At 46.3% G+C, this 120,626-nt stretch overlaps 1 protein-coding gene and 1 long non-coding RNA gene across 3 annotated transcripts; both read right to left on the bottom strand.

Annotated features, from left to right (window-relative positions):
- Nucleotides 1-7,653: 7,653 nt before the first annotated feature.
- LOC109884856 (guanine nucleotide-binding protein G(olf) subunit alpha-like) lies at nucleotides 7,654-118,263 on the bottom strand. 2 transcript variants are annotated; one of them, XM_031810833.1, is made up of 11 exons: nucleotides 114,534-118,263; nucleotides 113,823-113,895; nucleotides 110,544-110,598; nucleotides 110,061-110,180; nucleotides 66,855-66,952; nucleotides 41,096-41,224; nucleotides 37,914-37,972; nucleotides 26,161-26,281; nucleotides 19,677-19,807; nucleotides 8,881-8,951; nucleotides 7,654-8,660 (listed from the first exon to the last, which is right to left on the bottom strand). In XM_031810833.1, the coding sequence occupies exons 2-11, from the start codon at nucleotides 113,855-113,857 to the stop codon at nucleotides 8,514-8,516; spliced, it is 966 nt and encodes a 321-aa protein (XP_031666693.1). In that variant the 5' UTR covers nucleotides 113,858-113,895; nucleotides 114,534-118,263; the 3' UTR covers nucleotides 7,654-8,513. The 2 variants fall into 2 exon arrangements, with proteins under 2 accessions (XP_031666693.1, XP_031666691.1); XM_031810831.1 differs by having other exon boundaries at nucleotides 114,152-118,260.
- On the bottom strand, nucleotides 52,993-56,797 carry LOC116358657 (uncharacterized). Its single transcript, XR_004206435.1, has 3 exons — nucleotides 54,582-56,797; nucleotides 54,486-54,533; nucleotides 52,993-54,455 (listed from the first exon to the last, which is right to left on the bottom strand). It is a non-coding gene; the product is annotated as an uncharacterized LOC116358657 (long non-coding RNA).
- Nucleotides 118,264-120,626: the final 2,363 nt, after the last annotated feature.

Genomic DNA, 120,626 nt, shown 5'->3' with positions numbered 1-120,626 from the left:
GTGCACTATATAGGGAATACGGCTCTGGTCTAAATTAGTGCACTATATAGGGAATAGGGTTCTATAGGACTCTGGTCTAAAGTAGTGCACTATATAGGGAATAGGGTTCTATAGGACTCTGGTACAAAGTAGTGCACTATATAGGGAATAGGGTTCTATAGGACTCTGGTCTAAAGTAGTGCACTATATAGGGAATAGGTCTCTGGTCTAAATTAGTGCACTATATAGGGAATACGGCTCTGGTCTAAATTAGTGCACTATATAGGGAATAGGGTTCTATAGGACTCTGGTCTAAAGTAGTGCACTATATAGGGAATAGGGCTCTGGTCTAAATTAGTGCACTATATAGGGAATAGGGTTCTATAGGACTCTGGTCTAAAGTAGTGCACTATATAGGGAATAGGGTTCCATAATAGTGTTCCATTGGTGATCTTGTCTTGTTGGGTGCTGCTGACAGCCTGGCTGAGCCATGTCGGAACGCATCAGGTCTCTTCATATCCTTCCTCCTCTCCCTTCTTTAACATGCTGACTTACACTCAACGTAAAGAACATTAGGAACACCTTCCTAATATTGAGTTGCACCCCCTTGTGCCCTCCGAACAGCCTCACTTCGTCGGGGCATGGACTCTACAAGGTGTCGAAAGCGTTTCCACAGGGATGCTGGCCCATGTTGACTCCAATGCTTCCCACAGTTGTTGGCTGGATGTCCTTTGGATGGTGAACCATTCTGGATACACACAGGAAACTGTTGAGTGTGGAAAAACCCAGCAGCGTTGCAGTTCTTGACACAAACCGGTACACATGGCTCCTACTACTGTACCCCGTTCAAAGGCACACGTACACAATCCATGTCTCAATTGTCTCAAGACTTAAATCCTTCTTTAACATGTCTTCTCCCCTTCATCTACACTGATTGAAGTGGATTTAATAAGTGACATCAATAAGGGATCATAACTTTCACGGTGTTCCTAATGTTTTGAACAGTCAATGAAGACTACAGTATTACCTGGTCAGTCTGTGTCATGGTGTTCCTAATGTTTTGAACAGTCAATGGAGACTACAGTATTACCTGGTCAGTCTGTGTTCATAATGTTTTGTATACTCAAATGGAGACTACAGTATTACCTGGTCAGTCTATGTCATGGTGTTCATAATGTTTTGAACAGTCAATGGAGACTACAATATTACCTGGTCAGTCTCATGGTGTTCCTAATGTTTTGTATACTCAATGGAGACTACAGTATTACCTGGTCAGTCTATGTCATGGTGTTCATAATGTTTTGAACAATCAGTGGAGACTACAGTATTACCTGGTCAGTCTCATGGTGTTCATAATGTTTTGAACAATCAATGGAGACTACAGTATTACCTGGTCAGTCTCATGGTGTTCATAATGTTTTGAACAATCAATGGAGACTACAGTATTACCTGGTCAGTCTGTGTCATGGTGTTCCTAATGTTTTGTATACTCAATGGAGACTACAGTATTACCTGGTCAGTCTGTGTCATGGTGTTCCTAATGTTTTGTATACTCAATGGAGACTACAGTATTACCTGGTCAGTCTGTGTTCATAATGTTTTGTATACTCAATGGAGACTACAGTATTACCTGGTCAGTCTGTGTTCATAATGTTTTGTATACTCAATGGAGACTACAGTATTACCTGGTCAGTCTGTGTTCATAATGTTTTGTCCCCTCAGTGTATGTTTGTAATGTATAAATATTTTACCATATACAGGTACACCTCCTCTTAAACATATATACTTTGTACATATATATTTATATATACCTGTACATCCCATGTCTAAAAGGTAACACACACCAACTTTACAAGTACACACTCGCTCTCCTTCATCATCATCTTCATCATCTTCATCATTCACACACGTACAGATTCTCAGACATACATTCAAAGAGTTGGGCTTCTATTATTTAAAAAAAAAACAATGTCCAGATTAAAGTTAGAGCACTTTCCAATGTTTTTTTCCTTAAAAAAGCTGTGGGAAGAATCCCCCCCCCCCCCCAAAAAAATGTTGGATAAGATGGGAGGGAAAAGGCATGTGGCTTGTGGCTCCCAAATGGTAGCCTACTTCCTGTGTAGTGCTATAGGGCCCCTATGGGCCCTGGTCAAAAGTATGTAGGGAATAGGCTACCGACAGGGTTCAATGCCCGATAGGGTTCAATTACAGTGCCCGATAGGGTTCAATTACAGTGCCCGACAGGGTTCAATTACAGTGCCCGACAGGGTTCAATTACAGTGCCCGACAGGGTTCAATTACAGTGCCCGACAGGGTTCAATTACAGTGCCCGATAGGGTTCAATTACAGTGCCCGATAGGGTTCAATTACAGTGCCCGATAGGGTTCAATTACAGTGCCCGATAGGGTTCAATTACAGTGCCCGATAGGCTGGCGGCAGGTAGACACGTTGTTAAGAGCGATGGACTAATAACCGAAAGGTTGCTAGATCGAATCCCTGAGCTGACAAGGTAAAACCCACTGTTCCTAGACCAGTTAACCCACTGTTCCTAGACCAGTTAACCCACTGTCCCTAGACCAGTTAACCCACTGTTCCTAGACCCGTTAACCCACTGTTCCTAGACCAGTTAACCCCACTGTTCCTAGACCAGTTAACCCACTGTTCCTAGACCAGTTAACCCACTGTTCCTAGACCAGTTAACCCACTGTTCCTAGACCAGTTAACCCCACTGTTCCTAGACCAGTTAACCCCACTGTTCCTAGACCAGTTAACCCACTGTTCCTAGACCAGTTAACCCACTGTTCCTAGACCAGTTAACCCCACTGTTCTTAGACCAGTTAACCCACTGTTCCTAGACCAGTTAACCCCACTGTTCCTAGACCAGTTAACCCACTGTTCCTAGACCAGTTAACCCCACTGTTCCTAGACCAGTTAACCCACTGTTCCTAGACCAGTTAACCCCACTGTTCCTAGGCCAGTTAACCCCACTGTTCCTAGACCAGTTAACCCACTGTTCCTAGACCAGTTAACCCCACTGTTCCTAGACCAGTTAACCCCACTGTTCCTAGACCAGTTAACCCCACTGTTCCTAGTCCGTCATTGAAAATAAGAATTTGTTCTTTAAACTAACTTACCTAGTTAAATAAAGATTAAATAAAAAACAGGGTTCAATTACAGTGCCAACAGGTACGCAAGTCATGGCTTTCATTCGCTACGTCTCATCTTCTCCTCGCAGGTTGGTGGCTCATTTGCATAATATATTCAGGGTTCTATTTTTTATTTGTTTGGCTAAACAGCATTTCCTTTTTATTATAAAGCATAAACTCTGTAAAGAGAAAGGGGGTGTGTCTCTACAACACCACAGTCAGAGAGTCGCCTCACCAGTCTGATCTGTCACCGCAGTCAGAGAGTCGCCTCACCAGTCTGATCTGTCGTCTCACCAGTCTGATCTGTCACCGCAGTCAGAGAGTCGCCTCACCAGTCTGATCTGTCGTCTCACCAGTCTGATCTGTCACCGCAGTCAGAGTCGCCTCACCAGTCTGATCTGTCACCACAGTCAGAGAGTCGCCTCACCAGTCTGATCTGTCACCGCAGTCAGAGAGTCGTCTCACCAGTCTGATCTGTCGCTTCACCAGTCTGATCTGTCACCGCAGTCAGAGAGTCGTCTCACCAGTCTGATCTGTCGTCTCACCAGTCTGATCTGTCGTCTCACCAGTCTGATCTGTCACCGCAGTCAGAGAGTCGTCTCACCAGTCTGATCTGTCACCGCAGTCAGAGAGTCGTCTCACCAGTCTGATCTGTCGTCTCACCAGTCTGATCTGTCACCGCAGTCAGAGAGTCGTCTCACCAGTCTGATCTGTCGTCTCACCAGTCTGATCTGTCGTCTAACCAGTCTGATCTGTCGCCTCACCAGTCTGATCTGTCACCGCTGCATGTGTTTCTATAGACAGGGTTGTTGACATCAAGCTGTACAGCGCAGGTCAAGGGGTCAGGAAACATACATCCCAGCTCAATGTACAGGTACAGACATAATCAAGGCACAGCGATCTACAAGTAGATTTGTTTCTTTCAATAAAGTAGTTGTACAAAATACTATTACATCTTACAGTCTGTACAGGATAAATCAAGAAGCCTTGTTCAGTTCAGTACAAGTACAAATGAAAACAATAATAAAAGGAATCATTTCTGTCTGTCCCCCGCCCCCCGTCTGTCCCCCGCCCCTCTGTCTGTCCCCCGCCCCTCTGTCTGTCCCCCGCCCCTCTGTCTGTCCCCCGCCCCCCGTCTGTCCCCCGCCCCTCTGTCTGTCCCCCGCCCCTCTGTCTGTCCCCCGCCCCTCTGTCTGTCCCCAGCCCCCCGTCTGTCCCCCGCCCCTCTGTCTGTCCCCCGCCCCTCTGTCTGTCCCCAGCCCCCCGTCTGTCCCCAGCCCCTCTGTCTGTCCCCCGCCCCTCTGTCTGTCCCCCGCCCCTCTGTCTGTCCCCCGCCCCTCTGTCTGTCCCCCGCCCCTCTGTCTGTCCCCCGCCCCTCGTCTGTCCCCCGCCCCCCGTCTGTCCCCCGCCCCTCTGTCTGTCCCCCGCCCCTCTGTCTGTCCCCAGCCCCCCGTCTGTCCCCAGCCCCTCTGTCTGTCCCCCGCCCCTCTGTCTGTCCCCCGCCCCTCTGTCTGTCCCCCGCCCCTCTGTCTGTCCCCCGCCCCTCTGTCTGTCCCCCGCCCCTCTGTCTGTCCCCCGCCCCTCGTCTGTCCCCCGCCCCCCGTCTGTCCCCCGCCCCCCGTCTGTCCCCCGCCCCCGTCTGTCCCCCGCCCCTCTGTCTGTCCCCCGCCCCTCTGTCTGTCCCCCGCCCCTCTGTCTGTCCCCCGCCCCTCTGTCTGTCCCCCGCCCCCCGTCTGTCCCCAGCCCCCCGTCTGTCCCCAGCCCCCCGTCTGTCCCCCGCCCCTCTGTCTGTCCCCCGCCCCTCTGTCTGTCCCCCGCCCCTCTGTCTGTCCCCCCCCCTCTGTCTGTCCCCCGCCCCTCTGTCTGTCCCCCGCCCCTCTGTCTGTCCCCCGCCCCTCTGTCTGTCCCCAGCCCCCCGTCTGTCCCCCGCCCCTCTGTCTGTCCCCCGCCCCTCTGTCTGTCCCCCGCCCCTCTGTCTGTCCCCCGCCCCTCTGTCTGTCCCCCGCCCCTCTGTCTGTCCCCCGCCCCTCTGTCTGTCCCCCGCCCCTCGTCTGTCCCCCGCCCCCCGTCTGTCCCCGCCCCTCTGTCTGTCCCCAGCCCCCGTCTGTCCCCAGCCCCCCGTCTGTCCCCAGCCCCCCGTCTGTCCCCAGCCCCCCGTCTGTCCCCAGCCCCCCGTCTGTCCCCCTCCCTCTGTCTATCCCCCGCCCCTCTGTCTATCCCCGCCCCTCTGTCTGTCCCCCGCCCCTCTGTCTGTCCCCGCCCCCCCCTGTCTGTCCCCCGCCCCTCTGTCTGTCCCCCGCCCCTCTGTCTGTCCCCCGCCCCTCTGTCTGTCCCCGCCCCTCTGTCTATCCCCCGCCCCTCTGTCTATCCCCCGCCCCTCTGTCTGTCCCCCGCCCCTCTGTCTGTCCCCCGCCCCTCTGTCTATCCCCCGCCCCTCTGTCTGTCCCCCGCCCCTCTGTCTGTCCCCTGCCCCGCCCCTCTGTCTGTCTCCCCCTCCCCTCCCGTCCTCCCTCTGTCTGTCCCCCCCCTCTGTCTGTCCCCCGCCCCTCTGTCTGTCCCCCGCCCCTCTGTCTATCCCCGCCCCTCTGTCTGTCCCCCGCCCCTCTGTCTGTCCCCTGCCCCGCCCCTCTGTCTGTCTCCCCCTCCCCTCCCGTCCTCCCTCTGTCTGTCCCCCCCCTCTGTCTGTCCCCCGCCCCTCTGTCTGTCCCCCCCCTCTGTCTGTCCCCTGCCCGCCCCTCCCGTCCCCCCTCTGTCTGTCCCCCGCCCCTCTGTCTGTCCCCCGCCCCTCTGTCTGTCCCCCGCCCCTCTGTCTGTCCCCCCGCCCCTCTGTCTGTCCCCCGCCCCTCTGTCTGTCCCCCGCCCCTCTGTCTGTCCCCCGCCCCTCTGTCTATCCCCCGCCCCTCTGTCTGTCCCCCCCTCTGTCTGTCCCCTGCCCGCCCCTCCCGTCCCCCCTCTGTCTGTCCCCCCCTCTGTCTGTCCCCCACCCCTCTGTCTGTCCCCCGCCCCTCGTCTGTCCCCCGCCCCTCTGTCTGTCCCCCGCCCCTCTGTCTGTCCCCCGCCCCTCTGTCTGTCCCCCCCCTCTGTCTGTCTCCCCCCCCCCTCCCGTCCTCCCTCTGTCTGTCCCCCGCCCCCCTGTCTGTCCCCCCCCCCTCTGTCTGTCCCCCCCTCTGTCTGTCCCCCCCTCTGTCTGTCTCCCCCCTCCCCTCCCGTCCCCCCTCTGTCTGTCTCCCCCTCCCCTCCCGTCCTCCCTCTGTCTGTCCCCCCCCCCTCTGTCTGTCCCCCGCCCCTCTGTCTGTCCCCCCCCCCCCTCTGTCTGTCCCCCGCCCCTCTGTCTGTCCCCCGCCCCTCCCGTCCCCCCTCTGTCTGTCCCCCCCTCTGTCTGTCCCCCCCCCCTCTGTCTGTCCCCCGCCCCTCTGTCTATCCCCCGCCCCTCCCGTCCCCCCTCTGTCTGTCCCCCCCTCTGTCTGTCCCCCGCCCCTCCCGTCCCCCCTCTGTCTGTCCCCCCCTCTGTCTGTCCCCCGCCCCTCCCGTCCCCCCTCTGTCATAGATGTTCTAAGCTCAAATGCTTGTTGTTGTTGCTGACAGTCAATGTGTCGGTTAGTTGTTCCTTCTAGGACGGCGTCACGCCAGGCACAAAGCAGTGACAGGAGATAACAGGGCTTACTCCCATTCTTTTCTTCATTCATTAGTTTGTTCATCTGTTCATTCCATTGTTTTCTTCCTGGCTCCCAGTTGTCCCTCTCTCCTCTCTCTCCTCTCCCTCTCTCCTCTCCCTCCCTCCCTCCCTCCCTCCCTCCCTCCCTCTGCTCTGTATCAGTCCTTTAGGGCCTCAAACAACAGGAGGCCTGAGTCCCTCCATCCCTCAGTCGACGTGGAACACTGGTACTGTGTAAGACAGAGTATTAAATATGGTGTTGATCCTTCCTCAACAACAACAGGTATTTAACAACCTGTGCATTAAAGCAAAGTGCATTTTCTGTTCTTCTTCCTCGTTTGTCTTCCTCCTCCCTCCATCTCTCTGTCCGTTATCACTCTCTCTTCGGGAAGTGATTCGGGGAGACACACACACACACACACACATTGATCCACACACCACCACCTCCCACCTAGCCAGCCAGCCAGTCAGCAAGTCAGTCAGTCAGTCCAGTACACACCACCCACCTAGCCAGCCAGTCAGTCAGTCAGTCAGTCCAGTACACACCACCACCTCCCACCTAGCCAGCCAGCCAGCCAGCCAGTCAGTCAGTCCAGTACACACCACCACCTCCCACCTAGCCAGCCAGTCAGCCAGCCAGCCAGTCAGTCAGTCAGTCAGTCAGTCCAGTACACACCACCACCTCCCACCCAGCCACCCACCCAGCCAGCCAGTCAGTCAGTCCAGTACACACCACCACCACCCACCTAGCCAGCCAGTCAGTCAGTCCGGTACACACCCCCACCTAGCCAGCCAGTCAGTCAGTCCAGTACACACCACCCACCTAGCCAGCCAGCCAGTCAGCCAGCCAGCCAGTCAGTCAGTCAGTCAGTCCAGTACACACCACCACCCACCTAGCAAGCCAGCCAGCAAGTCAGTCAGTCAGTCAGTGATGTCACCTCAGTCAGTCTCCCAACAAGAGGAAGAGGATGACACCTCAGTCAGTCTCCCAACAAGAGGAAGAGGATGACACCTCAGTCAGTCTCCCAACAAGAGGAAGAGGATGTCACCTCAGTCAGTCTCCCAACAAGAGGAAGAGGATGACACCTCAGTCAGTCTCCCAACAAGAGGAAGAGGATGACACCTCAGTCAGTCTCCCAACAAGAGGAAGAGGATAACCCCTCAGTCAGTCTCCCAACAAGAGGAAGAGGATGACCCCTCAGTCAGTCTCCCAACAAGAGGAAGAGGATGAAACCTCAGTCAGTCTCCCAACAAGAGGAAGAGGATGACACCTCAGTCAGTCTCCCAACAAGAGGAAGAGGATGTCACCTCAGTCAGTCTCCCAACAAGAGGAAGAGGATGACACCTCAGTCAGTCTCCCAACAAGAGGAAGAGGATGTCACCTCAGTCAGTCTCCCAACAAGAGGAAGAGGATGTCACCTCAGTCAGTCTCCCAACAAGAGGAAGAGGATGACACCTCAGTCAGTCTCCCAACAAGAGGAAGAGGATGTCACCTCAGTCAGTCTCCCAACAAGAGGAAGAGGATGTCACCTCAAGTCAGTCTCCCAACAAGAGGAAGAGGATGTCACCTCAGTCGTACTTAGTAGTCCCCATCAGGACAGAGGGACGGGACAGAGGGTGGGGTTAGGAAGGGGCAGGTCAGTTTTTTCGGGTCGAGGATACAAAATGGTTGAATAAAACCCCAGAAGGCTTGATGGGTGTGTGTGTGTGTGTTTGTCTGTCTGTCCATTCCTTCACAGGAGTTCGTACTGCCTCAGATGCATCCTCTGAATCATATCGCGACAGTCGTTGAAGACTCTCCTGATGTTCTCCGTGTCCACAGCACAGGTGAAGTGGGGGTAGCAGTAGTGTCTGCCATCTCCACTGGCTGTGCTGATCCTCTGAGGAGGGGAGAGGGCCTGTTTGATTAGACTACATCAGACCAGGGTTATCAACAAGAGTATTACAACAGGTGTTAAGAAGGGACTTTTAAAGCTACAATCTGCGATTGGTAATATTACATTAACGCTTTGGACATTTTGAACAAAACGGCAGCGAATTTGTTTTTTTTAAATCCCAGATTGTAGGTTTAAACATGAATTAGTAATACTGAATACTTACCAGGAACTCATCTCGGATGAAAAACTTAGCTCTAGTCACTTTGGGGTCTTCACCAGGTTCACCAGGAGTTGCTGTAGAACAGAGACAGACAGAAACACACTGCAGGTTCAACTGCCTGATGAAGAAACAGGGGGCATCCAAGGAGTTCAAATAGAGCGTGGCGTGGCGTGGTGTGGTATGGTGTGGCGTGGCGTGGCGTGGCGTGGTGTGGTGTGGTGTAGTGTGGTGTGGTGTGGTGTGGTGTGGTGTGGTATGGTGTGGTATGGTGTGGTGTGGGTGTGGTGTGGTGTGGTGTGGTGTGGTATGGTGTGGTATGGTGTGGTGTGGTATGGTGTGGTATGGTGTGGTGTGGTGTGGTGTGGTGTAGTATGGTGTGGTGTGGTATGGTGTGGTATGGTGTGGTGTGGTATGGTATGGTGTGGTGTGGTATGGTGTGGTATGGTGTGGTGTGGTGTGGTATGGTGTGGTGTGGTATGGTGTGGTATGGTGTGGTGTGGTATGGTGTGGTGTGGTGTGGTATGGTGTGGTGTGGTATGGTGTGGTGTGGTATGGTGTGGTGTGGTGTGTAGTATGGTGTGGTGTGGCATGGTGTGGTATGGTGTGGTATGGTGTGGTATGGTGTGGTGTGGTATGGTGTGGTATGGTGCGGTGTGGTATGGTGTGGTGTGGTATGGTGTGGTATGGTGTGGTATGGTATGGTGTGGTATGGTGTGGTATGGTGTGGTGTGGTGTGGTGTAGTATGGTGTGGTGTGGCATGGTGTGGTGTGGTATGGTGTGGTGTGGTATGGTGTGGTGTGGTGTGGTGTGGTATGGTGTGGTGTGGTATGGTGTGGTGTGGTGTGGTATGGTGTGGTGTGGTGTGGTGTGGTGTGGTATGGTGTGGTATGGTGTGGTGTGGTGTGGTATGGTGTGGTATGGTGTGGGTGTGGTGTGGTATGGTGTGGTATGGTGTGGTGTGGTATGGTATGGTGTGGTATGGTGTGGTGTGGTGTGGTGTGGTATGGTATGGTGTGGTGTGGTGTAGTATGGTGTGGTGTGGTATGGTGTGGCATGGTGTGGTGTGGTGTGGTGTAGTATGGTGTGGTGTGGCATGGTGTGGTGTGGTGTGGTATGGTGTGGTATGGTGTGCTGTGGTGTGGTATGGTGTGGTATGGTGTGGTATGGTGTGGTGTGGTATGGTGTGGTGTGGTGTGGGTATGGTGTGGTATGGTGTGGTGTGGTGTGGTATGGTGTGGTGTGGTGTGGTGTGGTGTGGTATGGTGTGGTGTGGTGTGGTGTGGTATGGTGTGGTATGGTGTGGTGTGGTGTGGTATGGTGTGGTATGGTATGGTGTGGTGTGGTGTAGTATGGTGTGGTGTGGTATGGTGTGGCATGGTGTGGTGTGGTATGGTGTGGTATGGTGTGGTATGGTGTGGTATGGTGTGGTGTGGTATGGTGTGGTATGGTATGGTGTGGTCTGGTGTGGTATGGTGTGGTGTAGTATGGTGTGGTGTGGTATGGTGTGGCATGGTGTGGTGTGGTATGGTGTGGTATGGTATGGTGTGGTATGGTGTGGTATGGTGTGGTATGGTATGGTGTGGTGTGTATGGTGTGGTGTGGCATGGTATGGTGTGGTATGGTGTGGTATGGTGTGGTGTGGTATGGTGTGGTATTGTGGTGTGGTATTGTGTGGTGTGGTGTGGTATGGTGTGGTGTGGCATGGTATGGTGTGGTATGGTGTGGTATGGTATGGTGTGGCATGGTATGGTGTGGTGTGGTATGGTGTGGTGTGGCATGGTATGGTGTGGTATGGTGTGGTATGGTGTGGTGTGGTGTGGTGTGGTATTGTGGTGTGGTGTGGTGTGGTATGGTGTGGTGTGGCATGGTGTGGTGTGGTATGGTTTGGTATGGTGTGGTGTGGTATGGTGTGGTATGGTGTGGTATGGTGTGGTATGGTGTGGTATGGTATGGTGTGGTATGGTGTGGTATGGTGTGGTATGGTGTGGTGTGGCATGGTATGGTGTTGGTATGGTGTGGTATGGTGTGGTATGGTGTGGTGTGGTATGGTGTGGTATTGTGGTGTGGTACGGTGTGGTATGGTGTGGTATGGTATGGTGTGGTATGGTATGGTATGGTATGGTGTGGTATGGTGTGGTATGGTGTGGTGTGGTTGTGGTATGGTGTGGTGTGGTATGGTATGGTGTGGTATGGTGTGGTATGGTGTGGTGTGGCATGGTATGGTGTGGTATGGTGTGGTATGGTGATGTGGGATGGGTGTGGTGTGGTATGGTGTGGTGTGGTATTGTGGTGTGGTATGGTGTGGTGTGGTGTGGTGTGGTATGGTGTAGTATGGTGTAGTATGGTGTGGTGTGGCATGGTGTGGTTTGGTATGGGTGTGGTGTAGTGTGGTGTGTATGGTGTGGTATGTTGTGGTGGGTAGTATGGTGTGGTATGGTGTAGTATGTGTAGTATGGGTGTGGTGTTATGGTGTAGTATGGTGTGGTATGGTGTAGTATGGTGTGGTATGGTGTAGTATGGTGTGGTATGGTGTGTATGGTGTAGTATGGTGTGGTATGGTGTAGTGAGCATGGTGTGGTATGGTGTAGCATGGTGTAGTATTGTGTAGTGAGCATGGGTGTGGTATGGTGTAGTATGGTGTAGTGAGCATGGTGTGGTATGGTGGGTATGGTGTAGTGAGCATGGTGTGGTATGGTGTGGTATGGTGTAGTATGGTGTGGTATGGTGTGGTGTGGTATGGTGTGGTATGGTGTGGTATGGTGTAGTATGGTGTCGGTATGGTGTGGTATGGTGTAGTATGGTGTAGTATGGTGTAGTATGGTGTAGTGAGCATGGTGTGTATGGTGTAGTATGATGTGGTATGGTATGGTGTAGTATGGTGTGGTATGGTGTAGTATGGTGTGGTATGGTGTAGTATGGTGTGGTATGGTGTAGCATGGTGTGGTATGGTTGTAGTATGGTGGTATGGTTAGTATGGTGTGGTATGGTGTGGTATGGTGTAGTATGGTGTGGTGTAGTATGGTGTAGTGAGCATGGTGTGGAATGGTTGTAGTATGGTATGGTATGGTGTGTATGGTGTAGTATGGTGTGGTATGGTATGGTGTGGTGTGGTATGGTATGGTGTAGTATGATGTGGTGTAGTATGGTGTGGTATGGTGTGGTATGGTATGGTGTAGTATGGTGTGGTATGGTGTGGTATGGTGTAGTATGGTGTGGTATTGTGTAGTATGGTGTGGTGTAGTATGGTGTGGTATGGTGTGGTATGGTATGGTGTAGTATGGTGTGGTATGGTGTGGTATGGTGTAGTATGGTGTGGTATGGTGTAGTATGGTGTGGTATGGTGTGGTATGGTGTAGTATGGTGTGGTATGGTATGGTGTAGTATGGTGTAGTATGGTGTAGTATGGTGTGGTATGGTGTAGTATGGTGTGGTATGGTGTGGGTATGGTGTAGTATGGGGTGGTATGGTGTAGTGAGCATGGTGTGGTATGGTGTGGTGTAGTATGGTGTGGTATGGGTGTGGTATGGTGTAGTATGGTGTGGTATTGTGTAGTATGGTGTGGTGTAGTATGGTGTGGTATGGTGTGGTATGGTATGGTGTAGTATGGTGTGGTATGGTGTAGTGTGGTGTGGTATGGTGTGGTATGGTGTAGTATGTTGTGGTATGGTGTAGTATGGTGTGGTATGGTGTAGTATGGTGTGGTATGGTGTAGTATGGTGTGGTATGGTGTGGTATGGTGTAGTATGGTGTGGTATGGTGTAGTGAGCATGGTGTGGTATGGTGTAGCATGGTGTAGTATTGTGTAGTGAGCATGGTGTGGTATGGTGTAGCATGGTGTAGTATTGTGTAGTGAGCATGGTGTGGTATGGTGTAGTATGGTGTAGTGAGCATGGTGTGGTATGGTGTGGTATGGTGTAGTGAGCATGGTGTGGTATGGTGTGGTATGGTGTAGTATGGTGTGGTATGGTGTGGTGTGGTATGGTGTGGTATGGTGTGGTGTGGTATGGTGTGGTATGGTGTGGTATGGTGTAGTATGGTGTGGTATGGTGTGGTATGGTGTAGTATGGTGTAGTATGGTGTAGTATGGTGTAGTGAGCATGGTGTGGTATGGTGTAGTATGATGTGGTATGGTATGGTGTAGTATGGTGTGGTATGGTGTAGTATGGTGTGGTATGGTGTAGTATGGTGTGGTATGGTGTAGCATGGTGTGGTATGGTGTAGTATGGTGTGGTATGGTGTAGTATGGTGTGGTATGGTGTGGTATGGTGTAGTATGGTGTGGTATGGTGTAGTATGGTGTGGTATGGTGTAGTATGGTGTGTTATGGTGTAGTATGGTGTGGTATGGTGTGGTATGGTGTAGTATGGTGTGGTATGGTATGGTGTAGTATGGTGTGGTATGGTGTGGTATGGTGTAGTATGGTGTGGTGTAGTATGGTGTAGTGAGCATGGTGTGGAATGGTGTAGTATGGTATGGTATGGTGTGGTATGGTGTAGTATGGTGTGGTATGGTATGGTGTGGTGTGGTATGGTATGGTGTAGTATGATGTGGGTGTAGTATGGTGTGGTATGGTGTGGTATGGTATGGTGTAGTATGGTGTGGTATGGTGTGGTATGGTGTAGTATGGTGTGGTATTGTGTAGTATGGTGTGGTGTAGTATGGTGTGGTATGGTGTGGTATGGTATGGTGTAGTATGGTGTGGTATGGTGTGGTATGGTGTAGTATGGTGTGGTATGGTGTAGTATGGTGTGGTATGGTGTGGTATGGTGTAGTATGGTGTGGTATGGTATGGTGTAGTATGGTGTAGTATGGTGTGGTATGGTGTAGTATGGTGTGGTGTAGTATGGTGTTGTGAGCATGGTGTGGTATGGTGTAGTATGGTGTGGTATGGTGTGGGTTAATGTGGTGTGGTGTGGGATGGTGTGGGTTAATGTGGTGTGGTGTGGGATGGTGTGGGATAATGTGGTGTGGGTTAATGTGGTGTGGGATGTGTGGGTTAATGTGGTGTGGGATGGTGTGGGTTCATGTGGTGTGGGATGGTGTGGGTTAATGTGGTGTGGTGTGGGATGGTGTGGGATAATGTGGTGTGGTGTGGGATGGTGTGGGTTAATGTGGTGTGGGATGGCGTGGGTTAATGTGGTGTGGGATGGTGTGGGTTCATGTGGTGTGGGATGGTGTGGGTTCATGTGATGTGGTGTGGGATGGTGTGGGTTAATGTGATGTGGGATGGTGTGGGTTAATGTGATGTGGGATGGTGTGGGTTCATGTGGTGTGGGATGGTGTGGGTTAATGTGGTGTGGGATGGTGTGGGTTAATGTGGTGTGGGATGGTGTGGGTTCATGTGGTGTGGATGGTGTGGGTTAATGTGGTTGTGGTGTGGGATGGTGTGGGATAATGTGGTGTGGTGTGGGATGGTGTGGGTTAATGTGGTGTGGGATGGTGTGGGTTAATGTGGTGTGGGATGGTGTGGGTTCATGTGGTGTGGGATGGTGTGGGTTAATGTGATGTGGGATGGTGTGGGTTAATGTGATGTGGTGTGGGATGGGATGGTGTGGGTTAATGTGGTGTGGGATGGTGTGGGTTCATGTGATGTGGTGTGGGATGGTGTGGGTTAATGTGGTGTGGGGATGGTGTGGGTTAATGTGATGTGGTTGTGGTATGGTGTAGTATGGTGTGGTATGGTGTGGTATGGTGTAGTATGGTGTAGTATGGTGTGGTATGGTGTGGTATGGTATGGTACGGTGTAGTATGGTGTGGTATGGTGTAGTTATGGTGTGGTGAGCATGGTGTAGTATGGTGTAGTGAGCGTGGTGTGGAGTAGTGAGCATGGTGTGGTGTGGTGTAGTGAGCATGGTGTGGTGTGGTGTGGTGTAGTGTGGTGAAGTGAGCATGGTGTGGTGTGGTGTAGTGTGGTGTAGTGAGCATGGTGTGGTGTGGTGTAGTGAGCGTGGTTGTGGTGTAGTGAGCGTGGTGTGGTGTAGTGAGCATGGTGTGGTGTAGTGAGCATGGTGTGGTGTGGGTTAGTGAGCATGGTGTGGTGTGGGTTAGTGAGCATGGTGTGGTGAGCATGGTGTAGTATGGGTTAGTGAGCATGGTGTGGTGAGCATGGTGTAGTATGGTGTAGTGAGCGTGGTGTGGTGTAGTGAGCATGGCGTGGTGTGGTGTAGTGAGCATGGTGTGGTGTGGTGTGGTGTAGTGTGGTGTAGTGAGCATGGTGTGGTGTAGTGAGGATGGTGTGGTGTAGTGAGGATGGTGTGGTGTAGTGAGGATGGTGTGGTGTAGTGAGCATGGTGTAGTGTAGTGAGCATGGTGTGGTGTAGTGAGTATGGTGTGGTGTGGTATGGTGTAGTATGGTGTGGTATGGTATGGTGTGGTGTGGTATGGTATGGTGTAGTATGATGTGGTGTAGTATGGTGTGGTATGGTGTGGTATGGTATGGTGTAGTATGGTGTGGTATGGTGTGGCATGGTGTAGTATGGTGTGGTATGGTGTATGGGTGGTATGGTGTGGTATGTGTGGTGTAGATGGTGTGGTATGGTATGGTGTAGTATGGTGTGGTATGGTGTGGTATGGTGTAGTATGGTGTGGTGTAGTATGGTGTAGTGAGCATGGTGTGGTATGGTGTAGTGAGCATGGTGTGGTATGGTGTAGTATGGTGTGGTATGGTGTAGTATGGTATGGTGTGGTATGGTGTGGTATGGTGTGGTATGGTGTGGTATGGTGTAGTATGGTGTGGTATGGTGTAGTATGGTATGGTGTGGTATGGTGTAGTATGGTATGGTGTAGTATGGTGTGGTATGGTGTAGTATGGTGTAGCATGGTGTGGTATGGTATGGTGTAGTATGGTGTGGTATGGTATGGAGTAGTATGGTGTGGTATGGTGTGGTATGGTGTAGTATGGTGTGGTATGGTGTAGTATGGTGTGGTATGGTATGGTGTAGTATGGTGTGGTATGGTGTAGTATGGTTGTGTGGTATGGTGTGGTATGGTGTAGTATGGTATGGTGTAGTATGGTGTGCTATGGTGTAGTATGGTGTGGTATGGTGTAGTATGGTGTGGTATGGTGTAGTATGGTGTGGTATGGTGTGGTATGGTGTAGTATGGTGTGGTATGTGTAGTATGGTGTGGTATGGTGTGGTATGGTATGGTGTAGTATGGTGTGGTATGGTGTAGTATGGTGTGGTATGGTATGGTGTAGTGAGCATGGTGTGGTATGGTGTAGTGAGCATGGTGTGGTATGGTGTAGTGAGCATGGTGTGGTATGGTGTAGTGAGCATGGTGTGGTATGGTGTAGTATGGCGCAGTGAGCATGGTGTGGTGAGCATGGTGTGGTATGGTATGGTGTAGTGAGCATGGTGTGGTATGGTGTCGTATGGTGTGGTATGGTGTAGTATGGCGTAGTGAGCATGGTGTGGTGAGTATGGTGTAGTATGGTGTAGTGAGCATGGTGTAGTATGGGTTAGTGAGCATGGTGTGGTGAGCATGGTGTAGTATGGTGTAGTGATCGTGGTGTGGTGTAGTGAGCATGGTGTGGTGTGGTGTAGTGAGCATGGTGTGGTGTGGTGTAGTGAGCATGGTGTGGTGTGGTGTAGTGAGCGTGGTGTGGTGTAGTGAGCATGGTGTGGTGTGGGTTAGTCAGCAGTGTGGTGAGCATGGCGTGGTGTGGTGTAGTGAGCATGGTGTGGTGTGGTGTAGTGAGCATGGTGTGGTGTGGTGTGGTGTAGTGTGGTGTAGTGAGCATGGTGTGGTGTAGTGAGCATGGTGTGGTGTAGTGAGCATGGTGTGGTTTAGTGAGGATGGTGTGGTGTAGTGAGCATGGTGTAGTGTAGTGAGCATGGTGTGGTGTAGTGAGCATGGTGTAGTGTAGTGAGTATGGTGTGGTGTGGTGTAGTGAGCATGGTGTGGTGTAGTGAGCCTGGTGTGGTATGGTGTAGTGAGGGGTTTGTGGTGAGGGGTGGTGTGGTGAGGTGTGGTGAGGGATGATGTGGGTTAATGTGGTGTGGGATGGTGTGGGATAGTGTGGGTTAATGTGGTGTGGGATGGTGTGGGTTAATGTGATGTGGGATGGTGTGGGTTAATGTGGTGTGGGATAATGTGGGTTAATGTGGTGTGGTGTGGGATGGTGTGGTGTGGGATAATGTGGTGTGGTGTGGGATGGTGTGGGTTAATGTGGTGTGGGATGGTGTGGGTTAATGTGGTGTGGGATGGTGTGGGTTAATGTGATGTGGGATGGTGTGGGTTAATGTGATGTGGTGTGGGATGGGATGGTGTGGGTTAATGTGGTGTGGGATGGTGTGGGTTCATGTGATGTGGTGTGGGATGGTGTGGGTTAATGTGGTGTGGGATGGTGTGGGTTAATGTGATGTGGTGTGGTATGGTGTAGTATGGTGTGGTATGGTGTGGTATGGTGTAGTATGGTGTAGTATGGTGTGGTATGGTGTGGTATGGTATGGTGTAGTATGGTGTGGTATGGTGTAGTGAGCATGGTGTAGTATGGTGTAGTGAGCGTGGTGTGGAGTAGTGAGCATGGTGTGGTGTGGTGTAGTGAGCATGGTGTGGTGTGGTGTGGTGTAGTGTGGTGTAGTGAGCATGGTGTGGTGTGGTGTAGTGAGCATGGTGTGGTGTAGTGAGGATGGTGTGGTGTAGTGAGGATGGTGTGGTGTAGTGAGCATGGTGTGGTGTAGTGAGCATGGTGTAGTGTAGTGAGCATGGTGTGGTGTAGTGAGTATGGTGTGGTGTGGTGTAGTGAGCATGGTGTGGTGTAGTGAGCATGGTGTGGTGAGCATGGTGTAGTATGGGTTAGTGAGCATGGTGTGGTGAGCATGGTGTAGTATGGTGTAGTGAGCGTGGTGTGGTGTAGTGAGCATGGCGTGGTGTGGTGTAGTGAGCATGGTGTGGTGTGGTGTGGTGTAGTGTGGTGTAGTGAGCATGGTGTGGTGTGGTGTAGTGAGCATGGTGTGGTGTAGTGAGGATGGTGTGGTGTAGTGAGGATGGTGTGGTGTAGTGAGCATGGTGTGGTGTAGTGAGCATGGTGTGGTGTAGTGAGCATGGTGTGGTGTGGTGTAGTGAGCATGGTGTGGTGTAGTGAGCCTGGTGTGGTATGGTGTAGTGAGGGGTTTGTGGTGATGGGTGGTGTGGTGAGGGATGATGTGGGTTAATGTAATGTGGTGTGGGATGGTGTGGGATGGTGTGGGTTAATGTGGTGTGGGATGGTGTGGGTTAATGTGATGTGGGATGGTGTGGGTTAATGTGGTGTGGGATGGTGTGGGTTAATGTGGTGTGGTGTGGGATGGTGTGGGATAATGTGGTGTGGTGTGGGATGGTGTGGGTTAATGTGATGTGGTGTGGGATGGTGTGGGTTCATGTGATGTGGTGTGGGATGGTGTGGATTAATGTGGTGTGGGATGGTGTGGATTAATGTGATGTGGGATGGTGTGGGTTCATGTGATGTGGTGTGGGATGGTGTGGGTTAATGTGATGTGGGATGGTGTGGGTCAATGTGATGTGGTGTGGGATGGTGTGGGTTAATGTGGTGTGGGATGTGTGGGTTCATGTGATGTGGTGTGGGATGGTGTGGGTTAATGTGATGTGGGATGGTGTGGGTTAATGTGATGTGGTGTGGTATGGTGTAGTATGGTGTGGTATGGTGTGGTATGGTGTGGTATGGTGTGGTATGGTGTGGTGTAGTATGGTATGGTGTAGTATGGTGTGGTATGGTGTAGTATGGTGTAGTGAGCGTGGTGTGGTATGGTGTAGTATGGTGTAGTGAGCGTGGTGTGGTGTAGTGAGCATGGGGTGGTGTGGTGTCGTGAGCATGGTGTGGTGTGGTGTAGTGTGGTGTAGTGAGCATGGTGTGGTGTGGTGTGGTGTAGTGAGCATGGTGTGGTGTGGTGTGGTGTAGTGAGCGTGGTGTGGTGTAGTGAGCATGGTGTGGTGTAGTGAGCATGGTGTGGTGTGGGTTAGTCAGCAGTGTGGTGAGCATGGTGTAGTATGGGTTAGTGAGCATGGTGTGGTGAGCATGGTGTAGTATGGTGTAGTGAGCGTGGTGTGGTGTAGTGAGCATGGTGTGGTGTGGTGTAGTGAGCATGGTGTGGTGTAGTGAGCATGGTGTAGTGTAGTGAGCATGGTGTGGTGTAGTGAGCATGGTGTAGTGTAGTGAGCATGGTGTGGTGTAATGAGTATGGTGTGGTGTGGTGTAGTGAGCCTGGTGTGGTACGGTGTAGTGAGGGGTTTGTGGTGAGGGGTGGTGTGGTGAGGTGTGGTGAGGTGTGGTGAGGGATGATGTGGGTTAATGTGATGTGGTGTGGGATGGTGTGGGTTAATGTGGTGTGGGATGGTGTGGGTTAATGTGATGTGGGATGGTGTGGGTTAATGTGGTGTGGGATGGTGTGGGTTAATGTGGTGTGGTGTGGGATGGTGTGGGATAATGTGGTGTGGTGTGGGATGGTGTGGGTTAATGTGATGTGGTGTGGGATGGTGTTGGTTAATGTGGTGTGGGAGGGTGTGGGTTAATGTGGTGTGGGATGGTGTGGGTTAATGTGATGTGGGATGGTGTGGGTTAATGTGGTGTGGGATGGTGTGGGTTAATGTGGTGTGGTGTGGGATGGTGTGGGATAATGTGGTGTGGTGTGGGATGGTGTGGGTTCATGTGATGTGGTGTGGGATGGTATGGGTTAATGTGGTGTGGGATGGTGTGGGTCAATGTGATGTGGGATGGTGTGGGTTAATGTGGTGTGGAATGGTGTGGGTTAATGTGGTGTGGGATGGTGTGGGTTAATGTGGTGTGGTGAGCTGCCTACCTTCATTGGGTAAGGTGTAGCGGGCATATTCAGGGAAGTAGTTTTCGATTTTGGATTTTCCAGCTAATACCTTCTCAGCCAACATGTCCTGCTTGTTCAGAAATAATATGACCGATATAGTGCGTAACCATCTGGAGATTAACAACAAACAAACAAACATTTAAAAAGAAAATAGGATAAAGACTTGACTGTAGAACTGGGGCGGCAGGGTAGACTAGTGGTTAGAGCGTTGGACTAGTAACCGGAAGGTTGCAAGTTCAAACCCCCGAGCTGACAAGGTACAAATCTGTCGTTCTGCCCCTGAACAGGCAGTTAACCCACTGTTCCTAGGCCGTCATTGAAAATAAGAAGTTGTTCTTAACTGACTTGCCTGGTTAAATAAAGGTTAAATAAAATTAATTAATTAATTAAATTAAAATATAGAGCACCAGTCAAAAGTTTGGACACACCTACTCATTCAAGGGTTTTCTTTATTTCTACTATTTCTATCAAAACTATGAAATAACACATACGGAATCATGTAGTTACCAAAAAAAGTGTTAAACAAATCAAAATATATTTTATATTTGAGAGTGTTCAAAGTAGCCACCCTTTTCCTTCATGACAACTTTGCACACTCTTAGCATTCTCTCAACCAGCTTCATGAAGTAGTCACCTGGAATGCATTTCAATTAACAGGTGTGCCTTGTTAAAAGTCAATTTGTTGAATTTATTATGTTCCTATCCACCCAGTAAGGCCAGCAGGCTAATGTTCCTATCTACCCAGTTAGGCCAGCAGGCTAATGTTCCTATCCACTCAGTAAGGCCAGCAGGCTAATGTTCCTATCCACTCAGTAAGGCCAGCAGGCTAATGTTCCTATCCACCCAGTAGGGCCATCAGGCTAATGTTCCTATCCACTCAGTAAGGCCAGCAGGCTAATGTTCCTATCCACTCAGTAAGGCCAGCAGGCTAATGTTCCTATCCACTCAGTAAGGCCAGCAGGCTAATGTTCCTATCCACTCAGTAAGGCCAGCAGGCGAATGTTCCTATAGACTCAGTAAGGCCAGCAGGCTAATGTTCCTATCCACTCAGTAAGGCCAGCAGGCTAATGTTCCTATCCACTCAGTAAGGCCAGCAGGCTAATGTTCCTATCCACTCAGTAAGGCCAGCAGGCTAATGTTCCTATCCACTCAGTAAGGCCAGCAGGCGAATGTTCCTATAGACTCAGTAAGGCCAGCAGGCTAATGTTCCTATCCACTCAGTAAGGCCAGCAGGCTAATGTTCCTATCCACTCAGTAAGGCCAGCAGGCTAATGTTCCTATCCACTCAGTAAGGCCAGCAGGCTAATGTTCCTATCCACTCAGTAAGGCCAGCAGGCTAATGTTCCTATCCACTCAGTAAGGCCAGCAGGCTAATGTTCCTATCCACTCAGTAAGGCCAGCAGGCTAATGTTCCTATCCACTCAGTAAGGCCAGCAGGCGAATGTTCCTATAGACTCAGTAAGGCCAGCAGGCTAATGTTCCTATCCACTCAGTAAGGCCAGCAGGCTAATGTTCCTATCCACTCAGTAAGGCCAGCAGGCTAATGTTCCTATCCACTCAGTAAGGCCAGCAGGCTAATGTTCCTATCCACTCAGTAAGGCCAGCAGGCTAATGTTCCTATCCACTCAGGCTAATGTTCCTATCCACTCAGTAAGGCCAGCAGGCTAATGTTCCTATCCACTCAGTAAGGCCAGCAGGCTAATGTTCCTATCCACCCAGTAAGGCCAGCAGGCTAATGTTCCTATCCACCCAGTAAGGCCAGCAGGCTAATGTTCCTATCCACTCAGTAAGGCCAGCAGGCTAATGTTCCTATAGACTCAGTAAGGCCAGCAGGCTAATGTTCCTATCCACTCAGTAAGGCCAGCAGGCGAATGTTCCTATAGACTCAGTAAGGCCAGCAGGCTAATGTTCCTATAGACTCAGTAAGGTCAGCAGGCTAATGTTCCTATAGACTCAGTAAGGCCAGCAGGCTAATGTTCCTATCCACTCAGTAAGGCCAGCAGGCTAATGTTCCTATCCACTCAGTAAGGCCAGCAGGCTAATGTTCCTATCCACTCAGTAAGGCCAGCAGGCTAATGTTCCTATCCACTCAGTAAGGCCAGCAGGCTAATGTTCCTATCCACCCAGTAAGGCCAGCAGGCTAATGTTCCTATCCACTCAGTAAGGCCAGCAGGCTAATGTTCCTATCCACTCAGTAAGGCCAGCAGGCTAATGTTCCTATCCACTCAGTAAGGCCAGCAGGCTAATGTTCCTATCCACTCAGTAAGGCCAGCAGGCTAATGTTCCTATCCACCCAGTAAGGCCAGCAGGCTAATGTTCCTATCCACTCAGTAAGGCCAGCAGGCTAATGTTCCTATCCACCCAGTAAGGCCAGCAGGCTAATGTTCCTATCCACTCAGTAAGGCCAGCAGGCTAATGTTCCAATCCACCCAGTAAGACCAGAAGGCTAATGTTCCTATCCACCCAGTAAGACCAGAAGGCTAATGTTCCTATCCACTCAGTAAGGCCAGCAGTTCCTATCCACCCAGTCTCTTTTCAGTGGTATGTAACTGTTATGAACGTTGTATTGTCAATTCGTTTTTTATTTAAACGTCACTTTAAACGTGTCCATGACACTGCAACAAAATGTTCCCATGGAGACAATAAGTGCGGTAAAGTCAAGTAAACATTCCGTGAGGGGAGATTCTCCATATAATCAATAACAGGTTGCCAAATAATGTAAAAATGTCTCTAACAAGTGATTTTCTCCAGTGGGATAGAACTATTAACTTCTGATAGCCACATTGCTACTGGCAGGGGAGGAATCTGTTTTCCATTTCAAGGTAATACATTTCTTGGCCATCGCTAGCAATATTTATGTTATCTTTACAGTATGGCTTTGCCTAAGATTGGTGTTAGTAATGTTACCCAGTAGACAGACCTCCGGGTCTAAAGGGAATGCAACTCCGTGAATTGAGGATATGGTATCTCATACCCCCTGCCAGAAACCGTGTAGTTTTGAACACTGCCAAGTGGAATGGAGGAATGTTCCTTCATCTGAGCCACATCTAAAACATAGGGAGGAGATATCTGGGTTGAACTTGTGCAGTCTAGATGGGGTGATATAGAGCTGATGGAGGAAATTAAACTGGATCAGTCTGTATCTGGAGTTCAATGTCGATGTAACACCATCCCTGCATAGGTCACTCCATAGATCCTCATCAAGGATCTATACAGATCTTTTTCCCATCTAAGTCGGGGTTTATCTAGCCCAGGCACTGTTAGTCCTGACATAAGAGCATCGTATATACAGGAAATGGTCTTGAACAGTGGTTGGTCTGCGTGGCAGAGTTGTTCAATAGGTGACATCTTAGGTAGTTTCCATTGTCCCTTGAGAGTCACCCTAATAAAATGTCCTAGTAGTAGGTAACTAAAGAAGTCCCTGTTAGGCAAGTGGTATTTCTGTTTCAGCTGATCAAAAGACATAAGAAGTCCCTCCTCGTAACAATGTTCCAGAAGAGTGATCCCCTTCTCAGACCAGGGTCTAAAGTAACTATTCTGGAAAAACATAGGGATCAATCTATTGTTCCAAAAAGGGGTTTTAGGGGAAAGGAATCCCTCTCGTCCGAACAGCTCATGCAGTTTGCACCATGCCAGGACAGACTGTATGATTAAAGGGTTGTCTGTGATGTTTTTTTTATAGATTTCCTGTCCCATTTGTAAAACAAATCTGTCCCAGTGTCCTCATGTACCTCAAACTTTTCCATGTTCAACCATGAGGAAGAAGGACCATTGTCAAACCTCTGAGCCAGAAACCTAGACTGTGCAGCCCAGTAGTACATTCTGAAATGGGGGAGATTTAAGCCCCCTTGACTGTAATCAAGGGTCAGTTTATCCAGGCCAACCCTAGGGGTTTTGCCGTGCCAGATAAACCGTCTGGTCAGCTTGTCGAGAGAGGAAAAGATTGCTGCGGGAACAGGGATAGGGAGAGATTGAAACAAATATAGAAACCTGGGCAGGACATTCATTTTAATTACATTAAAGTCCATCCATTTACTAAGGTCACCCTCCATCTTTTTGCAACCAGCTGGCCAGATTGAGTTTATAGAGGTTGTTCAGGTTACCATCCACCATTATGCCCAAATATGTGAAGCCCATAAGGTTATGATGGTGAAGCCCATAGGGTTATGATGGGTTATGATGGTGAATCCCATAGGGTTATGATGGTGAAGCCCATAGGGTTATGATGGTGAAGGGTTATGATGGTGAAGGGTTATGATGGTGAAGGGTTATGATGGTGAAGCCCATGGGGTTATGATGGTGAAGCCCATGGGGTTATGATGGGTTATGATGGTGAAGCCCATAGGGTTATGATGGTGAAGCCCATAAGGTTATGATGGTGAAGCCCATAGGGTTATGATGGTGAAGCCCATAGGGTTATGATGGGTTATGATGGTGAAGCCCATAGGGTTATGATGATGAATCCCATAGGGTTATGATGGTGAAGCCCATAGGGTTATGATGGTGAAGCCCATAGGGTTATGATGGTGAAGCCCATAGGGTTATGATGGTGAAGCCCATAGGGTTATGATGGTGAAGCCCATAGGGTTATGATGGTGAAGCCCATAAGGTTATGATGGTGAAGCATATGGTTATGATGGTGAAGCCCATAGGGTTATGATGGGTTATGATGGTGAAGCCCATAAGGTTATGATGGGTTATGATGGTCAAGCCCATAGGGTTATGATGGTGAAGCCCATATGGATATGATGGTGAAGCCCATAGGGTTATGATGGTGAAGCCCATAAGGTTATGATGATGAAGCCCATAGGGTTATGATGGGTTATGATGGTGAAGCCCATAGGGTTATGATGGTGAAGCCCATAGGGTTATGATGGGTTATGATGGTGAAGCCCATATGGTTATGATGGGTTATGATGGTGAAGCCCATATGGTTATGATGGTGAAGCCCATAGGGTTATGATGGTGAAGCCCACAGGGTTATGATGGTGAAGCCCATAGGGTTATGATGGGTTATGATGGTGAAGCCCATAGGGTTATGATGGTGAAGCCCATAGGGTTATGATGGTGAAGCCCACAGGGTTATGATGGTGAAGCCCACAGGGTTATGATGGTGAAGCCCACAGGGTTATGATGGTGAAGCCCATAGGGTTATGATGGGTTATGATGGTGAAGCCCATAGGGTTATGATGGTGAAGCCCATAGGTGACCATCTAAAAGGAAACTTGTGCTTGATGTTATGATGGTTAAATACAGACAACGGTAAGATTTCACTTTATATTGACCTAATATCCAGAGAAATAACTATTATACTGTAATAGGTTTTGTAAGTGAGAGAGGGAGGGAGTATTCTGGGTTTGTTAGAAATAAGATAAGGTCGTCCGCAAAGACTTATGGGTATGGGGGGCCCGCCTCAAAGCCATGTATGTCAGGGAACGTTCTAATGGCCTCAGCCAACGGTTTGATGGTGAGGGGCGAAGAGGTGGGGGATGGACTTGGTCTTTCACCAAATAGGGCTATCTTCTGTATACCCCCCTTACCTTGTCACAATACAAGTGATTGGCTCAAACGCATTAAGAAGGAAATAAATTCCACAGATGAACTTTTAAGAAGGCAGACCTGCTAATCGAAATGTATTACAGGTGACTACCTCATGAAGCTGGTTGTGAGAATGCCAAGAGTGTGCAAAGCTGTCATCAAGGCAAAAGGTGGCTATTTGAAGAATTTTGATTTGTTTAACGCTTTTTTGGTTACTACATGATTCCATATGTGTTATTAAATTACATTTTCACTTCACTGGAACTAAGGGGCCTATCCCAACCATGAAAAACAGCCCCAGACCATTAATCCTCCTCCACCAAACTTCACAGTTAGCACTATGCATTGGGGCAGGTAGCGTTCTCCTGGCATCCCCAGATTCGTCTGTCGGACTGCCAGATGGTGAACCGTGATTCATCACTATTGCGCATGGTGATCTTAGGCTTGTGTGCATTTCATGAAGCTGCCGACAAACAGCGCTGACGTTGCTTCCAGAGGCAGTTTGGAACTCGGTAGTGATGCAACCGAGGACAGACGATTTCTACAAGCTACGCGCTTCAGCACTCGGCGGTCCCGTTCTGTGAGCTTGTGTGGTCTACCACTTTGCAGGCTGAGCCGTTGTTGCTCCTAAACGTTTACACTTCACAACAACAGCACTTACAGTTGACCGGGGGAAGCTCTAGCAGGGCAGAAATTTGACAAAACTGAGTTGTTGGAAAGCATGGCATCCTATAACAAGTGCCACGTTGAAAGTCACTGAGCTCTTCATTAAGGCCATTCTACTGCCAATGCTTGTCTATGGAGATTTCATGGATGTGTGCTCGATTTTTATACACCTTGTCACCAATGGGTGTGGCTGAAATAGCCAAATCTCCTAATTTGAATGGGTGTCCACATACTTTCGTATATATGGTTCTACACAGACCTGTTATTCCAGACACTGCGGAAGAGATCCAGGGCTTCCCGTAGCCTGTTGGTGTTGTTGTCCTCTCTTATGACCATGTTGTAGCTGCTGCTGGCAACCACAAAGATGATAGCAGTCACATCTACAGGAGAGGAGAGGAGGAGATAAGATGATAGCAGTCACATCTACAGGAGAGGAGAGCAGAGGAGATAAGATGATAGCAGTCACATCTATAGGAGATGAGAGGAGGAGATAAGATGATAGCAGTCACATCTACAGGACAGGAGAGGAGAGGAGGAGATAAGATGATAGCAGTCACATCTACAGGAGAGGAGAGGAGGAGATAAGATGATAGCAGTCACATCTACAGGAGAAGAGAGCAGAGGAGATAAGATGATAGCAGTCACATCTACAGGAGAGGAGAGGAGGAGATAAGATGATAGCAGTCACATCTACAGGAGAAGAGAGCAGAGGAGATAAGATGATAGCAGTCACATCTACAGGACAGGAGAGGAGAGGAGGAGATAATATGATAGCAGTCACATCTACAGGAGAGGAGGAGATAAGATGATAGCAGTCACATCTACAGGAGAGGAGAGGAGGAGATAATATGATAGCAGTCACATCTACAGGAGAAGAGATGTGACTGCACATTTTGCCACTGGGAATACAGAAAATGTTGCAATTTTAAAGCAACTTTGCTACACTTCTACACATTTTGCCACTGGGAATACAGAAAATGTTGCAATTTTAAAGCAACTTTGCTACAATTCTACACATTTTGCCACTGGGAATACAGAAAATGTTGCAATTTTAAAGCAACTTTGCTACAATTCTACACATTTTGCCACTGGGAATACAGAAAATGTTGCAATTTTAAAGCAACTTTGCTACAATTCTACATATTTTGCCACGTGGCAGAAAGAAGATTTAGCAATTTTATAAGTAACTTATGACTAATAACTTGTTTTTTTCCCTCACACAATACCCCATAATGACAAAGCAAAAACAGGTTTTTAAACAAAATGTTTATAATTATATCACATCAGACCCTTTACTCAGTACTTTGTTGAAGCACCTTTGGCAGCGATTACAGCCTCAAGTCTCCTTGGGTATGATGCTACAAGCTTGGCACACCTGTATTTGGGGAGTTTCTCCCATCCTTCTCTGCAGATCCTCTCAAGCTCTGATCCTCTCAAGCTCTGCCAGGTAGGATGGTGAGAGTCACTGCACAGCTATTTTAAGGTCTCTCCAGATGTTTGGGTTATAAATGGCATCCTGTTCCATTGTTCAGTGGAGTAAAGCTGAGGACAGGGGAGGTTGAACATCTGAACATCTACATCCCAGCATAACATCTTGATTTGTCCTCTCTGAATAAACCTAATTTTCTCCCCCTGATTTGCTTTGGAGTTTGTGTTATTGAAGAATAAAAATAAATAGCTAACACTACCGACCCGTAGCACTCACATCTGTAGCCATGAAGTGCTTTGAAAGGTTGGTAATGGCTCACATCAACACCATTATCCCAGAAACCCTAGACCCACTCCAATTTGCATAAATCCCTGACAGATCCACAGATGATGCAATCTCTATTGCACTCCACACTGCCCTTTCCCACCTGGACAAAAGGAACACCTACGTGAGAATGCTATTAATTGACTACAGCTCAGCGTTCAACACCATAGTGCCCTCAAAGCTCATCACTAAGCTCAGGACCCTGGGATTCAACACCTCCCTCTGCAACTGGATCCTGGACTTCCTGACGGGCCGTCCCCAGGTGGTAAAGGTAGGTAACAACACATCTGCTGTGCTGATCCTCAACACAGGGGCCCCTCAGGGATGCATGCTCAGTCCCCTCCTGTACTCCCTGTTCACTCATGACTGCACGGCCAGGCACGACTCCAACACCATCATTCAGTTTGCTGATGACACAACAGTGGTAGGCCTGATCAACGACAACGACGAGACAGCCTATAGGGAGGAGGTCAGAGACCTGACCGTGTGGTGCCAGGACAACAACCTCTCCCTCAATGTGATCAAAACAAAGGAGATGATTGTGGACTACAGGAAAAGAGGACCGAGCACACCCCCATTCTCATCGACGGGGCTGCAGTGGAGCAGGTTGAGAGCTTCAAGTTCCTTGGTGTCCACAGCATCAACAAACTATCACGGTCCAAACACACCAAGACAGTCGTGAAGAGGGCACGACAAAACCTATTCCCCCTCAGGAGACTGAAAAGATTTGGCATGGGTCCTCAGATCCTCAGATCCTTCTACAGCTGCACCATTGAGAACATCCTGACTGGTTGCATCACTGTCTGGTATGGCAACTGCTCGGCCTCCAACCTCAAGGCACTACAGAGGGTAGTGCGAACGGCCCAGTACTTCCTGCCATCCAGGACATCTATACCAGGCTGTGTCAGAGCAAGGCCCTAAAAATTGTCAAAGACTCCAGCCACCCTAGTCATAGACTGTTCTCTCTGCTTCTGCATGGCAAGCGGTACCGGAGCACCAAGTCTAGGTCATAAAGGCTTCTTAAGAGCTTCTACCCTCAAGCCATAAGACTCCTGAACAGCTAATCAAAGGGCTACACAGACCCCCCTTTTACGCTGCTGCTACTCTGTTTATCATCTATGCATAGTCACTTTAATAACTCTACCTACATCTACACCTCAATTACTGCTCTTTAACTATTTGTTATTTTTATTTTTTACTTAACACTTATGTTTTCTTAAAACGGCATTGTTGGTTAAAGAAAGGGCTTGTAAGTCAGCGTTTCCCTCTAAGGTCTACTACACCTGTTGTATTCAGCATTTCACTGTAAGGTCTACTACACCTGTTGTATTCAGCATTTCACTGTGAGGTCTACTACACCTGTTGTATTCAGCATTTCACTGTGAGGTCTACTACACCTGTTGTATTCAGCATTTCACTGTGAGGTCTACTACACCTGTTGTATTTAGCATTTCACTGTAAGGTCTACTACACCTGTTGTATTCAGCATTTCACTGTGAGGTCTACTACACCTGTTGTATTCAGCATTACACTGTGAGGTCTACTACACCTGTTGTATTCAGCATTTCACTGTGAGGTCTACTACACCTGTTGTATTCAGCATTTCACTGTGAGGTCTACTACACCTGTTGTATTCAGCATTTCACTGTGAGGTCTACTACACCTGTTGTATTCAGCATTTCACTGTGAGGTCTACTACACCTGTTGTATTCAGCATTTCACTGTGAGGTCTACTACACCTGTTGTATTCAGCATTTCACTGTGAGGTCTACTACACCTGTTGTATTCAGCATTTCACTGTGAGGTCTACTACACCTGTTGTATTCAGCATTTCACTGTGAGGTCTACCTACACCTGTTGTATTCAGCATTTCACTGTGAGGTCTACTACACCTGTTGTATTCAGCATTTCACTGTGAGGTCTACTACACCTGTTGTATTCAGTGTTTCACTGTGAGGTCTACTACACCTGTTGTATTCAGCGTTTCACTGTGAGGTCTACTACACCTGTTGTATTCAGCATTTCACTGTGAGGTCTACCTACACCTGTTGTATTCAGCATTTCACTGTGAGGTCTACCTACACCTGTTGTATTCAGCATTTCACTGTGAGGTCTACTACACCTGTTGTATTCAGCATTTCACTGTAAGGTCAACTACACCTGTTGTATTCATCATTTCACTGTGAGGTCTACTACACCTGTTGTATTCAGCATTTCACTGTAAGGTCTACTACACCTGTTGTATTCAGCATTTCACTGTGAGGTCTACTACACCTGTTGTATTCAGCGTTTCACTGTGAGGTCTACTACACCTGTTGTATTCAGCGTTTCACTGTGAGGTCTACTACACCTGTTATATTCAGCATTTCACTGTAAGGTCTACTACACCTGTTGTATTCAGCATTTCACTGTGAGGTCTACTACACCTGTTGTATTCAGCATTTCACTGTAAGGTCTACTACACCTGTTGTATTCAGCATTTCACTGTGAGGTCTACTACACCTGTTGTATTCAGCATTTCACTGTAAGGTCAACTACACCTGTTGTATTCATCATTTCACTGTGAGGTCTACTACACCTGTTGTATTCAGCGTTTCACTGTGAGGTCTACTACACCTGTTGTATTCAGCATTTCACTGTGAGGTCTACTACACCTGTTGTATTCAGCATTTCACTGTAAGGTCTACTACACCTGTTGTATTCAGCGTTTCACTGTGAGGTCTACTACACCTGTTGTATTCAGCGTTTCACTGTGAGGTCTACTACACCTGTTGTATTCAGCGTTTCACTGTGAGGTCTACTACACCTGTTGTATTCAGCGTTTCACTGTGAGGTCTACTACACCTGTTGTATTCAGCGTTTCACTGTGAGGTCTACTACACCTGTTGTATTCAGCGTTTCACTGTGAGGTCTACTACACCTGTTGTATTCAGCGTTTCACTGTGAGGTCTACTACACCTGTTGTATTCAGCGTTTCACTGTGAGGTCTACTACACCTGTTGTATTCAGCGTTTCACTGTGAGGTCTACTACACCTGTTGTATTCAGCATTTCACTGTAAGGTCTACTACACCTGTTGTATTCAGCATTTCACTGTGAGGTCTACTACACCTGTTGTATTCAGCATTTCACTGTGAGGTCTACTACACCTGTTGTATTCAGCATTTCACTGTAAGGTCAACTACACCTGTTGTATTCATCATTTCACTGTGAGGTCTACTACACCTGTTGTATTCAGCGTTTCACTGTGAGGTCTACTACACCTGTTGTATTCAGCATTTCACTGTGAGGTCTACTACACCTGTTGTATTCAGCATTTCACTGTAAGGTCAACTACACCTGTTGTATTCAGCACTTCACTGTAAGGTCTACTACACCTGTTGTATTCAGCGTTTCACTGTGAGGTCTACTACACCTGTTGTATTCAGCGTTTCACTGTGAGGTCTACTACACCTGTTGTATTCAGCGTTTCACTGTGAGGTCTACTACACCTGTTGTATTCAGCGTTTCACTGTGAGGTCTACTACACCTGTTGTATTCAGCGTTTCACTGTGAGGTCTACTACACCTGTTGTATTCAGCGTTTCACTGTGAGGTCTACTACACCTGTTGTATTCAGCGTTTCACTGTGAGGTCTACTACACCTGTTGTATTCAGCGTTTCACTGTGAGGTCTACTACACCTGTTGTATTCAGCGTTTCACTGTGAGGTCTACTACACCTGTTGTATTCAGCGTTTCACTGTGAGGTCTACTACACCTGTTGTATTCAGCGTTTCACTGTGAGGTCTACTACACCTGTTGTATTCAGCATTTCACTGTAAGGTCTACTACACCTGTTGTATTCAGCATTTCACTGTGAGGTCTACTACACCTGTTGTATTCAGCATTTCACTGTAAGGTCTACTACACCTGTTGTATTCAGCATTTCACTGTATGGTCTACTACACCTGTTGTATTCAGCATTTCACTGTGAGGTCTACTACACCTGTTGTATTCAGCATTTCACTGTAAGGTCTACTACACCTGTTGTATTCAGCATTTCACTGTAAGGTCTACTACACCTGTTGTATTCAGCATTTCACTGTATGGTCTACTACACCTGTTGTATTCAGCATTTCACTGTATGGTCTACTACACCTGTTGTATTCAGCATTTCACTGTGAGGTCTACTACACCTGTTGTATTCAGCATTTCACTGTATGGTCTACTACACCTGTTGTATTCAGCATTTCACTGTGAGGTCTACTACACCTGTTGTATTCAGCATTTCACTGTGAGGTCTACTACACCTGTTGTATTCAGCATTTCACTGTATGGTCTACTACACCTGTTGTATTCAGCATTTCACTGTATGGTCTACTACACCTGTTGTATTCAGCATTTCACTGTAAGGTCTACTACACCTGTTGTATTCAGCATTTCACTGTAAGGTCTACTACACCTGTTGTATTCAGCATTTCACTGTATGGTCTACTACACCTGTTGTATTCAGCATTTCACTGTGAGGTCTACTACACCTGTTGTATTCAGCATTTCACTGTGAGGTCTACTACACCTGTTGTATTCAGCATTTCACTGTATGGTCTACTACACCTGTTGTATTCAGCATTTCACTGTATGGTCTACTACACCTGTTGTATTCAGCATTTCACTGTAAGGTCAACTACACCTGTTGTATTCAGCATTTCACTGTAAGGTCTACTACACCTGTTGTATTCAGCATTTCACTGTAAGGTCTACTACACCTGTTGTATTCAGCATTTCACTGTAAGGTCTACTACACCTGTTGTATTCAGCATTTCACTGTAAGGTCTACTACACCTGTTGTATTCAGCATTTCACTGTAAGGTCTACTACACCTGTTGTATTCAGCATTTCACTGTGAGGTCTACTACACCTGTTGTATTCAGCATTTCACTGTAAGGTCTACTACACCTGTTGTATTCAGCGTTTCACTGTGAGGTCTACTACACCTGTTGTATTCAGCATTTCACTGTAAGGTCTACTACACCTGTTGTATTCGGCATTTCACTGTAAGGTCTACTACACCTGTTGTATTCAGCATTTCACTGTAAGGTCTACTACACCTGTTGTATTCAGCATTTCACTGTGAGGTCTACTACACCTGTTCTATTCAGCATTTCACTGTGAGGTCTACTACACCTGTTCTATTCAGCATTTCACTGTAAGGTCTACTACACCTGTTGTATTCAGCATTTCAATGTGAGGTCTACTACACCTGTTGTATTCAGCATTTCACTGTAAGGTATACTACACCTGTTGTATTCAGCATTTCACTGTAAGGTCTACTACACCTGTTGTATTCAGCATTTCACTGTGAGGTCTACTACACCTGTTGTATTCAGCATTTCACTGTGAGGTCTACTACACCTGTTGTATTCAGCATTTCACTGTAAGGTCAACTACACCTGTTGTATTCATCATTTCACTGTGAGGTCTACTACACCTGTTGTATTCAGCGTTTCACTGTGAGGTCTACTACACCTGTTGTATTCAGCATTTCACTGTGAGGTCTACTACACCTGTTGTATTCAGCATTTCACTGTAAGGTCAACTACACCTGTTGTATTCAGCACTTCACTGTAAGGTCTACTACACCTGTTGTATTCAGCGTTTCACTGTGAGGTCTACTACACCTGTTGTATTCAGCGTTTCACTGTGAGGTCTACTACACCTGTTGTATTCAGCGTTTCACTGTGAGGTCTACTACACCTGTTGTATTCAGCGTTTCACTGTGAGGTCTACTACACCTGTTGTATTCAGCGTTTCACTGTGAGGTCTACTACACCTGTTGTATTCAGCGTTTCACTGTGAGGTCTACTACACCTGTTGTATTCAGCGTTTCACTGTGAGGTCTACTACACCTGTTGTATTCAGCGTTTCACTGTGAGGTCTACTACACCTGTTGTATTCAGCGTTTCACTGTGAGGTCTACTACACCTGTTGTATTCAGCGTTTCACTGTGAGGTCTACTACACCTGTTGTATTCAGCGTTTCACTGTGAGGTCTACTACACCTGTTGTATTCAGCATTTCACTGTAAGGTCTACTACACCTGTTGTATTCAGCATTTCACTGTGAGGTCTACTACACCTGTTGTATTCAGCATTTCACTGTAAGGTCTACTACACCTGTTGTATTCAGCATTTCACTGTATGGTCTACTACACCTGTTGTATTCAGCATTTCACTGTGAGGTCTACTACACCTGTTGTATTCAGCATTTCACTGTAAGGTCTACTACACCTGTTGTATTCAGCATTTCACTGTAAGGTCTACTACACCTGTTGTATTCAGCATTTCACTGTATGGTCTACTACACCTGTTGTATTCAGCATTTCACTGTATGGTCTACTACACCTGTTGTATTCAGCATTTCACTGTGAGGTCTACTACACCTGTTGTATTCAGCATTTCACTGTATGGTCTACTACACCTGTTGTATTCAGCATTTCACTGTGAGGTCTACTACACCTGTTGTATTCAGCATTTCACTGTGAGGTCTACTACACCTGTTGTATTCAGCATTTCACTGTATGGTCTACTACACCTGTTGTATTCAGCATTTCACTGTATGGTCTACTACACCTGTTGTATTCAGCATTTCACTGTAAGGTCTACTACACCTGTTGTATTCAGCATTTCACTGTAAGGTCTACTACACCTGTTGTATTCAGCATTTCACTGTATGGTCTACTACACCTGTTGTATTCAGCATTTCACTGTGAGGTCTACTACACCTGTTGTATTCAGCATTTCACTGTGAGGTCTACTACACCTGTTGTATTCAGCATTTCACTGTATGGTCTACTACACCTGTTGTATTCAGCATTTCACTGTATGGTCTACTACACCTGTTGTATTCAGCATTTCACTGTAAGGTCAACTACACCTGTTGTATTCAGCATTTCACTGTAAGGTCTACTACACCTGTTGTATTCAGCATTTCACTGTAAGGTCTACTACACCTGTTGTATTTAGCATTTCACTGTAAGGTCTACTACACCTGTTGTATTCAGCATTTCACTGTAAGGTCTACTACACCTGTTGTATTCAGCATTTCACTGTAAGGTCTACTACACCTGTTGTATTCAGCATTTCACTGTGAGGTCTACTACACCTGTTGTATTCAGCATTTCACTGTAAGGTCTACTACACCTGTTGTATTCAGCGTTTCACTGTGAGGTCTACTACACCTGTTGTATTCAGCATTTCACTGTAAGGTCTACTACACCTGTTGTATTCGGCATTTCACTGTAAGGTCTACTACACCTGTTGTATTCAGCATTTCACTGTAAGGTCTACTACACCTGTTGTATTCAGCATTTCACTGTGAGGTCTACTACACCTGTTCTATTCAGCATTTCACTGTGAGGTCTACTACACCTGTTCTATTCAGCATTTCACTGTAAGGTCTACTACACCTGTTGTATTCAGCATTTCAATGTGAGGTCTACTACACCTGTTGTATTCAGCATTTCACTGTAAGGTATACTACACCTGTTGTATTCAGCATTTCACTGTAAGGTCTACTACACCTGTTGTATTCAGCATTTCACTGTAAGGTCTACTACACCTGTTGTATTCAGCATTTCACTGTGAGGTCTACTACACCTGTTGTATTCAGCATTTCACTGTAAGGTCTACTACACCTGTTGTATTCAGCATTTCACTGTAAGGTCTACTACACCTGTTGTATTCAGCGTTTAGCAAATCCAGGCTATTGGATGCCGTGAAATAGGAGCTCTTTGGTCACACCAGTGGTGGGTTTGGTGTCAGTCCAGTCCAGTCCAGTCTAGTCCAGTCCAGGGTTTGGTGTCGATATGAGAATGCATAAGCAGCAAATAACACCCAAAAAATTATTTGATAAAATATTGAACTTGGCCTTTACTCATTGTTCGTACAGATATTGGCAAGACTAATTCAAGGATTTTCAAAGTACATTTTCAAGCACTAATATTCATTTTCAAGGACCATCAATTTGTAATAGTTACTGTTATGCAATTGTTTCTGGTCGCCACCAGGTGGCAGTATATCACTCCAGTATATCACCCCAACCAACTTACTATTCATCACTACCTGACAAGTTCTACTCAATAACACGTTTCTTATTGACGTGAGTGATAAGTACTGATCGCTATAGCTACAAAAAAAAAACATATCGTTTCCGACTGGCAGTTTTAATATCGCCAGTCAGGAGAAGGACGGTTGGGCTGTGTGAGGAAAACGTCAGATGAACGGCTGCTGCTTGAAAAAGAAAGTTCTGGAGAGAAAAAAAGCCACAATGTCTAACTGGCGCCAATTCACCCATGTTGACACATTGTGTTGCGCTTTACACGGTGTGGGTTTGTGTGGTCCAGGGCTGCAGTGGTTTAAAAAAGGTAGGTCAACTTACACTCAACAAAAATATAAACGCAACATGTAAAGTGTTTTTCTAATATTTTTTATATTAACATATCTGATCATTTTGTGTTCTTCTCTCATTTCAATTCTAGCACTTTTCAAGTACCAACTGGAGAAAATGTCTGATTTTCAAGGTATTCCAGGATTTGATTTCCAGAGTGATAAATTCAAGCACTTTAATTAAGCATCTTAATCACCTTGTGTTACAGTAATGTTATCTGGTTTCAATAAAGATAAAAGCACCGCTGAAAGTAGAAGGTTTAAAAGCTCTACTAGGGTGTCTCCTAGGGTGTCTCCTAGGGTGTCTCCTAGGGTGTTTCCTAGGATGTCTCCTAGGGTGTCTCCTAGGGTGTCTCCTAGGATGTCTCCTAGGATGTCTCCTAGGGTGTTTCCTAGGATGTCTCCTAGGGTGTTTCCTAGGGTGTTTCCTAGGATGTCTCCTAGGATGTTTCCTAGGATGTCTCCTAGGGTGTTTCCTAGGGTGTTTCCTAGGATGTCTCCTAGGGTGTTTCCTAGGGTGTCTCCTAGGGTGTCTCCTAGGGTGTCTCCTAGGGTGTTTCCTAGGATGTCTCCTAGGGTGTCTCCTAGGGTGTCTCCTAGGGTGTCTCCTAGGGTGTCTCCTAGGGTGTCTCCTAGGGTGTCTCCTAGGGTGTTTCCTAGGATGTCTCCTAGGGTGTCTCCTAGGGTGTCTCCTAGGATGTCTCCTAGGGTGTTTCCTAGGGTGTCTCCTAGGATGTCTCCTAGGGTGTTTCCTAGGGTGTCTCCTAGGATGTCTCCTAGGATGTCTCCTAGGATGTCTCCTAGGATGTCTCCTAGGATGTCTCCTAGGGTGTTTCCTAGGGTGTCTCCTATGATGTTTCCTAGGGTGTCTCCTAGGGTGTCTCCTATGATGTTTCCTAGGGTGTCTCCTAGGGTGTCTCCTATGATGTTTGCTAGGGTATCTCCTAGGGTGTCTCCTAGGGTGTCTCCTAGGGTGTCTCCTATGATGTTTCCTAGGGTGTCTCCTAATATTTTCTGTTGCAGCTAATGGATTTAGGGATGTTTTCCCGGACCCAGAATGAGCCTAGTTTTAGTCTTAAAAACAACTGTAAGACCCCTTTGAGGTATAAATGTTTCAGTTATTGAATTTGGCCCATAGAAACACACTGAATGGCAAAAGGGCAGTCAAAAAAATAAATGATAAGAAACAAGGTTTTGAAGAGTCTGTTGTCCTATATATAGGAGATATAAGAAAGATCAGGAAATATTTGACACATATTTAACATAACGCAACCATACATTTTTTTAAAACCGGGACCAGTTATCTTCAAACGAGTCCCGTAACACTGGTGGTGGTCGTAGAGCAGAACGGAGACCCCCACCGTGTTCGTGAGAGTCTTCCCCTTTTCACAGAGTGCTCAATAGGTAGGTAGGTCGTAGGTCAAACCCTTCGGACGCTACACACGTTTTCGTGAGAAGACCGATTTTTGGGATGTCTCCTGGTCTGACAAACACCATTCTGTCACCTTTGACCTCAGATGGGATGTCTCCTGGTCTGACAAACACCTCTCTAGTTCTGTCACCTTTGACCTCAGATGTGGAAGAACGATATCAGCAGATGAGTTGGATTGAGACGCATTCAATGGAAAACACCAGATATCAGATATACTTAAACTGATGGATTTTAAACAAAATCTCTCTCCGAGCAATTGCATTAGTATAAAATAATATACTTTTGTTTTGAGCATACAATATAGCTCAGTATTTAAATGATTTCTTTTATACACTCATTTTTGCTCATCTTCATCAAGGGTGTCAATTATTTCGGACCACACACACACACACCACATACAACGCACCATTAAAGCACTGGATCCATTTTCTCCTTTCGTCTCTCTGGCCGCCAACATCAAACATACTGAGAGAGAAGAGGGAGGTGAGAGGAGAGAGGGAGGAGGGAGGAGCAGGGAGGAGAGGGGGAGGAGGGAGGAGCAGGGAGGAGAGGGGGAGGAGGGAGGAGCAGGGAGGAGAGGGGGAGGAGGGAGGAGCAGGGGAGGAGGGAGGAGAGGGGGAGGAGGGAGGAGCAGGGAGGAGAGGGGGAGGAGGGAGGAGAGGGGGAGGAGGGAGGAGCAGGGAGGAGAGGGGGAGGAGGGAGGAGCAGGGAGGAGAGGGGGAGCAGGGAGGAGAGGGGGAGGAGGGAGGAGAGGGGGAGGAGGGAGGAGCAGGGAGGAGAGGGGGAGGAGGGAGGAGAGGGGGAGGAGGGAGGAGCAGGGAGGAGAGAAACAGAAGGAGAGAAGTTATAATATTAGGTCACATAACCACATGTAACACTGGACTGGCTGACTGACTACTGACTGGACTAACTGACTGACTGACTGACTGGACTGGCTGGCTGACTGACTGACTGGACTGGCTGACTGACTGACTGGACCTGCTGACTGGACTGACTGACTGGACCGGCTGACTGGACTGGACTGGCTGGACTGACTGACTGGACTGGCTGGACTGGCTGGACTGACTGACTGGACTGGCTGACTGGACTGGACTGGCTGGACTGGCTGGAACAACTGACTGGACTGGACTGGCTGACTGACTGGACTGGCTGGACTAGACTAGACTAGACTGGACTGGACTGGACTGGACTGGACTGTCTGTCTGGCTGACTGGACTGACTGACTGACTGGACTGGCTGACTGGACTGGCTGGCTGGACTGACTGGACTGGCTGGCTGACTGGACTGGCTGACTGGATTGGCTGGACTGGTCTGGACTGGACTGGCTGACTGGACTGGCTGACTGGACTGGCTGGCTGGACTGGCTGACTGGACTGGACTGGCTGGCTGGCTGGCTGGCCTGGCCTGACTTGACTGAACTGGCTGACTGACTGGACCTGCTGACTGGACTGGCTGGACTGACTGACTGGACTGACTGGACTGGACTGACTGGACTGGCTGGACTAGACTGGACTGGACTGGACTGGCTGGCTGACTGGACTGACTGGCTGGACTGGCTGACTAATGGACTGACTGACTGGCTGGACTGACTGGACTGGCTGGACTGACTGGCTGACTGGACTGGCTGACTGATGGACTGACTGACTGGACTGGCTGACTGATGGACAGACTGGACTGGCTGACTGACTGGACTGGCTGGACTGACTGGACTGGCTGACTGGACTGGACTGGCTGGACTGACTGGACTGGCTGGACTGACTGGACTGGCTGGACTGGACTGACTTGACTGGACTGGCTGGATTGACTAGACTGGCTGGACTGGCTGGACTGACTGGACTGGCTGGACTGACTGGACTGACTGGACTGGTTGACTGGACTGGCTGGACTGACTGGACTGGACTGACTGGACTAGCTGGACTGGACTGGCTGGACAGACTGGACTGACTGGACTGGACTGGACTGGCTGGACTGGACTGACTGGACTGGACTGACTGGACTGACTTGACTGGACTGACTGGACTGGCCTGGACTGACTTGACTGGACTGGACTGGTTGGATTGACTGGACTGGACTGACTGGACTGGACTGACTGGACTGACTTGACTGGCTGGACTGACTGGACTGGGCTGGCTGGACTGACTTGACTGGACTGGTTGGATTGACTGGACTGGACTGGACTGACTGGACTGACTGGACTGACTGGACTGACTTGACTGGCTGGACTGACTGGACTGGACTGGCTGGACTGACTGGACTGACTTGACTGGACTGGCTGGATTGACTGGCTGGACTGACTGGATTGACTGGACTGGACTGGATTGACTGGACTGGACTGGCTGGACTGGACTGGCTGGACTGGACTGGCTGACTGGACTGGACTGGCTGGACTGGACTGGCTGACTGGACTGGACTGGATTGACTGGACTGGACTGGCTGGGCTGGACTGGACTGGCTGGACTGACTGGACTGACTGGACTGGCTGACTGGACTGACTGGACTGCCTGGACTGGACTAACTGGACTAACTGGACTGGACTGGCTGGACTGGACTGGACTGGCTGGACTGACTGGACTAGCTGGACTAGCTGGACTGGACTGACTGGACTAGCTGGACTGGACTGGCTGGACTGACTGGCTTTCTGGCTGGCTGGCTGACAGAGTAGTGATGCTGATCTAGGATCTGGTGCTCCCTGTCCTGTCTAATCATATTCATTATGATCTGACAGGGGAACTGATCCAGGTTCAGCCCTCTTACCCTGTCTGAGATGCTTTATGAGTCTCAAAGCTGCTTCAGTTAATATTTTCACTAGAGCAGAGAGACAGACAGACGGACAGACAGACAGAGAGACGGACAGACAGACAGACAGACGGACAGACAGACAGAGAGACGGACAGACAGACAGACAGAGTGAGAGACAGACAGACAGAGTGAGAGACAGACAGACAGACAGAGTGAGAGACAGACAGACAGAGTGAGAGACAGACAGACAGATAGATAGAAAGAGAGAGAGAGAGACAGACAGACAGGTAGAGAGCCAGATAGATAGAGACAGATAGAGAGAGAGACAGATAGAGAGAGAGACAGATAGGTAGAGAGACAGACCGAGAGAGAGAGAGACGGACAGACAGACAGAGTGAGAGACAGACAGACAGATAGATAGAAAGAGAGAGAGAGAGACAGACAGGTAGAGAGCCAGATAGATAGAGAGACGAACAGACCGAGAGAGAGAGACAGACAGACAGATAGAGAGACAGACAGACAGGTAGAGAGCCAGATAGAGAGAGCCAGATAGAGAGAGACAGATAGGTAGAGAGACAGACCGAGAGAGAGACAGACAGAGAGAGAGACAGACAGGTAGAGAGACAGATAGAGAGAGAGAGACGGACAGACAGACAGACAGATGGAGAGACGGACAGACAGACAGAGACAGACAGACAGATAGAGAGACAGATAGAGAGAGAGAGAGACAGACAGGTAGAGAGACAGACAGGTAGAGAGACAGACAGGTAGAGAGACAGATAGAGAGAGAGACAGACAGGTAGAGAGACAGAGAGGTAGAGAGACAGACAGGTAGAGAAAGATACTTACTGAAAGGTGATTTTGTCTACTTGGAATCGGGTCTCGAATATCCCTGAAGTTAACACTCTGCATCGTAGCAGGTCCTGGTCTGTGGGACTGTAGTCTCCTTGTCTTACTGAGTCAATTCTGTCCAGGAAACTGCAGACACACACACACACACACAGTTATCACTCATGTCATTCTGTGTCACTAGGGTTGACTGTGGGCTCTCGTTCTCCGTGGCTGGCGTGATTAAGACATTTAAACGTGTTAACCCAGGCGGCATCCCCAGCCGCGTCCTCAGAGCATGCTGGAGCTGGCTGGAGTGTTAATTAACGGACATATTCAATCTCTCTCTATCCCAGTCTGTTGTCCCCCCACATGCTTCAAGGTGTCCACCATTGTTCCTGTACCCAAGAAGGCAAAGATAACTGAACTAAATGACTATTGCCCCATAGCACTCACTTCTGTCATCATGAAGTGCTTTGAGAGACTAGTCAAGGACCATATCACCTCCACCTTACCTGACACCCTAGACCCACTTCAATTTGCTTACCACCCCAATAGATCCACAGACGATGCAATCGCCATCACACTGCACACTGCCCTATCCCATCTGGACAAGAAGAATACCTATGTAAGAATGCTGTTCATCGACTACAGCTCAGCATTCAACACCATAGTACTCATCATTAAGCTTGAGGCCATGGGTCTGAACCCCACCCTGTGCAACTGCTGTCTGCCCCACGCATCACCGGGGACAAACTACCAACAATTCAGGACACCTTCACAGGAAGGCTGAAAAGATCATCAAGGACATCAATCACCCGAGCCACTGCCTGTTCACCCCGAGCTGGGACCGAGAGACTGAAAACAGATTCTATCTCAAGGCCATCAGACTGTCAAAAAGCCATCACTAACCGGCTACCACCCAGTACCCTGCCCTGAACTTAATCACTGTCAGCAGCAGGCTACCACCCAGTACCCTGCCCTGAACTTAATCCCTGTCACCAGCCGGCTACCACCCAGTACCCTGCCCTGAACCTAATCACTGTCAGCAGCAGGCTACCACCCAGTACCCTGCCCTGAACTTAATCCCTGTCACTAACCGGCTACCAACCAGTACCCTGCCCTGAACTTAATCCCGGTCACTAACCGGCTACCACCCAGTACCCTGCCCTGAACTTAATCCCTGTCACTGACCGGCTACCAACCAGTACCCTGCCCTGAACTTAATCCCTGTCATCAGCCAGCTACCACCCAGTACCCTGCCCTGAGCTTAATCACTGTCATCAGTTGGCTACCACCCAGCACCCTGCCCTGAACCTAATCACTGTCACTAACCGGCTACCACCCAGTACCCTGCCCTGAACTTAATCCCTGTCACTAACCGGCTACCACCCAGTACCCTGCCCTGAACTTAATCCCTGTCATCAGCCGGCTACCACCCAGTACCCTGCCCTGAACTTAATCCCTGTCACTAACCGGCTACCAACCAGTACCCTGCCCTGAACTTTTTGGGGGGGGGATTTGAATGTGTCGTGTGAGGATCTGTGAAGCAGGGTGCCTGTCACGGGGGTTCTCTCTGGAATGGAGCCAGAAGTCTGTAACTGAAGAAGTAGATGTAGGTGTTGATAAATGCCGACTGACCCATATGGTGGACGGAGTGGTTGGTTAACGCTGACTGACCCGTATGGTGGACGGAGTGGTTGGTTAACGCCGACTGACCCGTATGGTGGACGGAGTGGTTGGTTAACGCCGACTGACCCGTATGGTGGATGGAGTGGTTGGTTAACGCTGACTGACCCGTATGGTGGACAGAGTGGTTGGTTAACGCTGACTGACCCGTATGGTGGATGGAGTGGTTGGTTAACGCCGACTGACCCGTATGGTGGATGGAGTGGTTGGTTAACGCCGACTGACCCGTATGGTGGATGGAGTGGTTGGTTAACGCCGACTGACCCGTATGGTGGATGGAGTGGTTGGTTAACGCCGACTGACCCGTATGGTGGATGGAGTGGTTGGTTAACGCCGACTGACCCGTATGGTGGATGGAGTGGTTGGTTAACGCTGACTGACCCGTATGGTGGACGGAGTGGTTGATAACGCTGACTGACCCGTATGGTGGATGGAGTGGTTGGTTAACGCTGACTGACCCGTATGGTGGACGGAGTGGTTGGTTAACGCTGACTGACCCGTATGGTGGATGGAGTGGTTGGTTAATGCCGACTGACCCGTATGGTGGATGGAGTGGTTGGTTAACGCTGACTGACCCGTATGGTGGACGGAGTGGTTGGTTAACGCTGACTGACCCGTATGGTGGATGGAGTGGTTGGTTAACGCCGACTGACCCGTATGGTGGATGGAGTGGTTGGTTAACGCCGACTGACCCGTATGGTGGATGGAGTGGTTGGTTAACGCCGACTGACCCGTATGGTGGACGGAGTGGTTGGTTAACGCTGACTGACCCGTATGGTGGATGGAGTGGTTGGTTAACGCTGACTGACCCGTATGGTGGATGGAGTGGTTGGTTAACGCTGACTGACCCTTATGGTGGATGGAGTGGTTGGTTAACGCTGACTGACCCGTATGGTGGATGGAGTGAGGAAGGCCAGTGGCACAGTAGATGGACCAGTATGGAGTGAGGAAGGCCAGTGGTACAGTAGATGGACCCGTATGGTGGATGGAGTGAGGAAGGCCAGTGGTACAGTAGATGGACCCGTATGGTGGATGGAGTGAGGAAGGCCAGTGGTACAGTAGATGGACCAGTATGGTGGATGGAGTGAGGAAGGCCAGTGGTACAGTAGATGGACCCGTATGGTGGATGGAGTGAGGAAGGCCAGTGGTACAGTAGATGGACCCGTATGGTGGATGGAGTGAGGAAGGCCAGTGGTACAGTAGATGGACCCGTATGGTGGATGGAGTGAGGAAGGCCAGTGGTACAGTAGATGGACCAGTATGGTGGATGGAGTGAGGAAGGCCAGTGGTACAGTAGATGGACCCGTATGGTGGATGGAGTGAGGAAGGCCAGTGGTACAGTAGATGGACCCGTATGGAGTGAGGAAGGCCAGTGGTACAGTAGATGGACCAGTATGGTGGATGGAGTGAGGAAGGCCAGTGGTACAGTAGATGGACCCGTATGGTGGATGGAGTGAGGAAGGCCAGTGGTACAGTAGATGGACCCGTATGGTGGATGGAGTGAGGAAGGCCAGTGGTACAGTAGATGGACCAGTATGGTGGATGGAGTGAGGAAGGCCAGTGGTACAGTAGATGGACCCGTATGGTGGATGGAGTGAAGAAGGCCAGTGGTACAGTAGATGGACCAGTATGGTGGATGGAGTGAGGAAGGCCAGTGGTACAGTAGATGGACCTGTATGGAGTGAGGAAGGCCAGTGGTACAGTAGATGGACCCGTATGGTGGATGGAGTGAGGAAGGCCAGTGGTACAGTAGATGGACCCGTATGGAGTGAGGAAGGCCAGTGGTACAGTAGATGGACCCGTATGGAGTGAGGAAGGCCAGTGGTACAGTAGATGGACCCGTATGGAGTGAGGAAGGCCAGTGGTACAGTAGATGGACCCGTATGGTGGATGGAGTGAAGAAGGCCAGTGGTACAGTAGATGGACCAGTATGGTGGATGGAGTGAGGAAGGCCAGTGGTACAGTAGATGGACCTGTATGGAGTGAGGAAGGCCAGTGGTACAGTAGATGGACCCGTATGGTGGATGGAGTGAGGAAGGCCAGTGGTACAGTAGATGGACCCGTATGGAGTGAGGAAGGCCAGTGGTACAGTAGATGGACCCGTATGGTGGATGGAGTGAGGAAGGCCAGTGGTACAGTAGATGGACCAGTATGGTGGATGGAGTGAGGAAGGCCAGTGGTACAGTAGATGGACCCGTATGGTGGATGGAGTGAAGAAGGCCAGTGGTACAGTAGATGGACCAGTATGGTGGATGGAGTGAGGAAGGCCAGTGGTACAGTAGATGGACCTGTATGGAGTGAGGAAGGCCAGTGGTACAGTAGATGGACCCGTATGGTGGATGGAGTGAGGAAGGCCAGTGGTACAGTAGATGGAGCCGTATGGAGTGAGGAAGGCCAGTGGTACAGTAGATGGACCCGTATGGTGGATGGAGTGAGGAAGGCCAGTGGTACAGTAGATGGACCCGTATGGAGTGAGGAAGGCCAGTGGTACAGTAGATGGACCCGTATGGTGGATGGAGTGAGGAAGGCCAGTGGTACAGTAGATGGACCCATATGGAGTGAGGAAGGCCAGTGGTACAGTAGATGGACCCGTATGGTGGATGGAGTGAGGAAGGCCAGTAGTACAGTAGATGGACCCGTATGGTGGATGGAGTGAAGAAGGCCAGTGGTACAGTAGATGGACCCGTATGGAGTGAGGAAGGCCAGTGGTACAGTAGATGGACCCGTATGGTGGATGGAGTGAGGAAGGCCAGTAGTACAGTAGATGGACCCGTATGGAGTGAGGAAGGCCAGTGGTACAGTAGATGGCAGGATAGTGTTGTTGATACTTCTACTATTGTTACAACCTCTCCTCTCAGACACAGACCAGGTATGTGTTCATTAGACACTGTTTTTAAGACACACACCACACCCCACCACTACCCTCAACACACCCCACCACTACCCCCAACACACCCCACCACTACCCCCAACACTACCCCCAACGCTACCCCAACACACCCCACCGCTACCCCCAACACACACCCCACCACTACCCCCAACACACACCCCACCACTCCCCCCACCACACCCCAACACTACCCCCAACACACCCCAACATAACCCCCACCCCACCACACCCCAACACTACCCCCAACACACCCCAACACTACCCCCACCACTACCCCAACACACCCCACCATAACCCCCACCCCACCACTACCCCCAACACACTGCTGGTCATTTCTGAACATTTGAACATCTTGGCCATGTTCTGTTATAATCTCCACCCGGCACCCGACTGGCCACCCCTCATATCCTGGTTCCTCTCCACCCGGCACAGCCAGAAGAGGACTGGCCACCCCTCATATCCTGGTTCCTCTCTAGGTTTCTTCCTAGGTTTTGGCCTTTCTAGGGAGTTTTTCCTAGCCACCGTGCTTCTACACCTGCATTGTTTGCTGTTTGGGGTTTTAGGCTGGGTTTCTGTACAGCACTTTGAGATATCAGCTGATGTAAAAAGGGCTATATAAATACATTTGATTTGATTTTGTGACTGTGGTTCTGTGAGTGCCTTGTGACTGTGCTATTGCTGGAGTGGTGGTGAGCCAAATATAACCCTGCTGCTCTGAGCTTAGCCACAACAGCACCCCCCACCACCCCACCCCACCCCACACACACAGATCACATTGCTTATTCAGTGGCCTTAAGAGACATCAGCTTACAAAAAAGGCTTTGGAACAATGTGACCGATACTGTCTGTCTGTCTGTCTCTGTGTCTGTCTGTCTGTCTGTCTGTCTCTCTGTCTGTCTCTGTGTCTGTCTGTCTCTGACTGTCTGTGTCTGTCTGTCTGGTTACGGACCGGTTTCTCCATGTCTGTGCTTGAAGGCCAGTCTCTGTGGTTCTGCTTGTGGGCCAGTCTCTGTGGCTGTGCTTGTGGGCCAGTCTCTGTGGCTGTGCTTGTGGGCCAGTCTCTGTGGCTGTGCTTGTGGGCCAGTCTCTGTGGCTGTGCTTGTGGGCCAGTCTCTGTGGTTCTGCTTGTGGGCCAGTCTCTGTGGCTGTGCTTCTGGGCCAGTCTCTCTGTCTATGTCTGATGCAGGATCCTCTCCCTCCATCTCTCTGTTTCTCTCTCCCTCCATCTCTCTGTTTCTCTTTCCCTCCATCTCTCTGTTTCTCTCTCCCTCCATCTCTGTTTCTCTCTCCCTCCATCTCTGTTTCTCTCTCCCTCCATCTCTCTGTTTTTCTCTCTGTGTTTCTCTCTCTCTCTCTGTTTCTCTCTCCCTCCATCTCTCTGTTTCTCTCTCCCTCCATCTCTCTGTTTCTCTCTCTGTGTTTCTCTGTGTTTCTCTCTCTCTTCTCTCTCTCTGTGTCTCTCTCTGTTTCTCTCTCTCTTCTCTCTGTGTTTCTCTCTCCCTCCATCTCTCTTTCCGTTTCTCTCTCCCTCCATCTCTCTGTTTCTCTCTCTGTGTTTCTCTCTCTGTTTCTCTCTCTCTCTGTTTCTCTCTCTCTCTGTTTCTCTCTCTCTCTTCTCTCTGCATTTCTCTCTCCCTCCATCTCTCTCTGCGTTTCTCTCTCTCTCCCTCCATCTCTCTCTTCTCTCTCTCTGTTTCTCTCTCCGTGTTAACAACTGTCTTTTGTTAGAGCTTTAGATTGGGTATTGAAACTGGAGCTGGGAGATATACCATATTTAACTATATACCTGTATTGATGCACCGGTTTGGGTTTTTACTTTACCTTCTATACCGGTATTTCAATGTTTGGTTTGTTAAATATGGTAAGCAATTCCGGCGGCGTGTAATGTCAATTTTTATAGTTTACTCCGTTTACTACTTGAGTCGTCTCTCTCCCTTTTCTCCTGCTGCATGCCGCGTCCCACACCAAGCCCCGCCCCCTGCCACATCAAGCCCCACCATCCACCACACCAAGCCCCGCCCCCTGCCACACCAAGCCCCGCCCCCTGCCACACCAAGCCCCCTCCCACACCAAGCACCACACCAAGCCCTGCCCCCTCCCACACCAAACCCTCCCCCTCCCACACCAATCCCCGCCCTCCCACAGCAAGCCCCGCCCCCTCCCTCCTTTCATTAACAGGACACACAGCACAGATCCATATTGTCAGCAGTTGGTCTGTCTCAACTCAGAGTCCTGTTGTATTGGTCCAGTGCTAGGCTGGACAGAGCAGGACAGAGACTCACTTTAACTAGGCCTAACTTACTACAGCACACAGGCTGCACTCAAACTAGACTTATCCATCACCATGTGTGAGAGTCTTAAACAGAGCAGTTGAGAACACCTTGCTAAAGATAGCATCCAAACACAGTGTAAAACACAGGTACAATGTTCTATATCAACTAACAAAACACTTTCCTGAACAGTTACTATACTGGCAGGCTCCGTTTGGAACAAGGTGCAGCGGAGAAACATCAAATGAGCAACGAGAGAACTCTGGTTAATGTCTATGAGTATTACGCCAGCTATTATTCCCAGAATAATGGTGCATCAGCTCTGAATAAAACTAACAGGTCCCAAATCAAGCTCTGTCTGAGCATGGGGAAATATCTTCAGTGTGTCTTATTACACGATAGAATGATACTGTAGTCCGACTATTCACAAACTGGGGAACGCGTAATGCCGTCGGAGGGGCATTGTCAAACAAAAAGCTGATTCACATTTTCCAACAGTCCAACAGGGCTATATATTTGGGTGAGTTTTTTTTCCTCTCGCACGAGTAGCCTTGTTTTACTACCAAAAATAAAATGAAACCATCTCAGCGAAATAACAACACAATGTCAAATACAGGAAGCCTAGTTTGGACCATCGAAGAGGCGCAAATGTGATGAGAACTACATTGATTTGGGGTTCACTTATATTGGGAGCAGTGCCTTCCCTCAGCCCCAGTTTGTTATATGTGCTAAAGTACTATCTCACAACTCAATGAAACCTTCACCGTGCGCAATTAGAAACAAAACATGCCAATTTGAAAAATAAGCCACGGGAGTTTTTGGAGCGAGAATAAAGATGACTTTCGAGTAGTAAGACATGTATAAAAGCAACAGATCCCATGAATAAGAAGGGGCTAGAAACATCTTATATGGTGAACTACCGGGGGGCTAGGACAGGCAAGCCCCATACTATTGTAGAGGAGTGGCTAGGACAGGGAAGCCCCATACTATTGTGGAGGAGTGGCTAGGACAGGCAAGCCCCATACTATTGTGGAGGAGTGGCTAGGACAGGGAAGCCCCATACTATTGTGGAGGAGTGGCTAGGACAGGCAAGCCCCATACTATTGTGGAGGAGTGGCTAGGACAGGGAAGCCCCATACTATTGTGGAGGAGTGGCTAGGACAGGCAAGCCCCATACTATTGTGGAGGAGTGGCTAGGACAGGGAAGCCCCATACTATTGTGGAGGAGTGGCTAGGACAGGCAAGCCCCATACTATTGTGGAGGAGTGGCTAGGACAGGCAGGCCCCATACTATTGTGGAGGAGTGGCTAGGACAGGGAAGCCCCATACTATTGTGGAGGAGTGGCTAGGACAGGCAAGCCCCATACTATTGTGGAGGAGTGGCTAGGACAGGCAAGCCCCATACTATTGTGGAGGAGTGGCTAGGACAGGGAAGCCCCATACTATTGTGGAGGAGTGGCTAGGACAGGCAAGCCCCATACTATTGTGGAGGAGTGGCTAGGACAGGGAAGCCCCATACTATTGTGGAGGAGTGGCTAGGACAGGCAAGCCCCATACTATTGTGGAGGAGTGGCTAGGACAGACAAGCCCCATACTATTGTAGAGGAGTGGCTAGGACAGGGAAGCCCCATACTATTGTGGAGGAGTGGCAAGGACAGGCAAGCCCCATACTATGGTGGAGGACTTCATTCTTCCTGCTGACGTGGAAATGGCTGAGACAATGCTGGGGGGAAAGACCCCCAAAAAACTATACAGACAATCCCTTCATAAATCAACACTGTTTCACGACGCATCAGTGACATGGCAGGAGATGTTTTGAAACAATTACTGCTTCGCATACAAGCCAGTGAATTATATGTGTTACAGCTGGATGAGTCAACAGACCTGGCACAGCTCCTGGTATATGTCTGTTACAGCTGGATGAGTCAACAGGCCTGGCACAGCTCCTGGTATATGTCTGTTACAGCTGGATGAGTCAACAGACGTGGTGGGTCTGGCACAGCTCCTGGTATATGTCTGTTACAGCTGGATGAGTCAACAGGCCTGGCACAGCTCCTGGTATATGTCTGTTACAGCTGGATGAGTCAACAGGCCTGGCACAGCTCCTGGTATATGTCTGTTACAGCTGGATGAGTCAACAGACGTGGTGGGCCTGGCACAGCTCCTGGTATATGTCTGTTACAGATGGATGAGTCAACAGGCCTGGCACAGCTCCTGGTATATGTCTGTTACAGCTGGATGAGTCAACAGGCCTGGCACAGCTCCTGGTATATGTCTGTTACAGCTGGATGAGTCAACAGACGTGGTGGGTCTGGCACAGCTCCTGGTATATGTCTGTTACAGCTGGATGAGTCAACAGGCCTGGCACAGCTCCTGGTATATGTCTGTTACAGCTGGATGAGTCAACAGGCCTGGCTAGGATAAGAGGCGAGCTAGGAGAACATGATACCTAGGAGAATAGGCTAGGAGAACATGATACCTAGGAGAATAGGCTAGGAGAACATGATACCTAGGAGAATGGGCTAGCAGAACATGCAAGCTAGGATAATCATGATACCTAGGAGAATAGGCTAGGAGAACAAGGAACAGGCTAGCTTGGAGAACAGGCTAGAGAACAGAGAACAGGCTAGAGAACAGAGAACAGGCTAGAGAACAGAGAACAGGCTAGAAGAGAACAGTATGCAAGCTTCCAGCCATTTAGGACATTCATACCAGCCGTGTCTATTTCTCGTTCTTCTTGTGTGATACTAATTACTGCACTGTTGGAAGCATTTCACTGTAGTTTAAACCTGCTGTATCCTGCGCATGTGACAAACTTTAAAACTTGAAACTAGAGAACAGGGAACAGGTAACCAGCTATAGATGGAAACAGTGAGCGGGCCTGACTGAATGTCAGACAATAGGCACCAGTCTTCAGCCTCTCTGCCCCAGGTGACTGTGTCACTGGCTCCCAGGGCGGCTGACAGTCCTGTGACCACCACACCCTCTCACCATCAGCCCCATCTATATACTGGCAGTGGCAGCCCTAGCAATATCACCAGACCTAGTCCCAAGCATCAGGCCTAAAACTCTGCACCGGACACAGCCCTGGACACGGACACCTTTTTGATTCTGTATTATGATCAATTATTTACATTTTATTAACTAGGCAAGTCAGTTAAGAACAAATTCTTATTTTCAATGACATAACTGAGGAAGTGGGTTAACTACCTTGTTCAGGGGCAGAATGACAGATTTGTACCTTGTCATCGGGAATTTGAACTTGCAACCTTCCGGTTACTAGTCCAACGCTCTAACCACTAGGCTACCTGCCGCCCCATATATACAGTGGGGCAAAAAAGTATTTAGTCAGCTACCAATTGTGCAAGTTCTCCCACTTAAAAAGATGAGGCCTGTAATTTTCATCATAGGTACACTTCAACTATGACAGACAAAATGAGAGAAAAAAATCCAGAAAATCACATTGTAGGATTTTTTATGAATTTATTTGCAAATTATGGTGGAAAATAAGTATTTGGTCACCTACACACAAGCAAGATTTCTGGCTCTCACAGACCTGTAACAACTTCTTTAAGAGGCTCCTCTGTCCTCCACTCGTTACCTGTATTAATGGCACCTGTTTGAACTTGTTATCAGTATAAAATACACCTGTCCACAACCTCAAACAGTCACACTCCAAACTCCACTATGGCCAAGACCAAAGAGCTGTCAAAGGACACCAGAAACAAAATTGTAGACCTGCACCAGGCTGGGAAGACTGAATCTGCAATAGGTAAGCAGCTTGGTTTGAAGAAATCAACTGTGGGAGCAATTATTAGGAAATGGAAGACATACAAGACCACTGATAATCTCCCTCGATCTGGGGCTCCACGCAAGATCTCACCCCGTGGGGTCAAAATGATCACAAGAACGGTGAGCAAAAAATCCCAGAACCACACGGGGGGACCTAGTGAAAGACCTGCAGAGAGCTGGGACCAAAGTAACAAAGCCTACCATCAGCAAGGGCATTGAAGATGAAACGTGGCTGGGTCTTTCAGCATGACAATGATCCCAAACACAACGCCCGGGCAACAAAGGAGTGGCTTCGTAAGAAGCATTTCAAGGTCCTGGAGTGGCCTAGCCAGTCTCCAGATCTCAACCCCATAGAAAATCTTTTGAGGGAGTTGAAAGTCTGTGTTGCCCAGCAACAGCCCCAAAACATCACTGCTCTAGAGGAGATCTGCATGGAGGAATGGGCCAAAATACCAGAAACAGTGTGTGAAAACCTTGTGAAGACTTACAGAAAACGTTTGACCTCTGTCATTGCCAATAAGTGGTATATAACAAAGTATTGAGATAAACTTTTGTTATTGACCAAATACTTATTTTCCACCATAATTTGCAATAAATTAATAAAAAATCCTACAATGTGATTTTATGGATTTTTTTTCTTCTTATTTTGTCGGTCATGGTTGAAGTGTACCTATGATGAAAATTACAGGCCTCTCATCTTTTTAAGTGGGAGAACTTGCACAATTGGTGGCTGACTAAATACTTTGTTGCCCCACTGTATATATATATAAAGGAGGATCAATGGAAACAGGATGCACCTGAGCACACGCAAAGGGTCTAAATACTTGTGTAAATAAGGCATCAGTTTGTGAAGTTTAATACATTTGCAAAAATGTCTAAAAACCTGTTTTCGCTTTGTCATTATGGGGTATTGTGTGTAGATTTATGAGGAATTGTTTTTATTTAATCCATTTTAGAATAAGGCTGCAACTTAACAAAATGTGGAAAAAGTTAGTTAGACTGCAGAGTGAAGAAAAAGCAGCCAACAAGTGCTCAGCATATGTGGGAACTCCTTCAAGACTGTTGGAAAAGCATTCCAGGTGATGCTGGTTGAGAGAATGCCAAGAGGGTGCAAATATACTGTACCAATCAAACGTATGGACACACCTACTCATTTAAGGGTTTTTCTTTATTTGTACTATTTTCTACATTGTAGAATAATAGTGAAGACATCAAAACTATGAGATAACACATATGGAATCATGTAGTAACCAAAAAAGTGTTAAACAAATCAAAATATATTTTATATTTGAGATTGTTCAAAGTAACCACCCTTTGACTTGACAGCTTTGTACACTGTCAGTGAACCAATGTACACAATGTGAAGAAATAACAGCTTTGTACACTCGGTCAGTGAACCAATGTGAAGAAATAACAGCTGAATAACATTTTAAGCTAAACATTCTCTTCCATCAGCTTTATTGATGCGGTGTATACCTCCTCTACACTACTACTGATACGTAGCCTGAGGATGAAGGAGTATACCTCCTCTACACTACTACTGATACGTAGCCTGAGGATGAAGGAGTATACCTCCTCTACACTACTACTGATACGTAGCCTGAGGATGAAGGAGTATACCTCCTCTACACTACTACTGATACGTTGCCTGAGGATGAAGGAGTATACCTCCTCTACACTACTACTGATACGTAGCCTGAGGATGAAGGAGTATACCTCCTCTACACTACTACTGATACGTAGCCTGAGGATGAAGGAGTATACCTCCTCTACACTACTACTGATACGTTGCCTGAGGATGAAGGAGTATACCTCCTCTACACTACTACTGATACGTAGCCTGAGGATGAAGGAGTATACCTCCTCTACACTACTACTGATACGTAGCCTGAGGATGAAGGAGTATACCTCCTCTACACTACTACTGATACGTAGCCTGAGGATGAAGGAGTATACCTCCTCTACACTACTACTGATACGTAGCCTGAGGATGAAGGAGTATACCTCCTCTACACTACTACTGATACGTAGCCTGAGGATGAAGGAGTATACCTCCACTACACTGAGGATGAAGGAGTATACCTCCACTACACTACTACTGATACGTAGCCTGAGGATGAAGGAGTATACCTCCACTACACTGAGGATGAAGGAGTATACCTCCACTACACTACTACTGATACGTAGCCTGAGGATGAAGGAGTATACCTCCACTACACTACTACTGATACGTAGCCTGAGGATAAAGGAGTATACCTCCACTACACTGAGGATGAAGGAGTATACCTACACTACTACTGATACGTAGCCTGAGGATGAAGGAGTATACCTACACTACACTACTACTGATACGTAGCCTGAGGATGAAGGAGTATACCTCCACTACACTGAGGATGAAGGAGTATACCTACACTACTACTGATACGTAGCCTGAGGATGAAGGAGTATACCTACACTACACTACTACTGATACGTAGCCTGAGGATGAAGGAGTATACCTCCACTACACTGAGGATGAAGGAGTATACCTACACTACTACTGATACGTAGCCTGAGGATGAAGGAGTATACCTACACTACACTACTACTGATACATAGCCTGACGATGAAGGAGTATACCTCCACTACACTGAGGATGAAGGTGTATACCTACACTACTACTGATACGTAGCCTGAGGATGAAGGAGTATACCTACACTACACTACTACTGATACGTAGCCTGAGGATGAAGGAGTATACCTCCACTACACTGAGGATGAAGGAGTATACCTACACTACACTACTACTGATACGTAGCCTGAGGATGAAGGAGTATACCTACACTACACTACTACTGATACGTAGCCTGAGGATGAAGGAGTATACCTCCACTACACTGAGGATGAAGGAGTATACCTACACTACACTACTACTGATACGTAGCCTGAGGATGAAGGAGTATACCTACACTACACTACTACTGATAAGTAGCCTGAGGATGAAGGAGTATACCTCCTCTACACTACTACTGATACGTAGCCTGAGGATGAAGGAGTATACCTCCTCTACACTACTACTGATACGTAGCCTGACGATGAAGGAGTATACCTACACTACACTACTACTGATACGTAGCCTGACGATGAAGGAGTATACGTAATGACCACTGACGAATAAGTAGGTAATACAGCTCATACCTGCGTTTACCCTCCACGACAGGTAGTGTCTGTCTTGACTCCATCAAATTCCTAGCGAGGCTAACTGAGGCTACTTTGCTGCGCTCCCCATCCTTTTCTTCATATTAGTGTTTACTAGTAATGTTAGTGTTTACAAGTAATGTTAGTGTTTACTAGTAATGTCAGTGTTTACTAGTAATGTCAGTGTTTACTAGTGTTTACTAGTAATGTCAGTGTTTACTAGAAATGTCAGTGTTTACTAGTAATGTTACTGTTTACTAGTAATGGCAGTGTTTACTAGTGTTTACTAGTAATGTTAGTGTTTACTAGTAATGTCAGTGTTTACTAGTAATGTTAGTGTTTACCAGTAATGTTAGTGTTTACTAGTAATGGCAGTGTTCACTAGTAATGTTAGTGCTTACAAGTGTTTACTAGTAATGTTAGTGTTTACTAGTAATGTTAGTGTTTACAAGTGTTTACTAGTAATGTTAGTGTTTACTAGTAATGTTAGTGTTTACTAGTAATGTCAGTGTTTACTAGTAATGTTAGTGTTTACTAGTAATGTCAGCGTTTACTAGTAATGTCAGTGTTCACTGGTAATGTCAGTGTTTACTAGTAATGTTAGTGTTTACTCGTGTTTACTAGTAATGTTAGTGTTTACTAGTGTTTACTAGTAATGTTAGTGTTTACTCGTAATGTTAGTGTTTACTCGTGTTTACTAGTAATGTCAGTGTTTACTATTAATGTTAGTGTTTACTAGTGTTTACTAGTAATGTTAGTGTTTACTAGTAATGTTAGTGTTTATTAGTTATGTTAGTGTTTATTAGTTATGTTAGTGTTTACTAGTGTTTACTAGTAATGTTAATGTTTACTAGTAATGTTAGTGTTTACTAGCGTTTACTAGTAATGTCAGTGTTTACTAGTAATGTTAGTGTTTACTAGTAATGTTAGTGTTTACTAGTAATGTTAGTGTTTACTAGTGTTTACTGGTAATGTCAGTGTTTACTAGTAATGTTAGTGTTTACTAGTAATGTTAGAGTTTACTAGTGTTTACTAGTAATGTTAGTGTTTACTAGTAATGTCAGTGTTTACTAGTAATGTCAGTGTTTACTAGTAATGTTAGTGTTTACTAGTGTTTACTAGTAATGTTAGTGTTTACTAGTCATGTTAGTGTTTTAGTAATGTCAGGGTTAACTAGTAATGTTAGTGTTTATTAGTGTTTACTAGTAATGTTAGTGTTTACTAGTGTTTACTAGTAATGTTAGTGTTTACTAGTGTTTACTAGTAATGTTAGTGTTTTAGTATTGTCAGGGTTTACCAGTAATGTTAGTGTTTACTAGTAATGTTAGAGTTTACTAGTGTTTACTAGTAATGTTAGTGTTTACTAGTGTTTACTAGTAATGTTAGTGTTTACTAGTAATGTCAGTGTTTACTAGTAATGTCAGTGTTTACTAGTAATGTTAGTGTTTACTAGTGTTTACTAGTAATGTTAGTGTTTACTAGTCATGTTAGTGTTTTAGTAATGTCAGGGTTAACTAGTAATGTTAGTGTTTATTAGTGTTTACTAGTAATGTTAGTGTTTACTAGTGTTTACTAGTAATGTTAGTGTTTTAGTATTGTCAGGGTTTACTAGTAATGTTAGTGTTTACTAGTAATGTTAGTGTTTACTAGTAATGCTCGTGTTTGTTAGTGTTTCCTGGTAATGTTAGTGTTTACTAGTATTGTTGGTGTTTATTAGTGTTTACTAGTAATGTTAGCGTTTTAGTGTTTACTAGTAATGTTAGTGTTTACTAGTAATGTCAGTGTTTACTAGTAATGTTTGTGTTTACCAGTAATGTTAATGTTTATTAGTGTTTACTAGTAATGTCAGTGTTTACTAGTAATGTTAGTGTTTACTAGTAATGTCAGTGTTTACTAGTAATGTTAGTGTTTATTAGTGTTTACTAGTAATGTTAGTGTTTACTAGTAATGTTAGTGTTTATTAGTGTTTACTAGTAATGTTAGTGTTTACTAGTAATGTTAGTGTTTACTAGTAATGTTAGTGTTTACCAGTAATGTTAGTGTTTAGTGTTTACTAGTAATGTTAGTGTTTACTAGTAATGTTAGTGTTTACTAGTAACGTTAGTGTTTACTAGTAATGTTTGTTTATTAGTGTTTACTAGTAATGTTAGTGTTTACTAGTAACGTTAGTGTTTACTAGTAACGTTAGTGTTTACTAGTAATGTTTGTGTTTAGTGTTTACTAGTAATGTCTGTGTTTACTAGTAATGTCTGTGTTTACTAGTAATGTTAGTGTTTTAGTGTTTACTGGTAATGTTAGTTTTTACTAGTAATGTTAGTGTTTATTAGTGTGTATTAGTGTTTACTAATAATGTCAGTGTTTATTAGTGTTTACTACTAATGTCAGTGTTTATTAGTGTTTACTAGTAATGTTAGTGTTTACTAGTAATGTTAGTGTTTACTAGTAATGTTAGTGTTTACTAGTAATGTTAGTGTTTACTAGTAATGTTAGTGTTTACTAGTAATGTTAGTGTTTAGTGTTTACTAGTAATGTTCGTGTTTACTAGTAATGTTAGTGTTTACTAGTAACGTTAGTGTTTACTAGTAATGTTTGTGTTTATTAGTGTTTACTAGTAATGTTAGTGTTTACTAGTAACGTTAGTGTTTACTAGTAACGTTAGTGTTTACTAGTAATGTTTGTGTTTATTAGTGTTTACTAGTAATGTTAGTGTTTATTAGTAATGTTAGTGTTTATTAGTAATGTTAGTGTTTACTAGTAATGTCTGTGTTTACTAGTAATGTCTGTGTTTACTAGTAATGTCTGTGTTTACTAGTAATGTTAGTGATTATTAGTGTTTACTAGTAATGTTAGTGTTTATTAGTGTGTATTAGTGTTTACTAATAATGTCAGTGTTTATTAGTGTTTACTACTAATGTCAGTGTTTATTAGTGTTTACTAGTAATGTTAGTGTTTACTAGTAATGTTAGTGTTTAGTGTTTACTAGTAATGTTCGTGTTTACTAGTAATGTTAGTGTTTACTAGTAACGTTAGTGTTTACTAGTAATGTTTGTGTTCATTAGTGTTTACTAGTAATGTTAGTGTTTACTAGTAACGTTAGTGTTTACTAGTAACGTTAGTGTTTACTAGTAACGTTAGTGTTTACTAGTAATGTTTGTGTTTATTAGTGTTTACTAGTAATGTTAGTGTTTATTAGTGTGTATTAGTGTTTACTAATAATGTCAGTGTTTATTAGTGTTTACTACTAATGTCAGTGTTTATTAGTGTTTACTAGTAATGTCGGTGTTTACTAGTAATGTCAGTGTTTATTAGTGTTTACTACTAATGTCAGTGTTTAGTGTTTACTAGTAATGTCGGTGTTTACTAGTAATGTCAGTGTTTACTAGTAATGTCAGTGTTTACTAGTAATGTCAGTGTTTACTACTAATGTCAGTGTTTACTACTAATGTCAGTGTTTACTACTAATGTCAGTGTTTATTAGTGTTTACTAGTAATGTCAGTGTTTACTAGTAATGTTAGTGTTTACTAGTAATGTCAGTGTTTACCAGTAATGTCAGTGTTTACTAGTAATGTTAGTGTTTACTAGTAATGTCAGTGTTTATTAGTGTTTACTAGTAATATCAGTGTTTACTAGTAATGTTAGTGTTTACTACTAATGTTAGTGTTTACTAGTAATGTCAGTGTTTAGTGTTTACTAGTAACGTCAGTGTTTACTAGTAACGTTAGTGTTTACTAGTAATGTTAGTGTTTACTAGTAATGTCAGTGTTTACTAGTAATGTCAGTGTTTGTGTTTACTAGTAATGTCAGTGTTTGTGTTTATTAGTAATGTGTGTTTGTGTTTACTAGTAATGTTAATATTTGTGTTTACTAGTAATGTTAGTGTTTATTAGTAATGTTAGTGTTTACTGGTGTTAACTAGTAATGTTAGTGTTTACTGGTGTTAACCAGTAATGTTAGTGTTTACTGGTGTTAACTAGTAATGTTAGTGTTTATTAGTGTTTACTAGTAATGTTAGTGTTTATTAATGTTTACTAGTAATGGTAGTGTTTAGTGTTAACTAGTAATGTTAGTGTTTAGTGTTAACTAGTAATGTTAGTGTTAACTAGTAATTATTTATTATGAGTAGCTGAAAACAAGTTGTTTTTGACGACGGGGGAAGTGTGAACCTGAAGGTCCCAAGCCTCAGCCAGAACTAAAATCTCTTGAACAACCACCATAGTCTCCCAAAAGGAAGTTCGTGTTCACATTGGTGAAGGTGTCCTGAGTTAACATATTGAATGTGGTACAGTAATATACTTCTATTCTGATGAGGGTTTTACCTTATTACCTTCCTCATGCAATTATTATCTGGAATCAGTTATTGTTTCTTGTGGACTGCATATTACCTGATAATATACATACATAACATTCTGTATATGACAAATGACCAACTATTTTAGCTGGCTCTGTATGTAAATAAATAAGCTAAATAAATAAAATGTTTAACTACAAATAAAAGTCAAAGAATTATGAAATATAGAAACATATTTATTAATGACAAATGTGAAACACACACACACACACACACACACAGCCACTAGGGGCCAAAGGTAATAAACCCATACAGCCACTAGGGGCCCAAGGTAATAAACCCATACAGCCACTAGGGGCCCAAGGTAATAAACACACACAGCCACTAGGGGCCCAAGGTAATAAACACATACAGAGCTACTAGGGGCCCAAGGTAATGAGTGGGCATTGCAAGTGAGTGATTGAGTGAATGACAAAACCGTATCCAAACATAGGACAGCCTTCATCAAAACAGAGGGAAAAAACTCCTAATTGTTCTTGTTTCAGGAAGAATATAAAAAGGGGTGGAGTACGGCTCTGTGGAAACTAGTGACGAGTTGCCACTTAGCAAACCAATCAAGTGTTCTGCATGGGTGGGTTGGCTGGCAGGTAGTGGTGGCACTGAACGTGGTCTGGCCCTCCGTCCTCTTCATCAGAGGAATCTGGAGAGCTCCACGATTCATCAGTATCTCCCTCACACCTTCATGATGTTTCTGAGACAGACAGACAGGACAGAAAGTGTGAGAGAGATGACTGCCCTGTAGCTACTCGAGAGAGACAGAGACAGAGACAGACAGACAGAGAGAGAGAGAGAGAGAAAGAGATATGACTGCCCTGTAGCTACTGGAGAGAGAGAGAGAGAGAGAGAGATGACTGCCCTGTAGCTACTGGAGAGAGAGAGAGAGATGACTGCCCTGTAGCTACTGGAGAGAGATGACTGCCCTGTAGCTACTGGAGAGAGAGAGAGAGAGAGATGACTGCCCTGTAGCTACTGGAGAGAGAGAGAGAGAGAGATGACTGCCCTGTAGCTACTGGAGAGAGAGAGAGAGATGACTGCCCTGTAGCTACTGGACCAATTCACCATCTAAATGGCACACAAACACAATCCGTGTCTCTATCGTCTCAAGGCTTAAAAACCGTACCTCTTTCAGGCCCTTGAGCCCTGCAGGGGTTCTCGGCAGCCCTGCAGGGGTTCCCGGCAGTGGGGGCCCACAGTTAAACGGCATGATCCGGACCTGGGAGGTGAGGGTGGGGCTCCGGGCAGTTGCCCTGGCAACAGAGGATGAGAAACAGACTGAAGTCACAGATCAGATTAGTGAGAGAATAAAACTGGGAAACTGATACAGCCTTGTTTACTTGCGTCTGTCCAGTTCCTCAAGCAGCCCCTTTATCATCATACACATTCCTCTACCTCCTCCTCCTCCGTCTCCCTCCCCGACCTCCCTCCCCACTCCTCCTCCGTCTCCCTCCCCACTCCTCCTCCGTCTCCCTCCCCACTCCTCCTCCGTCTCCCTCCCCACTCCTCCTCCGTCTCCCTCCCCACCTCCTCCTCCGTCTCCCTCCCCACCTCCTCAGTCTCCCTCCCCACCTCCTCAGTCTCCCTCCCCACCTCCTCAGTCTCCCTCCCCACCTCCTCCGTCTCCCTCCCCACCTCCTCCGTCTCCCTCCCCCACTCCTCCGTCTCCCTCCCCACTCCTCCTCCGTCTCCCTCCCCACCTCCTCCTCCGTCTCCCTCCCCACCTCCTCCGTCTCCCTCCCCACCTCCTCAGTCTCCCTCCCCACCTCCTCAGTCTCCCTCCCCACCTCCTCCTCCGTCTCCCTCCCCACCTCCTCCTCCGTCTCCCTCTCCTCCTCCTCCGTCTCCCTCCCCACCTCCTCCTCCGTCTCCCTCCCCCACTCCTCCTCCCTCCCCCACTCCTCCTCCGTCTCCCTCCCCCACTCCTCCTCCCTCCCCCACTCCTCCTCCTTCTCCCTCCCCCACTCCTCCTCCTCCGTCTCCCTCCCCCACTCCTCCTCCTCCGTCTCCCTCCCCCACTCCTCCTACTCCGTCTCCCTCCCCACTCCGTCTCCCTCCCCACCTCCTCCTCCTCCTCCTCCTCCTCCTCCTCCTCCTCCATCTCCCTCCCCACCTCAGTCTCCCTCCCCACCTCCTCAGTCTCCCTCCCACTCCTCCTCCGTCTCCCTCCCCACTCCTCCTACTCAGTCTCCCTCCCCACTCCTCCTCCCTCCCCACCTCCTCCCTCCCTCCCCACCTCCTCCTCCTCCTCCTCCCCCGCCGTCATCCCTCCCTTCCCTCCCCACCTCCTCCCTCCCCACCTCCTCCTCCTCCTCCTCCTCCTCCTCCTCCTCCTCCTACTCCCCCGCCGTCTCCCTCCCCACTCCTCCGTCTCCCTCCCCACTAGATGTATCCACAGTTGCTGTCACTGACCACATACTCACTGAAAGGACCAAGGGAGTGAAATAGAGAGGAGGAAGGGGAAATAGAGAAGGGGAGAGAAATAGAGAAGGGGAAATAGAGAGGGGGAAATAGAGAGGGGGAGAGAAATAGAGAGGGGGAAGGGGAAATAGAGAAGGGGAGAGAAATAGAGAAGGGGAAATAGAGAGGGGGAGAGAAATAGAGAGGGGGAAGGGGAAATAGAGAAGGGGAGAGAAATAGAGAGGGGGAAATAGAGAGGGGGAAATAGAGAGGGGGAAATAGAGAGGGGGAAATAGAGAAGGGGAAATAGAGAGAGAGAGAGAAATAGAGGGAAATATAATTCCAAAGTTCTAACATGTTACACACTAGTGGTCATGTTTCTTATAATTGATTAGTTGAAAATCCCCCCTTCCTCGTTTTGTCCCAGTACCTGTACCGCTGTTGCCATGGCAATGAGCTTCTGACTGTCTGAAAGTGTGTGTGTGTGTGTGGGGAAACTATAATTATGAACAATTTTTTTTTTCTTTGCAACAATAAATTACTGAAAAACTGTTCGACATGACTAATCTACTCCTTTCCCTGAAAACAATGAATTGACAGGTCTGAACCCCTACTAACCCTGTGACTCAAACAAAAAATACTGCATTTACAGTACCAGGCAAAAGTTTGGACACATCTACTCATTCTCTCAACCAGTTTCACCTGGAATGCTTTTCCAACAGTGCTGAAGGAGTTTCCATGTATGCTGAGCACTTGTTAGCTGCTTTTCCTTCACTCTACGGTCCAACCATCTCCGTTGGGTTGAGGTCAGGTGATTGTGGAGGCCAGGCCATCTGATGCAGCACTCCATCATTCTCCTTCAAATTGATTAGGACATGTAAACACCTTAAAATGGGCGATCCAGAAGTGTGTTTGATCAGAGCATGTGACAGCACCAGCGGAGAGAGACACCGTGTGTGTGTGTGTGTGTGTTGGGAAAACAACTGAACGTAGTACGCTTTTTTTACAAGTCATTTTCAGAATTAAAATATGCTTCTCAAAAATAACCCGTTGGCTGCATTTCCGAGTGCCATCAGGTAGCCGGATTACAGCCATCAGGTAGCCGGATTACAGCCATCAGGTAGCCGGATTACAGCCATCAGGTAGCCGGATTACAGCCATCAGGTAGCCGGATTACAGCCATCAGGTAGCCGGATTACAGCCATCAGGTAGCCGGATTACAGCCATCAGGTAGCCGGATTACAGCCATCAGGTAGCCAGATTACAGCCATCAGGTAGCCGGATTACAGCCATCAGGTAGCCGGATTACAGCCATCAGGTAGCCGGATTACAGCCATCAGGTAGCCGGATTACAGCCATCAGGTAGCCGGATTACAGCCATCAGGTAGCCGGATTACAGCCATCAGGTAGCCGGATTACAGCCATCAGGGAGCCGGATTACAGCCATCAGGGAGCCGGATTACAGCCATCAGGGAGCCGGATTACAGCCATCAGGGAGCCAGATTACAGCCATCAAGGTAGCCGGATTACAGCCATCAGGGAGCCAGATTACAGCCACCAGGTAGCCGGATTACAGCCATCAGGTAGCCATTTCAACTATTATCTCTATTGTTTTTAAAACAAACTAGCTCAAAACATTACTAATCATTCAATCGATCAGGATCATTTTAAAGTCATTTAAAGAAAGTAAGAAACACTATTTCTAGCTTCGACTTGTGTCATGACAAATCGACTAGCTAGCTAGCAAAGCTAACTAGAGTGCTACTGTCTTAACTAGCGAACTCATTAGCTAGATATAGCACCTTGATAGAAGTGAAAAAACAACCTTAACTAGCTGGCTTAATATTTTATCTTGTAGTGAAATCGAAATGCAGATGTCAATTGGAATGGTACCTAACATTGGCTAGCTAGCCATCTTGCTGGTAAATTGTCGATGACAATGGCTATCGGTTAGTTAAATCAGCAATTATTAGCATGCAACATAATTAATTACAGGTGTAATTCATAAGCTATTATTCTCGGATCTTACCTTGTAATTTGAAAAGTGAAATTCGCCCCGACTTTCTCGATCAGGATTGTTGTTGACCAGCTTTCTTTTTTTTCTTATTTTCACGTCATCCATAATTCAAAGACGGAGGGGTTGAGACGCAATTGGCTGTGTCTTCCTGCCAAACAACGAGAAGCTATACATGATTGGCTTATGAAACATGGACAACTGGATGGTGATTGGACATGTTTGACAGCCTTAGGTGAGTTAAGTGGCACCATGCTTTACCAACTGAGCTACAGAGAAGAAGAGACTCTTCTCTTCAAGTACAAAGTGATACACGGAGCTGGAATAGAAAACTTCCTGAATTGAAAAAAAGCTGTGATTGTGCTTGGTCATAACATACACCAGGGCTGTTTCCCAATGCCAGTACCCCCACCAGTCCAACTCTGGTCCTCCAGTACCCCCACCAGTCCAACTCTGGTCCTAAGGTACCCCCACCAGTCCAACTCTGGTCCTCCGGTACCCCCCACCAGCCCAACTCTGGTCCTCCGGTACCCCCACCAGTCCAACTCTGGTCCTAAGGTACCCCCACCAGTCCAACTCTGGTCCTAAGGTACCCCCACCAGTCCAACTCTGGTCCTCCGGTACCCCTACCAGCCCAACTCTGGTCCTCCAGTACCCCCACCAGTCCAACTCTGGTCCTAAGGTACCCCCACCAGTCCAACTCTGGTCCTCCGGTACCCCCACCAGCCCAACTCTGGTCCTCCGGTACCCCCACCAGTCCAACTCTGGTCCTAAGGTACCCCCACCAGTCCAACTCTGGTCCTAAGGTACCCCCACCAGTCCAACTCTGGTCCTCCGGTACCCCTACCAGCCCAACTCTGGTCCTCCGGTACCCCCACCAGCCCAACTCTGGTCCTCCGGTACCCCTACCAGCCCAACTCTGGTCCTCCGGTACCCCCACCAGTCCAACTCTGGTCCTCCGGTACCACCACCAGCCCAACTCTGGTCCTAAGGTACCCCCACCAGCCCAACTCTGGTCCTAAGGTACCCCCACCAGCCCAACTCTGGTCCTCCAGTACCCCCACCAGCACAACTCTGGTCCTCCAGTACCCCCACCAGCCCAACTCTGGTCCTCCAGTACCCCCAACAGCCCAACTCTAGTCCTCCTGTACCCCCAGCAGCCCAATTCTGGTCCTCCAGTACCCCCAGCAGCCCAACTCCGGTACCCCCAGCAGACCAACTCCAGTACCCCCAGCAGCCCAACTCCAGTCCCCCAGCAGCCCAACTCCAGTACCCCCAGCAGCCCAACTCCAGTACCCCCAGCAGCCCAACTCCAGTACCCCCAACAGCCCAACTCCAGTACCCCCAACAGCCCAACTCCAGTCCAACTCCAGTCCTCCAGTACCCCCAACAGCCCAACTCCGGTCCTCCGGTACCCCCAACAACCCAATGATGGGAGGAGGTGTGATGGTGTTTTGATGGTGACACTGTCAGAGATTTATTTAGAATTCAAGGCACACTTAACCCGAGTATTTAGAATTCAGGGCTCCCTAAACCCGAGTATTTAGAATTCAGGGCTCCCTAAACCCGAGTATTTAGAATTCAGGGCTCCCTAAACCCGAGTATTTAGAATTCAGGGCTCCCGAGTGGCGCAGCGGTTTAAGACACAGCATTTAAGTGCAAGAGGCGTCACTGCAGTACCTGGTTCGAATCCAGGTTGTATCACATCCGAGTCTCATAGGGCGACGCACAATTGGCCCAGCGTCGTCTGGGTTTGGCCGGGTTAGGCCGTTATTGTAAATAAAAATTTGTTCTTAACTGACTTACCTGGTTAAATAAAACATTTAAATACAAAAATAACCAGCATGGCTACCACAGCATTCTGCAGCGGTACGCCATCCCATCTAGTTTGGGCTTAGTGGGAACATCATTTGTTTTTCAACAGGACAATGACCCAACACACCTTGAGGCTGTGTAGGTGCTATTTGACCAAGATGGAGAGTGATGGAGTGCTGCATCAGATGACCTGGCTTCTACAAATCACCTGACCTCAACCCAATTGCGATAAATTATGCACATGAATCCGCTTTACAAGGGATGTAGAGCCTAATAAGCAGTGCATGAAGATAGAGAGGACACGGCCTACAAACGAAAAGGTAAAGAAGTGAAAGTAGGGCCTCCCGGGTGGCGCAGTGATCTAGTAGGGCCTCCCGGGTGGCGCAGTGCTAGCTGTGCCACCAGAGACTCTGGGTTCGAGTCCAGGTTCTGTCGCAGCCGGGAGGTCCATGGGGCGACGCACAATTGGCCTAGCGTCATCCGGGTTAGGGAGGGCTTAGCCGGTAGGGATATCCTTGTCTCATCACGCACTAGCGACTCCTGTGGCGAGCCGGGCGCAGTGTGAGCTAACCAAGGTCGCCAGGTGCAAGATGTTTCCTCCGACACATTGGTGCGGCTGGCTTCCGGGTTGGATGCGCGCTGTGTTAAAGAAGCAGTGCGGCTTGGTTGGGTTGTGTTTCAGAGGACGCACGGCTCTCGACCTTCGTCTCTCCCAAGCCCGTACGGGAGTTGTAACTACTAACAATTGGATACCACGAAATTGGGGAGTAAAGGGGGGTTAAAATAAAAAATAAAATAAAAAGAAGCGAAAGTCAGCTAATTGTTTTAGCCATATCACTCATTGTAGGCCGTGTCCTCTCCAAGCACCACACTGGTTGAAATGTTCCAACAACAACAAAGCTGCTTCCTTGAGCACCCCGTTAAAGGAAGAGGAGGCATAAAGCTCTTAACACTTAACTTTAGGAACAGCTCCCACAACAAGCTGATGGTGACACTGTCAGAGATTTATTTAGAATTCAAGGCACACTTAACCCGAGTATTTAGAAATCAAGGCACACTTAACCCGAGTATTTAGAATTCAAGGCACACTTAACCCGAGTATTTAGAATTCAAGGCACACTTAACCCGAGTATTTAGAATTGAATTGGCGACCTTGGTTAGCTCACACTTGGCTTAAGTTCAGGAACAGCTCCCACAACAAGATGATAAGCTAGGCTTAAGTTTAGGAACAGCTCCCACAACAAGATGATAAGCTAGGCTTAAGTTTAGGAACAGCTCCCACAACAAGATGATAAGCTTGGCTTAAGTTTAGGAACAGCTCCCACAACCAACAATGCTTTGTGTAGTAGGTGGAGGATGGGAGGTAGACTGCCATGGAGACAGAACTTACTATTGTGCACAGTCGATGAGCTGGTACTCGTTGGACCTTTCGAAGCACGCCTTCACTCCTTCGTCATCCCACAGCTTCTTCGCATGATCAAAGAACTCCTGGACAGAGGGTAGAGAGAGAGGACAGAAGGTTAGGAGCAGACCAGAATCGGGACGTAGTCTAGCAGTTAAGAGTGTTGGGTCAGTAACCGAAAAGGTGGCTGGTTGAAATCCCCAAGACGTCAAATAACCATCATTTCTCCTATAAGTCGCTCTGGATAAATGACTAAAATGTCAAATCAAGCACGTTGTATTAATGTAATATACAGGTTGTAGCCTAGTCGCTCTCCTAACGCACAAAAGAAGACCTTTAGAAAGTCAGTCAGTCTCACACAAACACCAGTGGAGGCTCCTCAGAGGAGGAAGGGCAGGACCATCCTCCCACGTGAATTTCATAAAAATAGAAGACACTTTTTTTTTGATAAAACTACACTCAATATTTTCACATCACTAAATAATTGATTAAAATACACTGTTTTGTAATGAAGGTCTACAGTAGCCTCAACAGCACTCTCTAGGGTAGAACCATGTTGTAGCTGGAGGACAGCTAGCTTCCATCCTCCTCTGGGTACATTGACTTCAATACGAAACCAAGGAGGTTCCTACAGTACCATGTCTCCAACCCCAGCCTCTCCTACAGTACCATGTCTCCAACCCCAGCCTCTCCTACAGTACAGTATCATGTCTCCAACCCCAGCCTCTCCTACAGTACAGTATCATGTCTCCAACCCCAGCCTCTCCTACAGTACAGTACCATGTCTCCAACCCCAGCCACTCCTACAGTACCATGTCTCCAACCCCAGCCTCTCCTACAGTACCATGTCTCCAACCCCAGCCTCTCCTACAGTAGAGTATCATGTCTCCAACCCCAGCCTCTCCTACAGTATCATGTCTCCAACCCCAGCCTCTCCTACAGTACCATGTCTCCAACCCCAGCCTCTACTACAGTACAGTATAATGTCTCCAAACCCAGCCTCTCCTACAGTATCATGTCTCCAACCCCAGCATCTCCTACAGTACCATGCCTCCAACCCCAGCCTCTCCTACAGTACAGTACCATGCCTCCAACCCCAGCCTCTCCTACAGTACCATCTCTCCTACAGTACAGTACCATGTCTCCAACCCCAGCCTCTCCTACAGTACAGTACCATGTCTCCAACCCCAGCCTCTCCTACAGTACAGTATCATGTCTCCAACCCCAGCCTCTCCTACAGTACAGTATCATGTCTCCAACCCCAGCCTCTCCTACAGTACAGTACCATGTCTCCAACCCCAGCCTCTCCTACAGTACAGTATCATGTCTCCAACCCCAGCCTCTCCTACAGTACAGTACCATGTCTCCAACCCCAGCCTCTCCTACAGTACAGTATCATGTCTCCAACCCCAGCCTCTCCTACAGTACAGTACCATGTCTCCAACCCCAGCCTCTCCTACAGTACCATGTCTCCAACCCCAGCCTCTCCTACAGTACCATGTCTCCAACCCCAGCCTCTCCTACAGTACAGTATCATGTCTCCAACCCCAGCCTCTCCTACAGTACAGTATCATGTCTCCAACCCCAGCCTCTCCTACAGTACAGTACCATGTCTCCAACCCCAGCCTCTCCTACAGTACAGTACCATGTCTCCAACCCCAGCCTCTCCTACAGTACAGTACCATGTCTCCAACCCCAGCCTCTCCTACAGTACAGTACCATGTCTCCAACCCCAGCCTCTCCTACAGTACAGTATCATGTCTCCAACCCCAGCCTCTCCTACAGTACAGTATCATGTCTCCAACCCCAGCCTCTCCTACAGTACAGTACCATGTCTCCAACCCCAGCCTCTCCTACAGTACAGTATCATGTCTCCAACCCCAGCCTCTCCTACAGTACAGTACCATGTCTCCAACCCCAGCCTCTCCTACAGTACAGTATCATGTCTCCAACCCCAGCCTCTCCTACAGTACAGTACCATGTCTCCAACCCCAGCCTCTCCTACAGTACAGTATCATGTCTCCAACCCCAGCCTCTCCTACAGTACAGTACCATGTCTCCAACCCCAGTCTCTCCTACAGTACAGTATCATGTCTCCAACCCCAGCCTCTCCTACAGTACAGTACCATGTCTCCAACCCCAGCCTCTCCTACAGTACAGTACCATGTCTCCAACCCCAGCCTCTCCTACAGTACAGTACCATGTCTCCAACCCCAGCCTCTCCTACAGTACCATGTCTCCAACCCCAGCCTCTCCTACAGTACCATGTCTCCAACCCCAGCCTCTCCTACAGTACAGTATCATGTCTCCAACCCCAGTCTCTCCTACAGTACAGTATCATGTCTCCAACCCCAGCCTCTCCTACAGTACAGTACCATGTCTCCAACCCCAGCCTCTCCTACAGTACAGTACCATGTCTCCAACCCCAGCCTCTCCTACAGTACAGTACCATGTCTCCAACCCCAGCCTCTCCTACAGTACAGTATCATGTCACCAACCCCAGCCTCTCCTACAGTACAGTACCATGTCTCCAACCCCAGCCTCTCCTACAGTACCATGTCTCCAACCCCAGCCTCTCCTACAGTACAGTACCATGTCTCCAACCCCAGCCTCTCCTACAGTACAGTATCATGTCTCCAACCCCAGCCTCTCCTACAGTACCATGTCTCCAACCCCAGCCTCTCCTACAGTACCATGTCTCCAACCCCAGCCTCTCCTACAGTACCATGTCTCCAACCCCAGCCTCTCCTACAGTACCATGTCTCCAACCCCAGCCTCTCCTACAGTACCATGTCTCCAACCCCAGCCTCTCCTACAGTACCATGTCTCCAACCCCAGCCTCTCCTACAGTACAGTACCATGTCTCCAACCCCAGCCTCTCCTACAGTACAGTACCATGTCTCCAACCCCAGCCTCTCCTACAGTACAGTACCATGTCTCCAACCCCAGCCTCTACTACAGTACCATGTCTCCAACTCCAGCCTCTCCTACAGTACAGTATCATGTCTCCAACCCCAGCCTCTCCTACAGTACAGTATCATGTCTCCAACCCCAGCCTCTCCTACAGTACAGTATCATGTCTCCAACCCCAGCCTCTCCTACAGTACAGTATCATGTCTCCAACCCCAGCCTCTCCTACAGTACCATGTCTCCAACCCCAGCCTCTCCTACAGTACAGTACCATGTCTCCAACCCCAGCCTCTCCTACAGTACAGTACCATGTCTCCAACCCCAGCCTCTCCTACAGTACAGTACCATGTCTCCAACCCCAGCCTCTCCTACAGTACAGTACCATGTCTCCAACCCCAGCCTCTCCTACAGTACAGTACCATGTCTCCAACCCCAGCCTCTCCTACAGTACAGTATCATGTCTCCAAACCCAGCCTCTCCTACAGTACAGTACCATGTCTCCAACCCCAGCCTCTCCTACAGTACAGTACCATGTCTCCAACCCCAGCCTCTCCTACAGTACCATGTCTCCAACCCCAGCCTCTCCTACAGTACAGTACCATGTCTCCAACCCCAGCCTCTCCTACAGTACAGTATCATGTCTCCAACCCCAGCCTCTCCTACAGTACAGTACCATGTCTCCAACCCCAGCCTCTCCTACAGTACATGTACAGTACCATGTCTCCAACCCCAGCCTCTACTACACCAGAATACAGCTCCTTCTGGGGAGCCTGATGGAACCAAGGCATTAGAATGTACCAGAGGACACCAGAATAGAGCTCCTACTGGGGAGCCTGATGGAACCAAGGCATTAGAATGTACCAGAGGACACCAGAATAGAGCTCCTACTGGGGAGCCTGATGGAACCAAGGCATTAGAATGTACCAGAAGACACCAGAATAGAGCTCCTACTGGGGAGCCTGATGAAACCAAGGCATTAGAATGTACCAGAGGACACCAGAATAGAGCTCCTACTGGGGAGCCTGGCTGTCTATAATTTCTATTTGGCTGGCTACTCTCCTACAGTACAGTATCACGCATTCCAAACTAAAACTGGGGGATATGTCAACTTTGATTAATTTGAATGTATGTTTTGTGGCGATATTCTAAATGCCTGTATCGAAATAATCACATTTTTAATTTGTTTTAGTTCATGTCTGCTTGTTCTCATGCTATCTATTTGGTCTCGTCTCCTTTGCTCCTTCTGTGCGGTGGGCACCATCCCATTTACACCAGAGATCTGTATATAATGATGAGACGCACATTCGTCCACCCAAACAAGTCGCTGTCCCAAAAGGCAGGGAACAGGGCTTTGGCGGTCATGACATCTTGTCAGTTGGTGATTTGTCATTCAAATAACTGCCAGTCTCACGGTAATTAACATAAACACGTTTAGCATTTTCAGATTCCACCCAATAGCCGACAAGCCACTGACGCGGAGCTTTGGAAAAAAAAGTCTAGTAAATGTATTTAATATAGTCTACCTACAACACCACAATAAATCCATGTAATATAGTCTACCTACAACACCACAATAAATCCATGTAATATAGTCTACCTACAACACCACAATAAATCCATGTAATATAGTCTACCTACAACACCACAATAAATCCATGTAATATAGTCTACCTACAACACCACAATAAATCCATGTAATATAGTCTACCTACAACACCACAATAAATCCATGTAATATAGTCTACCTACAACACCACAATAAATCCATGTAATATAGTCTACCTACACCACCACAATAAATCCATGTAATATAGTCTACCTACAACACCACAATAAATCCATGTAATATAGTCTACCTACACCACCACAATAAATCCATGTAATATAGTCTACCTACAACACCACAATAAATCCATGTAATATAGTCTACCTACAACACCACAATAAATCCATGTAATATAGTCTACCTACACCACCACAATAAATCCATGTAATATAGTCTACCTACACCACCACAATAAATCCATGTAATATAGTCTACCTACAACACCACAATAAATCCATGTAATATAGTCTACCTACAACACCACAATAAATCCATGTAATATAGTCTACCTACACCACCACAATAAATCCATGTAATATAGTCTACCTACAACACCACAATAAATCCATGTAATATAGTCTACCTACAACACCACAATAAATCCATGTAATATAGTCTACCTACAACACCACAATAAATCCATGTAATATAGTCTACCTACAACACCACAATAAATCCATGTAATATAGTCTACCTACAACACCACAATAAATCCATGTAATATAGTCTACCTACACCACCACAATAAATCCATGTAATATAGTCTACCTACACCACCACAATAAATCCATGTAATATAGTCTACCTACAACACCACAATAAATCCATGTAATATAGTCTACCTACACCACCACAATAAATCCATGTAATATAGTCTACCTACAACACCACAATAAATCCATGTAATATAGTCTACCTACACCACCACAATAAATCCATGTAATATAGTCTACCTACACCACCACAATAAATCCATGTAATATAGTCTACCTACACCACCACAATAAATCCATGTAATATAGTCTACCTACACCACCACAATAAATCCATGTAATATAGTCTACCTACAACACCACAATAAATCCATGTAATATAGTCTACCTACAACACCACAATAAATCCATGTAATATAGTCTACCTACAACACCACAATAAATCCATGTAATATAGTCTACCTACAACACCACAATAAATCCATGTAATATAGTCTACCTACAACACCACAATAAATCCATGTAATATAGTCTACCTACAACACCACAATAAATCCATGTAATATAGTCTACACCTTCACAATAAATCCATGTAATATAGTCTACCTACACCACCACAATAAATCCATGTAATATAGTCTACCTACACCACCACAATAAATCCATGTAATATAGTCTACCTACAACACCACAATAAATCCATGTAATATAGTCTACCTACAACACCACAATAAATCCATGTAATATAGTCTACCTACAACACCACAATAAATCCATGTAATATAGTCTACCTACAACACCACAATAAATCCATGTAATATAGTCTACCTACAACACCACAATAAATCCATGTAATATAGTCTACCTACAACACCACAATAAATCCATGTAATATAGTCTACCTACAACACCACAATAAATCCATGTAATATAGTCTACCTACAACACCACAATAAATCCATGTAATATAGTCTACCTACAACACCACAATAAATCCATGTAATATAGTCTACCTACAACACCACAATAAATCCATGTAATATAGTCTACCTACAACACCACAATAAATCCATGTAATATAGTCTACCTACAACACCACAATAAATCCATGTAATATAGTCTACCTACAACACCACAATAAATCCATGTAATATAGTCTACCTACAACACCACAATAAATCCATGTAATATAGTCTACCTACAACACCACAATAAATCCATGTAATATAGTCTACCTACAACACCACAATAAATCCATGTAATATAGTCTACCTACACCACCACAATAAATCCATGTAATATAGTCTACCTACAACACCACAATAAATCCATGTAATATAGTCTACCTACAACACCACAATAAATCCATGTAATATAGTCTACCTACAACACCACAATAAATCCATGTAATATAGTCTACCTACAACACCACAATAAATCCATGTAATATAGTCTACCTACAACACCACAATAAATCCATGTAATATAGTCTACCTACAACACCACAATAATCCATGTAATATAGTCTACCTACAACACCACAATAAATCCATGTAATATAGTCTACCTACAACACCACAATAAATCCATGTAATATAGTCTACACCTTCACAATAAATCCATGTAATATAGTCTACCTACAACACCACAATAAATCCATGTAATATAGTCTACCTACAACACCACAATAAATCCATGTAATATAGTCTACCTACAACACCACAATAAATCCATGTAATATAGTCTACCTACAACACCACAATAAATCCATGTAATATAGTCTACCTACAACATCACAATAAATCCATGTAATATAGTCTACCTACAACACCACAATAAATCCATGTAATATAGTCTACCTACAACACCACAATAAATCCATGTAATATAGTCTACCTACACCATCACAATAAATCCATGTAATATAGTCTACCTACAACACCACAATAAATCCATGTAATATAGTCTACCTACAACACCACAATAAATCCATGTAATATAGTCTACCTACAACACCACAATAAATCCATGTAATATAGTCTACCTACAACACCACAATAAATCCATGTAATATAGTCTACCTACAACACCACAATAAATCCATGTAATATAGTCTACCTACAACACCACAATAAATCCATGTAATATAGTCTACCTACAACACCACAATAAATCCATGTAATATAGTCTACCTACAACATCACAATAAATCCATGTAATATAGTCTACCTACAACACCACAATAAATCCATGTAATATAGTCTACCTACAACACCACAATAAATCCATGTAATATAGTCTACCTACAACACCACAATAAATCCATGTAATATAGTCTACCTACAACACCACAATAAATCCATGTAATATAGTCTACCTACAACACCACAATAAATCCATGTAATATAGTCTACCTACAACACCACAATAAATCCATGTAATATAGTCTACCTACAACACCACAATAAATCCATGTAATATAGTCTACCTACAACACCACAATAAATCCATGTAATATAGTCTACCTACAACACCACAATAAATCCATGTAATATAGTCTACCTACAACACCACAATAAATCCATGTAATATAGTCTACACCTTCACAATAAATCCATGTAATATAGTCTACCTACAACACCACAATAAATCCATGTAATATAGTCTACCTACAACACCACAATAAATCCATGTAATATAGTCTACCTACAACACCACAATAAATCCATGTAATATAGTCTACCTACAACACCACAATAAATCCATGTAATATAGTCTACCTACACCACCACAATAAATCCATGTAATATAGTCTACCTACAACACCACAATAAATCCATGTAATATAGTCTACCTACAACACCACAATAAATCCATGTAATATAGTCTACCTACACCACCACAATAAATCCATGTAATATAGTCTACCTACAACACCACAATAAATCCATGTAATATAGTCTACCTACACCACCACAATAAATCCATGTAATATAGTCTACCTACAACACCACAATAAATCCATGTAATATAGTCTACCTACAACACCACAATAAATCCATGTAATATAGTCTACACCTTCACAATAAATCCATGTAATATAGTCTACCTACAACACCACAATAAATCCATGTAATATAGTCTACCTACAACACCACAATAAATCCATGTAATATAGTCTACCTACAACACCACAATAAATCCATGTAATATAGTCTACACCACCACAATAAATCCATGTAATATAGTCTACCTACAACACCACAATAAATCCATGTAATATAGTCTACCTACAACACCACAATAAATCCATGTAATATAGTCTACCTACAACACCACAATAAATCCATGTAATATAGTCTACCTACAACACCACAATAAATCCATGTAATATAGTCTACCTACAACACCACAATAAATCCATGTAATATATTCTACCTACAACACCACAATAAATCCATGTAATATAGTCTACCTACAACACCACAATAAATCCATGTAATATAGTCTACCTACAACACCACAATAAATCCATGTAATATAGTCTACCTACAACACCACAATAAATCCATGTAATATAGTCTACACCTTCACAATAAATCCATGTAATATAGTCTACCTACAACACCACAATAAATCCATGTAATATAGTCTACCTACAACACCACAATAAATCCATGTAATATAGTCTACACCTTCACAATAAATCCATGTAATATAGTCTACCTACACCATCACAAATAAATCCATGTAATATAGTCTACCTACACCTTCACAATAAATCCATGTAATATAGTCTACCTACACCTTCACAATAAATCCATGTAATATAGTCTACACCATCACAATAAATCCATGTAATATAGTCTACACCTTCACAATAAATCCATGTAATATAGTCTACCTACACCATCACAATAAATCCATGTAATATAGTCTACCTACACCATCACAATAAATCCATGTAATATAGTCTACACCTTCACAATAAATCCATGTAATATAGTCTACACCATCACAATAAAGCCATGTAATATAGTCTACCTACACCATCACAATAAATCCATGTAATATATTCTACCTACACCTTCACAATAAATCCATGTAATATAGTCTACCTACACCATCACAATAAATCCATGTAATATATTCTACCTACACCATCACAATAAATCCATGTAATATAGTCTACCTACACCATCACAATAAATCCATGTAATATAGTCTACCTACCCCATCACAATAAATCCATGTAATATAGTCTACCTACACCATCACAATAAATCCATGTAATATAGTCTACCTACACCATCACAATAAATCCATGTAATATAGTCTACCTACACCATCACAATAAATCCATGTAATATAGTCTACCTACACCATCACAATAAATCCATGTAATATAGTCTACCTACACCATCACAATAAATCCATGTAATATAGTCTACACCATCACAATAAATCCATGTAATATAGTCTACACCATCACAATAAATAATGTATTTCTTTTAGACAGGTCTAAAGAAACATGATATGAAGAAAATGTAGAATATTTCAGAAGATCAGAATAACATACTCTGAGTTGTCCTTATGTTAGGCCCAGATCTGGCTGTGCCAAATGGCTGTGGGCTACACTAGTTAATTTAGCAGACATGATTTCCTTATAATTCTTGTGGCATAATTTTTATATTATTTTATACTAAGAACAATACAATTGAACGTAGCTGAATAAAATAGAAAGGATATTTTTTGAATACATTTTTTTTAAATATATTTTTTAAAGGCATGAGGTTCTCTCAAATCACAATTTGACAAGCACTTGATAATATTCTCACCCATCAATTTGATCTGGTCTTTACACACAGACTAATAATATATGTGTAGAATTATTATGTAGACTGGCCCACAATTTTGTTCTATATATATATATATATATATATATATATATATATATGTATTTATATAGGAAGTCATCCGTAGCCTGCACTCGAATAGCGAAGGGCGCTTACATACGATTATGTTTTTAATATTCCAGGTAGGATATAGATATACCGGTTGTAAAGTGGATTCATGTGCTTCATTGTAAGAATACATATAGCAGCACGAGAAAGCTGAAATCCTTCCTATTTAAATAGAGTCCAGTCAAATGTCGGTTTTGACACGCGGTTGCACAACGACTGGGGTTAGAAGAACACAGGCTTCTCTCTGGATTCTTCCAGGGGTCCTAGGCTCTAGATTCTCTAAGTATCTTCCAGGGGTCCTAGGCCTATAGGCAACATGTTGAGTTATTTGGTCACTTTAGGTGTGATACGAACCTTATTAAAACATATAGGACTATGGACTAGACTACATGAGGTGTGATACTAACCTTATAGGACTATGGGCTAGGCTACATGAGGTGTGATACGAACCTTATAGTTGATAAATAAATAGAGAGAGAGAGAGACAGAGACAGAAACAGAGAAAGAGAGAGAAAGAGAGAGACAGCGAGAGACAGCGAGAGAGAGAGAAAGAGACAGAAACAGAGAGAGAGAAAGAGAGACAGAAACAGAGAAAGAGAGAGACAGAGAGAGAGCGAAAGAGAGACAGAAAGAGAGAGTGAAAGAGAGAAAGTGATGGAGAGGGAAAGAACACGTGGTCTGACTCCTAGAGGCTCTTTTCCACAGAGGCGTGTGACATTGGGCTGCTGAATAAATGTAGTGTTGCTGCTGTGCCCTTAAGAGCTACTGATCACACAGAGAGAGAAAGTTCACTGTTGCCGCTCATCTCCAACATCATCCTTTTCAATACTAGGGCCCAGTTTGGGGTGACCTCCACTCTCCCCTTGGAGAAAGCCATAGGCTTCAGCAGGGGGGGACTACATACGAGCCCATTCAATCCAGCCCACAGGAGGTTCGGGTAACAAACAAAAAAACATATTAAGGAGAAATTATTATTTTGGGTCAAACAAAACTCCAGTCCACCCATAAACGTCGAGAACCAGATGTAAAGTAAGTAGAAACTAAGGAATGTTATTAGAAAATCCGAACGGACATTACAATTCAAATACTATATTTATTTTTTTAACACTGAAAAGGGTTTTTTCTACATTTTATAAAAATATCCATGGAACATTGTTACCATGACGATTAAAATTAGTCGTTTAATAAAACAACAAAACTTTTCATAACGTACAAAACGTACTTTTCATAACGTACAAAACGTACTTTTCATAACGTACAAAACGTACTTTTCATAACGTACAAAACGTACTTTTCATAACGTACAAAACGTACTTTTCATAACGTACAAAACGTACTTTTCATAACGTACTTTTCATAACGTACTTTTCATAACGTACTTTTCATAACGTACACGGTAAACAGACCTTCAGGGGTGTAGCTTGTCGGACAGTCAAACAGGCTCAACGTGTAACAAGTGGAGTGAGAGTTCCCTGATGCAATGCAAGACGTTATACATTTACGTCATTCAAAGTTAGCGAAATTATTAGGGAGTAGGATACAAACGAGCAACCAACAAGTAGAGTTTAATTTCTGAATGGCGAGAAAGCGCCGCGTGTCGTCCCAATTTCCAATTGAAAATGTTTTTTTTCTAGCAGTCGAGTTCAGAAAATATTTACTACATAAACTAAAGTAAAATTTAAAACAAAAAATAACAAATGAGGCACAGAGTCAATGTGTAGGCTATATTTTTTATTTTTTATTTCACCTTTATTTAACCAGGTAGGCTAGTTGAGAACAAGTTCTCATTTGCAACTGCGACCTGGCCAAGATAAAGCATAGCAGTGTGAGCATTCAACAAAGAGTTACACATGGAGTAAACAATTAACAAGTCAATAACACAGTAGAAAACAAAGGGGGGGTCTATATACAATGTGTGCAAAAGGCATGAGGAGGTAGGCAAATAATTACAATTTTGCAGATTAACACTGGAGTGATGAATGATCAGATGGTCATGTACAGGTAGAGATATTGGTGTGCAGAAGAGCAGAAAAGTAAATAAATAAAAACAGTATGGGGCTGAGGTAGGTGAAAAGGGTGGGCTATTTACCAATAGACTATGTACAGCTGCAGCGATCGGTTAGCTGCTCAGATAGCTGATGTTTGAAGTTGGTGAGGGAGATAAAAGTCTCCAACTTCAGCGATTTTTGCAATTCGTTCCAGTCACAGGCAGCAGAGTACTGGAACGAAAGGCGGCCAAATGAGGTGTTGGCTTTAGGGATGATCAGTGAGATACACCTGCTGGAGCGCGTGCTACGGATGGGTGTTGCCATCGTGACCAGTGAGCTGAGATAAGGCGGAGCTTTACCTAGCATAGACTTGTAGATGACCTGGAGCCAGTGGGTCTGGCGACGAATATGTAGCGAGGGCCAGCCGACTAGAGCATACAAGTCGCAGTGGTGGGTGGTATAAGGTGCTTTAGTGACAAAACGGATGGCACTGTGATAGACTGCATCCAGTTTGCTGAGTAGAGTGTTGGAAGCCATTTTGTAGATGACATCGCCGAAGTCGAGGATCGGTAGGATAGTCAGTTTTACTAGGGTAAGCTTGGCGGCGTGAGTGAAGGAGGCTTTGTTGCGGAATAGAAAGCCGACTCTTGATTTGATTTTCGATTGGAGATGTTTGATATGAGTCTGGAAGGAGAGTTTACAGTCTAGCCAGACAGCTAGGTACTTATAGACGTCCACATATTCTAGGTCGGAACCATCCAGGGTGGTGATGCTAGTCGGGCATGCAGGTGCAGGCAGCGACCGGTTGAAAAGCATGCATTTGGTTTTACTAGCGTTTAAGAGCAGTTGGAGGCCACGGAAGGAGTGTTGTATGGCATTGAAGCTTGTTTGGAGGTTAGATAGCACAGTGTCCAAAGACGGGCCGAAAGTATATAGAATGGTGTCGTCTGCGTAGAGGTGGATCAGGGAATCGCCCGCAGCAAGAGCAACATCATTGATATACACAGAGAAAAGAGTCGGCCCGAGAATTGAACCCTGTGGCACCCCCATAGAGACTGCCAGAGGACCGGACAGCATGCCCTCCGATTTGACACACTGAACTCTATCTGCAAAGTAATTGGTGAACCAGGCAAGGCAGTCATCCGAAAAACCGAGGCTACTGAGTCTGCCGATAAGAATATGGTGATTGACAGAGTCGAAAGCCTTGGCAAGGTCGATGAAGACGGCTGCACAGTACTGTCTTTTATCGATGGCGGTTATGATATCGTTTAGTACCTTGAGTGTTGGTGAGGTGCACCCATGACCGGCTCGGAAACCAGATTGCACAGTGGAGAAGGTACGGTGGGATTCGAGATGGTCAGTGACCTGTTTGTTGACTTGGCTTTCGAAGACCTTAGATAGGCAGGGCAGGATGGATATAGGTCTGTAACAGTTTGGGTCCAGGGTGTCTCCCCCTTTGAAGAGGGGGATGACTGCGGCAGCTTTCCAATCCTTGGGGATCTCAGACGAGATGAAAGAGAGGTTGAACAGGCTGGTAATAGGGGTTGCGACAATGGTGGCAGATAGTTTCAGAAATAGAGGGTCCAGATTGTCAAGCCCAGCTGATTTGTACGGGTCCAGGTTTTGCAGCTCTTTCAGAACATCTGCTATCTGGATTTGGGTATATACAGGGTGTTACGGTACAGAGTCAATGTGGAGGCTATATACAGGGTGTTACGGTACAGAGTCAATGTGGAGGCTATATACAGGGTGTTACGGTACAGAGTCAATGTGGAGGCTATATACAGGGTGTTACGGTACAGAGTCAATGTGGAGGCTATATACAGGGTGTTACGGTACAGAGTCAATGTGGAGGCTATATACAGGGTGTTACGGTACAGAGTCAATGTGGAGGCTATATACAGGGTGTTACGGTACAGAGTCAATGTGGAGGCTATATACAGGGTGTTACGGTACAGAGTCAATGTGGAGGCTATATACAGGGTGTTACGGTACAGAGTCAATGTGGAGGCTATATACAGGGTGTTAACGGTTACAGAGTCAATGTGGAGGCTATATACAGGGTGTTACGGTACAGAGTCAATGTGGAGGCTATATACAGGGGGTACCAGTACAGAGTCAATGTGGAGGCTATATACAGGGTGTTACGGTACAGAGTCAATGTGGAGGCTATATACAGGGTATTACGGTACAGAGTCAATGTGGAGGCTATATACAGGGTGTTACGGTACAGAGTCAATGTGGAGGCTATATACAGGGTATTACGGTACAGAGTCAATGTGGAGGCTATATACAGGGGGGTACCAGTACAGAGTCAATGTGTAGGCTATATACAGGGGGTACCAGTACAGAGTCAATGTGGAGGCTATATACAGGGTGTTACGGTACAGAGTCAATGTGGAGGCTATATACAGGGGGGTACCAGTACAGAGTCAATGTGGAGGCTATATACAGGGGGGTACCGGTACAGAGTCAATGTGGAGGCTATATACAGGGGGTACCGGTACAGAGTCAATGTGGAGGCTATATACAGGGGGTACCAGTACAGAGTCAATGTGGAGGCTATATACAGGGGGTACTGGTACAGAGTCAATGTGGAGGCTATATACAGGGTGTTACGGTACAGAGTCAATGTGGAGGCTATATACAGGGTATTACGGTACAGAGTCAATGTGTAGGCTATATACAGGGGGTACCAGTATAGAGTCAATGTGGAGGCTATATACAGGGGGGTACCGGTACAGAGTCAATGTGGAGGCTATATACAGGGGGTACCGGTACAGAGTCAATGTGGAGGCTATATACAGGGGGTACCAGTACAGAGTCAATGTGTAGGCTATATACAGGGGGTACCAGTACAGAGTCAATGTGGAGGCTATATACAGGGTGTTACGGTACAGAGTCAATGTGGAGGCTATATACAGGGGGTACCAGTACAGAGTCAATGTGGAGGCTATATACAGGGGGTACCGGTACAGAGTCAATGTGGAGGCTATATACAGGGGGTACCGGTACAGAGTCAATGTGGAGGCTATATACAGGGGGTACCAGTACAGAGTCAATGTGGAGGCTATATACAGGGGGTACTGGTACAGAGTCAATGTGGAGGCTATATACAGGGTGTTACGGTACAGAGTCAATGTGGAGGCTATATACAGGGTATTACGGTACAGAGTCAATGTGTAGGCTATATACAGGGGGTACCAGTATAGAGTCAATGTGGAGGCTATATACAGGGGGTACCGGTACAGAGTCAATGTGGAGGCTATATACAGGGGGTACCGGTACAGAGTCAATGTGGAGGCTATATACAGGGGGTACCGGTACAGAGTCAATGTGGAGGCTATATACAGGGGGATACTGGTACAGAGTCAATGTGGAGGCTATATACAGGGTGTTACGGTACAGAGTCAATGTGGAGGCTATATACAGGGTGTTACGGTACAGAGTCAATGTGGAGGCTATATACAGGGGGTACCAGTACAGAGTCAATGTGGAGGCTATATACAGGGGGTACCAGTACAGAGTCAATGTGGAGGCTATATACAGGGGGTACCGGTACAGAGTCAATGTGAGGCTATATACAGGGGGTACCAGTACAGAGTCAATGTGGAGGCTATATACAGGGGGTACCGGTACAGAGTCAATGTGGAGGCTATATACAGGGTGTTACGGTACAGAGTCAATGTGGAGACTATATACAGGGGGTACCAGTACAGAGTCCATGTGGAGGCTATATACAGGGGGTACCAGTACAGAGTCAATGTGGAGGCTATATACAGGGGTACCAGTACAGAGTCAATGTGGAGGCTATATACAGGGGGTACCAGTACAGAGTCAATGTGGAGGCTAATAGGGGTACCAGTACATAGTCATGTGAGGCTACCAGTACGAGTCAATGTGGAGGCTATATACAGGGGTACAGTACAGAGTCAATGTGGAGGCTATATACAGGGGGGTACCAGCTAACAGAGTCAATGTGGAGGCTATATACAGGGGGTACCGGTACAGAGTCAATGTGGAGGCTATATACAGGGGTACCAGTACAGAGTATGTGGAGGCTATATACCGGGGGTACCGAGGTAGAGAGTCAATGTGGAGGCTATATACAGGGTATTACGGACAGAGTCAATGTGGAGGCTAGATACAGGGGGTACAGCGGTACAGAGTCAATGTGGAGGGCTATATACAGGGTGTTACGGTACAGAGTCAATGTGGAGGCATATACAGGGTGTACCGGTACAGAGTCAATGTGGAGGCTATTACGAGGAGGTACCGGTACAGAGTCAATGTGGAGGCTATATACAGGGTGTTACGGTACAGAGTCAATGTGGAGGCTATATACAGGGGTACTCGGTACCAGAGTCAATGTGGAGGCTATATACAGGGGGTACCGGGTACAGAGTCATGTGGAGGCTATATACAGGGGGTACCGGTACAGAGTCAATGTGGAGGCTATATACAGGGGGTACCGGTACAGAATCAATGTGGAGGCTATATACAGGGGGGTACCGGTACAGAGTTCAATGTGGTGGCTATATACAGGGGGTACCGGTACAGAGTCAATGTGGAGGCTATATACAGGGGGGGTACCGGTACAGAGTCAATGTGGAGGCTATATACAGGGTGTTACGGTACAGAGTCATGTGGAGGTTATATACAGGGGGTACCGGTACAGAGTCAATGTGGAGGCTATATACAGGGCGTGCCGGTACAGAGTCAATGTAGAGGCTATATACAGGGTATTAGGGTACAGAGTCAATGTGGAGGCTATATACAGGGTATTACGGTACAGAGTCAATGTGCGGGGGCTATATACAGGGGGTACCGGTACAGAGTCAATGTGGAGGCTATATACAGGGGGTACCGATACAGAGTCAATTGTGAGGCTATATACACGGGTGTTACGGTACAGAGTCAATGTGGAGGCTATATACAGGGTGTTACGGTACAGAGTCAATGTGGAGGCTATATACAGGGGGTACTGGTACAGAGTCAATGTGGAGGCTATATACAGGGGGTACCGGTACAGAGTCAATGTAGAGGCTATTAGTGGGGGTACCGGTACAGAGTCCATGTGGAGGCTATATACAGGGGGTACCGGTACAGAGTCAATGTGGAGGCTATATACAGGGGGTACCGGTACAGAGTCAATGTGCAGACTATATACAGGGTGTACCGGTACAGAGTCAATGTGGAGGCTATATACAGGGTGTACCGGTTACAGAGTCAATGTGGAAGGCTATATACAGGGTGTACCGGTACACGAAGTCAATGTGGAGGCTATATACAGGGTGTTACGGTACAGAGTCAATGTGGAGGCTATATACAGGGGGTACCGGTACAGAGTCAATGTGGAGGCTATATACAGGGGGTACCGGTACAGAGTCCATGTGGAGGCTATATACAGGGGGGTACCGGTACAGAGTCAATGTAGAGGCTATATAGAGGGGGTACCGGTACAGAGTCAATGTGGAGGCTATATACAGTGTATTACGGTACAGAGTCAATGTGGAAGCTATATACAGGGGGTACTGGTAACAGAGTCAATGTGGAGGCTTATATACAGGGGGTACCGGTACAGAGTCAATGTGGAGGCTATATACATGGGGTACCAGTACAGAGTCAATGTGGAGGCTATATACAGGGTATTACGGTACAGAGTCAATGTGGAGGCATAATACAGTGTATTACGGTTACAGAGTCAATGTGGAAGCTATATACAGGGGGTACTGGTACACAGAGTCAATGTGGACGCTATATACAGGGGGGTACCGGTACAGAGGTCAATGTGGAGGCTATATACAGGGGGGTACCAGTACAGAGTCAATGTGGGGTTATATACAGGGGGTACCGATACAGAGTTCAATGTGGAGGATATATACAGGGGGTACCAGTACAGAGTCAATGTGGAGGCTATATACAGGGGGTACCGGTACAGAGTCAATGTGGAGGCTATATACCGGGGGTACGGTACAGAGTCAATGTGGAGGCTATATACAGGGGGTACCGGTACAGAGTCAATGTGGGAGGCTATATACAGGGTGTTACGGTACAGAGTCAATGTGGAGGCTATATACAGGGGGTACCGGTACCGAGTCATGTGGAGGCTATATACAGGGGGTACCGTACAGAGTCAATTTGGAGGCTATATACAGGGGTACCAGTACAGAGTCAATGTGGAGGCTATATACAGGGGGTACCAGTACAGAGTCCAATGTGGAGGCTATATACAGTGTATTACGGTACAGAGTCAATGTGGAGGCTATATACAGGGGTACTGGTACAGAGTCAATGTGGAGGCTTATACAGGGGTACCGGTACAGAGTCAATGTGGAGGCTATATACAGGGGGGTACCGATACAGAGTCAATGTGGAGCTATATACAGGGTGTTACGGTACAGAGTCAATGTGGAGGCTATAATACAGGGTGTTACGTACAGAGGTCAATGTGGAGGGCTATATACGAGGGGGTACTGTACGAGTCAATGTGGAGGCTATATACAGGGGGTACCGGTACCAGAGTCAATGTAGAGGCTATATAGTGGGGGTACCGGTACAGAGTCAATGTGGAGGCTATATACAGGGGGTACCGGTACAGAGTCAATGTGGAGGCTATATACAGGGGGTACCGGTACAGAGTCAATGTGCAGACTATATACAGGGTGTACCGGTACAGAGTCAATGTGGAGGCTATATACAGGGTGTTACGGTACAGAGTCAATGTGGAGGCTATATACAGGGTGTACCGGTACAGAGTCAATGTGGAGGCTATATACAGGGTGTTACGGTACAGAGTCAATGTGGAGGCCAAATACAGGGTGTACCGGTACAGAGTCAATGTGGAGGCTATATACAGGGTGTTTACGGTACAGAGTCAATGTGGAGGCTATATACAGGGTGTACCGGTACAGAGTCAATGTGGAGGCTATTATACAGGGTGTTACGGTACAGAGTCAATGTGGAGGCTATATACAGGGTGTACCGGTACAGAGTCAATGTGGAGGCTATATACAGGGTGTTACGGTACAGAATCAATGTGGAGGCTATATACAGGGGGTACCGGTACAGAGTCAATGTGGAGGCTATATACAGGGGGTACCGGTACAGAGTCAATGTGGAGGCTATATACAGGGGGTACCGGTACAGAGTCAATGTAGAGGCTATATAGAGGGGGTACCGGTACAGAGTCAATGTAGAGGCTATATACGAGGGGGTACCGGTACAGAGTCAATGTGGAGGCTATATACAGGGGGTACTAGTACAGAGTCAATGTGGAGGGCTATATACAGTGTATTCACGGTACAGAGTCAATGTGGACAGCTATATACAGGGGGTACTGGTACAGAGTCAATGTGGAGGCTATATACAGGGGGTACCGGTACAGAGTCAATGTGAGGCTATATACATGGGGTACCAGTACAGAGTCAATGTGGAGGCTATATACAGGGTATTACGGTACAAGTCAATTGTGGAGCTATATACAGGGTATTACGGTACAGAGTCAATGTGGAGGCTAATACAGGGTATTAGGGTACAGAGTCAATGTGGAGGCTATATACAGGGTATACGGTACAGAGTCAATGTGGAGGCTATATACAGGGTATTACGGTACAGAGTCAATGTGGAGGCTATATACAGGGGTACCGGTACAGAGTCAATGTGGAGGCTATATACAGGGGGTACCAGTACAGAGTCAATGTGGAGGCTATATACAGGGGGTACCGGTACAGAGTCAATGTGGAGGCTATATACAGGGGGTACCGGTACAGAGTCAATGTGGAGGCTATATACAGGGGGTACCGGTACAGAGTCAATGTGGAGGCTATATACAGGGGGTACCGGTACAGAGTCAATGTGGAGGCTATATACAGGGGGTACCGGTACAGAGTCAATGTGGAGGCTATATACAGGGGGTACCGGTACAGAGTCAATGTGGAGGCTATATACAGGGGTACCGGTACAGAGTCAATGTGGAGGCTATATACAGGGGGTACCGGTACAGAGTCAATGTGGAGGCTATATACAGGGGTACGGTACAGAGTCAATGTGGAGGCTATATACAGGGGGTACCGGTACAGAGTCAATGTGGAGGCTATATACAGGGGTACCGGTACAGAGTCAATGTGGAGGCTATATACAGGGGGTACCGGTACAGAGTCAATGTGGAGGCTATATACAGGGGGTACCGGTACAGAGTCAATGTGGAGGCTATATACAGGGTATACGGTACAGAGTCAATGTGGAGGCTATATACAGGGGGTACCAGTACAGAGTCAATGTGGAGGCTATATACAGGGGGTACGGTACAGAGTCAATGTGGAGGCTATATACAGGGGTACCGGTACAGAGTCAATGTGGAGGCTATATACAGGGTATACGGTACAGAGTCAATGTGGAGGCTATATACAGGGGGTACCGGTACAGAGTCAATGTGGAGGCTATATACAGGGTGTACCGGTACAGAGTCAATGTGGAGGCGTTATACAGGGTGTTACGGTACAGAGTCCATGTGGAGGCTATATACAGGGTGTACCGGTACAGAGTCAATGTGGAGGCTATATACAGGGTGTACCGGTACAGAGTCAATGTTGGAGGCTATAATACAGGGGGGTACCGATACAGAGTCAATGTGGAGGCCTATCTACAGGGGGTACCAGTACAGAGTCAATGTGGAGGCCTATATACAGGGGGGTACCGTTTACAGAGTCAATGTGGAGGGCTATCTACAGGGTTCGGGTACCGGTTTACAGCTGTCATGTGGAAGGCTATATACAGGGGTACCGGTACAGAGTCAATGTGGAGGCTATATACCGGGTGTTACGGTTTAACAGAGCTCAATGTGGAGGCTTAATATACAGGGGTACCGGTACAGAGTCAAGTGGCGGCTATACTACAGGGGGTACCGGTACAGAAGTCAATTTGGAAGGCTATATACAGGGTGGGTGGTACCAGTACAGAGTCAATGTGGAGGCTATATATCAGGGTGGGTGGTACCAGTACAGGTCAATGTGGAGGCTATCTACAGTGTATTACGGTACAAGAGTCAATGTGGAGGCTATATACAGGGAGGTACGGTACAGAGTCAATGTGGACGGCTATATACAGGGGGTACCGGTACAGAGTCAATGTGGACGGCTATATACAGGGGGTACCAGTACAGAGTCAATGTGGAGGCTATATACCGGGGGGGTAATGTGGAGGGGGGTACCGATACAGAGTTCAATGTGGAGGCTATATACAGGGGGTACCGGTACAGAGTCAATGTGGAGGCTTCTATACAGTGTATTCCGGTACAGAGTCAATGTGGAGGCTATATACAGGGGGTACTGGTAACAGAGTCAATGTGGACGCTATATACAGGGGGTACCGGTACAGAGTCAATGTGGACGCTATATACAGGGGGTACCGGTACAGAGTCAATGTGGAGGCTAATACAGGGGGTACCAGTACAGAGGTCAATGTGGAGGCTATATACAGGGGGTACCGATACGAGTCAATGTGGAGGCTATATACAGGGGTACCGGTACAGAGTCAATGTGGAGGCTATATACAGGGTATTACGGTACAGAGTCAATGTGGAGGCTAAATACAGGGGGGTACCGGTACAGAGTCAATGTGGAGGCTATATACAGGGTGTACCGGTACAGAGTCAATGTGGAGGCTATATACAGGGTGTTACGGTACAGAGTCAATGTGGAGGCTATATACAGGGTGTTACGGTACAGAGTCCATGTGGGAGGCTATATACAGGGTGTACCGGTACAGAGTCAATGTGGAGGCTATATACAGGGTGTACCGGTACGGAGGTCAATGTGGAGGCTAATTACAGGGTGTACCGGTACAGAGTCCAATGTGGAGGCTATATACAGGGTGTTACGGTACAGAGTCAATGTGGAGGCTATATACAGGGGGTACCAGTACAGAGTCAATGTGGAGGCTATATACAGTGTATTACGGTACAGAGTCAATGTGGAGGCTATATACAGGGGGTACCAGTACAGAGTCAATGTGGAGGCTATATACAGGGGGTACCGATACAGAGTCAATGTGGAGGCTATATACAGGGGGTACCGGTACAGAGTCATGTGGAGGCTATATACAGGGTATTACGGTAAGAGTCAATGTGGAGGCTATATACAGGGGGTACCGGTACAGAGTCAATGTGGAGGCTATATACAGGGTGTACCGGTACAGAGTCAATGTGGAGGCTATATACAGGGTGTTACGGTACAGAGTCCATGTGGAGGCTATATACAGGGTGTACCGGTACAGAGTCAATGTGGAAGGCTATATACAGGGTGTACCGGTACAGAGTCAATGTGGAGGCTATACAGGGTGTACCGGTACAGAGTCAATGTGGAGGCTATATACAGGGGGTACCGATACAGAGTCAATGTGGAGGCTATATACAGGGGTACCGGTACAGAGTCAATGTGGAGGCTATATACAGGGGGTACCGGTACAGAGTCAATGTGGAGGCTATATACAGGGGGTACCGGTACAGAGTCCATGTGGAGGCTATATACAGGGGGTACCGGTACAGAGTCAATGTGGAGGCTATATACCAGGGTACCGGTACAGAGTCAATGTGGAGGCTATATACAGGGTGTTACGGTACAGAGTCAATGTGGAGGCTATATACAGGGGGTACCGGTACAGAGTCAATGTGGAGGCTATATACAGGGGGTACCGGTACAGAGTCAATTTGGAGGCTATATACAGGGGGTACCAGTACAGAGTCAATGTGGAGGCTATATACAGGGGGTACCAGTACAGAGTCAATGTGGAGGCTATATACAGTGTATTACGGTACAGAGTCAATGTGGAGGCTATATACAGGGGGTACTGGTACAGAGTCAATGTGGAGGCTATATACAGGGGGTACCGGTACAGAGTCAATGTGGACGCTATATACAGGGGGTACCGGTACAGAGTCAATGTGGAGGCTATATACAGGGGGTACCAGTACAGAGTCAATGTGGAGGCTATATACAGGGGGTACCGATACAGAGTCAATGTGGAGGCTATATACAGGGGGTACCGGTACAGAGTCAATGTGGAGGCTATATACAGTGTATTACGGTACAGAGTCAATGTGGAGGCTATATACAGGGGGTACTGGTACAGAGTCAATGTGGAGGCTATATACAGGGGGTACCGGTACAGAGTCAATGTGGACGCTATATACAGGGGGTACCGGTACAGAGTCAATGTGGAGGCTATATACAGGGGGTACCAGTACAGAGTCAATGTGGAGGCTATATACAGGGGGTACCGATACAGAGTCAATGTGGAGGCTATATACAGGGGGTACCGGTACAGAGTCAATGTGGAGGCTATATACAGGGTATTACGGTACAGAGTCAATGTGGAGGCTAAATACAGGGGTACCGGTACAGAGTCAATGTGGAGGCTATATACAGGGTGTACCGGTACAGAGTCAATGTGGAGGCTATATACAGGGTGTTACGGTACAGAGTCAATGTGGAGGCTATATACAGGGTGTTACGGTACAGAGTCCATGTGGAGGCTATATACAGGGTGTACCGGTACAGAGTCAATGTGGAGGCTATATACAGGGTGTACCGGTACAGAGTCAATGTGGAGGCTATATACAGGGTGTACCGGTACAGAGTCAATGTGGAGGCTATATACAGGGTGTTACGGTACAGAGTCAATGTGGAGGCTATATACAGGGGGTACCGGTACAGAGTCAATGTGGAGGCTATATACAGGGGGGTACCGGTACAGAGTCAATGTGGAGGCTATATACAGGGTGTTACGGTACAGAGTCAATGTGGAGGCTATATACAGGGGGTACTGGTACAGAGTCAATGTGGAGGCTATATACAGGGGGTACCGGTACAGAGTCAATGTGGAGGCTATATACAGGGTGTTACGGTACAGAGTCAATGTGGAGGCTATATACAGGGTGTACCGGTACAGAGTCAATGTGGAGGCTATATACAGGGTGTTACGGTACAGAGTCAATGTGGAGGCTATATACAGGGTGTACCGGTACAGAGTCAATGTGGAGGCTATATACAGGGTGTTACGGTACAGAGTCAATGTGGAGGCTATATACAGGGGTGTACCGGTACAGAGTCAATGTGGAGGCTATATACAGGGTGTTACGGTACAGAGTCAATGTGGAGGCTATATACAGGGGGTACCGGTACAGAGTCAATGTGGAGGCTATATACAAGGGGGTACCGGTACAGAGTCAATGTGGAGGCTATATACAGGGGGTACCGGTACAGAGTCAATGTAGAGGCTATATAGAGGGGGTACCGGTACAGAGTCAATGTAGAGGCTATATAGAGGGGGTACCGGTACAGAGTCAATGTGGAGGCTATATACAGTGTATTACGGTACAGAGTCAATGTGGAGGCTATATACAGGGGGTACCGATACAGAGTCAATGTGGAGGCTATATACAGGGGGTACCAGTACAGAGTCAATGTGGAGGCTATATACAGGGGGTACCGGTACAGAGTCAATGTGGAGGCTATATACAGGGGGTACCGGTACAGAGTCAATGTGGAGGCCTATATACAGGGGGTACCGGGTTACAGAGTCAATGTGGAGGCTATATACAGGGTGTTTACGGTACAGAGTCAATGTGGAGGCTATATACAGGGGGTACCGGTACAGAGTCAATGTGGAGGCTATATACAGGGGGTACCGGTACAGAGTCAATTTGGAGGCTATATACAGGGGGTACCAGTACAGAGTCAAATGTGGAGGCTATATACAGGGGGTACCAGTACAGAGTCAATGTGGAGGCTATATACAGTGTATTACGGTACAGAGTCAATGTGGAGGCTATATACAGGGGGTACCGGTACAGAGTCAATGTGGACGCTATATACAGGGGGTACGGTACAGAGTCAATGTGGAGGCTATATACAGGGGGTACCAGTACAGAGTCAATGTGGAGGCTATATACAGGGGGTACCGATACAGAGTCAATGTGGAGGCTATATACAGGGGGTACCGGTACAGAGTCAATGTGGAGGCTATATACAGGGTATTACGGTACAGAGTCAATGTGGAGGCTATATACAGGGTGTACCGGTACAGAGTCAATGTGGAGGCTATATACAGGGTGTACCGGTACAGAGTCAATGTGGAGGCTATATACAGGGTGTACCGGTACAGAGTCAATGTGGAGGCTATATACAGGGTGTACCGGTACAGAGTCAATGTGGAGGCTATATACAGGGTGTTACGGTACAGAGTCAATGTGGAGGCTATATACAGGGTGTACCGGTACAGAGTCAATGTGGAGGCTATATACAGGGTGTTACGGTACAGAGTCAATGTGGAGGCTATATACAGGGGGTACCGGTACAGAGTCAATGTGGAGGCTATATACAGGGGGTACCGGTACAGAGTCAATGTAGAGGCTATATAGAGGGGGTACCGGTACAGAGTCAATGTGGAGGCTATATACAGTGTATTACGGTACAGAGTCAATGTGGAGGCTATATACAGGGGGTACTGGTACAGAGTCAATGTGGAGGCTATATACAGGGGGTACCAGTACAGAGTCAATGTGGAGGCTATATACAGTGTATTACGGTACAGAGTCAATGTGGAGGCTATATACAGGGGGTACCGGTACAGAGTCAATGTGGACGCTATATACACGGGGTACCGGTACAGAGTCAATGTGGAGGCTATATACAGGGGGTACCAGTACAGAGTCAATGTGGAGGCTATATACAGGGGGTACCGATACAGAGTCAATGTGGAGGCTATATACAGGGGGTACCGGTACAGAGTCAATGTGGAGGCTATATACAGGGTATTACGGTACAGAGTCAATGTGGAGGCTAAATACAGGGGGTACCGGTACAGAGTCAATGTGGAGGCTATATACAGGGTGTACCGGTACAGAGTCAATGTGGAGGCTATATACAGGGTGTACCGGTACAGAGTCAATGTGGAGGCTATATACAGGGTGTACCGGTACAGAGTCAATGTGGAGGCTATATACAGGGTGTTACGGTACAGAGTCAATGTGGAGGCTATATACAGGGTGTACCGGTACAGAGTCAATGTGGAGGCTATATACAGGGTGTTACGGTACAGAGTCAATGTGGAGGCTATATACAGGGGGTACCGGTACAGAGTCAATGTGGAGGCTATATACAGGGGGTACCGGTACAGAGTCAATGTGGAGGCTATATACAGGGGGTACCGGTACAGAGTCAATGTAGAGGCTATATAGAGGGGGTACCGGTACAGAGTCAATGTAGAGGCTATATAGAGGGGGTACCGGTACAGAGTCAATGTGGAGGCTATATACAGTGTATTACGGTACAGAGTCAATGTGGAGGCTATATACAGGGGGTACTGGTACAGAGTCAATGTGGAGGCTATATACAGGGGGTACCAGTACAGAATCAATGTGCGGGGGCACTGGTTAGTCAAGGTAATTTGTACGTGTAGATGTAATAACCTTTATTTATTTACTCCCTTTTTCTCCCCCATTTCGTGATATCCAAATTGGTAGTTACAGTCTTGTCCCATCACTGGAACTCCAGTACGGACTCGGGAGAGGCGAAGGTCGAGCGTCCTCCGAAACACAGCCCAACCAACCTAGCCGCACCCATGGGTTTGGAGGAAACACCATATACCTGGCAACCGTGTCAGCATGCATGCGCCTGGGCCCGCCACGGGAGTCGCCAGAGTGCGATGGGACATCCAGGCCAGCCAAACCCTCCCCCGACCCGGACAATGCGAATCGTGAAAGGCCTCATGGGTCTCCTGGTCGCGGCATCGAACACGGGTCAACAAAACTGAAATTTGAACAAACAATTCTCAAGTGTCATTTTTCATTAAATTTCCTCTTGGATCACTGAGATTTGGATCTTTACTTATATTTTTTGACATTTGACCACATTTTCCCATTACCTCAACAGTCCAAAAAAAGTTATAAATAAATATATATTTTTTAAACATTGCTCCCCTAACGAAAATGCCTGAGTTAATCATAACACCGAAAATCCAAATACTAAAAATGTAATTATGAAATGAATAATAATCTGACTGAGCTTTTTAGTCATTTCGGTAATGAGAAGACCAGGCGGTGCTGGAGAATAAGAACCTCATTCTGAAGACAGCAGAGAATAAATGTCTACTACTCTAGATGATGCATCATGGGAGAATAAAACTTGATTTAATAACTGGATTTGAGTTTTTACAAGAACTAGAAAAAGTGTTATGGTAATGAGACACGCCCACAGACACTGTACGTAATCAATATTATAGTTTAATGCAAACTTCAACTAGTTCCTGTCAAAAAAAAACATTTTTATGATTTATGGACAAACTACACCAACAGTGTTTTATTCAAATAAATACATTTGTTGTTGTTTTTCATATAAATCGTATAAAATGCCTTGAGAATTGAATCCAGATGTATTTCAGTAATGAGAATTTGGCGTGAAAATGTGAAATGTATTTCAAATAAGACTCTTTGCCAGACATCTTAGTCCTCAGTATGATTGAGTTGAGTTTTGCAGATGCATCGTGGTTTTGTATTTAGTAGTTTTGGTACAGACGGGTTTAAAACTGGTTTCATGAAAATCACCCAACCAGCCAGTCAGTCCGCCCTACAGAAACCCATGATAGCCATCCTACCTACTTTTATTAGATTGCAAAAGATCTACATTAGATAACAGTCACACAGAGCACGTGCTTGAACACACAGACACACTCATGTGTTACACCAATAATGAATCCACAATGAGTAACGATAACTTGGCTACATACAGAGAGAACGGTCTATGGCTTGGGTGGCTGGAGTCTTCCTCAGACACCGCCTGGTATAGAGGACTAGTTTATAGACAGAGAGAACAGTCTATGGCTTGGGTGGCTGGAGTCTCCCTCAGACACCACCTGGTATAGAGGACTAGTTTATAGACAGAGAGAACAGTCTATGGCTTGGGTGGCTGGAGTCTTCCTCAGACACCGCCTGGTATAGAGGACTAGTGTAGTTAGAATACTGTTAATCATTCATTTATAGATTTATGAATCAGTGATAAACAGATAACATACTTCCTTCAAAGTAGAGGGCACCTAGCCTACATACTTCCTTCCTTCAAAGTAGAGGGAACCTAGCCTACATACTTCCTTCCTTCAAAGTAGAGGGCACCTAGCCTACATACTTCCTTCCTTCCTTCAAAGTAGAGGGCACCTAGCCTACATACTTCCTTCCTTCCTTCAAAGTAGAGGGCACCTAGCCTACATACTTCCTTCCTTCCTTCAAAGTAGAGGGCACCTAGCCTACATACTTCCTTCCTTCCTTCAAAGTAGAGGGCACCTAGCCTACATACTTCCTTCCTTCCTTCAAAGTAGAGGGCACCTAGCCTACATACTTCCTTCCTTCAAAGTAGAGGGCACCTAGCCTACATACTTCCTTCCTTCAAAGTAGAGGGCACCTAGCCTACATACTTCCTTCCTTCAAAGTAGAGGGCACCTAGCCTACATACTTCCTTCCTTCAAAGTAGAGGGCACCTAGCCTACATACTTCCTTCCTTCAAAGTAGAGGGCACCTAGCCTACATACTTCCTTCAAAGTAGAGGGCACCTAGCCTACATACTTCCTTCAAAGTAGAGGGCACCTAGCCTACATACTTCCTTTAAAGTAGAGGGCACCTAGCCTACATACTTCCTTCAAAGTAGAGGGCACCTAGCCTACATACCTCCTTCAAAGTAGAGGGCACCTAGCCTACATACGTCCTTCAAAGTAGAGGGCACCTAGCCTACATACTTCCTTCAAAGTAGAGGGCACCTAGCCTACATACTTCCTTCAAAGTAGAGGGCACCTAGCCTACATACTTCCTTCAAAGTAGAGGGCACCTAGCCTACATACTTCCTTCAAAGTAGAGGGCACCTAGCCTACATACTTCCTTCAAAGTAGAGGGCACCTAGCCTACATACTTCCTTCAAAGTAGAGGGCACCTAGCCTACATACTTCCTTCAAAGTAGAGGGCACCTAGCCTACATACGTCCTTCAAAGTAGAGGGCACCTAGCCTACATACTTCCTTCAAAGTAGAGGGCACCTAGCCTACATACTTCCTTCAAAGTAGAGGGCACCTAGCCTACATACTTCCTTCAAAGTAGAGGGCACCTAGCCTACATACTTCCTTCAAAGTAGAGGGCACCTAGCCTACATACTTCCTTCAAAGTAGAGGGCACCTAGCCTACATACTTCCTTCAAAGTAAAGGGCACCTAGCCTACATACTTCCTTCCTTCAAAGTAGAGGGCACCTAGCCTACATACTTCCTTCAAAGTAGAGGGCACCTAGCCTACATACTTCCTTCAAAGTAGAGGGCACCTAGCCTACATACTTCCTTCAAAGTAAAGGGCACCTAGCCTACATACTTCCTTCAAAGTAGAGGGCACCTAGCCTACATACTTCCTTCAAAGTAGAGGGCACCTAGCCTACATACTTCCTTCAAAGTAGAGGGCACCTAGCCTACATACTTCCTTCAAAGTAGAGGGCACCTAGCCTACATACTTCCTTCAAAGTGGAGGGAACCCAGCCTACATACTTCCTTCCTTCAAAGTAGAGGGCACCTAGCCTACATACTTCCTTCCTTCAAAGTAGAGGGCACCTAGCCTACATACTTCCTTCCTTCAAAGTAGAGGGCACCTAGCCTACATACTTCCTTCCTTCAAAGTAGAGGGCACCTAGCCTACATACTTCCTTCCTTCAAAGTAGAGGGCACCTAGCCTACATACTTCCTTCCTTCAAAGTAGAGGGCACCTAGCCTACATACTTCCTTCCTTCAAAGTAGAGGGCACCTAGCCTACATACTTCCTTCAAAGTAGAGGGCACCTAGCCTACATACTTCCTTCAAAGTAGAGGGCACCTAGCCTACATACTTCCTTTAAAGTAGAGGGCACCTAGCCTACATACTTCCTTCAAAGTAGAGGGCACCTAGCCTACATACCTCCTTCAAAGTAGAGGGCACCTAGCCTACATACGTCCTTCAAAGTAGAGGGCACCTAGCCTACATACTTCCTTCAAAGTAGAGGGCACCTAGCCTACATACTTCCTTCAAAGTAGAGGGCACCTAGCCTACATACTTCCTTCAAAGTAGAGGGCACCTAGCCTACATACTTCCTTCAAAGTAGAGGGCACCTAGCCTACATACTTCCTTCAAAGTAGAGGGCACCTAGCCTACATACTTCCTTCAAAGTAGAGGGCACCTAGCCTACATACTTCCTTCAAAGTAGAGGGCACCTAGCCTACATACTTCCTTCAAAGTAGAGGGCACCTAGCCTACATACTTCCTTCAAAGTAGAGGGCACCTAGCCTACATACGTCCTTCAAAGTAGAGGGCACCTAGCCTACATACTTCCTTCAAAGTAGAGGGCACCTAGCCTACATACTTCCTTCAAAGTAGAGGGCACCTAGCCTACATACTTCCTTCAAAGTAGAGGGCACCTAGCCTACATACTTCCTTCAAAGTAGAGGGCACCTAGCCTACATACTTCCTTCAAAGTAGAGGGCACCTAGCCTACATACTTCCTTCAAAGTAGAGGGCACCTAGCCTACATACATCCTTCAAAGTAGAGGGCACCTAGCCTACATACTTCCTTCAAAGTAAAGGGCACCTAGCCTACATACTTCCTTCCTTCAAAGTAGAGGGCACCTAGCCTACATACTTCCTTCAAAGTAGAGGGCACCTAGCCTACATACTTCCTTCAAAGTAGAGGGCACCTAGCCTACATACTTCCTTCAAAGTAGAGGGCACCTAGCCTACATACTTCCTTCAAAGTAAAGGGCACCTAGCCTACATACTTCCTTCAAAGTAGAGGGCACCTAGCCTACATACTTCCTTCAAAGTAGAGGGCACCTAGCCTACATACTTCCTTCAAAGTAGAGGGCACCTAGCCTACATACTTCCTTCAAAGTAGAGGGCACCTAGCCTACATACTTCCTTCAAAGTGGAGGGAACCCAGCCTACATACTTCCTTCAAAGTAGAGGGCACCTAGCCTACATACTTCCTTCCTTCAAAGTAGAGGGCACCTAGCCTACATACTTCCTTCCTTCAAAGTAGAGGGCACCTAGCCTACATACTTCCTTCAAAGTAGAGGGCACCTAGCCTACATACTTCCTTCAAAGTAAAAGGGCACCCTAGCCTACATACTTCCTTCAAAGTAGAGGGCACCTAGCCTACATACTTCCTTCAAAGTAAAGGGCACCTAGCCTACATACTTCCTTCAAAGTAGAGGGCACCTAGCCTACATACTTCCTTCAAAGTAGAGGGCACCTAGCCTACATACTTCCTTCCTTCAAAGTAGAGGGCACCTAGCCTACATACTTCCTTCAAAGTGGAGTGAACCCAGACTACATACTTCCTTCAAAGTAGAGGGCACCTAGCCTACATACTTCCTTCCTTCAAAGTAGAGGGCACCTAGCCTACATACTTCCTTCCTTCAAAGTAGAGGGCACCTAGCCTACATACTTCCTTCAAAGTGGAGTGAACCCAGACTACATACTTCCTTCAAAGTAGAGGGCACCTAGCCTACATACTTCCTTCAAAGTAGAGGGCACCTAGCCTACATACTTCCTTCAAAGTAGAGGGCACCTAGCCTACATACTTCCTTCAAAGTAGAGGGCACCTAGCCTACATACTTCCTTCAAAGTAGAGGGCACCTAGCCTACATACTTCCTTCCTTCAAAGTAGAGGGCACCTAGCCTACATACTTCCTTCCTTCAAAGTAGAGGGCACCTAGCCTACATACTTCCTTCCTTCAAAGTAGAGGGCACCTAGCCTACATACTTCCTTCAAAGTAAAGGGCACCTAGCCTACATACTTCCTTCAAAGTAAAGGGCACCTAGCCTACATACTTCCTTCAAAGTAGAGGGCACCTAGCCTACATACTTCCTTCAAAGTGGAGTGAACCCAGACTACATACTTCCTTCAAAGTAGAGGGCACCTAGCCTACATACTTCCTTCAAAGTGGAGTGAACCCAGACTACATACTTCCTTCAAAGTAGAGGGCACCTAGCCTACATACTTCCTTCCTTCAAAGTAGAGGGCACCTAGCCTACATACTTCCTTCCTTCAAAGTAGAGGGCACCTAGCCTACATACTTCCTTCAAAGTAGAGGGCACCTAGCCTACATACTTCCTTCAAAGTAGAGGGCACCTAGCCTACATACTTCCTTCAAAGTAAAGGGCACCTAGCCTACATACTTCCTTCAAAGTAGAGGGCACCTAGCCTACATACTTCCTTCAAAGTAGAGGGCACCTAGCCTACATACTTCCTTCAAAGTAAAGGGCACCTAGCCTACATACTTCCTTCAAAGTAGAGGGCACCTAGCCTACATACTTCCTTCAAAATGGAGTGAACCCAGACTACATACTTCCTTCAAAGTAGAGGGCACCTAGCCTACATACTTCCTTCCTTCAAAGTAGAGGGCACCTAGCCTACATACTTCCTTCCTTCAAAGTAGAGGGCACCTAGCCTACATACTTCCTTCAAAGTAGAGGGCACCTAGCCTACATACTTCCTTCAAAATGGAGTGAACCCAGACTACATACTTCCTTCAAAGTAGAGGGCACCTAGCCTACATACTTCCTTCCTTCAAAGTAGAGGGCACCTAGCCTACATACTTCCTTCCTTCAAAGTAGAGGGCACCTAGCCTACATACTTCCTTCAAAGTAGAGGGCACCTAGCCTACATACTTCCTTCAAAGTAGAGGGCACCTAGCCTACATACTTCCTTCAAAGTAGAGGGCACCTAGCCTACATACTTCCTTCAAAGTAGAGGGCACCTAGCCTACATACTTCCTTCAAAGTAGAGGGCACCTAGTCTACATACTTCCTTCAAAGTAAAGGGCACCTAGCCTACATACTTCCTTCAAAGTAGAGGGCACCTAGCCTACATACTTCCTTCAAAATGGAGTGAACCCAGACTACATACTTCCTTCAAAGTAGAGGGCACCTAGCCTACATACTTCCTTCAAAGTAGAGGGCACCTAGCCTACATACTTCCTTCAAAGTAGAGGGCACCTAGTCTACATACTTCCTTCAAAGTAAAGGGCACCTAGCCTACATACTTCCTTCAAAGTAGAGGGCACCTAGCCTACATACTTCCTTCAAAATGGAGTGAACCCAGACTACATACTTCCTTCAAAGTAGAGGGCACCTAGCCTACATACTTCCTTCCTTCAAAGTAGAGGGCACCTAGCCTACATACTTCCTTCAAAGTAGAGGGCACCTAGCCTACATACTTCCTTCAAAGTAGAGGGCACCTAGCCTACATACTTCCTTCAAAGTAAAAGGGCACCCTAGCCTACATACTTCCTTCAAAGTAGAGGGCACCTAGCCTACATACTTCCTTCAAAGTAAAGGGCACCTAGCCTACATACTTCCTTCAAAGTAGAGGGCACCTAGCCTACATACTTCCTTCAAAGTAGAGGGCACCTAGCCTACATACTTCCTTCCTTCAAAGTAGAGGGCACCTAGCCTACATACTTCCTTCAAAGTGGAGTGAACCCAGACTACATACTTCCTTCAAAGTAGAGGGCACCTAGCCTACATACTTCCTTCAAAGTAGAGGGCACCCAGACTACATACTTCCTTCAAAGTAGAGGGCACCTAGCCTACATACTTCCTTCAAAGTAGAGGGCACCCAGACTACATACTTCCTTCAAAGTAGAGGGCACCTAGCCTACATACTTCCTTCAAAGTAAAAGGGCACCCTAGCCTACATACTTCCTTCAAAGTAGAGGGCACCTAGCCTACATACTTCCTTCAAAGTAAAGGGCACCTAGCCTACATACTTCCTTCAAAGTAGAGGGCACCTAGCCTACATACTTCCTTCAAAGTAGAGGGCACCTAGCCTACATACTTCCTTCAAAGTAGAGGGCACCTAGCCTACATACTTCCTTCCTTCAAAGTAGAAGGCACCTAGCCTACATACTTCCTTCCTTCAAAGTAGAGGGCACCTAGCCTACATACTTCCTTCAAAGTGGAGTGAACCCAGACTACATACTTCCTTCAAAGTAGAGGGCACCTAGCCTACATACTTCCTTCAAAGTAGAGGGCACCTAGCCTACATACTTCCTTGAGATTACAACGTGGGAAATTAACATCTAAGTCACTTTGAACACATTAAATAATTTGTCCATGTTTTGAGAACATGTCTCCACCTAAAATCATGATTACTTATATGAAGTTGTTTAACATACTCGTGTACTGTATTTGTATGCTGTAGCCCATCTAACTTCTCAGGACTAGGCCCATTTTTATTTCTCAATATCTGCCTGAATGACGTGCCCAAAGTAAACTGCCTGTTGCTCAGGCCCTGAAGCCAGGATATTGAATATAATTGGTACCATTGGAAAGAAAACACACTGAAGTTTGTAGAAATGTTAAAATAATATAGGAGACTATAACACAATACATATGGTTGGAGAAAATCAAAAGAAAAAAATATTTTGAATTATTTTTTTGAGAGACCATCCTCTTACAATGGCCAGTATAATACCCTGACTACACCACTCACGTGAGTGGTCACGTGCGTTGCAAAACAAATTTAGAAATCTATATCATAAAATTATTATACCCACATTGCTCACGCGTGTCTACATTGCCTCGCCCAGGGCTAAAATAGAAATCAGTTCTATGTGACGCAAATCACGCTGCAAGTCCTGCCTCTCCCATCTCCTCATTGGTTTAAAGAAGCAGATACCCACGTGCCATCTCCTCATTGGTTATATCCGCGTGGGTGATTGAAAGACGAACGGTTTTGCCGGTAGTCGTGGTAATACTATGAAAGTTTAGTAGCCAATCACCATATAAGTTCAAAGAAGAAAAATACTTTCACTGTAATAGCTACTGTAAATCGGACAGTGCAGTTACATTAACAAGAGTTTAAGCTTTCAACCGATATAAGACACTTGTACCTACATGTTTAATATCCATAATTTGTATGATTATTCTTTTGAATTGCGCGCCCTCCAGCTTCATCAGAAGTTGTCGCGCTAGCGGGACGCCTAGCCTTAAGAATTAAATCACCACGTAGCCTGAAACTGAGGGAAGTACATTGGGAGGAAGGCGATTAAATCAGATTCAAGCACCGTCTGAAAGGATGACCAGCATTGTGAGAGAGGCTGAGATGTCTCTCTTTCTGTGGATATGAACCCCGGTGGCACGAGGTGACAATGTAGTGGTGACACCCGAGGACTGAGCTAAGTGATGTGGTGATGAGGATGATGACAAGCTGGGACACATTAAACACAGAGACATGTTGTTCAGCAAGGCCTGGGAACTGGCCTGTCTCTGTCCCCCACGGCAGGGCCATAAGCTCACACAGAGAGACAGGACCAGTCACACACACACATAGAGACACACACACAGGGAGACAGAACCAGTCACACACACACACAGAGAGACAGGACCAGTCACACACACACAGAGACAGGACCAGTCACACACACACACACACACACACACAGAGACAGGACCAGTCACACACACACACACACAGAGAGAGACAGGACCAGTCACACACACACAGAGACAGGACCAGTCACACACACACACACACACACACACAGAGACAGGACCAGTCACACACACACACACACACAGAGAGAGACAGGACCAGTCAAACACACACAGAGACAGGACCAGTCACACACACACACACACACACACACACACAGAGAGAGACAGGACCAGTTACACACACACACAGAGAGAGACACACACAGAGAGACAGGACCAGTCACACACACACAGAGACAGGACCAGTCACACACACACACAGAGAGAGAGACACACAGAGAGACAGGACCAGTCACACACACACACACACACACACACACACACAGAGACACACACACACACACACACAGAGACAGGACCAGTTACACACACACACAGAGAGAGACACACACAGAGAGACAGGACCAGTCACACACACACAGAGACAGGACCAGTCACACACACACACAGAGAGAGAGACACACAGAGAGACAGGACCAGTCACACACACACACAGGACCAGTCACACACACACACACAGGACCAGTCACACACACAGGACCAGTCACACACACAGGACCAGTCACACACACAGGACCAGTCACACACACACAGACCGAGAGAAACAAGAAAGCGAGAGACCGACACACTGGCCCTCCCATAACTGACGAAACGTAACCTCACATCTCAATGGAGTTGAGAGTACCTCTGTCTACATCGAGTCGGTATCAGCATCCCGTCAGCCACTGGTCCTGTGTAACTACTTCCTCTTCTTTGGGTGCTGCAATCCAACGTTTTGGATCCACTTTATTCTATGTGACCTCCGTCAAACGTTTCTAAATATCAATGATTAAATCCTTACTGGGTACCTGTGCTTGTCCTGGTTGTTATATAGTTGAATACGCAGTTTCTGCAACAACAACAACATGCAATCTATGCATCTTCTGTAAACAGAGGGGTCAATGGGGTCGTGTTAAAATGTAGTTTTATGTGTATATTTTTATTCAAGTTTTACAAAATGGACATCACAGGGGGGTACCGTCACTGAGTCAATGTGCGGGTGTGTACAGGCTAGTCGAGGTCATTTGTAAAGTGATAGATAATAAACAGCGAGTAGCGGCAGTGTAAAAGACTGCGCGCTCCGGTACCGCTTGCCATGCGCTAGCAGAGAAAACAGTCTATGACCATTTTTTTGGGCCGTTCCTCTGACACCGCCTGGTATATATATATATATATATAGGATGTCAGGAAGCTCCGCCCCAGGGATGTCCCGGGTCGTACGCTCTACCCTCTGTAGCACCTTACGGTCAAGATGCTGAGCAGTTGCCATACCAAGCGGTGATGAAACCAGTCAGGATGCTCTCGATGGTGCAGCTGTAGAACATGATATTGACAGTTGAAATGAACAACGTCATCTTGTAACATATTACACAAGTTGACTGCAGGTTCAGCTTCATTTAAAAAAAGTAGCTACAAATATTAAATAAATAGTTTCAACAGTATTGAAAAAGCATCCCGGTACACAGTATACCGTCCAAGCCTAAACCATTGTTGCAGGAATTAAATTGCTCTGTTTTTTAATACCCAATTAAAATTAAACACTCTGTCAATTCATAAGGATTTGTAAGAGCCTTATCTATAATAATGGACAGAGCCCAGTCTTAAAGTCAATCAGCAGAGTTTATTCACGAGAGTACTGAATACGATACGGTTTACCACAGGTTATAAACTGAAAATGACGTCCTTAGTTTCAGCACCAACCCGTGCCATCTCCGTTCCAGTACAAAGGCAGTATCTCAAGCCTTCCCACATCGTCTCCCTACCAATTTAATATAATTTATGACTGAGCCAAGGTCTTCCGGTGTAGATAAGCATTCTAGCCAGTCTGAAGATTTAGTTCATTAGTTTCTACCAAGGAACAGACAGTCATTGTTCTAATTCTTGATTCTATTTACACACATTATATTCAGTACTAAGATTAAGAAAGTAAATTCATACATATACAGTAACATAATAGTATTCTGATTAGTACATATACAGTAACATAATAGTATTCTGATTAGTACATCCTGATTGAAATGTTTACGTAATTAGTCATTGTAGATAAAAATTCCCTTAACAACCACCAACACAGATTGTCCCCGTCATACTGACAGACATCATGTAGGCCTCTCATGTTGTCATCACTAGGCCACGCTGGCAGAGGAAGGAAACATCCCACAAAGGAAGTTGAAGTCTGTCCCCCGCCCCGAGACGGGCCCGTCTGTCCCCCGCCCTGAGCGTTGATTGAACCAGACCGTAGAGAAGACCAATGTAGACATAATTTACCAGTTCCATGTTCAGGCCTCAGTTCTTATAAAAAACTGTTTTTTTAAATGTTTAAATACTATAAAATCAGCATTTCACAGTTATTTATCCCAGTAACAGGGTTCCCGCCATTCAAACCAGACCTAACCCTCTGTTTCCCTGACAGGAACCAGGCAAAACCCTCTGTTTCCCTGACAGGAACCAGGCAAAACCCTCTGTTCCCCTGAAAGGAACCAGGCAAAACCCCTGACAGGAACCAGGCCTAACCCTCTGTTCCCCTGAAAGGAACCAGGCCTAACCCCTGACAGGAACCAGGCAAAACCCTCTGTTCCCCTGAAAGGAACCAGGCAAAACCCCTGACAGGAACCAGGCAAAACCCTCTGTTCCCCTGAAAGGAACCAGGCCTAACCCCTGACAGGAACCAGGCCTAACCCCTGATAGGAACCAGGCCTAACCCCTGATAGGAACCAGGCCTAACCCCTGACAGGAACCAGGCCTAACCCCTGACAGGAACCAGGCCTAACCCCTGACAGGAACCAGGCCTAACCCTTGACAGGAACCAGGCCTAACCCTTGACAGGAACCAGGCCTAACCCTTGACAGGAACCAGGCCTAACCCTTGACAGGAACCAGACCCAAACCTCTGTTCCCCTGACAGGAACCAGGCCTAACCCTCTGTTCCCCATGACAGGAACCAACTGAGTAACTGTGCATGTCTTAGAGTAAATCCGTGACCCCAGCTTTAAAACAGACGTCATCTGCTACAGTCCTGACCGCTCTAAGGTTGGTAACCAGTACGGAAACACCTGGTCATTCACAACACTGCTCTCAGGTTGGTAACCAGTACAGAAACACCTGGTCAACACTGCTCTCAGGTTGGTAACCAGTACAGAAACACCTGGTCAACACTGCTCTCAGGTTGGTACCCAGTAAAAAAGTTAACAGGGAAAGACCATAGTAACACTGCAAAAAGACTAGAAATCATGGTGAATAACAATCTAACACAGGATGCAGTCGAAATAGCAATAGCCTTCAATTCCTACTTTATTGACTCTGTCAGGGTACTGACACAGAACCCCTCCACTTGTTTCTTGGGCTCAGTGCTAGTGAATGACACTCAACCTGTCTTCATCATAAGGGAGGTTTCTGAGTCAAAGGTGAACAAGGTGATTAGCTCACTAAAGAACTCTAAAGCCAAAGATGTGTTTGGGATGGACTCTACCTTTCTTAAAAACTACAAAGAGTCACTCATTGGCCCCATTACTAAGGTCACCAACACATCTATTGGTCTCGGTGTGTTTCCAAGGGTATGGAAGTCGGCCATAATAACGGCCATCTTTAAATCAGGAGACCCTGCTAACGTGAGTAACTACAGGCCCATTAGTATATTACCTGTGGTGTCAAAGGTTGTTGAAAAGTGTGTAGCAGAACAACTGATTGCCCACCTCAACAACAGCCCCTTCACATTACACTCCATGCAGTTTGGCTTCAGAGCGAAACACTCCACAGAAACGGCCAACTGCTTTCTTCTGGAAAATGTGAAGTCCAAGATGGACAAAGGGGGTGCTGTTGGGGCTGTGTTTCTGGACCTAAGGAAGGCTTTTGATACTGTTAACCATTACTGTTAACAAAATTGTCCAAGTTCAACTTTTCCCCTGATGCCTTGAGATGGATGAAATCATACCTTGAAGGCAGAACTCAGTGTGTCAGAGTGAGCAATGAGCTGTCGCCCACTCGTAGCTATGAAGTGGGCGTGCCCCAAGGGTCAATACTGGGGCCCCTCCTGTTCAGCCTGTACATTAATGATCTGCCTTCTGTCTGTACTGGGTCTGAAGTTCAAATGTATGCAGATGATACAGTGATATATGTGCATGCAAAGAGCAAACAACAAGCTGCACAAGAACTCACTACTGTAATGGTCCAGGTTACAAAGTGGCTCAGTGACTCGTGTTTACATCTCAATGTGAAAAAAACTGTTTGCATGTTCTTCACAAAGAGGGCAACAGATGCTACTGAGCCAGATGTCTATGTGTCAGGGGAGAAGCTCCAGGTGGTATCCGATTTTAAGTACCTTGGCATCATACTTGATTCCAACCTCTCTTTTAAAAAGCATGTGAAAAAGGTAATTCAAATAACCAAATTCAACCTAGCTAATTTCCGATTTATACGAAATTGTTTGACTACAGAGGTAGCAAAACTGTACTTCAAATCTATGATACTCCCCCACTTAACATACTGCTTGACTAGTTGGGCCCAAGCTTGCTGTACAACATTAAAACCTATTCAGTCTGTCTACAAACAGGCTCTCAAAGTGCTTGATAGGAAGCCCAATAGCCATCATCATTGTCACATCCTTAGAAAGCATGAGCTCTTGAGTTGGGAAAATCTTGTGCAATACACCGACGCATGTCTTGTATTCAAGATCCTCAATGGCCTGGCTCCCCCTCCACTCAATATTTTTGTTAAACAGAAAACCCAGACATATGGCAGCAGATCCACAAGGTCTGCCATGAGAGGTGACTGTATAGTTCCCCTAAGGAAAAGCACCTTTAGTAAATCTGCATTCTCTGTGAGAGCTTCCCATGTCTGGAATACACTGCCATCAGACACACATAACTGCACCACATATCACACTTTCACAAAATGCTTGAAGACATGGCTAAAGGTCAATCAGATTTGTGAACATGGTCCCTAGCTGTGTGTTGCCACTCCATGTTGTCTGTTGTCTGTAGCTTGTGAGGTGTGGAAACACTTTGTTGCTTTTATGAATTTTGTCTTGCTGCTTTTTGTTTTATGCTGCTCTGTCTGTATGCTACGTCTTGCTTGTCCTATGTTGCTCTGTCTGTATGCTATGTCTTGCTTGTTCTATGTTGCTATTGTCTATATTGTAATTGTTTTTAATAACCTGCCCAGGGACTGCGGTTGAAAATTAGCCGGTTGGCTAAAACCGGCACTTTTACTGAAATGTTGATTCATGTGCACTGTCCCTGTAAAAATAAAAATAAACTCAAAATAAACTCAAACTCAGTACAGAAACACCTGGTCAACACTCCTCTCAGGTTGGTAACCAGTACAGAAACTACTGGTCAACACCGCTCTCAGGTTGGTAACCAGTACAGAAACACCTGGTCAACACTCCTCTCAGGTTGGTAACCAGTACAGAAACACCTGGTCAACACCGCTCTCAGGTTGGTAACCAGTACAGAAACACCTGGTCAACACAGCTCTCAGGTTGGTAACCAGTACAGAAACACCTGGTCAACACCGCTCTCAGGTTGGTAACCAGTACAGAAACACCTGGTCAACACCGCTCTCAGGTTGGTAACCAGTATAGAAACACATGGTCAACAACACTCTCATGTTGGTAACCAGTACAGAAACACCTGGTCAACACTGCTCTCAGGTTGGTAACCAGTATAGAAACACCTGGTCAACACTCCTCTCAGGTTGGTAACCAGTGCAGAAACACCTGGTCATTCACAACACTGCTCTCAGGTTGGTAACCAGTATAGAAACACCTGGTCAACACTCCTCTCAGGTTGGTAACCAGTACAGAAACACCTGGTCAACACCGCTCTCAGGTTGGTAACCAGTACAGAAACACCTGGTCAACACTCCTCTCAGGTTGGTAACCAGTACAGAAACACCTGGTCAACACTCCTCTCAGGTTGGTAACCAGTACAGAAACACCTGGTCAACACTCATCTCAGGTTGGTAACCAGTACAGAAACACCTGGTCAACACCGCTCTCAGGTTGGTAACCAGTATAGAAACACCTGGTCAACACCGCTCTCAGGTTGGTAACCAATACAGAAACACCTGGTCAACACTCCTCTCAGGTTGGTAACCAGTACAGAAACACCTGGTCAACACCGCTCTCAGGTTGGTAACCAGTACAGAAACACCTGGTCAACACCGCTCTCAGGTTGGTAACCAGTACAGAAACACCTGGTCAACACCGCTCTCAGGTTGGTAACCAGTACAGAAACACCTGGTCAACACCGCTCTCAGGTTGGTAACCAGTACAGAAACACCTGGTCAACACCGCTCTCAGGTTGGTAACCAGTACAGAAACACCTGGTCAACACCGCTCTCAGGTTGGTAACCAGTACAGAAACACCTGGTCAACACTGCTCTCAGGTTGGTAACCAGTACAGAAACACCTGGTCAACACTGCTCTCAGGTTGGTAACCAGTGCAGAAACACCTGGTCATTCACAACACTGCTCTCAGGTTGGTAACCAGTATAGAAACACCTGGTCAACACTCCTCTCAGGTTGGTAACCAGTACAGAAACACCTGGTCAACACTCCTCTCAGGTTGGTAACCAGTACAGAAACACCTGGTCAACACTCCTCTCAGGTTGGTAACCAGTACAGAAACACCTGGTCAACACCGCTCTCAGGTTGGTAACCAGTACAGAAACACATGGTCAACACCGCTCTCAGGTTGATAACCAGTACAGAAACACCTGGTCATCACTGCAGCGACTGAACGAGGACACGGGAAAACATGACGTTTAGACTATTCCATTTGGTCATGTGACAAGACCTTATCAGAGCCCGGATCAAAACACAGCAGATGTGTGTCCTAAAGGGACCCTATTCCCTATAGAGGGCACTACTTATGACCTACTGGCCCAGGTCAAAGTAGTGTCCTATGTAGGAAATAGGGTCCTTTTAGGACACGGCCATAGGGACCTAAAACGGAGAGCCAACTCCCATCGATAAACCGACAAAGGTTTATTTTATATTTATTTATTTTTACGTTTAATCTGTTATATTTTATATATTTTTCCGTTGATTAAGGATGAGCAAAAGTCCAACAACATTTCCAATCTTTCCTCACAGCTAAATTATAGCGCTAGTAGCAAAATACTATTTTAAAAAAGGAAAATAAATGACTAACAAAATGGCATTGATAATAACAGTATAAAATACATTATTCTATGTTACTGTGTTGACCACAGGGCCTCCCGAGGAAAAAAAATAATAATCATTTTTTTACATTCAAATAACAACTGTTGACCGCACCAGGCTCTCTCACACACACACACACACACTGACACACACACACACTGACACACACACACACTGACACACACACACACACACTGACACACACACACTGACACACACACACTGACACACACGAAAGAAAACTTAAACAGCTATCTTACCTGTGTGTAGTCAAAGTCCGAGAGAGGAGCTATGCTTTTGATGTATTCAATTCTGAACTGGTCTTCGGGGTTGGCGAGAGAGACTGGGGGTTTCAAGGTGCTCATGGCTGACACTATCGTCTAGAAAGAGGAGACACACGTCGGCGGTAAGATGGATGAATACAGGATAAATTAGCTCATAAACCCCTATCTATAAGGGAAATAGGATTGGGGTGTCCCATCAAACACTGAGGATGCATCCCAAATTCTACCCTTATTCCCCAAACAGGCCTAGTGCTGGTCAACAGTAATGCACTATATATATATATAGTGGATTACGGTTGACCATAACCTAGGGCACTAGGCCTGTTCGTGTGTGTGTGTGTGTGTGTGTGTGTGTGTGTGTGTGTGTGTGTGTGTGGAATAGGGTGCTATTTGGGACACAGAATACCCTGGTAAACCACTTGTTTACATAAAACAGGACACAGATTAATACCTACTCACCACTATGGCATCCTTTATGTTTTTCAGAATATCTTGGATTTTCTGTTTCTTTTCTCTGGTGAAGAACAGAACACAGGCATCAGGAGATAGTAACTAACGAAGATAACTTCATCACAATATTCCTCGTCTGTGAACCCAAAGATCCCACGATGGAGACTGGGTAGTTCCTCTCCAGTTCTAGGCCCTGATGTGAACACACTAGAGTCAGTGTGTGTGTTCAGGTCAGACAGGCAGTAAGATATCTCTACCAGTACAACTGTTGTCCTATGTAACTCAGACAGAGAGTAAGATATCTCTACCAGTACAACTGTAGTCCTCTGTAACTCAGACAGAGAGTAAGATATCTCTACCAGTACAACTGTTGTCCTATGTAACTCAGACAGAGAGTAAGATATCTCTACCAGTACAACTGTTGTCCTATGTAACTCAGACAGAGAGTAAGATATCTCTACCAGTACAACTGTAGTCCTCTGTAACTCAGACAGAGAGTAAGATATCTCTACCAGTACAACTGTTGTCCTATGTAACTCAGACAGAGAGTAAGATATCTCTACCAGTACAACTGTTGTCCTATGTAACTCAGACAGACAGTAAGATATATCTACCAGTACAACTGTAGTCCTATGTAGCTCAGACAGTAAGATATATCTACCAGTACAACTGTAGTCCTATGTAACTCAGACAGACAGTAAGATATATCTACCAGTACAACTGTAGTCCTATGTAACTCAGACAGACAGTAAGATATCTCTACCAGTACAACTGTAGTCCTCTGTAACTCAGACAGACAGTAAGATATCTCTACCAGTACAACTGTAGTCCTCTGTAACTCAGACAGACAGTAAGATATCTCTACCAGTACAACTGTTGTCCTATGTAACTCAGACAGACAGTAAGATATCTCTACCAGTACAACTGTTGTCCTATGTAACTCAGACAGACAGTAAGATATCTCTACCAGTACAACTGTAGTCCTATGTAACTCAGACAGTAAGATATCTCTACCAGTACAACTGTAGTCCTATGTAACTCAGACAGACAGTAAGATATCTCTACCAGTACAACTGTTGTCCTATGTAACTCAGACAGACAGTAAGATATCTCTACCAGTACAACTGTAGTCCTATGTAACTCAGACAGACAGTAAGATATCTCTACCAGTACAACTGTAGTCCTCTGTAACTCAGACAGACAGTAAGATATCTCTACCAGTACAACTGTTGTCCTATGTAACTCAGACAGACAGTAAGATATCTCTACCAGTACAACTGTTGTCCTATGTAACTCAGACAGACAGTAAGATATCTCTACCAGTACAACTGTAGTCCTATGTAACTCAGACAGACAGTAAGATATCTCTACCAGTACAACTGTAGTCCTCTGTAACTCAGACAGACAGTAAGATATCTCTACCAGTACAACTGTAGTCCTATGTAACTCAGACAGACATGGACCGCTGTCCCCATCAAAGGCACAGAAGGCCTTGCAGCAAAACACATTATCCATAGACCCTAAGCCTAGCTCCATTATCCATAGACCCTATGCCTAGCTCCATTATCCATAGACCCTAAGCCTAGCTCCATTATCCATAGACCCTAAGCCTAGCTCCATTATCCATAGACCCTAAGCCTAGCTCCATTATCCATAGACCCTAAGCCTAGCTCCATTACCCATAGACCCTAAGCCTAGCTCCATTATCCATAGACCCTAAGCCTAGCTCCATTATCCATAGACCCTAAGCCTAGCTCCATTATCCATAGACCCTAAGCCTAGCTCCATTACCCATAGACCCTAAGCCTAGCTCCATTATCCATAGACCCTAAGCCTAGCTCCATTACCCACAGACCCTAAGCCTAGCTCCATTACCCACAGACCCTAAGCCTAGCTCCATTACCCATAGACCCTAAGCCTAGCTCCATTACCCATAGACCCTAAGCCTAGCTCCATTACCCATAGACCCTAAGCCTAGCTCCATTACCCATAGACCCTAAGCCTAGCTCCAAAAATAGTCAATATAGCTATGACATACATAAGTACATAACAGTAAACAATGTGTCTGCAGTAATAAGGCAGTCGGTCAGGGGAGATGTCATGCCTCACGTACGGAAGCCGTATTCAGCCGATATGTGTCTGCAGAGAGAGAGTCTTAAGTTGCTTTAGGGGAAACCAGACCCACTGACAGAGCTAGTCACCTAGCTGTACAGTACATTGTGTGTTGGAGCTAGTCTCCTGGCTGTACAGTACATTGTGTGTTGGAGCTAGTGGCCTAGCTGTACAGTACATTGTGTGTTGGAGCTAGTCGCCTAGCTGTACAGTACATTGTGTGTTGGAGCTAGTGGCCTGGCTGTACAGTACATTGTGTGTTGGAGCTAGTGGCCTGGCTGTACAGTACATTGTGTGTTGGTCGCTGATAGAGGGGGGCCTAGGCTATGCAGTACATTGTGTGTTGGTCGCTGATAGAGGGGGGCCTAGGCTATGCAGTACATTGTGTGTTGGAGCTAGTGGCCTGGCTGTACAGTACATTGTGTGTTGGAGCTAGTTGCCTAGCTGTACAGTACATTGTGTGTTGGAGCTAGTGGCCTGGCTGTACAGTACATTGTGTGTTGGAGCTAGTGGCCTGGCTGTACAGTACATTGTGTGTTGGAGCTAGTGGCCTGGCTGTACAGTACATTGTGTGTTGGAGCTAGTGGCCTGGCTGTACAGTACATTGTGTGTTGGAGCTAGTCGCCTAGGCTATGCAGTACATTGTGTGTTGGAGCTAGTGGCCTGGCTGTACAGTACATTATGTGTTGGTCGCTGATAGAGGGGGGCCTAGGCTATGCAGTACATTGTGTGTTGGTCACTGATAGAGGGGGGCCTAGGCTATGCAGTACATTGTGTGTTGGAGCTAGTTGCCTGGCTGTACAGTTTATTGTGTGTTGGAGCTAGTCGCCTGGCTGTACAGTTTATTGTGTGTTGGAGCTAGTGGCCTGGCTGTACAGTTTATTGTGTGTTGGAGCTAGTCGCCTGGCTGTACAGTTTATTGTGTGTTGGAGCTAGTCGCCTGGCTGTACAGTTTATTGTGTGTTGGTCGCTGATAGAGGGGGGCCTAGGCTATGCAGTAGTGCCAGACGAAGAATCCAGGCAGTTCTCTAAAACCTATTCTCGGGCAGTCTCACTCACAGTCTCTGATGATAACAAAATATGGTTATGAAATATATATATATATATATCTGGACCTACATGTCAAATGGAGATTCAGGATGGGCTCTCTCATAACAGTGGATAACATGTACTCACTCTGCGTTAAAACCATTTACGTGTAGAATCCTCATCTGCTTCACAACGGTACTTTTCCCGGACTCTCCAGCACCTTCGGAAATGAAGCGAACAAGAGGACTGAATGTTACAATATGTTGCTGATAACGGGACGATTAAAGGAGTCATCTTGTTACCGTTCAAAAAATGAATAATAATGTTATCAAAATGTATTTATTTGCTAGGCTTCGCTTCGCTTAATATCCACCAGCATGACATATTGCGATGGCTGTCAAAAAAACGTGTTAGGGGTAAACGAATGATATTTAGAGCACACCGTGTTCGGGCCAAGCCGTTTAATAAAACCGTACCCAATAATAACAGCCGGTGCGTCGCTTTATACGCTCGTCTTTCTTTTTGCAACTGTTTTTCTATTTTTTTATTCTTCTCTTGTTGTGCCTTTTCGTCGATGCGTTGATCTTCAGTCTTGCTGTTGCCCAAACAACTCATATCTTCCATTGAACTTCCTCGTCTATCGAAAATACGAAATAATAGCCAAAGATGTTGTGCTGTTGTGAAAAACCCTAAATGGTGCGACGCTTCTCCGCCGTTGGGAGGGCTGTGTTCTCCCCGCTACGGTTCCTTTTTATCCGCAACCAACCGGACCTTCCTTCGGCATCTACACTAAATTTAGATTCGCCCCCTCCGCCCCCCAAAAAACTCGAATCGTTGAAATAACAAGAGGATACATACACAAGAGAACGAAGGTTTTCTGGAAACAGACCAAGTGTTTCCCTCTCAGTATTTGATCTAAATGTCTATTCGGTCTCTTAACTCAGCACTGCCTCTTTCTGTTTTACCAGGATGTAGCGGTGCACCGATCCACAAAAACCTTCCATCGCCACAATGTAACAACGCTGCTGCTCGCTCACACACCTACAATCCGCTTACATATCATTTGATCATTTCTGTGAGAAGGGTAGGAGGGCCATTATAATCACATGTGCCTCCCCACCACCACCAGACTTTCCAGTGGCCAGCTATAAGTCCTGAAAACGACGAGAGGGAAGAGACTATCCGCCTGCACAGGTTGGGGAAGGAGAGTTGGCAAGTCCGTTGAATTGACCCTGACCTCGGGGTAAGGTTCTCAATCGTAGCCTACAAAACGAAATAATAACCCACTATAAAACAGGTTATCAGTCACCTACACAAAAACAACATGATCTGAAAAACCTGGGCGCAGCAACGTGATCATTTCTAGCCTTTCACAACAAAACTTTAGCTACCTACTCATTTCACTTCTTCCATTTGCATTCAGTAAAGTCCTGTCATCTGATCAATGAACCATTTGCATTCAGTATAGTCCTGTCATTTGCATTCAGTATAGTCCTGTTATCTGATCAATGAACCATTTGCATTCAGTATAGTCCTGTTATCTGATCAATGAACCATTTGCATTCAGTATAGTCCTGTCATCTGATCAATGATCCATTTGCATTCAGTATAGTCCTGCCATCTGATCAATGATCCATTTGCATTCAGTATAGTCCTGTCATCTGATCAATGATCCATTTGCATTCAGTATAGTCCTGTCATCTGATCAATGATCCATTTGCATTCAGTATAGTCCTGTCATCTGATCAATTTGCATTCAGTATAGTCCTGTCATCTGATCAATGACCCATTTGCATTCAGTATAGTCCGGTCATCTGATCAATGATCCATTTGCATTCAGTATAGTCCTGTCATCTGATCAATGAGCCATTTGCATTCAGTATAGTCCTGTAATTTGCATTCAGTATAGTCCTGTAATTTGCATTCAGTATAGTCCTGTCATCTGATCAATGAAAGCGGGTTCTCAGCACCGAGGTTATTCTCCACACTGGCGCGCAAACTGACCGTTCAGCCCCTATACTAGAAAACCGGAGGAGAGCACTGAGCATAGTCACAGATGTTTACTGCAACGGCCGGTTCACATGGTTGCTGCGTAGCGCGGAATGATAGAGTGTTTGTTTTAGCAGGTTTCAATTTTAATAGATGTTACATTCTATCTCATAATAAAGAATAATTATCATTTTAACTGATGTCATTTTAACTGTAGCAATAGATATGGATAAAATCAAATAGACACAGGACTGAAGGGAGAAATACTAAAGACATCTGGCTACATCCTCCACGTTACTACATCCTCCACGTTACCGTTACTACATCCTCCACGTTACGATTACTACATCCTCCAAGTTACGATTACTACATCCTCCACGTTACCATTACTACATCCTCCACGTTACCATTACTACATCCTCCACGTTACCATTACTACATCCTCCACGTTACCGTTACTACATCCTCCACGTTACCGTTACTACATCCTCCACGTTACCGTTACTACATCCTCCACGTTACCGTTACTACATCCTCCACGTTACCGTTACTACATCCTCCACGTTACCGTTACTACATCCTCCACGTTACTACATCCTCCACGTTACTACATCCTCCACGTTACTACATCCTCCACGTTACTACATCCTCCACGTTACTACATCCTCCACGTTACTACATCCTCCACGTTACTACATCCTACACATTACCATTACTACATCCTCCACGTTACTACATCCTCCACGTTACCATTACTACATCCTCCACGTTACTACATCCTCCACGTTACCATTACTACATCCTCCCCGTTACTACATCCTCCACGTTACCATTACTACATCCTCCACATTACTACATCCTCCACGTTACTACATCCTCCACGTTACAGTTACTACATCCTCCACGTTACCATTACTACATCCTCCACGTTACCATTACTACATCCTCCACGTTACCATTACTACATCCTCCACGTTACCATAACTACATCATCCACGTTACTACATCCTCCACGTTACCGTTACTACATCCTCCACATTACTACATCCTCCACGTTACCATTACTACATCCTCCACGTTACTACATCCTTCACGTTACCGTTACTACATCCTCCACGTTACCATTACTACATCCTCCACGTTACTACATCCTTCACGTTACCGTTACTACATCCTTCACGTTACCGTTACTACATCCTCCACGTTACCGTTACTACATCCTCCATGTTACCATTACTACATCCTCCACGTTACTACATCCTTCACATTACCATTACTACATCCTCCACGTTACTACATCCTCCAAGTTACTACATCCTCCACGTTACCATTACTACATCCTCCACGTTACTACATCCTTCACGTTACCATTACTACATCCTCCACGTTACTACATCCTCCACGTTACCATTACTACATCCTCCACGTTACTACATCCTCCACGTTACCATTACTACATCCTCCACGTTACCGTTACTACATTCTCCACGTTACCATTACTACATCGTCCACCGTTACTACATCCTCCACCATCACTACATCCTCCACGTTACTACATCCTCCACGTTACCATTACTACATCCTCCACCGTCACTACATCCTCCACCGTTACCGTTACTACATCCTCCACGTTACCATTACTACATCCTCCACGTTACCATTACTACATCCTCCACCGTCACTACATCCTCCACCGTTACCATCACTACATCCTCCACGTTACCATTACTACATCCTCCACGTTACTACATCCTCCACGTTACCATTACTACATCCTCCACGTTACCATTACTACATCCTCCACGTTACCATTACTACATCCTCCACGTTACCGTTACTACATCCTCCACGTTACCGTTACTACATCCTCCACCATCACTACATCCTCCACCGTTACTATTACTACATCCTCCACGTCACTACATCCTCCACGTTACCATTACTACATCCTCCACGTCACTACATCCTCCACGTTACCATTACTACATCCTCCCCGTTACTACATCCTCCACGTTACCGTCACTACATCCTCCACGTTAACGTTACTACATCCTACACGTTACCATTACTACATCCTCCCCGTTACTACATCCTCCCCGTTACCATTACTACATCCTCCACGTTACCATTACTACATCCTCCACGTTACCATTACTACATCCTCCACGTTAATACATCCTCCACGTTACCATTACTACATCCTCCACATTACCATTACTACATCCTCCACGTTACCATTACTACATCCTCCACGTTACCATTACTACATCCTCCACGTTACAATGTGATCAGGGCTCTATATAATACTGTGCCAAGGGCTCGGTTTTACGAGAGGTGACAAGGGGGCATAGGTCGTTTAAATAAAAACGGGAGAAAACGCTGCTCATCTGTGATAGGCTATCCGAATTAAAGGGATACGCCTCCGGCCCAAAATATTTGTTTTAAAGGGTCAAGTTTACAGTTGAACCTGGTTCACTCAACTCTACAGAGTTTTAGATAGCGTCTTAATCACCTGCAGAAAAGCGTTAGTGTTATTAGCCTTGGCTTATTTAGCTAGCTAGAACCAGCTCATCTGCCACAGCTACCAGCTATACCAGCTACAGCTATATCAGAAATTGGCTTCACCAAAAGTTCCCAAAACAAAGCTAAAAAAGGAGGAGAGCCACCGAGGAAAACGCCGCCAAGCTCAGCAGCGAAAACACCGCCAAGCTCAGCAGCGAAGACACCGCCAAGCTCAGCAGCGAAGACGCCGCCAAGCTCAGCAGCGAAGACACCGCCAAGCTCAGCAGCGAAAACACCACCAAGCTCAGCAGCGAAAACACCACCAAGCTCAGCAGCGAAGACAACGCCAAGCTCAGCAGCGAAAACACCGCCAAGCTCAGCAGCGAAGACACCGCCAAGCTCAGCAGCGAAGACACCGCCAAGCTCAGCAGCGAAGACGCCGCCAAGCTCCAGAGCCCACCCACCTTTGTCTAATAAATTCAAAATATGAAAAAGGGAGTTTTTCCTAGCCACCGTGCTTCTACATCTGCATTGCTTGCTGTTTGGGGTTTTAGGCTGGGTTTCTTATATAAGCACTTTGTGACATCGGCCCGACTTAAAAAGTGCTTTATAAATACATTTGATTGAGTGATAAACAGATCCACAACATGAGATGTTGCCACCACCATGCTTCGCCATAGGGATGGTGCCTGGTTTACCCCAGATGTGAGGCTTGGCATTTAGGGCAAAGAGTTCAATCCGGGTTTCATCAGACCAGAGAATATTTTTTCTCGTGATCAGAGTATTTAGGTGCCTTTTGGCAAACTCCAAGTGGGCTGTCATGTGCCTTTTACTGAAGAGTGGCTTCCATCCGGCCACTCTACCATAAAGGCCTGATTGGTGGAGCGCTGCAGAGATAGTTGTCTTTCTGGAAGGTTCTCCCATCTCCACCGAGGAAGTCTAGAGCACCTGTCAGAGTGACCATCGAGTTCTTGGTCACCTCCCTGACAAGGCCCTTCTCCCCCGATTGCTCAGTTTGGCTGGGCGGCCAGCTCTAGGAAGAGTCTTGGTGGTTACAAACTTCTTTCATTTAAGAATGATGGAGGCCACTGTGTTCTTGGGGACCTTCAATGCTGCAGATTTTTTGGTACCCTTCCCCAGATCTGTTCCTTGACACAATCCTGTCTCGGGGGTCTACGGGCAATTCCTTTGACCTCATGGCCTGGATTTTTGCTCTGACATGGTCAACTGTGGGACCTTTATATAGCCTAGAGGTTGACCGATTAATCGGCATGGCCGATTTCAAGTTTTCATAACAATCGGTAATCTGCATTTTTGAACGCCGATTATGGCCAATTACATTGCACTCCACGAGGAGACTGCGTGGCAGGATGACCACCTGTTACACAAGTGCAGCAAGGAGCCAAGGTAACTTGCAAGCTAACATTAAACTTATCTTATAAAAAACAGTGAATCTTAACAATCTCTAGTTAACTACACATGGTTGATGATAATACTAGTTTAACTAGCGTGTCCTGCGTTGCATATAATCAATGCGGTGCCTGTTAATTCATCATCGAATCACAGCCTATCACAGCCTATCGAATCACAGCCTATCACAGCCTATCGAATCACAGCCAATCACAGCCTATCGAATCACAGCCTACCAAACGGGTGATGATTTAACGATTTAACGTTTAGCGCGTTCGGGAAAAGCTGTTGAAGTCGGAAGTTTACAAATATATTTAAACTCAGTTTTTCACAATTCCTGACATTTAATCCTAGTAAAAATTCCCTGTCTTAGGTCAGTTAGGATCACCACTTTATTTTAAGAATGTAAAATGTCTGAATAATAGTAGAGAGAATTAATTATTTCAGCTTTTATTTTCTTTGAAAACATTCCCAGTGGATCAGAAGTTTACATACACTCAATTAGTATTTGGCAGCATTGCCTTTAAATTGTTTAACTTGGGTCAAACATTTTGGGTAGCCTTCCACAATCTTCCCACAATAAGTTGGGTGAATTTTGGCCCCATTCCTCCTGACAGAGCTGGTGTAACAGTCTCTGCCCACACATTTTCTATAGGATTGAGGTCTGGGCTTTGGGATGGCCACTCCAAAACCTTGACTTTGTTGTCCTTAAGCCAAGTTAAAGCTTGGTCGCAAATGGGTCTTACAAAATGGACAATTTTGCCACAACTTCCAAAGTTACAACACACCTTTGTAGGGAAGGCAATCCCGCGCTGTCTTAGCTAAGTTTTCATGTCATTGGGTGTAGTCCGTAAAGGTTGAAGTGTGTATGTTAGGATGATAACGTTATAATAATTAAGGAGGAAGCCTGAATTCATGCCAAGAATAATACATGTGAAGTTTGATTTCCTCCCTTCTGTAATAAGCATCCAATTAGGTTCTTTTCCTTTATTCATGTGTTTAATCTGATACTGTTACAGCTCCGGCTAAACTGTTTATGTATGTCAGCAC

This window comes from Oncorhynchus kisutch, linkage group LG30 (assembly GCF_002021735.2).
Source record: "Oncorhynchus kisutch isolate 150728-3 linkage group LG30, Okis_V2, whole genome shotgun sequence".
NCBI classification, from domain to species: domain Eukaryota; kingdom Metazoa; phylum Chordata; class Actinopteri; order Salmoniformes; family Salmonidae; genus Oncorhynchus; species Oncorhynchus kisutch.
The sequence above is the reverse complement of the archived record's forward strand: the minus strand, read 5'-3'. Positions and strand labels throughout refer to the sequence as shown.

What these genes read in the sequence shown, in the direction of transcription:
- LOC109884856 (XM_031810831.1), bottom strand. Translation starts at nt 114,299, where the DNA reads ATGGAAGATATGAGTTGTTTGGGCAACAGCAAGACTGAAGATCAACGC. An exon ending in ATGGATCCAGTGCTTTAATG is followed by an intron (nt 26,282 to 37,913) that starts GTGCGTTGTATG and finishes CCTCTCCTGTAG; the next exon opens with ATGTGACTGCTATCATCTTT. An exon ending in TCATCCGAGATGAGTTCCTG is followed by an intron (nt 8,661 to 8,880) that starts GTAAGTATTCAG and finishes TCCCCTCCTCAG; the next exon opens with AGGATCAGCACAGCCAGTGG.